This window comes from Podarcis tiliguerta (genome assembly GCF_965153285.1).
Source record: "Podarcis tiliguerta genome assembly, chromosome: 3".
Taxonomy (NCBI): domain Eukaryota; kingdom Metazoa; phylum Chordata; class Lepidosauria; order Squamata; family Lacertidae; genus Podarcis; species Podarcis tiliguerta.
The window spans coordinates 90,954,836-91,099,014 of record NC_139536.1 but is presented as its reverse complement, the minus strand read 5'-3'; the positions used below and the strand labels follow the sequence as shown (position 1 = coordinate 91,099,014).

At 41.5% G+C, this 144,179-nt stretch overlaps 2 protein-coding genes across 12 annotated transcripts in view; both read right to left on the bottom strand.

The window, feature by feature from the left end:
• KIDINS220 (kinase D interacting substrate 220) overlaps positions 1 to 48,215 on the bottom strand; it is a 59,565-nt gene extending 11,350 nt beyond the window's left edge. Inside the window, exons 1-27 of one of the 10 annotated variants that reach the window (XM_083431345.1) lie at positions 47,910 to 48,152; positions 37,663 to 37,799; positions 36,151 to 36,249; positions 35,621 to 35,719; positions 34,878 to 34,976; positions 33,348 to 33,449; positions 32,277 to 32,375; positions 31,382 to 31,579; positions 31,162 to 31,260; positions 29,562 to 29,660; positions 27,932 to 28,030; positions 27,360 to 27,537; positions 26,223 to 26,387; positions 25,689 to 25,868; positions 24,833 to 24,998; positions 23,795 to 23,946; positions 22,755 to 23,044; positions 22,267 to 22,407; positions 21,108 to 21,351; positions 20,868 to 20,956; positions 19,962 to 20,106; positions 18,561 to 18,723; positions 11,905 to 12,083; positions 8,152 to 8,378; positions 6,191 to 6,301; positions 4,593 to 4,649; positions 1,371 to 1,403 (exon numbers count right to left, since the gene is read on the bottom strand). In XM_083431345.1, the coding sequence (XP_083287471.1) occupies positions 1,371 to 1,403; positions 4,593 to 4,649; positions 6,191 to 6,301; positions 8,152 to 8,378; positions 11,905 to 12,083; positions 18,561 to 18,723; positions 19,962 to 20,106; positions 20,868 to 20,956; positions 21,108 to 21,351; positions 22,267 to 22,407; positions 22,755 to 23,044; positions 23,795 to 23,946; positions 24,833 to 24,998; positions 25,689 to 25,868; positions 26,223 to 26,387; positions 27,360 to 27,537; positions 27,932 to 28,030; positions 29,562 to 29,660; positions 31,162 to 31,260; positions 31,382 to 31,579; positions 32,277 to 32,375; positions 33,348 to 33,449; positions 34,878 to 34,976; positions 35,621 to 35,719; positions 36,151 to 36,249; positions 37,663 to 37,770 (3,621 nt within the window). In that variant the 5' untranslated portion in view covers positions 37,771 to 37,799; positions 47,910 to 48,152. Of the gene's footprint in view, positions 1 to 1,370; positions 1,404 to 4,592; positions 4,650 to 6,190; positions 6,302 to 8,151; positions 8,379 to 11,904; positions 12,084 to 18,560; positions 18,724 to 19,961; positions 20,107 to 20,867; positions 20,957 to 21,107; positions 21,352 to 22,266; positions 22,408 to 22,754; positions 23,045 to 23,794; positions 23,947 to 24,832; positions 24,999 to 25,688; positions 25,869 to 26,222; positions 26,388 to 27,359; positions 27,538 to 27,931; positions 28,031 to 29,561; positions 29,661 to 31,161; positions 31,261 to 31,381; positions 31,580 to 32,276; positions 32,376 to 33,347; positions 33,450 to 34,877; positions 34,977 to 35,620; positions 35,720 to 36,150; positions 36,250 to 37,662; positions 37,800 to 47,676; positions 47,807 to 47,909 lie in introns of those variants that run through there. The other 9 variants (XM_083431348.1, XM_083431347.1, XM_083431349.1 and 6 more) reach the window with 9 other exon arrangements.
• Positions 48,216 to 60,025: 11,810 nt separating this feature from the next.
• MBOAT2 (membrane bound glycerophospholipid O-acyltransferase 2) lies at positions 60,026 to 131,307 on the bottom strand. 2 transcript variants are annotated; one of them, XM_083432364.1, is made up of 13 exons: positions 130,984 to 131,307; positions 108,176 to 108,321; positions 107,481 to 107,558; positions 86,374 to 86,469; positions 83,920 to 83,975; positions 82,794 to 82,848; positions 80,873 to 81,056; positions 70,847 to 71,039; positions 68,669 to 68,772; positions 66,863 to 66,927; positions 66,376 to 66,508; positions 64,046 to 64,197; positions 60,026 to 63,100 (listed from the first exon to the last, which is right to left on the bottom strand). In XM_083432364.1, the coding sequence occupies exons 1-13, from the start codon at positions 131,053 to 131,055 to the stop codon at positions 62,848 to 62,850; spliced, it is 1,587 nt and encodes a 528-aa protein (XP_083288490.1). In that variant the 5' UTR covers positions 131,056 to 131,307; the 3' UTR covers positions 60,026 to 62,847. The 2 variants fall into 2 exon arrangements, with proteins under 2 accessions (XP_083288490.1, XP_083288491.1); XM_083432365.1 differs by lacking the exon at positions 130,984 to 131,307 and adding an exon at positions 121,361 to 121,507.
• Positions 131,308 to 144,179: the final 12,872 nt, after the last annotated feature.

The following is a 144,179-nucleotide window of genomic DNA, read 5'->3' as shown; positions in this document are numbered from 1 at the left end:
TATCCATTCTGCAAAGGGAAGAACAAAGTGGGCATCGCCAGGCACTATACAGTTTATTAAACCAAGGTTCTTTAGGTTATCATTACACCTGAGTGTGGCCACTAAGAGAGGGATGTAATTTGGAAAAAGATTACAATCATCTGCACAAGTTTTTTGAAATATTCCTTCACAAGACTGGCTTCACAGCTTAACACACATTACTAATCAATATAACATTGACAAAGTAGTAATTATTTTTCTTTAAGTGATCCCAAAATGGTCAATGAGACCATACATTTCTCAGGATCTATTCTATTGTGATCAGATGCAGAGGGAAGGAGTGTGTGCCTGCTATTATGGAGGAGGGCGTCCCAGTTTTCAGTGTGCACACAACACAAAGAAGCCTGCTTGAACAGGGAAATTCCTCCCTCCCCACCCACCCCAGCATTGCATGGGACAGGCGTGTGTGTGTGTACATATACATACATACACATACACACAGACTATGGCTGCATGGAGATGGAGAACTAGGGCTTTCCATCTTCCTTGGTCAATATGTAGCAGTGGCAGTCTTAAGTCTCATTGTGTAGCCCATATTCACATTCGACAAGTGGCTCTGATAACGTTTTCTTAAGAGAAGTCACAATTTTAATAAGGCATAAAGATAATGCATAAAATAGTCCATAAAAACTGAAGCAGAATGTTATAGATAACTTCCTACTCAACTCAGTAATTCAAACAATATTAAAAATAACGCCTAAATGCATTAGTTTTATCTATATTATATAAATTCTATATACAGTTTTAGTGGGCTTTCCTAACATGTTTAGAATTCAGTTACAATTCCAACTACCCAGTTACCAAACTCAGTGTCTGAACTATGTATGAAGCAGGCAGGAAAGCAGAAAATTGCTAAAATACAAAATGTAGTAATTACTGATGCTGTATTTCAGTGGCAAAGAGTCATTTCAGCATGCATAGTAAGCTATTTTAGGGAAGGTTTTTCTTACAAAAATACATAGATTACTGATGTCAATGCATGAATCATATGACAGAGATTCAGTTTAATCTGGAATACTTCCTATAAAAAGCAGTATTTAAATAATAAGCAGTGCAGGTGCTTTTAGTGATATTTGTCAAAAGTGAATTGGAACTGTACTTAAAACCGACATATTTTTCCCCCAGTGGTAGTCTCTTTCATTATAGATGTGGAAAGAACATTAATTCTACTAAATATCTGCCATGCAAAATCCAAAAGCAGGATGTCAAAGCAATCCTCAAGACTTGAAAAGTGCATTAGTGCATAAGACAGCCAGCATGAAGTGCTAAGTATGGACATTCTACAATGGGAATATAAAAATAAGTGAACAGTTTGCAGAAAGTTGCTGTACCTGTCTCTGTCTGTTTAACCCAGTTTTACACTGCTTTAAGAAAAAGGACAAAACAAAGTGACACAGCTGAACATGAAACATGAAAAAAATGCCATTAAAGAATGAGCTAGTATGGTTATTAAGATTTCTTTGTCAAAGTGATGGAGGATAAACAGCTGGGATTTCTTTTAAAAGTGGAATACCTCCTGATGAACACATGCTAGACAAGATCCAAAGAACTGTTCTACACACCCAAAGGGATTCTGTGCCTGTGTTTCTCCAATAATTCCATGTTGCATTGCAAACCGATGTTGGGCTTTCAAAAGCAGTTTCTGATATGGCGTCACTGATCAAAACCCCACAGTGCAGTCTCAGCCCCTCAGAGACACTTAGAGCAACTGTTTGACAACATGGTATGAACTGGAGAACTTTTTACGCACATCCGCAGCTTGTTACACTTTTGATCTGCGGTGAAATTCCTGCAAAGCAAGGGCAGCCAAACTTGGGCTCTCCCATTGCTGTTGGACTCCAACTCCCATCATTCCTTGCTGGCTGGGGCTGATGGGAGATGGGAGACCAACGACATCTGCAGGGTCACAGCTTTGCCACCCCTGCTACGGAGGGCTATTAAGGCACAGAAGATGTAAAAAATATAATGAAAACTCAGGGCTTCTGGGTTCAAAATGGTATCCAATACTGCCTGTGCAGACTTCCGTTCACACAACAGGAGTCGCCTTCCCTTCCTCCCCTCTACAGCCTTCACGTGCCTGAAAAATCTGCTCTAGAAGGTACCCCAACTCTCTGGAACAGATTTTGAGGGCATTCTGAGGTTTGGAGAGAGGAGGAGAGTAAAGTGAAGACTCATTGTGCACAGTGAGTACTGTCTTTGTTCAACTGTGTTTTACTCAAGAGTAAACCCACTTAGATTAACAAACACCACGAAGTTAAGGCCATTGTTTTCACGAGGTCTATTCTGAGCAAAACATGAGTTCAATTCCACCCTTCATATTAATGCAATTAAAATACCTGATTTATTGCAAACAGGGATTGTAATCCAGCATATGTTTCCTTCAGCTGTAGCTAGGTTTTTACTCTTATTGCAATGGCCAGTGCTGGAGGTTCCTTGCTTTTACTGCTGATAACAAGACCTAGCTGTATACTCAATTCAGGGCCATGGGTATAGTACCAATTTCCTTCACTGAGAAGAATCCAGCAAGAGTCCCACTGAAAGCAGTTACTTCAGTGTGACTTAGTCCGTTATGTTAAACAGTTCTGCAGAACCCATAGCAGGATTTATTATTATTACATGCATAGTGCCATTGGGGTGAAATACTAGAATCATGCCTGTACCATGCTTCAACATGAATGACACTCAATTTTTAATGCAAACTAAATCCTTCATTTTCACATCATTTATTAATGCTAGTTTCTTTTGGTAATGCTTTCCTTCTACCTTGTTTTGGTCTTTTCTAAATAGCAAAATGTAAAGGTATTATGTTTAATAAAACCGATTTCGTCCATTCTCCTGGTACAATCACCTTGTAATCTATCAAGTTTTTATAACACTTGTGGCAGAGACTGCCTAAGAGAATGTAAAAAAAGAACTTAGAATTTTGATGAGACAAACATTTTAAAACATTTTATCAAAACTGACACCTTCTTCAAACTTCAGAAAACTGTGAGGTTGAGGTCACTCATACTTTCTCAAATAATCACTAGGAAATAATTAAAATCTTACTATACAATCAGGTAAGCACCTTTTAATTAATTCAAATGCACTTGTGAATAAAACGAAAGATAGCAAGGGAAGAAAGTGTGTTTTATCGGTATCATAAAGCTGTTATAAAAAGGGAACCTACTATCTATGGGGGGTAAACCATCTTATATCAGATTGAACAGGAGAAAAACAGGCTCTGTGCAACTACTCAAAACTATATATATTCCTATCTGTTTATATGAATGCTTCTGTATGTACCTTTCCCTGTGAATGATTATCATTGTACTCAAACATATGTTAGGCTGGATTCCCAAATCCGTAACATAACATAATCATTCCAACTTTTATCTTTGTTGTTAAATTATCCATTGACTTGTCTCACTCAAGACTTGCACCAGTAATGGCCAATGTGGTGGCCACAAGGGAAGGAAGGAGTCTGCTGTCACTGAACAACAGGTGTGAAAGGAGAGGAGGCAGGCTAGGTCATTTTGCTGGAACATACCCATTATGCAGGTGATTCGTCTACACCAGTGTTTCCCAACCTTGGGTCTCCAGCTGTTTTTGGACTACAATTGCCATCATCCCTGACCACTGGTCTTGCTAGCTAGGGATGATGGGAGTTGTAGTCCAAAAACAACTGGAGACCCAAGGTTGAGAAACACTACGTCTGCACTACCACAAGCTATAAACAAGGTGGAAGTGATGCAGGGTGAGGGGTGAATTTTGATGGAATCCTCATCTTTTCCTCTAAAATATTTGGAAGAAGGTGGGAGAGACTGGGTTTATCCTGCATGAGTATTTAGACTATGATCAGAAAACTAAAATCATACAACCAAAAGCTGTTGCAGAAAAACATGATAAAGCCATTGAGAGATGGGTTACCATCCAAGTTCAAATCAACAACTTTAAAATAGAGTTAAGAGTTAGACGATTTGGAAGTAAGATCCGAGTTTAATGCTAATCTATGGAGATATTTGTATGGCAAGAACAACTATGATAGAATGTAAAATGCAAAGCCTGCCTATTCCTAAGGCTCAAGACAGGCACCTTCCATTCTCATGGCAACTGTCTTATGACCAGCTTTATGTCTTGTCGACTGCAGCAGCTTTATGCCCTGACATAACCAAGAAAGGGCAGGTATGAATCATTTGGCTAAAACACTTAGAGAAGGCATCAACCAGTCACTTTTATGTAAGTGAATAGCTAATAGCCTAATTCCCTTCTACTAGCCAGGGCAATACTGCTAATGAAGACAGAACACACTGTACTCTACTGAAAACACTGTACTCCACAGACTACAGAAGGCTAGCAAGGGAAAGACAAATACAATATGCATTATGAGTAGAATATTAGCTCGTACTCTTGTACTCATTCACAAACTATGTTCATTAGTCTTCATCTATTCTATTTGCTCATCAAGCCACCAATGCAGTGTTAGTGAACTGCCATGGTCATTCAAGCAGACTCATTACTGTTGAAGAAGCAATGAGATGCTAAGGATCCACACCACATGACTACTCATTTACCATTGAGGGGTCTGTGGGTGAAGGAAGCCCCTCAGCAGCATCCTCCTTGATAACATCCTAACAACAACAACAAATTATTACGATTTGGACAAAACGGTTAAGCATGCAACAAAAGTATGAAGGAACAATGGATGAAAAGAATATATCATTCTGCAAAAGAACTGGTTTTTTGTTTTTAAGGGGTGAGGAACGTTAAGACTTGCAAGAACATAATGTGGCTCGACAAGGCTTTTCCCCCAGACCTGTGAAAAAGAACCGTGCGTGGCCACTGTGAGTTGGTTCCCAGCACACAATCAGGAACAGTTTGCACCCCTCTTCTCTTCCTTTCGCGTGCTTCAATTCCCTACATTACTTCCGGGTTAGCAGGAAGCCATTGTTAGCCATTACACATCACTTCTAGGCAAACAATGCCTTGTGTGGAGCATAGTTTGTCCACAAATCAGAACTTGAAATGAAGCAAAAGAGGAAGAGGCATGTGAACGCAAGGCTCATTCATGTTATGGCCAAGCATTACATCCAAACTGAGCGCCTGTGATGACTCAGCAGCAGATCAGTCATTCCCGGGAACTGGGAAGAAACACTATTTCAGATTAGAAGTCTTTGCAGGTCAATAGTGGTCCACAGGCTATAACTGCCTACTACTAGGTTTTGAAGATGTTTACAATAACATTTTTATAAAATTCCGCAAAGCTTTGCCCAAAAGGCACCTATATTCCACAGCTGAAGTAGCTTAATAATTTTCTTAATACTTCCTATTTAAAGAACATAGTACAATGTGATTTCCTGTTAAGAAATTTTTAATTTATGGAATTATGGCACCATTTCACAAATGTGGTTAAAAGTTCAATTTATATGCGGAAGGAAAATTCAAATTCTAGAACTTGCCCAAGCTAAAGACAAAACATATCTGTTTTGTATGTTTTATATCTGAATGTAAACATACAAATTTTTGATCCACAGCTTCCCCTTTGTCATCATGGTTTGCTATTTTCTTAAATCTAAACAAAAAAGAACCTTTAGGTTGTATCCAACACTGCACAAAAGGAGGCCGGCTCCCACAACATGACTTCCCCTTCCTCTCCTTTCCCCCAAAATCTGCTTTTGGGGGTCCCCCAACCCTCTGGAGCAAATTCTGAGAGTGTGTAGGCAGCTGCAGAGGGAAGGGAGGGGAAATAAAATTCTGTTGTGCAAGCAGAACAGTAGTGTTGGGTACAACCATTATCTTTCTGTAGTCTATAAGTGGCTTAACATTAATCATTTTATTCTAGCAAACGACACCTAAATTCACAATACGTTAACTACACTTATTACATACTATAAACAGAACCTCTATATTTTCACTCTATAAAAATATTCTGTAAGACTCTTACATATTACTCTTAATACTAGAGTTCAAAATTTCTATGTATATAAACTTGTTAAAAAGTTTGAAAAAAACACATTTTACAATCTTAGTTAATCTTGGCTTTAATTTTTATAAAAGATATTTTTAAAAATTGCTTGTGCATTTATGTGCTCACATTAAACATCTACTGCTGAATTATTGACTAATCTTATTTTGTAAGTTAGCATGTTCACGTACTGTTTGAGATACTTACTAGACCACTGCTTTGTTCCCTGGACATACTCGTTTTTAGTGATGGACGTGAGATGAGATGAGAACTGCCAGGATAATACCTTGGCATGTAAACATATGGGGCAAAGAATGGCTATGGAAAAAAACATGCAACAAAAAGGGACCATTACAAAAATCAAAAGAAAACTTAATTCAACAAATACAACTTATTTAAGAATGTAAAACATAAAAGTAAAACACACACACACACACACACACACACACAAAATTTACTTCTTGAGGTAATTTTAACAATCCTATTTTGAATATTATCAAAGGTGAAATAATTAGGTAGTTACATACCCAACTTGAAGCCAATGAGAGATTTCCAATTTAGTTCAACGAGACACAAACAGTAGGACAATGGAACATTTTTATAATGAATTATGAAAACATCTATACACCTTCCAAAAGCAATTAAATGAGACAATTTAGAGCAAATACTAAAATCAGACAGTTTAATTCCATTCTAATACTTGAATAATCTCACGGGAATAAATGTGACTTGAGGACTATGGCTTAAGTATCTAGGAAGTGTTCCACGGGTGAATTCAAGAGACAATTTGTGTTATTCAATTTTCATCAATTTTAGAATTCAGACTGCTTCTCAATCCTTGTCAGGTGTAACTTGAAAAATACTGTGTGATGGAGACCTCTAATATTAAAAAACTTAGTGACTGGCCAATTCATGACTATGAACGTATCTGGGTCTACATCTGAAGGGTCCTAGCCCAACATTTACAGAACAATCTTATACATGTCTACACATATCTGAGTCCCAATGAGTTCAATGAGACTTACTTGCAGAGATAACTGGCTATAAAGTTGCAGTCTTAATCCAGTTTGTGTGATGAAGTCAAGACACACAGGTTTTGGCAGGGTTTGCACACAATCACCATGTTTGGACGATCACATATTAGCTTAATAAGCAGAGATAAGAACAAGTATTTTGCTTGCACATACAAACTTTTCACTCTTTAAAAAAAGAGCCCTCTAGTTAGCCACAGTTCCCAGACTATTCACCAGTGTTTGAAGCTGGTTTACTATAATGACTTTTTCCAGAGCTAAGCTAGCAAGCACAGTTTCCTGGTTTGAGCAAAAGGACAAACTATAGTTACATGATTCCTGGTCTGATTGCTCACGCTGCAAAGAGAAGAACAAAAAGGCTGTGTGTGCAGGCAAAAGGCTCATTTGCATCTCATTTCAAGCCAAAATATGGTCACCCATACTAGGTTGATGAACTATTCTACATGCATCCAGATTGCAAAACAGCACCCTGGTTGAACACATTTTTCAGAGACTGGTTTGTGTAGCACTTGGCAACCTGGTAAACCACTGAGAAGACTAGTTCAACACGTGCCATGCCTCCATACTTGTAAGTGGGCTTTGCACATTCTAAGCAGCCAACATTATGCCTTTTACATGCTGTTGGAATCCAATTCCGATCAAAACCAGTTAGCATGGCCCATGGTCAGGAATGATGGGAGTTGCGAGTCCAACAACATCTAGAGGGCACCAGGTTGGGGAAGCCCCTTTAACCTATGAGCAACCCTATAAACAACCTTCCTTCTATGCAGTTACCAAAACCATGGAGCCTAATCTTTCTTCCATTTGTCTACTTCCTGCAATTACGTAAAGATTTATAGCTACCGATAGTCTTGTTCAAACGTGCATGTTCAAAACCAGCACACTAAAAGAGACAAAATCCTTTTTAAAAAATTCTGAACATATTCCAAAATATTTCATCACTGTTGCATCATTTGAACCAAAAGTGCATTTCTTCACAAACTTAGCCCAATGGTTGAGATTTGCTGTGTACTTATGAATAAAAATGCTATGGTTCTCATCAGTTTTCTGCTGGGATTTTAAACAAAGTATTTATTACCCCAGGAAAATAATCGTCATCATCATGCGTCAATTTTCAAAAGCAGCTTTCTTGCTTACTCGATTATAGAATGGATGCTGAGGTCCGGTCATGCCACTGTAGTAGCTGCTGTGAGGCTGTGGAGATACAACTCCTGCATTAAAAGGCCCATTAAAGGAGTGTGTTGAAGAGCAGGCTGAGGAAGGCTGGCTAAACACCGACGATGCTCTAGGAGCTGCCTCTTGCAAAGGTAACGTGGGATATGGGATTGCTCCAATGTTAATTTGGTCTCTTGCAGCACGGACATCTGAAATATTTAATTTGCAAAAGTAATCAGCAAGCATTGCCAATAACGTATAATCTAAAAATCAAAACAAAGGACACAATTAGAGCTTCCTGGCAAATTGTTGCATGTTCTGTTCTCTCTCTGGAGACAGAAGTGGATTCAGCATTAAGATCAGTCTCTCTCTCTCCCAGAACCACAGGCAGAAACAAAAACTTGGAAGGTCTTGATAGAACAAGGGATTTCCTTTCTTTCTCCAGACCTCTTAGTTCAACACTGAGAACGCAGAATCTCAAAAATATATATATATAAAATTAAGAGCTGACCCCTGCTTCCTCGAACCCCTGTTATATACGAGTACTGCTCCATTATAGAGAGCAATGAAAACAGCAAGGATCAGTGGCAGCTGGTCCCTATTGGTCCTGGCAGAAGACAGGGCAGCAAATGGTAGATAGAGCCAGTGGTAGACACGCCCCATTCTACTGGTTCTGCTCCTTTCAAATTACCTTGCAAGAATTATGAATGAAGGACCTTCAAGAAAGTGGTGCATCTCCACATAAGGAGAGGGGCAACCAAACCTCAAAAAAGAGTAAGGAAAGTAGGGTGTGTGTGAATAAGACATTTGTCAAATCCCCCCACCCTGTCCCAACAGGAAGCAGACTAAAGGGGCAGTTTCATATTACCTCTTGCTCCCTTTTTTTGCTGCTGCAGCTAACAAACGTATGGAAGAAGGGAAAATGCTAAGGGGAGACGCTGGTGATGCTAAGCACCTCCTCCCCTCAGCTCCCTTCACCCACTGCATTGTCCTCTATTATAAATAATAATAATAATAAATAGACTCACTCACTGAGATGTTTTTTTCCTGATGCTTGGCTTCATTCCACCTCCACTCCAAGTTCCCTCTCTCTCTGTCTTTCTGTCTGTTACTGTCTGTCTGTCTGTCTGTCTGTCTGTCTCTCTCTCTCTCTCTCTCTCTCTCTCTCTCTCTCTCACACACACACACACAGCGCCAAGGTTCTTAAATGATATTATAAATATAAAGGCAAGTGACAGCCTTCCAGCCTTTTCCTCTTTTCCTCATATTCTGAAGGGACAGAAGACAAAAACTGGAAAATGCAGTAACTGAATTGGTTGGAGACACTGATTAAGACCACCATACCACGGTGCCAACTGCCGTGTCCTGAAAAACTCCTGAATGTTAACAACAATGGGATGATGTCCACAAAACCTGCTGCCCATCACACCAGATGGGTCCAATTTCTTCTGGTGCACAGACTCATTAAGAGGAAAAGATTGATGGAAAGGAAACGACCATTGCAGCAAACACTTCCCACCCCATGATGGACTGCTTTGCATGATGGACAGTCATATCTTGCTTCTTGAATTTAATCCGTTCTGGGATTCAACACCCAAAATGGTTCGAGAACCAAGTCACAGCTTCCAATTGGCTGCAGGACCTTCCTGCAGCCAATCGGAAGCCGTGACGGACGTTTGGCTTCCGGAAAACATAACAATTACTTCCAGTTTTCAATCGTTTGGGAGTCAAAACGTTCGAGTTTAAAGGCGTACGGCTTCTAAGGTATGACTGTATTCTCTCCTGCTCTTTAGGGTCCTACATATATCTAAGGCTTGTCACTCTCTCTACTTAGAGCATGTAAGTTGGAGGCATAAAGGGAAGAATGAATTCTTGAGACTTGTGAAAGGCAGAATTCATCCTGGGAACATTGAAAAAGCTTCAGTGCAAAGAATGCCTCTGAAAGAATTGGGCCTTCAGTGGAGCAGAGAGGGAGGAAAACTGGCCTCACTACAGTGAGGTACTGTGGCACAGGTTTGTCTCCTGTCTCGTCACAAAGAAAACCGACTCATTCTTGATGAACCCTTCTAACCAAATAGAAAAGGACACAAAACCATTCATGCTGGGCTGCTAAGTACATAGTTGCTTTCATGCTTCCTGCGCTGGCTCTCAGGAGATACTAGTCATTCTCAAAGAGCACTTCTCATCAGAACGGCTCTGCAAGGCCCTGGGTTAACAAGTCAGAGTTAGAGCAGGCCTTTTCAGGAATCACCTATACGGTATCCCTGTCCCCAAGCCCAGTAGGATATAAGAGTACCCGATGTCCTCCTGGCTCTCACTTAAAAAATAATAATTTTCCCAACACCCTGGAGGGGGCAGAAAATAAAAGTGAGTGTGGCTTTGGAAGGAGAAGCACAAAAGACCTCCCTCAAAAGAAACTGGGAAGGAGCCTCCTCTCTCCAGACTTCCATGTTTATTCTTGCCTATCTGGGTCAAGAGGAAAGGCTTATATTGATGCAGAATACACTGCCTCCAAAGGGAGAGCTGCCTTTCAAGTTGTTATACATTATGTACATACTGTATATGTATGCAGTGCTTTTTTTTCTAAAAAATAATAATATATGTTTAGGGGCACTCTCATTTTGACTCAAGAAAATCACCATTTTATAGTTCAAATTGGGAAAAATAAATACAGTAAATGGACAAAAGTACAAAGATTCACAAAATGTTTAGGGGTATGCGTATCCCTGCGTCCCCCCAGAAAAAAAACACTGTAAGTATGCATGTGTTATATGCTAACATACAAAAATTATGTTATACTGGAAGGGGGGAACCCAACCATTTCCAGTCTATTTCTCTAACTGCCTGAAAGAACAACAAATGAGAGCTTGTAAAGTAGCCCTTACAGAAACAATATTCAGCACTACAGAATACATATGTGTATTCTGGTTTTCTCAACAGGAAATAAATACATAAAATAACTCTTAATTCCTCTGTTACAGTGTATCTCCTGCATTATAAGAACTGCTAGATTTTTATACGCTAAATTCTGGAGACTAGTAGTTTGAACACTAACAACGGGAGATTTAACAACAAAAATGTGCAGTTCTTGCCAAATTGACACTTTACATATGGACCAAAGAAGGTGGGCAATGCTTTTTATAAAGAACTGCCAGTCCTTTATTTATTACTAGAAGGGTAAAACATACTCAAGGGATGCAGGTGGCGCTGTGGGTTAAACCACACAGCCTAGGACTTGCTGATCAGAAGGCTGGCGGTTTGAATCCCCGTGACGGGGTGAGCTCCTGTTGTTCGGTCCCTGCTCCTGCCAACCTAGCAGTTCGAAAGCACATCAAAGTGCAAGTAGATAAATAGGTACCACTCTGGCGGGAAGGTAAACGGTGTTTCCGTGCACTGCTCTGGTTCACCAGAAGCGGCTTAGTCATGCTGGCCACATGACCCAGAAGCTGTACGCCGGCTCCCTCAGCCAATAAAGCGAGATGAGCGCCGCAACCCCAGAGTCAGCCACGACTGGACCTAATGGCCCTTTACCTTTAAAAACATACTCAATTCTGAATAGTGACCATGTACTTGGATTTGTGCTGCAGTGTTTCTGTTACTGTCCTTGTGTAAGTTATTCGTTCTGATAATACAAATATCTCTTTCTTAGAAAAGTAATTTATTTTATTTATTCATTTCATTACACTGATGTTGGTATTAAAAGCTTTCCTGTTGGATAGTCAAATGGCAGTTTACCTGCAATAATTTCTCGGAGTTTTGGATCGAGGTTCACTGTACATGGAAGAAAGGTTTTTACATCACGTGCTATAAGGACTGGAGTTCGTGAAGACAAAAATACTTCAAAGTTGCGAATATCCCCATCAATTTCAAGCAGAGGTTCGACATCTTTAGTTGTTGGAATATTCTTTGAAATTCTACAGAAAGCAAAGAAACTCCACATTGTAAAGTCCTGAGTATATTCAGACAGAAGGTTTATCAGGCATTTCTGTCTAGCTAAGGATCACAAACCTAGTAACAGATCTATCGTTACTAACTTAAACATGTTCCTATCCAAATCTTCCCTCAAATAATTCACAAACAACTTGTAAACAAATGCAGCTTTTCACATATTCATGGCTGAAATTGCCGCAAAACAAAGTTAAGAACGAGAACAAAGAGTTAAAGTTTTTTGGTGTGTTTTTTTTTTTCAAAACAAGATTCCTAAAGAAAAGGAGCTGAAGACTTAGATGAAAAACCACAGCTGAGAAGTCACATGAAGCAAATTAGCTGAATTTTAATGCCAGCTCTGCTTAAGTCTGAATGTGAACAGTGTTCTGCATATGATGAACAATACTCCTGTTCAGAGGCTAATAGCCTACTGCTGTTTTATAGATTGAAATCTCTATTCTAACCTTCTGAGCTCAATACATTAAACTATTATGTTGAAAGAGATATTTATGTAAATGATAATCTTTTGGTGAAGGACCACAAATCTATGTGTCTGTGCTTCTCAACTTAAAAAAAAGGAAAACGCTCACACACAAATTTTTGCAAAGTTACATGCCCTTAAAACCCAAGTTAGTTCAAAGACTACACATTATGCGATGCAGGCAGCAGTATTCTTGTTTTGGAACATCTGCTGCTAATAAAGCTTAGTTTCTCTCAATGCATTAGTAGAAAGGACCATGGAGGAACAAAGTGACCATGATTTGCTCTCCAGAAACACATGTTCACACTAAGCCAAACTTTAGTGACCCAACCAGGCCAATATGTGCACATTATTTTGTGCCAAAACTGAGACCAGGAAGATGGGAAATTGCCACAGAATTAACGGTGGTTTGTTGGTGCTCTTTTATCTTTTGTTGACCGCTCAAACTCTCATGCACAATGAAGATTGTTTCGGTTAGGGATCAACACTGTGAGGTAAGGCACTCACATGCACACTACAGAATTTGGAAGCCTGATTTGCTTCTTGCTAAACTCCTTTTTATTTGTCTTCTGTTTATCAACAGTAGCAATTCTATCAACAGTAAGCCTCACTGAACACAGCGGAACTTGTTTCCAATGCATACACAAATTTGGGTTGTTCATTTCCATTTTTTCCAACTCACTTTTTCCTGGGGATTGTTGCCTTTTGAACTTCTGCTCTTCTTATCTCCAAATTTTACAATTCACCTACCTCTGCTCCTTCAACACAAGATTAGGATGAAGCCAGGCAGAGCAAACTACGCTTATCAATTATACAAGGTAATTAACAGAATGTTTTGTTCATTCTTTCTTTTTTTTGCATCAATAATCTTTGCCTTGTATTAAGGAGACCGGTTACTCAGGGAGTTGAATTTTAAGGCTACAAGGAAGTTAGCAAGAGTAAAAGTAAACACCAGGGATTTCTGAATGCTTCAAAATCAGAAAATCACTTGTGTATATTATTAGAAGCACGGGTAAATACAGATAGTGTTGGTGGGTGTAAATTCACCTGTTACAAGGCTTCAGTGATGGTTTGAAGGACCTTCCATAAATACAAACCTTTTGTCTACTACACAGATAGTGGAGATGGTCAAAATAGAAAGATCAATCAGATGGTTGGAATAATGGGAATATAATAAAAAGGGATTAAATGCATGGTTGGATTGAGAATGCTAGTTAAGAGATGGTCAGTATGAGAGGCTGGGTGTACAGTGACAGGCAGAAAGGTAAAGAGCAGTCTGAGAGTATGGGTCTTCTCCAATAAAGAGGACTGATGTGTGTTTATGTGTGTTCATGCTATGGGTTGTTTGGAAGTGTAGGCTGCTCATCTTGAAACAAAATTTGCAAATTCAACTATTACAGCTTGTTAAACAAGAAACGAGGCAAATTAGCAATCAAGTAAAAAATCAGAAATAGACAGTTGATATCAGGCTTGTAGTACCACTGAGATATGTATAAGAACACTAAGAATGTAAAATAAGGACAAAGTAAAATGGTGTACTAAACATATGCATATCATTTCTGGCAGCCAAACTAAGTAATTAGTGGAAATTAGATAATTGGGTATATTTTAAGGCAAGCTGAAGGGGAGAATGCAATGAACACAAGAAGGAATTTGCTAACAAAAACAAGGCACATCCAAATAACAATATCTGGGTAGTGCCAGAATACAGACACGGCATATAATTTTGCAGAGAAGATGGCACATCACGTGTGCTGCTGGTTTATTTCCTTTTTAACGGTAACAGGCCATGGGATGGGGTGGGAAGTACAGCTGGCTAGGCAAATGGTAAAAAAGGAGCAATGGACTGTCCTCCTTTCTAAAGCTTTGACCACTGTTTCTGTCCATGTGGACCCTTGGAGGCAGACTCCTTTTCAGCAGATGGGCGCAGTCAACAGCAGAAAGTGTCTATCCCACCAACTGTTATGTTTATGCGCATAGCTAAACTCTGAAATCCGCTCCCACACGAGCCAGCGATGGCCACCAACTCAGACGGCTTTAAAAGAGGATTAGACAAACTAATTCTGGGACCTCTATGATCTCTAATGGAGGGTGAGGCTGTAAGTGGCCACTAGCCATGATGGTTATGATCTACTTTACAGGCAGTATGCCTGGGAATGCCAGCTGCTTGGAATCACAAGTGAGAAGAGTGCTGTTGCTCTCAGGTCCTTCCCATAGCCATCCCACTTTGAGAAAAGGATGCTGGACTGGATGAGCCACTGGGAGGTGGGGCAAGAAAATGTCAGGATAAGGTATGGGAGTGGGAAATGTTACATATTAGAAAAGTAATTGTAAGCACACACTAACACGTGGGGTGTATCTAATGAAGAGCCCTTGCAAGAAGACCCAAATTTCCCATTGAAATCAAAGTACCTAACTCTTGTCAGGACTGTACCAAGGTGGCTGTTTTTGGATGCAATGCTAAGCCAGCTATATAAATTTTAACAAGAAAGTGCAACTTCCATACAGACTCAATAGAACCTCATATATTTCTCCCTCTCTCCCTTAAACAAAACTGGTTAAAACTGTCCTAAAATAGAAACCCGCTACCACCTACTGGAGAAGAAACCTTTTTTAAAAAAAGAATTACCTTGTACAAATGTTCTCATTTTTAAAAAGCACCCTACAAATCTCAAATACACTTTATAGAATGAGTAATTATCATTTGTCTAAATGTGGTACTGGAAAAGTAGACAGAAAATGCTCGAGTTTTCATTTCTCTTTTCTCAGTTATGTATATGTTAACAAAAAAAATCTCAAATGATTTAGACAAAGGCTTTTAGCTCAACACATAATTGCAACAAAATTACAATAATTGTCCCAATTAAAATAATCCTGAATGAACAGTTTGTCATCTTAATGTTCTGATGGTTTATAGAAGGATCTACTTAATTAGCTGAAATTGCTTTCCAGTGTTAGTATCAAATGTCATTTGTTAAAAGTTGAACGATTTGGAAAATAATTTAACAAAAGCAACTTTACCAAACATCAAGAACCAACATTTTTTTCCCCAGCTGAATAAAGCAAGCAGATGTGTCATCAAATTGCTATAAAAATAAATGAGCCTTTTTATGGGAGGGGGGATTTAAACTTTACTACTGGTGCTAAAGATTTCTTATTCTGATTTTTTTATCAGCTCAGATTTCTTTAATAAAACATGTATCATTTATGCCTTCTCCTATTAACACACTGTAAATACTTTTTCAAACCCTACTAACAACCCGGAGAGACAGAAATATGTTCCATTTGCTAAAGCAAAGTTATAATGCAGAAGTTATATTATTTACCCTAGAAAAATGCTGTTTAATAGAACACACCAAATTTTATCATTAGAACTGGTAAAAATACTGAGCAATGCACATTTATCTGCAGAACTTAAGACACTCTATATATACCCCAGGGGCACTTAGGGCTATATCACATGAGAACATTTTCACTGTCAGAGTAGAGCTTCCAGGGAGCACAAGCCCACCTGAGACCCCCACCCCCAAAGCTTTTTCAGACGTATTTTACAGTGTTCCTGCTGATTAGACTTCAGTGAGGTAGCTAGTGGGAAGCAACTAAAAACCTCTCTCACATTCTTGCTGTCTGAAGGTTATGCACGCCATAGTTTGCAAACAAGGGGTTAAAACCAGGAGAGGAACTGGTTAGTTTCAAGGAGGCTTCTATTTGGAAACCATGGTTTGCTGAGTACCAAGCAATATACCTGCACTGGGCCTTGGAACTGCAAGAACAGTCTCTCATTTACAGGTAGATGAATCAGTGTTTGTAGCTATGCATAACCTGCAAGCCACAAAGAGTATCCCTCACCTATTTCAGTGTTTAAAAGTTACAGAGAAGCTACTGAAACAAACAGGAAACAAGCAGGAAGACAAATATGAATTCTAAATTTAATGTTAAAACGCTGAATGACAGACCTCTTCACCAATATCATTGGTATGTTAGTGCCATCTGCTGGAAGATTAAAGGCACATTTATCTGGAAGTTCCACTGAACTCAACAGGGCTTCCATCTGAATTGTACTGCAGACATATTCCGGCAATTTATCTAACTGGTACTAACAATGAACGTTAACCTACCATTATGACATACTACATTAGAAGGGCAAAGCTATTCAATCCAAATGGAGACCCTATAACTAACAGTTCTGTAGCTCAGGCATATCCGACCTTGGCCCAAGTACAGTGGTGCCTCGCAAGACAAAAAGAATCCTTTCCGCGAGTCTTTTCGTCTTGCATTTTTTTCGTCTTACGAAGCAAGCCCATTAGCGGATTAGCGCTATTAGCGCTATTGGCAGTTTAAGGGCCATTAACGCCTATTAAAGGCTTAAGGGATTAGCAGTTTAGCTGCTAAAATGCTTTTAGCAGCTTAGCGCTTCAGAAAAAGGGGTTTTGGAGCGGGGGAAAAAACTCATAAATTTCAGTCAATTTTCGTCTTGCGAAGCAAGCCCATAGGGAAATTCGTCTTGCGAAGCGCCTCTGAAAACAGAAAACCCTTTCGTCTTGCGGGTTTTCCGTCTTGCGAGGCATTCGTCTTGCGGGGCACCACTGTACTGCCAACCCTGCTGGAGCAAGCAGGCAGGCAGAAGCCCCAGCTACTGTTATTCTTTCCTGGATCTATTAGCCTGCTTTCATGGCAATTTCAGGTTTTCTAATTCCTTGATACCATCTTGGCTGTGAGTCCTGGAAGATCTACAGGCCTTTTTCCACCTGGCCTGGGAACGCAGGGCCCTGACTGACTCCAGCTGCAGAAGCTGAGGCTGCTGAACAGACTCTTGCACTGGGGTGCTATTTCAGGTTTTTTTGTTGGGGGAAGGGCTGCTGCTGTTATGGATATTTTATTGTTTTGCATCTTTATTTTTAGATCATACCATGATTTATGTTGGAATTGTTTGGTTTGGCTGTGCACCTGTTGATGTTTTTTATTTATTGTTTATGACTAATTTTCTTATGCGTGTAATTATGTAAATTTCTTCATGTCAAAACCTTGCTCAAGGTGGCTTACAACTATGGAAAGATAGCACACAAATAAAATGATGAATGAATGTATCAAAGGAGTATCCTAAAAGGGAACAAGGACACACAGAAGGTAGTAAATGTGTTTAATCCCGTACTTAGTATTTGTGTGATGTGCAACACGTCACAAGTTTTTAAAGACCTTAATGTGCATTACCTAGTCATAATCCTTACATCTACTCTATGGGGTGAATCAATGTCCTTATCCCACACCCCGTGGCAGAGGTGAACAACTGCCCAAAGCCTATTCAGTTCATGGCAGAGTAGAGATTAAAACGAGTTACTATACAACAACTAGTTACTATACTACAACTATTCCTTACATTTATGTTCCCAAGAAGATTTGGATGGATAGAGGGGATAATACCATTAGATTATGTTATATTGTGTCCCTGTTGCTTTTCCAATGACGGACAAAAGAAAAAACTAGAAGACAGTGACAGCCATTAATGCCTTACTCTCTTCATTTAGCAGATATAATTATACCCCATTCTGTCAAAGAATCATAGCACCTAATCCAGGCATAGCCAAACTTGGCCCTCCAGCTGTTTGGGGACGACAATTCCATCATCCCTGACCACTGGTCCTGTTAGCTAGGGATGCTGGGAGCTGTAGTCCCAAAACAGCTGGAGAGCTAAGTTTGGCCATGCCTGTATCTTTTAGCATAGTAATTAAGAATCACAAGTTATAGTAATCAAAAATAGTAATAGCATATCACAAATACTCACAGCTTATTTTGTGAGTTTGAAGCATTTGCCCCAACAAAGCAAAGCATTCAGACATATGCTAATTTGTAAGTACCTGAACCCCAAAATAATTAACTCCCATCTATTGTGGACATTTACTTTCTCTGACCCAGGAAACAAAGATAGTTAAATCCTGACTTTTGAACACCCACCAACAAATGGAAATTTCAAAATCACGCCTACCTCTCATATATCGTTTTTAACGTTAGCTGATCTGGAACACCTTCTGTTTCTTCCAAATACAATATGAGCCAAGAGGTCCTGTATGGCCACTGTTCTGTCAAGTTGATCCAGCTAGCCAGTCTATCCCAGTTGAAAGTGATCTGATTAGCTCTCAGTAAACGACCTTTAAAATAGGAAAGGCTGTGTAGGTAAATTTCAAAATCCACAGCTGAGCCATACCTTTATTTGGACCAAACAAAATGTCACCAACAACCAAGCAAGTTCTGAGTTCACAGGAAGGAACTTAATGGCCACATATGGACGTGACGCGGTCACAAGTTGGTTTAGCCGTACTGTGCAGAAAACCTTCAAATGGGCAACAAAGCATACAGCAGCTGACTCAGCATTGTATCTAGGCCAGCGCTCATGGTTTGTTTTCCCCAAAACAAACCACAGTTAGGAAATCGGGAATAAACCTTGCCTGATTTGAAACCACATTTCATTTCTCTTCCACAACAGGTTTCCCCTTTTTTTCTCCTCCCACCAGCCTTCCAACATCTGATTCTGGAGATGCATGGAAGGCTATAGGAGGGAGGGGAAGAAGTGGAAGCCCCACTGCGTGAGTAGAAGCTCGTTCTGTTCATGCACAGATAAATGTGCCCCCATGTACTTTATACTATCTATGCTTTGCTTTTCTCAAGTTAGCTTCTCTGATCATACCAGAGGCAATTTGTTGAAAAACCTGATCATTCTGTAATTTTTCAGCCAACTTCACTATTGAAGGATGATAAAAAGCTCTTGATTGAACCCAAAAAGCCATTATGCCACAGCAGGCATGCCGCCTTGTCCCTGCAACTTCGAAGGCCCGGGGCTGCATGACATCAATGCGGTGTGTGCGCACATGACATCAGCACGCCCTGCACCATGCTGACATCACTTTTGCACATCACAGGGTGTGTGGCCACCACAGAACTTTGTGTGGGCCCAGCCCCTTCAATGAAAATTTGAGGCCTTGGCCCTCACAGCCCCAAATAGATGGCGTCCCTGCACCACAGGTTGATCACCAGCCGTAAATAGAAAATCATGCAACTCCAGCAGCCATAGTTTGGCTCACCTGACACTGCCCAAATTTTCTCTGGATAATTTGACTTTTACGCAGTTTTCATGTTTATCGTGAAAACAGTGTGTAATGAATATGGTGTAAACTATTTGATTTCTCGTCACCCAAAGTCTCATTTCCATGGCTCACTCTAGAAGACTAGGGAGGAACTGTGGACTTGATCTCCATGAACAGGTAAACAGTTTTTCTTTCCTAAGGCACCTAACGGACTATGATACATGGCTGACATGCTACACATAGCATGGAAACTGTAGGTTTTAAATGCCTCACTTTGATATGTAAATTATAATAAGGAAACACACCTGTCACAGAAACAATATTTAGCAATCGCCTCATAGTCTGCGGGCTAATATCACTGAACCAGTCTTCTGTAACCAAAAGCTTAGTCAGATCAAAAGACATTTGACGTGTAATGGTACGCTGAATTTGTCTTCTTCTGTAAGTGTCCTAATTTTGGGGGGTGGAGAGAGAACACAGGTATTATTTGTATGAACTGTTTTCATGTTTTACTATCTACCCCAAAGGCAAGATGTTATACTAGTGCATTTAGAGGTGAACAGAGTTGGACAAAGACCAGGAGTCACTAACGTACTTCAAAATGTCTCACCAAGAAAAAGTAGGTAGGTATTTCTTGCAATAATTTTCATTTCAGTGACACTTTTAAACAAAGTTAGTGATGTTGCTGTCCACAATATACTATTTCTATATCATAGATTCAAATGCTTATGAGACGTGTAGCTATCAAAAGTGTGCACCTATGGAGCTTAAAGATCTCAATGTAAGAAACAAATCAGAAGTGTACTCGTATGTTTCTTCTGAACCTACTAAGCCTACTTGTTAGTAAAAGCTGTATCAAAAAACAACTTCCCAAACATAATATTGAATTAATATGTCCTATTTTAAGGTTTCTATGCAGATATTTTTATTATTAGATTTGTTCCACTCTTACTATGTTTGCTTTTGATGTATATATTTTTGTAAGATCCCTTATGAGGGTTTATCTTAAAGACAGGACATTAAATGATCAACATGGTTGATCTGATCCTGCCAAGCACCACTTTCTAGCAGCAATTTGTGGACCCAGTCCAGGGTCCACAAAGCCACTGAGCTTAAAGAATTCTACCACATCTGAAGCCAGTCTATGAATATGAACCCAGAATACATGACCTAAATTATGTGTAAAAGATTTCCAACTGGCCATTTCTTACCCGCCTGTTGAGAGCTGTTTTGCTTCCAAGCTTGGTCACATCTCCCAGGCTATTCTGTGAAACCCTTCGATCAACATCTTCATGGAATCCTAGGAAATGTCTCTCATTAAAACACATTTTCATTTTACCATACAACAGATGATTTTTACTAAGTGGTAATCGTTCAAATATTTATGCTATCTTTTTAAAAAAAACACCACTATTGGCATTTGATGCCTGATTATTTATAATACACTATACCTCCACCATCTGAGTATGGGACATCTCCATTTGTGGTTGCAGCTACCATCATCTTTTTAGCACTACTGAGTCCACGGCTGTTAAGAAAGACAGGTAAGTGTACGATATTTCTCATGTAATCATGCCCATTTATATTTGAGTCACGGAGCACACTGTTCAGGTTCTGATTAATTGCCTTTATGATGATGTGTGGGTCACTAGCAAAAATTGCAATAAATGGGCCTTTTGAAAACAGGACTCTAACCTGTGAAAAGAAAAAAGAAAAATGAATGAAATCATTCAAAATCTGTATCCCACGGGTGGTCTAGTCACAGTAAAGATGGCACAAGTGGCTCAGGTAGCAAGGCTTTCATGACACTCCTAGACAGAAGTTGGAAGACCACTAAGGCTCAACCCCCCGCCCCGCCCATCTCTTCTGTGCTGGGTTTCTACCCACCCCCAGTTCAGCAGGAGGTAAAATGTGGAAGGGGGCTGCAAATATGTACTGTGGTATACATTGCAAACAGCGCACTCATATATTGCCACCACAGGAAGCAAAGGATTCTGCTGAGACACAAAGTTCAACAGGCTATGTTTATGGAACACAGACTGGGTTGGATCCAGAGAAGTACTTGCACAACAGGGCTCTCCCACTTTCATCTTGTCACTTCAGCCCTTCACGTTCTACCAGAAGTTGCCTTCCGGGATATTTTGGGATGTGACTAATGGAATTGCTGAAGGCGGTAGAAAGAGCAGAAATCAGAAGGAGGGACTGTTGAAACAGTGCCTTCCACTCATGCAAGGGATTCTCTGGATCTTGTTGCTGTTGTTTCTTCAGGTTAGCTCACAAAGGGGGGGCGGGGATGAAATCACATGCTGCTTTTCAATGTTATAGTTACAAAGCAATTCAAGCAATCTTTTCAGGCAAAGATCCTAACTTAGGAGCAAGCCCCCGATATAAGTGGAACATAGGCTTGGGCTGTGAGTTCCACTGAAAGCAAGTCAACGCAAAATAGCTAAATTGTTCCATTGGTTTTGGTAAGATTTAGTCACAACTACTTGGTCTGGATTGAAACCAAATATAAAGGAAATATTATTCTCATATACTTGACTGATTTTAGAACACTTAAAGTTATTTGATTGCCCAAGAGCACTCAAAGGTAAAATAGTAGTTACTTACTGTGTCAAGCATCTGTAAAACTTTGTCCTGCTCGCATGCATCCAATCCATCAATAATTACCGCAAGCCTGGTTTGATTCTGAGTAAAGCTATCAATGGTTTTTGCCATCTTTGCCATCAGTTCCACTTCACATTTAAGAACCTATCAAAATAAAAGTGTGTTAAAACGGCAGTGTTACCATCCTCCAACACGAATCTCATTGAAATGACACATTTTGCTTTCACTGTTTAAAACAGTGAACCCTTTTGCACAAATGTAATTCCTTAGGTTCACTGGGAATTAAATATAAATCGAGACTGCTTAGAGGTTTTATTTACAATTAAGTAGTGTACAAATTCTATTAAATAAAAAAGACAGAAATGTTCAGTTATATAACTGATGAAGTGCTTTATTCTCACGACTCCCCAGATTTTAAATTTCAAGTTAAACAAGCATCATACAATTCAAAGCAACTGCCATAGTTTTTAGGACAATATAATAATACTTACTTTCATAAACCCCTCACTTTTCAGCTTGTGTAGCTTTGAAGCAGCACTATGAAGCCGTTTTCTCTGTGAGTTCAAGACTGAGTCCATCACTCGCCACCACGTGCGACAGTTCAAGATGAAGCCCAAACCCACAACACATAGAAATGATATCAGAATAGCATTCACTGTCATGTTTTCAGGATTCACTTTAAAATAAGCTATAAGAGCGATCCCAGCAACAACGCAGCTCAGAATGAAAAGGAAAATAACGAAGGATGGGAGGCAACAAGTTTTCTTCCATTTCTTTTTACCTATGAAACAAACCAACAACCGCTAAGCACTTTTCTACGTTCAGCAGGAAACTCAAGTACCACCACCAAATTTAACAGTCTGATATTTTAAAACTGAGATGAAATTAGAAGAACAGCAGCTATAGGAGGTTTTTAAGCAGAACCTGTCATTGAGGCTTTAGTCGAGATTCCTGCATCGCAGGGCGAGGATCCCAACTCTATGATTCCATGATATTCTTGAAAAATATTAACATGAGGTCCCTTTACTTTCCCCCATGGCTTCAAAATGAGTTAGGCGCACAAGTTTCAGAAATCCTTGTCCACGGGTGAAGAACTTGTGGCCCTCCAGATTTTTGGGCCAACACCTCCCATCGTCCCCATCTACTAGCCATGCTAGCTAGGGCTGTTGGGAGCTAGCTAGCATCCAACAACACTTCTATCTTAGCAGTTATATAAACTACACACAGTGGATCATTATGAGGCCAGGATAAAAGAGCAAAAGTAATGCCTCTCTCCCGAGAAAAAATACAGATCCAAAGAAGATCCTGAGGATTTTACAGATCTTTTACAGATTCTTTCCACAACTGCTAAGTTTCAAACATTTTTATACCATGGGGATATCTGCAGACCTTTCTAGCTTCTTCCATTTATTATACGCTTTCTAAATGTTTCAGGGAAAATATATTTGCGAAGCAGATGCATTTTTCCATTGTTACAACAGAAATGGGGAAAAGCAGTGATTTGGTAAAATAATAATAATAATAATAATACCTTGAGTATCTTCAGTCTTGAATACTCGGAAAAGACGTGTTGCTAAGAAACCAAATTCCCTCTCGCAGGCATCTGAGAGTGTGGCAATCATTTCAGCCATTGAAGTTTCTCCGCCAACACTGGATAGCCTATTGTAATCTGTAAATAAAAATCTGAACACAAATACATGAAACAGTTTGATTGCTACTGGCTGATAGAATAAGCTTTTTTCTGTCATTAAGATACACATCTTTAAACTGCTAGGCTGCTTTTAATACAGTAAACTTCTGCATTTTAATTTGCCACTCCTCCCCTGCTTTTAAAAAACATGCAATGATAGTTCTTAACTTCTACACACTTCTAACAATGTAATACAGGAATTATTTCAACCAAGTGCTTAATCAGGACTCCACGGTTTAGAGTAGACTCACTAAAATTAATGGGCCTAGATTAGTCATGTTCATTAAATTAAACTGGTTTACAGTGAGTAGGTCTACTGCTGGCTGCAACCCCAGATACGTCACAAAGGCATGTCACTCCATGCAGAATTGCAGCCTTAGAGAAAATCCAACAAAGTGTTAGTAACTGTATTTTGATGAAGAGCTTCCTAGCACGCATAGGAAAATATTCTGCAGTTTTACTGGCAAGTTTGCCAATGATCCCAATAATATTTCTCTCTGTTGCCGCAAGACAAGATCTCAAGGAACCAACCCAGTTAGACATTTAAAAATCCAAATACAGGCAGGCAAACACACACACACAGGATGACAACATTTACACAGCGTTGCCACCTGAGGAATTTCAAAGGTCAGTTCCAAGAGATTGTAGCACAACAGAATGTTGAAAAGAGAATGTTTCCTATTTCTATGCTATGTGGACAGTCCTACACAGGTAAGTGGCTGCATAGTCAATCTAATTAGTGTATTGGCTAAAGATCTTAGCTCAGTTGATCTCCATGAAACTTGGTCTCAGATGAGCATTTGACTATCAGACATTTTTCTTTTTTAAAGCAGATGCTCTCTTCACAACTAGAAGAACAAGATGTGAGATTATACTAACCTTACAGGTAAGGCTTTAGTTGTTTGCTCTGGCAGCTCAGGTGGGTTCACAAACATAAGTTTAAGAAGCAACTCCATGTAGCCAATATGTCTTGCCAACCTTGTACTTAACACCCATGCCCAATTCCAGTTCTCTCCTTCTCTTCGGCTACCAAAGTATATCACAGCTAGAAGAAGACGTTTTACAAAGACCCTCAATGTTAATAGCAGTTATGGGCTTTAAACAGGAAACCAAATCACAAACCCTTTTGACACCACTCACATTTTAACTCTTATCATTGCTTTATATTTTATGACAATTATCAACTATTTTCATTTCGTTCCACAGTGTTTCTGGATAAAGCATGACAAAAGCTGTTAGCTCATACTTAACAATCCTAATTCTTAAGTTATGTACACACCCATTTTTTTTCTGAGCTTCTTCTGAAGAATACGATGCTGCAGACCCCAATGTTATTTCCCATTTAAAAGCTAGAAGCAATAACACCCAACTTTTTGCAGGCGGGGTGAAAATTTGGGACATGCAAATTTTGGTGCATGCATATTTCTTTATATCATTGTCATTGATAACGTCGTGGAACAGTAATTAATAATCTTCAAAATTAATGGAACATTGTATTTCTGGAGCCAAAAGTCAGGTACTGGCCTCCTTCTCAATTTTACACATATTTGAAACCTGAGTATCGTAAATATTTAGTTACCCTTATTTTTGTGATAGTGTACTTGAATACATCATATATTGAAAATCCACGTTTCACAATTTAGTTCAACATCCGAACAGCTTCATTTCGTGGACTAAATTCCAGCTTAGTTCTGGGCACATAATAGGTTTTTAATAAATCCAATTTAAGACTTACTAAAAAAAACATAGAGCAGTGCCAGCAAGCTCAATGCCACTGCTATTCCAAGTTTTGCATCCAAAGTGAATGAAAGCAGTAAACCAACGCCACCACACAACAAAAGCGTAAGGACCACAATCAGCCAGGAAAATTGGAACAGAGGTTCAATCTGCTGCCCAGCAAAAGTTTTCATTTCATCTAAAAAAAGAGAAAAGAAAATAATTAATCAAAATTATTCAAATTCAAATAATCAAAAGGTAATTCCAGAGGCGGTTCTCTGTATGGCTACAATTGCTCCCTTGCAGAACAATCTACCATTTTTAAATAAATAAATTACTTTTCCATTAGAAAGCATGATAAGGATGGGGTGACTAAGAAGAAGGGATGGGGGGGGGGATTAGATTCCATTTGTACTTTAAGGCAAGCCTACCCAATACACATCCTGCAACAATACAATAACTGAAACACAGCCATCCTTAACAATTCTAAGTTCTCCAAATTTCTCAGTGCAGATCTTTCGTATAAAAAAGCATAAACTGGAGTAATTTTTACCTTCAAGTTTCTTGAGCAGAAAAGATTTCCCACTTCCCCATTGGGCATACAGCCCTACACAGATGGGAGGCTGCATAGTTGGCTCACTAAGAATGTCGGCTAGTGCACTGCTATAAAGATCATAACCCAGCATATCTCCATCAGATTCTGTCGGAGATAAGTGTCCTGCAAAACCAAACAGGCTTCATGGAGTAAACTAGTTATGAATGTAAGTATTTAGGTTTTCATACATTGGCAAATCATGACCAGCATGCTTAAAGCAACTTAAAATAAACCACTCACTCTTGAAAAGAAACCCTCATTTCTTTTCATAGTCCCACATAAAATTAACACATTTATTTTCTTTTTGCATGCTGTTACCCGAAAGATGATTTTGGTGCAGTGAGAGCAGCACTGCAGGAGTGTACAAACACACACACACAAGTTGCGGAGCGGTCAAACCAGAGTATATTATCACAGAAAAAGCCACATACACCACACCCCTCTTTTGCTGTGTGTGTGCCAAAAGAACTGCAGAAAATGCACATGCACACAGAAGAGAGGAGCGGTGCGATAAGAAAAGATTGCCACAGCAAGCCACACACACATTAAGGAAGAAGCAGTGGTCCTGGAAGACACACTATTGCATCCAGGAAAAGAAAACACACAGAGTTAGAGAACAGGAGAGCACCCACTGCAAGGTACCACTGAGAAGAGGACCCCCCCCCCCCAAATGAGCAAGCAGGCTGCTAGAACAACAGTAAAAACAAGCCTCCCTTAAACAAAGGCGAAAAGAACTTCAGTTTCTTTTCAGTGTGGCCTGTCTTTATGTAACTTCTAATTTTCTTCATTCCAGGCTGCCCTCTCCTGAGTGTTGGCTGAATTAAGTTGCTTGGTTGGGAAAGGTGGCCGGGGGTGGGGGGGGGGAGGTTTCTTCTTTGGTCTAGGAGCAGCTGTCTTCTCTTCATAGGCTTGTGGAGCTTAAAGGGGAGGCTGTGCTGAGGAGGGATAGGTGAACGGGTGGAGAAGGCTGGCTATGTTAGGGGTAGAGTCAGAGAGACCCCCTCTGCTTGCGAGCAACGGTCCTCACTTGACGCCTTGGTCACTTCCTTGCAGCTTGGAAGCTGGCAGATTAAGAAGAAAATGCACAATACTTACGAGCTCCAAATATCTGAGTTAAAATGCTTTTCTGGTGGCTACAGTCAATGTTGTAAGGCGTCTCTCCAGCTTTATTGGGCCTGTAAAGCAGTCTACCGTCTTTAGGATTTCTCAAAAGCAGTTCTGCAAGCCTACGGCTTCTCCCACGAATAGCAATATGAAGTGGGGTGTCTCCTTTCTGCAACAACAGCAAAAGAGAATGGGTGAAGATGTAGCTATTGTGGAGTAGATCACTTACTTACTCAAAAGCTGCCCTGACAAGTTCCCTTCACTGCCATCCCTTATCCCCCTAGAACAGGACCTTCCCTTAGTTTTTTCGCTCTCTAAATAACCCGTCTCTTCACTTTGCAAATTCTGTTTCTGTAAAAGAAAAATCCAGGGTTAGGGTTAATTTTACTGAATTATTCTGACAGGTCCTTCTTCTTTACAAGCATGTGTAAAATTAGTTATCTACCTCAATATCATTTTCAACTGCCTTCATTTAATAGAGGACAATGTGCCCTAAACAGTTTGGTGAAAGCATTAGGAACAATAAATTAAAATAAATACAGTGGTTATCAACTAGAGTTTACCTTGTCTACAGCAGAAACTTTAGCTCCTTTGTCAAGCAGAAGCTCAACTATTTCAATATTTCTCATCTTGGTGGCCTTTATAAGAGGTGTTTCTCCATCCTAAAAGCAAAAGTAAAATGGTATTTTGAGAATGCCTTCAAAACAGACAGGCACAACAGGCCTTCTGGCAGCAATGAATTTTGAATTCTGGAACACCTGCGTATTTTATGGCAATAAAAAAAAAAATTTAGTACCCACCACCAGCCTAGAAGTTTGGGGTGATTTTAATTGTAACATAAATTTTTGTCTGTCCTTGGGGTCAAATCTGGTAGCCCAGGTTGTTGTTTTTCAAGGCAGATACTCAGTATTACATAATGAAGTTCAGTTATTCCTCAATACATTTACAGAGCAATCTTAACTAGAGGAAACTGGTGTAACTTGGCTTGGCATAACTTACACCAGCATAAAGGTAAAGGTAAAGGGACCCCTGACCATTAGGTCCAGTCGTGACCGATTCTGGGGTTGCGGCGCTCATCTCGCTTTATTGGCCGAGGGAGCCAGCGTACAGCTTCAGGGTCACGTGGCCAGCATGACTAAGCCGCTTCTGGCGAACCAGAGCAGCACACGGAAACGCCATTTACCTTCCCGCCGGAGTGGTACCTATTTATCTACTTGCACTTTGACATGCTTTTGAACTGCTAGGTTGGCAGGAGCAGGGACCGAGCAATGGGAGCTCACCCCGTCGCGGGGATTCGAACCGCCGACCTTCTGATCGGCAAGTCCTAGGCTCTGTGGTTTAACCCACAGCACCACCCGCATCATACATTACTACTATTCTAAATGCTGTTTGGAAGTCTCTGCAAGGGTCTAGGCCCCAGGTTGTGAGGACTGGGCCCTAGGTTGAATGACCAATCTGAACAGGATTTGGAATAGGTTTAAGTCTCTCCTTGCTGGGTCCAGTCCCACCCCTTTTGGGAGAGATTATGCTGGTGTAAGTAATGCAGGCTTAAATTCTGCTGTCTGAGCCCTGGCCGAGCTGGGATGAGGGATTTATTCCAGCATAGTTCTGGCTGAGCCTCTGGTGATCCAAGAAAGCCCAAGACCCTCTAAATCCAAGCTATCTTATCCCAGCAGATATTGGATTTGGATTGTGCTGTTAAGCATTCCCTTGAACACAAATTTGGTATGGTGTTTTCCCCATGCAATGAATTATTTCCTTTGCTGATGTTCTAATTTGCAATGGTAGTTATTGTTAATTAATACAAAGTAAAGCATTTCTCATTAAATTTATTTATGGGAAAGCATCTCAGAAGGAAAATTAGCTTAAGTATGTGCATATAGCCTCCGCTCAAAATGCATTTCAGTTAAGATATTGATTTTCTATTTTTTTAAAGGTGATGGGAAATGCTGGTGATATGTATTTTTAATGTGCTCCACAGGCTTTCTGAATATAGTTTTAAAAGGAAATTTCAAGCACAGAAAAGCAAATATGAACAAACTAGAATTGTACTCAAGTACTCTCTCCTCACATTTAGGGAAGACAACATTTTTAACAAAAATGCCATATTCCGCAACACAGGGAAGACCGAAAAAGCATTGTTGAAAAATAAACCATATCTTGAAGATCAAAGCCATTACAAGGTATATTTACCTTTGTACATATTTCAGTGTCTGGGTTGCACTGCAAGATATCTCTAACCATGGTAGCATTTCCTTTTTCAACAGCCCAGTATAAAGCAGTTTTATTATCCTACAAATAAACAACATATTTGAAAAGCACTTTAAATGCAGTCAAACTAACTTCACAAACCACGTATTATGCAGGTTATATTCAACACTATATAGCAAAGTGATAAAATTCAGAATGGAAAAAGGAAACTGACATTGGGGTGTTCTTTTTAAAAAAAGTAATGTAAGTTACATATCAGTGTTTGGCTAAAATTAGGATTATAGTATTTCAAAAAAGTTCTTCAACACACGGCATTCAGAAACCACTTCACAAAAAGCTGGCATACACAATATATTTAATTGAAAGGGATGGAGAATCTTCTCTAAACACTATATTACAACCAAATCTAGAAATCTAGGGTGTGCCTTGGGAAGAAGAAGAATCTTCTGCTGGTACAGTGGTGCCCCGCAAGATGAATGCCTCGCAAGACGGAAAACCCGCTAAACGAAAGGGTTTTCCGTTTTGGAGGTGCTTCGCAGGACAAATTTCTCTACGGGCTTGCTTCGCAAGACGAAAATGTCTTGCGATTCCTGGGGTTTTTTTTTCCGCTCCCCACCCCCTTTTTCTAAGGCACTAAGCTGCTAATAGCCTTTTAGCAGCTAATCCGCTAATCCCTTAAGCCTTTAATAGCCGCTAATAGCCGCTAAACCGCTAATAGCGCTAATCCGCTAATGGGCTTGCTTCGCAAGACGAAAAAACCGCTAGACGAAGAGACTCACGGAACGGATTCTTTTCGTCTTGCGAGGCACCACTGTATTTGCTTTTAGGAACAGTACTGGATGTATAATGAATTGCATAAGATTTCCGTATTTATTTATTTTTTTAAAAAAGTAGCTCAGCGTCATCATATCAACAAAGCAACTGCAATGTGTACTGTATCACCTCTGAACTGTAGGTTCAGGAAACTCCTTGCAACAGTTGTACGTAAGAAATATTTTTACCATAGTGAAAAGCTGAAATATTCTGATTTCACAATCCAGCCTGACAATTGATTATGTACTCAGCATCAGCTGCTGTTCTGATCCACCGACAAATAGCAGCTACTGTCAGAAGCTGTGCTGAGCACCTGTCATTTTGCAGGCTTCTGAGCTCTCGATTCAATCCCCCTTCCATGACTAAAAGCAACAGCAGATTTTTGGTTAACCAGTTTATATAAAGATGGTAGGCAAGGGCTTCATGACTCACTGAATTAGACTCACTAGCAAGTGCCTAAAACTAAGATGGATGCAATGCTCCCAAGGAGCAAAATAGGGCATGGATGTTCTTTATGATCAAAACAAATATACCTACTTTACATACCTACTTTAAGAGACAGTAAGTATAGAATGCCAAGGAACAAAATGTTTGTCTTTATGTGTCATGTTAAAGTGCACTGTTCTTTCCAGTTGCAAATACAATAGGAAATCAAGTGGTTTTCAAGATGCCATCTAGAAATGTGCTTCCCGTCTCCAAGGGATGCTTTTGGAAATGATATATTACAAGAGCATTTTTCAAAATCCTGAACTCACGCAGAATTACTTACCTGCCCTCTAATGTCTATATCTGCATACTTCTGAAGCAAGGCTCTCACAATTTCAACATGACCGCCTCGGACAGCCCCAATCAGCACAGTATCTCCACTCTGCAATGAGGTCAAAACACAGTCAGATGTCTTAAAAACACTTCCAAAATAGCTTTTTATGTTATAAGTATTTTAAAAAATAATGAATGTATATATACACATTATCAAAACCCTTACTTACCCTGTCAGGAATATTCACGTAGGTTCCTGCATCTAAGAGGTCCTGCACAATTTCAGTATGTCCTTCCTTTGCAGCAATCATCAAAGCTGTGTTTCCATCTTTATCTGTTAAGTTGACATTTGGATTCCTTTTCAGGATTTCTTTTACTGAATCTGTGAAACCACCTTTTACTGCTACTATAAGTGCAGTCATGGAATTCTGGAGAGGGGAAGAGATAGAAAACACACAACATATTAGTGGCGGTATGAGACTAACTGGTCAATACAGGAGGAGATTTTTTCCTCCGCTTCTGAAGTTCATCTTATTTCAGTAGCATTAACTTCAAACACACCATTACATTCCACTATTACTTTTACGCCAAAAGCAATTCTACATTTTCAGGTAACAGCAGTAAGGAAAAATCCCCCAGAGCCAGGAAAATCTGCACCCCAGACTTTATATTCACAGACCTTAGAATCCAATACAACAGGTTTCTTTCAAGCCCAATAGCAGCACAACAAATGGGTTTCTGCCATGGGCAACACAGCTCAGGAGATAAGAGTTAATTATTTCTTCCTCAACTATGACTCCTTCCTGAAATTGCAAAATAATAGCTAATAAAAGACTTTTTAAAATCCTAACTGTATGGGTTTGAGAATTTGCTGTGATTGTCAGAGCTGCAGAGGAAAATGTCTCCACATCACAATTAAGCCTGAAGAAAGCCCTCAATTGGGCAGGAGAAGGATAGGATAGTATGCATGGTCATCAGGGTAGTCCTCAGTGGGCACATGAGTGTCTTCGGATGCCAGGCTGGCAACCCCAGTGCTAAACCATCTGGACTAACAGACACCATGATCCCATCTTCTTTAAACACTATCTACTGCTTTATTATTAGAATAATATTTAAAGTACTCACAGCTCCTTCTTGATCAACATCCGCTCCCATATGCAGCAAATACTTCACACATTCCAGATGACCTTTTCTTGCAGCCCAGATCAGCGGAGTAGTCCCATACTGTAGAATATATTTTGAACATATGAGACACATTCCACCTTTTGTTTTGAAAGCAGAACAACTCCCTCAGTTTGTGAGTGGGCAGGAGAAGAAAGGTGTCAAGTAAGTAGGTAGAATTTCAAGCGGAAGACATGAAAATAACATTTTAGGATAATGCCAGAACATAACAGAAGACCTCGCTAATACAGAAATGTGAAAAGGAAGTTAAAAGAGTTACTAAGTTGGCAACATTCCCAAAGCGGTGCAGGGAGACAGATCAATGGTAGGGGGGGAATGGCAAAGTATAGGTATAGTAGAGCTGAGAAGTGCTATTGGCATATGTTGTGGATTCAGGGTGAGGTAAAATCACAGCTAATTCAATAAAGAGAGGGTGGGAATATCATGAAAGATTATATAGTACACCTAGAGGTCAGCATCTGCTAGTCCTTAGGAGGCCATAACCAACAGTCTCACTCTACTAACAGTTTATGTACTATCATTGGGCAGAGTTTGGACAATAGACAGCCTGTGAGCTCTTGTAAGGAGTCTTAAAAATTATTTCATTCGATATTTTAAATGTTTTAGCGACTAGAAGAGTATTCCCCAACCTGGTGCCTTCAAGTTCTTACTGGATTCCAACTCTCATCAGTCCCAGACACCATGACCAATGGTCAGGGACAAGACAAGTTGTATCCTAAAACCTATGGAGGGCACAAGACTGGAGAAGCCTGCACTAGAATACTGTTGAATGATCGCTCAGAGCACCCCAATGGAAATATGACTAGGTAAGCATGCATAGGATTTCAGGCAAAGTGGGTTAAAAAAACTTCTAACTAAGAACATCCTCGTGAATTAAGATGAAGTCTAAACAGAAATTCCTCTCAAATCCCATGTAGTGAAACAGAGCTTAGGATACTGTCTTAACATTCTTAACAATTTTAACTTATTATGGTAACAGGGTAAGCTTTTACCGGAAAGAAAGAAATCGCCTACCTTGTCAGAGCAGTTGACCTTAGCTCCATGATGCAGTAAAAGTTGTACTATACGAGAGTGGCCTCGTCCTGCTGCCCAAATTATTGGATAGACACTGTATTGCTTTGAGGAGAAAAGGTTTGAAAGTTGTAAGAACCCCACGATTTAAAGGGCAGTATCAAGCAGTGCCCAGTGTGACTTCTCCTTCCCCTTCTCCTCCCCACACCCAACGCAGCTCCCTGCAATCTGCAATGGAGGGGTGGAGGACCTCTCAGAATAGATCGGGAGGGTGAAGAGAGAGGTAGGGGAAGTCTCACTGTATGAATGGAAGTATTTTCAGGCAAAGCTGGATTTCATCCAGGATACCTGATTCCTATACAGTGGTACATCGGGTTAAGTACTTAATTTGTTCTGGAGGTCTATTCTTAACCTGAAACTGTTCTTAACCTGAAGCACCACTTTAGCTAATGGGGCCTCCCGCTGCCGCTGCACGATTTCTGTTCTCATCCTGAAGCAAAGTTCTTAACCCGAGGTAATATTTCTGGGTTAGCAGAGTCTGTAACCTGAAGCATATGTAATCTGAAGCGTATGTAACCCGAGGTACCACTCTACTGCAATACTACCTAAATGTTAATAGTGAAACCTCAATAAAGCATATAGCATTATAACTAGATGGATAAAACAACTGAAAAAATAAAGTTATTCTTCTTTTGGAAGGACAAACAGTAAGACCAATTTCAAGCATGACTGTGATATATACCCAAGAGCCTTGATTGAACCAGAAGACTGATGCATGGAAGCAGGCTGTGGAGAGGTAGCTGGAAAAAGCTCCAATTCCCACACTCCACTAGCTCTGACACAGCTGTGTTTACACCCAGCTATGCCAGAGAGGATGAGGCTTGGCCTGAAGGTGCTGACTCCCCTCCCTACTGCATCCAACAGCTGGGACAGGGGAGGAAACATCAGCAGAGATAGCAGGAAGGGCAGCGGCAGGAACAAAAGGAGCTTTGAGTACTAGCACCACCAACCTCAGAGGCAGCAGAGAAGGCTTAGGCAAGGTAGACTTAATATAAAGGTAAAGGTAAAGGGACCCCTGACCATTAGGTCCAGCCGTGGCTGACTCTGGGGTTGCGGCGCTCATCTCGCTTTATTGGCCGAGGGAGACGGTGTACAGCTTCCGGGTCATGTGGCCAGCATGACTAAGCCGCTTCTGGTGAACCAGAGCAGCGCACGGAAACACCGTTTACCTTCCCGCCATGCCATTTGTTGCATACAGCTAGTTGTGCATCAATAGAGATAAATCAGAGTCAATGTTTTATTTTTTTCAAAGTATTTCAGGTGGTTTAAAGGTGCTCCATGCAAAATGTTAAGTTTATACAAATTGTCAGTGAGTAGTCCTAGGCCAAAAAACTAAAAGGAGAACTTTAAATTCAACTTCTATTTGCTCAATATGCATCCAAACCACAAGCTAATAATGGCAAATTACTCTACTGCAGAATTCTTCCCCTACTATCCCCACTGCAAATAGAAACAAAGATGGAAAAAACTTACCAGGCCAGTGATGTTGGGGTTTGCTCCCCTTTCAAGAAGCACTTCAGCTGCTTCAGTACGGCCTTTGTAGCATGCCCACATAAGGGCGTTCCATCCACCCTAACACAGGAAATCAATACATGGACCATTTTAAAATCTATTTTCAGCATTTGCATAAAAGATTATGTTTCACAGTTGTTAGCCCAGTTCTCTGCTGCAAACAACATGCTACTGAGCAATGAAATCAAGGAGTATTAATCCATCTAAACTACTTTTAGCTGAAAATTCCTATTATTTGCTCTAGTTCAGGGGTGTGGAAACGGTGGCTCTCCAGATGTGGCTAGATTCTCAGCAGCACTCCAGACATTGTTGGACTACAACTCCCATCATGCATAAGAATTACAAAGGTTACCAGAATTTTGATAAATTTTCAAAAGAACAAACTCTGAGGCACATGGTAGGATGGAGCTATGCTGCTCTCCTGACCTCTCTCAGGCCGAGTTGCTTCTGCATATTGGGAGGGGGAGCTGGCAGCAGGGTCAGCACAGTGCAAATGCCAATCTACTGTACTTGTTGGCATGTTTACACCACACCAGCCAGAGGGAGGTCTGGCGAGTGGCACAACCCCAGCATGCTGTCGGCTACCAGAAGTACAGATCTATCTGTGCTGCAGCTTAATAAAAAAAAGGTCTACACCAGTTTGATGAACTAAAATGTTATTTGTTTATTACACGCCCTTCACCCTAAGGTCCCATATGCCATACCATGTCTCGATGTTCCATGTTCACATTGCAATTAAGTAGCTCTGACACAATGGCAGCATGTCCCTCTTTAGCAGCTGAGATAAGAGCTGTCCAGTTATCCTGAAGTGAGAAAAAGGAAAAATTAACAGTCCAATAGCCAACTAAAACCAGAGCTTATGCCAGCTGAAGTGAAGTGACTATACCTTGAAGCAATAGACTTCTTATCCCAGGACAGGGAAGGACAATGTGATGCCCTTGAGATGTTGTAATATAGACTACAACTCCCATCATCTCAGAACATGGCCATGCTGGCTGAGATTGATTAGAATTGTAGTCCAGGAACATCTGGAGGCTACCATTTGGGTACCCGATTCATATGGGGTGCAGCAAGTGATAACATACACACTCTTGTCTGGACCTTTCGTGCTTACAAGACTCCCAAGTCTAGCACATGGGAGGGATTAACAAAAGAATTGCGTGGTCAAAATAGGACATTCAGCGGGAGGAGAGAATAATACAGCAAGGAATTAGATCACCCATTCAATACTTACTGCATCTTCCAAGTTGCAGTTGGCACCTTTCTTTATCAATTCTTGGACAATTTCTAAGTTGCCTTGCTCAGCAGCTAGCATTAACGGAGTCTGACCATTCTGAAATTAAGTGAAACATGCAATTACAGTGTCAGAAACTAATAAATTGTACAGATGGTCTTTCGGGTAGATTCTCATACAAGAATGCTGCTAATGTTTTATGTGTTGCTTCACAATGGCACACAAAGTGTAATTTTTAAAGAAACAAACAGAAATTGTAGTACAACTCCTGAAAACATTATTAGAAAGATGGGTCCATTGTTACAAGTTTTAGCAAACTGAAGGGGCACTGTTTACTGCTGCTTAATAAGCATCCTGAACTAATTATTTTCTTGTGTGCCCCCCCCTATATTATACTGTAAATGTCTGTTTCATCCAAAAAGAATTTCTGATCAAACATTCATTTTTGATCACCACCCCACCTTGAAATTATGGTGTTCTGATAGGCTTTTAAATCTACTTTTCCATGTGGGCACCTGATGGATTATTGACAAATTCATATGCATCACTTGGTATCTTTCCACCCATTGACAATCAGCTGAACACTGTGAAGTACCTTTACTTAAAAGCAGCATTTATGAGATGAACTGTGGGGCTCAATCTGTGATGTCTGTTTCACATATCCAAGTCATCACAGTTGATGATTACAGAGTATGGACTATTGAGCAGCACGATTGCTTTAAATAAATAAAACCATTCTACATGGATTTTGAATTTCTTACAGGAAATAAATTGTAGTACAAAAGTGCACTTTCTGAAAACAAATGGAATGGGAAATAAAATGGAAGAGTGTTTAGCCCTAATTATGCTGTTAAAGTGAACAGCAATGAAGAGAGGAAAATGGCTAAGGCTGAAACCCATCAACAGCAGGAACCCTTTTTTCCCCCCTGTCAAGGGCTACACTTCCCCAAGGATAATCTGCCAGGGGCTGCATGATGGTAGTTATGTGAAACCAGAGCCAATTATGGGGGAAGCCAGAAACAAAAAGGTGTCCTTAATTAATTAATCCAGAATAACGAAAGCCCTGCTTCAATTTCACCCTGGAGATCTCGTATTAAAATACCCAATCCTCTGCAGGTCTACTCAGAAGTTAGGTCCACTGGGCTTGATGAGATTTCTCTCAAATAAGATTACAGCGAGGTTTTTTTATTATTTCTTTATACAACAGATCTCTACAGTTACTATGCTAGAAAACAAGTGAAAGCAATTCCTTTCTGACTTAGCAGGCAGCTATACATATGCATCACAGAAATTCTATCAGAGAGTGGGGGGAAAGATGTCTTTTCTCCAAGTTATACAACTAGGAAAAAAGTAAAGAAACATCAATTTATTTTTATCAAATAAAATTCTTTCTCCCCCCTCCCCCCAATTCATACCTCCACATTGTGGAACAACAAAGCAGCATATGTTTATCGGTTATAAAAATGTATGTCTACAATATTTATTAAAATATTTATTACAAATTTATCTTACCTCATTCCTCTCATCCACATCTTTGCACTTCTCAAGAAGTGCCTTCAAAGCAGGAACATTTTCTTCTTCTACATATGTCACCAAACTCTGAGACACGAGACTCGCCATCTTTAGCCAAACTCCACAATGCTAGTTATCTATGTTAACAAGAAAAACAATTTTAATGTATCACATGAAGTTTTTGCACTGAGTGGAACAATACAATGACTGAAAACCTACTGCAAGAAATAATTTCTATTATGCCAAAATTGTTCCGGGTGCTCCAAACAACAGAGGCAATACAGTCCTCACCCAGAAGATTTTATGTGGTGGTAAGGAGTAGCCATGTTATCCCGAAGAGACGGAGAAACATGGGCATAAACTAATAGAAAGCAGAAGGGCGGCATAGAACAGCATTTCCCAACCTTGGGCCTCCAGCTGTTTTTGGATTACAACTCCCATAATCCTCAGCTAGCAAGACCAGTGGTCAGGGATGATGGGAATTGTAGTTCGAAAACAGCTGGAGGCCCAAGGTTGGGAAACACTGGCATAGAAGATTGTCCATGAAAAAGCAGAAAAACAAAGCCTGTGGTGGTTTGTGAAAAGCTTTGCTAAATTTTTATTTTTTTAAAAAAAGATGTCAACCCCGAAACTTGACTATTAGCCCACCATTGTAGAGTTGGCTTCTGGGTGTTCTGTCTGGCACTTATTCAGCTTGAAATAAAACATTTAAAATGCATTTTTAATGCAGAAGGATTTCAACAGAAAATAGATTGGTATCTGTTGTTTAACTGAATTACTAAATGTTTAGTCATCTATTTGGTACAAGCTTTATAGCTAGGAGCCAAAGAACATCTGATGCGAAAGGCTTCAAGTTCAGAGCAACCACTGGGAGCTCCAACTGCTATCAGGGCAGATGAGCTGGGCTGCTTAAACCTTATCCAGGGCAGTACTGATTTAAATTGGGAAATCGCCTTAAAATGGAACTTAGTCAATGGGACCTACCATAAAATGTTGCTGTGCAGAACATTCCTATTCAGGTTTCCCTGGACTCTACTGTACACTCAAACATCCTCTCTCTGCCACCTACCCACCCTGTTTTCCTTTCCCCCCTCTCCTTCTGCTCAGTCTGGATTCTGTACCCACTGAGTCCTCAAATGGTTCCCCACCTTACACTTTTCCCACCAACATCTTTTATATTCCTGTAAATAATCCTGCAGTTCTTCCAAGCCTCTTTTGCATGTTTCAGCTACACTAGGATCAGTACTCAGAATGAGTTCCGAGCGAGGACCTGCAAAATAATAATGCAGCCCATCCATGGCATCAGTAACCTCCTGTTGTAGCTCAGGAAGCTGAAAAAACAAAAGCTAGCATCAAATGCAGGAATCTCTGCTCTAACCTGGGCCCTACTTCATATATACTTCCCACTCCCATTTTTTGAACATTTTAAAGTGAAACCGGTCTGCATGCAAGTTAAAGGAATAGAAGTTTTCTGCATGCAGCTGAGTTGCTTGATTTAGCCTGGAAGGAGGTCACAAGGGGCAATTTACTGCAACCTGAGAAGTGTGTGTGTTCACGCATAGCATGTGCATATGAACAGGAATCTAAACCAGTCTCAGCCCTACATCATCGGCAATATTAACTATGGACCACACTGCAGAGTTTCTGTAAATTACTAACTGTCAACAAGGCTGCAATAAGGGTATAATAATGAACTGCACTGAAACATTATACTACTCTCTTAGCTACTCTGGGATATTTAAAATAAACTATTCTAGAAGACAAGCTTAAGTGAGCTACCTGAAATCAGCTAAAATAAGATTTGCTTCCTCTTAGAATGTCTCCAACTGTACCATTATTAGCAAAGTAAAAAATAATAATACATGGACTACAATTCTGCTAACATTGTACAACTAAAAGAAGGAAAAGCACAGATGATCAAATTTGAGGAGAAACTGATTTTTATAACAAATTGAAATAACCAGTTTTCAGGGCAATGTTGAACTATGCATATTACACCATACAGATTACCGAGGTATGTTACTTTCTTAGTGTTCCTACTTTAAAAGCAGCATCAAAACCACTGATGACTGAAGTTAATATAAACCCAGGATCTCTGACCTGCCATCTTACCTTTTTAAGATTACTAATTGCTGTAAACTTATATGAGCCTGTTCTGTATTTATTTATTCATGGTTGCAAGCCTCAGATTTGCAAGCAAAGTAGAAACCTAGGAGACAATGGCCGTTTGGAGCTATGGACGTAATTTGTCTAATAAAATTGGCAGTGCATTAGAGACATAATCATAAAGGTAGGAAATTTGCTGAAAAGAACTATAATTTATACTACGAATTATTTTGAGGTAAATTTTTGATTAGTAACTGGGTTTGTAAAAGAATTTATTCCATCTGCAATTTCTGTCATGCACGTAACTTGCAACAACTATAAAAAAATTAACACACCTTCCCCAGAATACGATGGATCTTCCTACATGACATCTATTGGGTCATATATTCTCAGTTATCCAGTATGCACGTAACTGTTGAGATGAGCAGCAATAACTAACTTCCACAACTAGGTCAGGTCCCTCTATTCTGTGTCCTACCACACCTAAGCACAACCAGGTACCATACAAATTTTTACACAGCAATTTGAGAGATAAATCATATATTTCACCTGAAATTGTCAGTAAAAACTGGATTCACAGCCCTTGAAAGGCACTGGCTCCTTCTTACAAAGCTGCTACCTACTGCTTTGAAAACATTTCTAGCTATCCTAGACAGAGAAGAAAACATCACATAATTTCACCAATTTTGCACTCCTGTTCAGATTGGATACCTGGGTCAACTTTGCCCTAATTACACTACCAAGCCTTGATTTGAATGTGGTTTCTGGAAGCTTGCTAGCTACGCTTCCAGCTTATACACTGCTTAAAAGTAAGACGCAATTGCCGCTTTGCTATAAATGCATTTTGCACATTTCAAACTCCTGTGATAACTTAGCTGCTGAGTCGGCAAAGAACTCTCTTTAATGTCGCTTGCTTTACCCTGTGACTTCAATATAAACCGCAAGCGACTGATGCTACAGTAATGTGGAAATAATGTTTCCTTCAACAGTCTGTTAGGATAGATAGTCCCCCCCTGGCAAAAAAAAAAAGTCGCTTAAGGGCACATCATATGTGGTGCATATGTAAGAGACCAATGTGTGCACCCTGTGGGGTTTTATCAGCCATACATGTTACCATCTGTAGAGAAACAAGGAGCTAAGGTTGACAACACATCTTACTGATTTTATACATGTGAGTAAAAGCATTCGTTGATGCATTAGAGGTGACCCAATCTTTAGATTGCTGACCCTAAAAGGAAATATGGTACAGGTGAATGAAAACAGAAGCCTGAAGGGCAGAAAGTCCAGCTGCTGAGGCAGCATTTGAGGTAAGCTGGTGTTTGTAACTTTGCACTTCCTGTCTAAGACAGAGAAGTCTCGCTGCTTTGTGGGATAAGCCTGAGCCCTAGAGATGGCCTTAACAGGTTCTTCAGTCATAAAAGCTTTGAGCCTTTGTGTGCTCTTAACACTCCCCCCATAGGTCTCCAACTTCATACGGAGTGGAAAAACAACAACCTACCTATTGCATGTTAGCATGTTCAGGTAGTCATATTTGGTCTCTAGTCTATTCTCAGTAAATTAGCCATGTTAAGGTAAAATATTACCTTTGACCTGTTACTACCTGTGGTTAAATGGCCAACTGAAGTGAACCAGTGGAGCACATAATATCTTTATCAGCCCTGCAGTTTGCTGCTCACCTGGTCGACCAAGGCAAGCAGTAGAACACCTCAAGCAGTAACTCAAAGTGGAAAACAAACTCTCATCTCATTCCTCATGCCATCTATCTTTCTGCTCCCCACCATCTGTGAGGCTATCCCAGATGCTCTCCAAAACATTATTATTAATATAAATTATTTTCATAATACAGTCGTACCTTGGTTTTTGAACAGCTTAGTTCTTGAACGTTTTGGCTCCTGAACACCGCAAACCCAGAAGTGACTGTTCCGGTTCACAAACTATTTTTGGAAGCCAAATGTCTGGTGGGGCTTCCGTGGCTTCCGATTGGCTGCAGGAGCTTCCTGCAGCCAATCAGAAGCTGTGCTTTCGTTTCCGAACGTTTTGGAAGTCAAACAGTCTTTTGGAACGGATTCCGTTCGACTTTCAAGGTACAACCCAACTGTACAAGAATTAGATCAAAATCCACCCTCTAACCCTTTCTGACTTTTAAGGATAAGCAAAGCCACTTGAATAGGCCCAGTTACCAGAGATATGTAACAAACCCTCATATGCCATTATCATACCTTCTGTGCCTATCCCTAACAGGGATTCTGCAAACAGCAGCAAGGAGATAGCCAAGCTAGTTCTAATGACTAGAGCCAATAAAGTGACAGAATGGAGAAAGGGGCAGCCCAAATCAACATACGGAAGAGGTGAACAAGAAACAAACAGGTGAGTAAACATGCAGTAAATTAATGACTTTCAAGGATGCTTTCTTTCTCTGCTTCCATACCATGTAATTTAGTCTTGGCAACTACTCTTAGCACCTTTCTCCTCTCCAGCTGCAGACACTGAGGCATGCGGCCAGTCACTATTATACGCAATAAAAATGTTGTACCATGGTAGTGGGGGCTTGCTAGAATAAACAAAATGTAACAAGGCAATGGTGATGAAGTTAATGATCTAAGCAACAGGAAGCAAACAATCACCATTAAAACACAAACACATCAGTGAAGCCAAAAACAAATTCCTGAAAGAATCACACATATGTGATATCACACAGCATGTATGTTTTGAAATGGCAACATTCACAACTGCCTGAGATTCAATATAAAGTGCAAGACAGGCTGAACCTATGTAATATCAAGAGAACTGTACCAATTTCCTTTAAATAAAAAGGGGGAAGTAAAATGCTTTTGAAAAAAACTATTTACAGCATGTTTATGTTGCCTTAAAAAGGTAAAGGTAAAGGATCCCAGTTAAGTCCAGTTGCAGACGACTCTGGGGTTGCGGCGCTCATCTTGCTTTATAGGCCGAGGGAGCCAGCATTTGTGCGCAAACAGTTCCACATAAAAGCAACCCACATATAAGTCCAGGAAGTGTCATCAACATATGTTGCCCTCAGCCACCTATATGCAATGGTGAAGTAAGTTAATTTTAGACTTTTACTTTTATGGACTTGTTGCAGAGGGGGGCGGTATTTTTTACAAATTTTCACATAAAAAGAATGCATATATGGATACAGATTTGACCATACTGCACTTTATAATGTTTTTTTGTACTACTGTAGATATTTCCAAACTTATCAGCCAACTTAAATACCAGGATTTTCCCACCTCCAATAACTCAGATGGAGGAAGCTTTTGAAAGTCATAGTTTCACACTGCAGTCCTATACCCATTTATCTGGCTGGAAGCAAGTCCCACTAAAATGAATGGGACTGACTTCCAAGTAGATATACACAGGATTGCACTTTCAGTTATTCTAGATTTCCTTTGAAATTTACAATGAATCTTAGTATTAACTGTGAAATATGAATACTGTCTGTTATAAGCTTGGAATAATAGAATATGGAACAGATTTTGGCATGGTTACATACTGCACTCCCTTTACAGGAGAGTTTCACAGTACAGTGGTACTTTGGGTTAAGTACTTAATTCGTTCCGGAGGTCTGTTCTTAACCTGAAACTGTTCTTAACCTGAAGCACCACTTTAGCTAATGGGGCCTCCAGCTGCTGCCGCGCCGCCAGAGGACGATTTCTGTTCTCATCCTGAAGCAAAGTTCTTAACCTGAAGCACTATTTCTGGGTTAGCGGAGTCTGTAACCTGAAGCGTATGTAACCTGAAACATATGTAACCTGAAGCGTATGTAACCTGAGGTACCACTGTAATCTAACTTGCCGTAAGACAGATGGAAAAGCTTGAAAGATAATAGCTCTCAACAGTAACACTTACTTCTTAACCATGCTATTCCAAGTAATTGCCATATTCTGCTTGCCTTATTCATAATTAACAGTTTCTAAAAATTGCCATGTAAACAGTCTACTATGCAACTTCCTAGAAAACTCTGAAAAGAGTTACATACTGCTGCACATCAAAAGAAGTTTCTGCACTATGGTCTGTTGTGTTTCCATCTGTCAATTACTGCAAGTCATATGCTACACATGAACATCTACCATGGCCACACAACCTCATTTCTAACCAAATCAGTATTGTTGCACCTTAAAGACTAAGAGAAACTTTTTGAAAGAGCAACTGAAACTTCCAAGTACAAAAATATTAGAAACCAGTAACTATATATGGACTGAAAACAGGGATAAGTGTTATACCAACAACTACAGACACAGCCAAGGGATGAGACAGAAAGAGCTGTTCCTGCAGAAACACAACTAAAAACTAGGTCTAGGACAGAGGCAGACAATACCAGTTAGGCCTGGGTGATACCTGCTGTTCAGATCCATTTACAATCTATCAGATCCAACTGCAGATTCTGCAGTCATCTCTCTGCAATATGCAGAATGGAGACTTATCTCCAATTTTCAAACCATTAGTGCCATCACACCACCCAAGAAGCTTCAGGAATGCTAAGGAAGTTTTAGCAGGGTTCACAAAGAGGTGTTGTACATGCTCTTCATTAGGATTTGCTGGATGATGGGTCAGTGTGTGTGTCTGTGTTGTGTGTCATAGTGCTATTGTTAGGATTTCTGCTTCTGACTAGGAGAAAGCTCATAATTTTCCTATCATTGCTTGATGACAAAATCTTGCCATAAGTCAAAGCATCACCTGATTTTGTCCTATCTAGGATGGTTTGCAGCAGCATCAGATACAGTTTTCACACCCAAAGCTTAAATCAGCGACTCCCTCAACAGAAATCCCAAACCTGTAATGGCTGGAACACTCATTTGTCCGTCCGTCCATCCCCCATTTCAATTCTTCTCCTGTGTTAGCAACACTTATACATAGCTCAAAAGGGGGAAATGCACTCTATGAAACACATTTCTAAGGTGTTAATTTCTTAATTCATTAGGATATATAGAACTAGGCTTGGATGATATCAAGACCACGATGGCAGATTCACCCAGCAGTAGTATATTCAGACTATCCAACACGAACATATTAAAACTGCCTTAGATGACCTGGGCAGTTAGTCAAACACTGTAGGAAACACAGGAGAGGCCACACACTTACCATAACTTGAGTATTTCCACATTCAGACCCTATATGCAAGAGTGGGGAGAGAGGTTAAGCCTTTTCTCTCCATCTTCAAAAATCTGAACTACACAAGGAGGTGGGGTGGGCCAGCATGTGCCATGCCCATTTCCATCTTCCATGAAATTCATTTATACACTACTTGACTGTCTACTAACTAAGTGACACCACTGGCCCAGAGAAACTGTTATTGGGTGGTTTAGAAATATTTAAAATAAATACCACAAACGACCCAGAGATGCATTTTAAATAAAATCACACATTCTACTCATGTAAAAACACCAGGCAGGCCCTACAAATAACCCAGAGATGCATTTTAAATAAAAGGGCACATTCTACTCATGTAAATGCACATTGATTCCTGGACCGTGCGCGGGTCGAATTTAGAAGGTGATTGGGTCAGATCCAGCCCCCAGCCCTTAGTTTGCCTATCCATGATGTACACAATCACTCACTGATCTGCAAGGCTACAAACAGACCTAGCACACACACACACAACAGGTGCCATTAGTAAGAACACTATACAGGTACAACACAATCATTTGTAATGCATTCAGTTATATTCCTCCCTCCATGAACTGTTACCTGGCAAAATCTATTTCATCGGACTATAGGAGAGGGAGTGAAAGCAGGGCCACTATTAGCCCAACTCAGAGCGCAGAAACCTTTGGCTCATCATCTCTCTAAAATAGTTCCAATCCGAGCTGTTCGTTCTATGAGTCTGTAACTAATACCTAGGGCCTGGGTTGACTTTTTCCTCCTCCCCGCCAGCCCTCTCCTGTTTTGGACTGTAAGTCTGATCTCTAATTATTATTTATTATTTATACTATTTTATAGCCACCTGATATAAAAAACCCAATATATAAGAATTAAAAACAGACAACCAACCACTTTGTCAACACAATTCTAAAAGCAACATCTCATAACTAGCAGAAGCCAGACCAATTTAAACACCCAGCAGGTTAAGTATCAAATGCCTAGGAGGAGAGAAAAGTCTTTGCCTAAAGCCAAAAAAATATTAATTTTAGCACCAGGCACATCTCATTAGGGAACAGCTACTCTGGGGATCTTTTTTGGTCAGAGAAGGATAAAAATTCTTCAAATGTGTACAGTGGTACCGCTGGTTATGTACTTAAATCGTTCTGGAAGTCAGTTCTTAAGCTGAAACTGTTCTTAACCTGAAGCACCACCACCACTTTAGCTAATGGGGCCTCCTGCTGCTGCCACGCCCCCGCCACGCGATTTCTGTTCTCATCCTGAAGCAAGTTCTTAATCTGAGGTACTATTTCTGGGTTAGTGGAGTCTGTAACTTGAAGCATATGTAACCCAAGGTACCACTGTATAAATAAGTGAATATGAAGAGGCCAACACCAGACAGTCAAAAACACTGCATAATTATTAATAACCTCAGGAACATTTAGATTTTTAAACACTGGATGTATTCATCTCAGAAAACCCTATACAATGATTCCCCAGTCAAATGTAGAAATAATAAGCAGGTTCACTGCTTTCAAAATAATTAATGCTACTCTTTTCATTCTTAATAATTTGTTTTCACAAATTCTTATAGAACACTGTTGCTTCCCTTTTCTTGGATTCCCCACCCCTCAACACATTAATTCCTCTACAACTGTAATTCAGTAAATATTCTCCAGTTATTCTCCTGCTACAAGAAAATGAAATAAATAGCTAACTGGATGAAAATAAAAGTTAAAAATAAAGGAATTACTATAATCACAATCAGTGATAATATTTTTGATCACAATATAGCCTTCCACCCACTCACACGAATAATGTAATACCATTCAGACACCACATACTTAACTGGAGCTGGCAACCATTATTGCTCATACTTTACCATGTGCTGTTTTTGAAATTCCACTTTTTCATGTTCTAAAAAAAAGGCCATTCTGTTCTTAGGGCACATATAAAACCTGGAAGGCTTCCAGCCATTTCTTCATTCACTTTCATTCTTGCATTTCTTAAACTACAAATCAACTAGACACTGTGTCTGCACAGCACCTAGCACACCTCCAATAGTATGAATTCTATTCTCTGATTTTTAAAAAAATGTTAAGATAACAATGCTAAAAAAATTCAGCCATCAACCATCCTTAGACAGCATCTCCTTTGACAATAAGCTTCAAGATGTCCTTCACGTATTGCACCAAAATCTGTAAGGCTGACAAGGCTACAATAAAGCAGCAATGAAATAAACTAACCTGGAGGTAAGGCTCATTTAAGTCAATAGGTATTGCTTATGAGTATGCATGCAAGGACACACACTGTTAAATCTGAGACTGTTGCTTTTAAACAGGTTTACAAGATATGCCATGGTAGATGGGATTACTTGTCTGTTTTGTTTCCTTAGGCGGAAACCAATTACTCATTCCCACTAGGAAAAAACAGTGGCTCATGAAAGGCTAAACGGAGAGATTTATACACCAAAATACACTGGTTAGACTTTCAGGCACACAAAAGACGGGTGTGTTTTCTGTGACACAGCACAACCCACACGCACATCTACTAAGAAATAAAAGGGTGAAAAGGTAAAAAAATAAACGCCACTGAGTACAGGTAAACGAGTGCAGGATTTCAGCCTAACACAGCGACCCCTTTTCCTACAATTTCTCACCCCCAAGACAACGGCAACTCCCGGGGTTTTGACTGACGCCGCAAACAAGCGGGGACTGAAGAGAAGAACCCACCCAGACGCGCGTCCAAAACATTCACACGTTCGGGGACGTCATCGAGGAAGGGGGAGAGGGCGGAAGAAATACACACTGAAGAGGCTAAAGCAGCAACCTGTCCTCTTCCAAAAGTAACTGGGCAGAGACAACCAGCCCCACCGCCGCTATTCTGTGCCTTCCACCATGGCTCCTCCGCCTGACTGCGAGGTGGTGGGATTTGGGGGAGGAAGAGGATGCTGGGCGGTGCCGGCTCCACTTCCCTTTGTTTTGACAGGTTCACACGACCACCCTCCCCCGGAGACCCCTCGCCCATCAAACGCCCCTTACCAGCAAGAACGGGACACCCTGGGTGAAGGAAGAGGGCGAAGGGGGTCGTCGTGGCAGCGTCAGGGCCGCCTCAGAGCCCGGCGAGGGTCCGGAGCTTCTCCTCCTCCTTCACCACTCCCCGCAAGTAGCGGCGGCAGCCATCTTGCCTTCTCCGCCCCTCGCTCCGTTCTCGGCGCGGTCACGTGGGCGCGGCTGGCCTCCTCCTCCTCCTTCTCGGGCTGAGGCGGGCGAGCCTGAACGCCGCGGGTGGGGGGGAGCGCAGGAGGCGCGCTCTGCTCGGGATTGAGCGCTGCTGGGCTGGGTCTGCTTGACGGGCTGGGTCTGGGTTGCCAAGCCCCCCCACACACACACTGTAAATCAATATAAATCAGAGTTTCTGTCGCCTACCCCCCAACAAAAATCCAGGCTACTCCCATGTCAAGAGCTCCACAGAATGGGGGGGGGGGGACCCGAGCTCTCCGTTTACTGTGCAACAAAGAGAGCCCTGTGGCAACTCCCCATAGCTGTCAACGTTTCCCTTTTTTTAATGGAAATTCCCTTATTCCAAATAGGATTCCTCGCAAGAAAAGGGAAAAGTTGACAGCTATGCACCTTCCTTCCTTATTTTATTTTATCACGTTGATATTATACACCTCTTGGTTGTGAAGAGGGAGTTAAAAAGGAAACAAAATCTATAGCACATTTATGTTCAAGACACGAAGGCTTTAGCAACTAATCCACACCTAATGACCCACCTAAGTGGGATTCAGGAAATCACTCAAGAAATCACTCAAGATATCCCTCAAGTAATTAAGGAACAAAAGAAGAAAAGGCACACTAGCCTGGGAACCTCCTCTCTGCCCAGAACATTGGAGGCTATACACCACACCTCCTCAACAGTATTTATAGGAACTCAAACACTGAGATCCTGCTCTGTTCCAGTAACAAGAAGCCGAAAGCACCAGCCTGAAGATGACGAGTGAGACCTCGTCGAAACGTCGCCTAGACACCCCAACTTTTACACGGGAAGACACCCGAGGACACCAAAACCTGCATATATATATATATATATATATATACACAGTATATATGTGTGTGTGTGTATTTATACACACACACACACACACACACATATATATATATTCCGGGAAGTTCTTTTCTTTTCTCCCCTTTTATTATTTTATTTTGACCAAGTAATAATCATAAATAAATAAGAATAAAAAATGTGCACCCCACCACTGAGACCAGTGCCAGATTTACATATAAGGTAAACAAGCTATAGCTTAGGGCCCCACTCTCTTGGGGGCTGCCAAAAAATTTAAAAGGGGGAGAAACTGGATGTACATTTCCAAAATATAAGATAAGGTCAACAATTACTTTGATAAAATACATATTTTGTTACATGCAAATGGCTTTAGATACCTATTAGGTCCATAAATTACCATATATTCAACACAAAAAACCGTGACAATTTGTTGACAAAGGACAGCTGGACATATAAAGGGCCCCATTACCTTCAGTAGCTTAGGGCTTCATTGAACTTAAATCCGGCCCTGACTGAGACCATTCCATTGTAACTAGCCAACCTCCCAAAATTTCAGCACCTCATGCGATGGTTTGACCCCTTTCCTGTTATAACAGTGTTAAGTTCTGCAAACACCTTCCATATCTCCTCGAAATCATTTCTCCTGCATATTCCCCGTCTTACCTTAACGGCACATGTTAATTTATCATTAAGAGCTATATCCCATATAACAATTTTATGCCATATGACTGTATGCAGTGCTGTCCCACTCTGTGAGGCAATGGATCAAAATAATATTGATTTGGTCTTGAAAGAAAATTGCAACCAAGTATTAGGAGATAATTTGCAGGGAGGTGTGGGGGGACCCCCAAATTTCAAATGACTAGGGACCTCCACAGGGTTTAATCCAGCACTGGGCGGAGGTTCTCCCGCACACAGAAGCCGAGCGGCGATGTTTTGAGGTGCCACCTTGGCTGCCGCTAAGTTCGGCGAGAGCCAGGGCACTCCGCCCATGGAAGTGGTTGGGGCAGGAGGCGCCAATTCCCATTTCGCTTCATGGAATAATAACAATAATAATAATTTATTATTTGTACCCCTCCCAACTGACTGGGTTGCCCCAGCCCACTCTGGGCAGCTTCCAGCACATATAAAAAACACAATAAAACATTAAACCTTAAAAAGCTTCCCTATACAGGGTTGCCTTCAGATGTCTTCTAAAAGTTATATAGTTACTCATCTTGACATCCACAGGGTTGGAGCCACTACCAAGAAGGCCCTCTGGAAGGCCGGCCCTTCCTGTAGGCACACTCAACAAGGGGTTAGAAGTGCAATCATGTTCACCGGGTTTATTCTGAAATCCCTTTAAGTTTGATCGGGGGATTTGCTCTCGAGTAAATGTGATTAAACCTGGAGTCTATGAGTATAGAATTTAGCGAGGAGAGGCATAGACCTTTGGATGCCTAAGCCTTTTGAAATCAAACCATCCTATGCTCTGCACTGGGGTACTTGTTTGCCAGTAAATGTGGTTAGGGTTAGTCTATTTTTAAAAATACGGTTTACTAACCCTGCCCTGCCCTGTGGAACTAGTAATCTAGCCCATAAACATTATAAAACAGTTACAGAAGGGAGTGTCCTCTGTTTATGAACAAGTTAAGAGAAGAGTAAAGTTAATTGCTGCCATCAGACGTTGTAGGAAGAGCCTGACTGCAGGGTATATACAACTCTAATAATAGTTCCTGTGAGTAATTTGAAATTGTAAGTGCACTCCCCAGGTATAATGCCCTTTCCAGCATAGTAGCAAGCATTTTCAGATGTTTATTTTAAACTCTACCTGGAGAGAATGCCTTTAAGGGTGGGTTAAAGGGAGGAAAAGAATAAATGGGCATCCTTTAAGGAAACGGCTCCCCCTCCCCAAAAAAGGTAGGGAACATTGGGATAATTTTACACACATCTGCATAGATGCCCAGTTTGGTCAAGAAGGTTTTTGTCGCTGTTTTACTAAGCATGGAATTCTGGAAATGTCATGAAATGGAAGACTTCCAGCCTGGCAAACAGCCAAATATAAAAGAGGGTGTTGATTAAGGCCATGTGACTTTCCTAGCACTCATTTCAAGATGAGCCTGAATCTAAGCATTGTTAAATTGTCATAGAAACCTAGCAACTATTTTGTCGGCTCTTTTCCAGGAATAGACTGAAAATGCTTCAAGACTAATTGGCTTGCTTGGCTTTTCATGTATTAGGATTAACGCGATCAGCAGAAAACTTAGAAACCTGACATAGTCTCTAAAGCCTGCCATTCAGATTTCACAATTGGAGATGCACTTCTTAAACTCCTAAGGAACCTGAATTCATGGGGCATTCGGTTCACTGATGAACACAAGCTAGCTGCCAAGTGCTCTTCACATCCTAACCCTTGCAGTGTACTGGTCACGGCTCAATCCAGTGTTGAATTGGGCTTCCTAAGGATTGGCCTGCAAGCATCGCCCCTTTTGGTCCTTCCTTTGGTTGCAGGAAAGTTTAGACTGAGATGGATTATTCTTACAGCCAGTTAACAACCCACTCCTATAGACATCTATATCTACTGAGAAGGAAATCCTACTGAATCCAGTGAGATTTATACCAAGGAAAATGGGTGTGGGATTTGCACCATGATCCTTCTATGACAGGAACATAGAGTTACCAGAGGGGTGTGGTGGGGGCAAGGACAGATTAAACTTTCCATCAGGTCAGGATAGCAAGTTTATGCAGACAAGGCCTTATTATAGGCATATTTAAATGCCTTAAGATGCTGAACTGACCGTGCATGTATATCACAATTCCCATAAACCTTTGAGACAATGACATGCAGATACCTCATGAGGTCATCTAAAGAGGCCCTCATGCCTCATTATGTTTCTCACCTGAGTTTGGGCTTGTGGGGATACAGCAAGAGGTATTTTTTGGTTGTGGCACCAACAGAGGCTGGCACCAGTAGGGTAAATGGGGCACTATCCCACCAACTTCAGTCTGCCTTCAGCCATCCCCGACTTGCCTGGTTTCTTTCTCATATCCAGCTCAAGGAGTGTCATTGACTGTCAATTTCCTCTTATTCTCCATGTTGCCTGTTGGAGAACTCAGCAGAGAAAAGATAGGAGGCAAATCAAGGTTTAATGGGCTCTGCCTCTACCTACTGTGGGTGTTCTGTCTTCTGCCCTACCAGTCCCAATGAGCACCAGCCAGCACTGTGTGGAATCTATGGTACGGAAATCCCTGCCCCTAGCGATTCATTTGTCTCCCTATTTACCACTGCTGCTCCATCACCATAACCCCCACACACCCACACCCACACCCCGAAAACTTTCAGAATAGCGTTTTATTTCTGCTGTAGTGTTGGCTCTTCCTAGTTTCTTCCTTTCTTTTGTGTTACTTTTGTGTGTGTGTTATGGGGTTTTTATGTTTTGTGCTCTTTGTAAACAGTCCAGAGCACTTGTTGCTTTGTTGGTGATAGAAATGGGAGGGGGGGGGGATAAGTACAACTTCCTTCATTAAGCCCTTCTGTGCCTAGTTTCTCTCAGCGTGGTCTACACAGCTCTTTTTTTTTTTTTCCCCTCCTTTTGGTCCACAACAAAAGACAAAAGACAAGTAAATATCACTAATGTGTAGCTCCAAGCTCCCTATACACCAGGAGTGGGGGGACCTGTATTGCTGGACTACAACTCCAATCAGCTCCAGGCCACGCTGTCAGTGGTCAGGCATAATGAGTGTTGTAGTGTTTACCCAAGGGCCACAGAATCCTCATCCTTTGTTTAAGCTATGCAAAGTAAACTACAAACAGAGTCTGACACAGCTCTGCTGGAACCACACTGGATTAGCATCTGGTTCGTTTTCCGCTGAAAATCCAGGAGGTCCTCATACTGTATTCCTTGACCCAATGAACTCCCTCCAGATATCACGCTGCTTCCGTGTACATAATTTGTGAAGGCAAAAGCACTGGCTTCAGAGAATAATCATGCCAGCTATTAAAACCTTCTGCCATTTGCTCTAATCCTAATACGAAAAAGCCAATTAGGCCAGTTGTTACTCTCCATGCATTTTCAGTCCCAAATTACTGGGAGAACTGCTAGGTTTCTATGACAACTGAGAAGCAAGCACTACAGTCTCATTTTGTAACGTGTGACCTTGTTCTTAGTTTCTTGTTTTGTAGTTCTGCTTGACAAACCTCGAGGAAGATGTGTTGGGACTTAGGGAGGAAGACTGTAGCTCCGTAGTGGGTAACCTGCTTTGCAGGCACAAAGCTCCAGGTTCAATCCCACTAGATGGGCTAGTGGTGTGACTTAATATAAGACAGCTTCTTTTGCAGTGAAATTTCTGGAGTGCCGTGTTTTGTGAAAACGCTGCATTGTTTCAAATTTTCCTTTCCCAACTTTCATTAGAGGTTCAGGGCTATGGTTAGCCTCTTGTTTGTTTAACAAAGACAGACTGGATTTTATCAGTGCTTTAAAACACTAACTTGGTTTTTCAGAACAAGTGTTTTTGCAGACTGCAGTCTTACTTTGTCAGGAATGGAACTAAAGAGCAGGAAACGGATGAAGGTTCCAGTTTGAATGTTAAAAGAAATCGCTCATATATCTAAAAGGTATACACTTTTTCTTTCTTTTATCAGGTTTAGTGGCAAGAGAGGAATCCATAACAAAAATCCCAGGGTGATGGCTCCCAACACTTTCATAACACTTTAAGTACATTGGGAAATAGAACAGCACCTAAAAGAGTAGGTAAAGGTAAAGGGACCCCTGACCATTAGGTCCAGTCATGACCGACTCTGGGGTTGCAGCGCTCATCTCGCTTTACTGGCCAGGGGAGCCGGCGTTTGTCCGCAGACAGCTTCCGGGTCATGTGGCCAGCATGACTAAGCCGCTTCTGGCGAACCAGAGCAGTGCACAGAAACGCTGTTTACCTTCCCACCGGAGCGGTACCTATTTATCTACTTGCACTTTGACGTGCTTTCAAACTGCTAGGTTGGCAGGAGCAGGGACCGAGCAACGGGAGTTCACCCCGTCGTGGGGATTCGAACCGCCGACCTTCTGATTGGCAAGCTCTAGGCTGTGTGGTTTAACCCACAGCGCCACCCATGTCCCGCCTAAAACAGTACCTCTCACAATATCAGCCACATTGGGCCAGTATTGGGTGCAGGAGCGAAGGAAGGGGAGCCGGTGGGGGCGGCCCACCCTGGGTGTTATTACAGAGGGGGGTGACACTTGGCGCGCCGCCTGCCTGCAACTCCCAAGCCTACTCCGAGCTGTCGGGGGAAGGGGCAGAGCTGCACCACCTTGCTTCACCCCTTCATTTTGACAGCTTGTAGAGGCTTGGGGCAGGTGATGCGCCATTGCGCCCCCCCCCCCAGTCCCGGGCTGCTTCCTGGGGGCGGGAACCTCCCCCGAGCTGTTGAAAGGAAGAGGGAAGGGAGGAAGGCTGCTGGCAAAGTGGCGCGGCTTCCTCCCTGCCCCTGGCCAGGAGGCAGCACATGGGCAGCTTGCTCCACCCCCTTGGGTGCTTGCCCCACCCCTGGGACGCTCGCCCCACCCCATGGCCCCGCCCCCAGGTGCCAGAGCAGCTAGCACCACCTCTGATTGGGTGCTGTCTGGTTTCCACTGAGCCATGAAAGTGAGTTGGATTCTCCTCAGGGTGGGGAAGGGTCTGGAGAATCCCCCGAAAACCACATGGCAGGCAGAGGGGAATCATTCCTCCAGGCAAACAGAAATGCTTGTTTTAATGTAACAACTGGAAGTGTGTGATGCTGAAATTCCTCCCAAAGTACTTACATGGTGTGTGTTTTTAATTGTATTGTTTTGCAGCTTTGTTGTCTGCTGGTGTCTTTGACCCTTATCCCCACATCTCACCATTTCCAAAGTAATTTTCCATTTCAATGATTCTTCTTAAGAGATTGCTTCTGCCCGCTGCTCCTGTCCTGCATTCTGATAAGGTCAACAGTGCCCCCTAGTGCAACTCCAATCAAACAACTTCTCTGGAAGTCTGCAACAGTAGATAGCCTGTCTTTTAATCCCATTTCTTTCGATTCTGGATCAGAACTGGCTCGAGTTTTGGACATGCAAGTGCAGTTGTTAGCCTCTTTATATATATATAAAAATTCAGACCACTAGTATCAGAAATGGAGTCTCTCTCACCACTGAGTAAAATTTTGGTAAGAGTCTGGCTTTTTGTGGTCTCAAAGCCCCATTACATGCAAACAGCTGGATTTGGAAACAGTGTTTCCTCAAAACATATTGGGAACCAAATCTACTGTGCATCTGTATTCGTGCTACAGAAAGCAATGTTTCCAAATGCATCGAAAGAGATAACCACTAAAAAAAAAGGATAATCTGGACGAAAGAGCTGGCAGACTCATATGCTACCAGTTTTCATAACACCGTTTCTCCTATTTGCAGGTAAGGGAGTAACATAACTTCACTTGCATTTATAAAAAGTAATGTCTGAACAGGCTCCAGACAGACCAGATTCTATTAAATCTCCAGGTTTCATTTATAAAGTCACATTGCTCATGGTATGTTTCAAAACACACTGCACACTGTTCAGTAAGTGAATTGTAGGTCTGCTGTGGAAGTTGTGGTTGTTTGCGTCTTTTTGCAGTGACTCCTCTCATCAAGTGAAGGGATAAAACAGCTACCGGTAGTTGTTTTTAAATGCATCGCATTGTGTAAGTTAAACAGCACCAAACAGATGGAGAAAAACAATCCCAGGCCTCTCTTTTTTTTAAACTACTGTTTAATCAGATTTGAAAGACACAAATTAGAAAAACATTTATAGGCAAGTTAAAAACACCTTTTAAAACATAGCAGTCTGCTACTTGTACGTAGCATCTCTTGAGACAAAACTAGAAATAAGTAATTATTAAAATATCACATCACAGTGTAAACTAACACAGTGGTATTTTAAATTACCATACACCAAGACCTAATTTTATGGATCTGTTGAAAAATAACAATTTTTAAAAAATATATTTATATATATATATTGGAATAATAAAAATGAAACTCATGGGCAATGCCTTTATATTTTGAATCGGGGAAGGCAAATTGAGGAAATACTGCAACTATCCACTTTTGAAGCATATTCTCATCTCAAAAAGCAGATTATCTGAGGAGGGAGGGAGCATAACTATCTCTGCATTGAGCTAAGAATAGACCCCTTCAATATGTGGCCAGGTAAGAAATAGCTAAATTTCATATTTATATTCCTATATTGAATAATTTTATATTATTTTAATTATCATGAATTGGGGTGCTAGTTTCTTTTCAATACACATATAGAAATTTCTCTCTGAGCTAGCATCCGCTTGAGGTCTGTTTCAAGAATAACTCTCTACATACTACTGTATTTGCATGACATTTTTGCCACTGTAAGACACATCCAAAGACTTCAAAGAGAGTCAAAATCAATGAACATTGAAAACAAAGGTATGAAATGAGACCGTCATTAAACATTAAGAACCTGACAAAATACATTCAAGGCAACGACGACAACAAAAAGTGTAGGCAAATGCTCCTTTTATAAAACCTTTTCTGGTCTAAGTGCCGATATGCACAGCTAAACGATGTTCTGAGTCATCTACCGGTGGAGGCAGCACATCTCGCATGTTAAGTGGGAATACAAGAGCCCAAATGAGCCCGACGTGTCTTGTAGCAACAGCGAACCAGACGATGAAGCCAAAGAGGCTCACCTGAGTAAATGCCAAAAGTAACAGCAGTTTGTTTTTTTTCCAGACGGGCAGGACAGTGGGGCTGAATAAAAGGGTAGAAAGAGAGCTTCCAGTATTTTCAAGTGGGTCCAGGATCGAAGTCACATACTAGGGTTAAAGTACCAGCGAGTGGTACGGAAAGTTGCAGAAGTGGAGATGTGCTTTCCCATCCCTTCCATTCCGCCACAGCCCCCTCTAAACAGCCTCTTCTGCGAAGAGGGGTCCTCAGACAAGGCCTGAGATGTAGCAAGAGGAGAGGGGTTGCCTAAAATTGGGAGGCAGCTGGCACAAAATTCAACATCCCACTGCAACTTCACATCCCATCCCATCTCAGGCCTTTCCAGAGGGTCCCTGATCCCCCAGAGAGGATTCTCGGGATTCTGTGGGAAGATGGGAGCAAGAAAGTCCCACTGCACCATTAGAAATTTGCTCAGGCAAAGATTGGATGCAGCCCACTGTTTCAGGGTTTTAAAAAACAGCCACTCGTCCGAAAGCAACCAACTTCTTACTTTGCAAAAGGATTCCAATACTCCGTTGTTGCTCACACAGCAGGTTGCCCAGATATAGTAGACATCAGTGGCTGAATGAATATTTGTAGTGAACGTCATCCAAAATAAAAGCAATAGAGCAAGAAACTGCAAATATTAAATCTGAAGTGCATGAATGCCAAGCTTTGAAGTGTGAGCCTTGAGACCACACCTATAACCTTAGCAGGAACGAGAGCAAAAACCTACCAGAACCAATTAATAGCATGGGAAATGGCTCAACTTTTAAGACAACGGCTTAGAAACCTTTGAGGCCAGTCATCTAACGAAGGATGGTACTATGTAGATACTGGTCTTGCCAAGGTGGGGCAACAGTCTACCACCATCCCAATATTGTTAGCTCCAGCTCACAAAAGCCAAAGTCCACTTCAATGTCACACAGCCTGACAACATCCAAGAGATGAGAGCTTCGGCCATTCAACATAGGTGGTCCTGGCACCTGCTATGCATGGGTAGTCCTACGGACTTCAATGGCACTTATGCATGAGTAATTAGGACAGGACTCCAGGAAAGTAGCCGTGTTAGTCTACATTAGCAAAAACAAAGCGTTTGGTGGCACCTTAAAAGATGAGGCCAGGCCCAGGCACCCCATGCAGAAAAGCAGTGATCTGCGTGTCCTGTAGGGGGTGGTGTTCAGATTTCCCCCATGGCACTTCGGCTCTTTGTGCCAAACTGAATGAGGAACCATACCTCACTGATTTGCATTTGGAAAACTCCAGGGATAATCCCATTAAAAGGATCTTGCAAAGGACATGTGGAGGATCTCTACCCAACCCCCTTGCAAGTTGCTACTAGTCATAGTAGATGATACTAAGATTGATGGTCAAATAGTATTGATACAAGGCAGCCTACTAGGTTCCTATGCTTTTTCAGGTGTCCCCAACTTTTAAGATTGTGTTTTTGGGGAGGGGTACAAGGCCCAACAGTAGGAAGAGAGAGCATGTGGCTCTTTGGATCCTAGCCTAACCATTTTATTATTAAAGGAACTGATTGGGCGACTGGATTCTGGTCTTTTGACAAATCATTTCTTTAAAGAGCAACATTCAAATACGACATTTCTCAAAACAATGTACTACAAAATGCATAATCAAAAGCAAAATATCCTTTGCAAAAGTGACAGTTACCCCTTAAACAACTTACAAATGTCAAATTTCAATTGGATGCCAAGGCTTTTAAGATATCCTTCCTTTAAAGCTAAAACTCTGCTGAATATGGAGCTGTTGTGTCAGTATATTCCTTTAAGAATATATCGAAATGTTTTAAGAGCCACGGGTAGCTGTTAGGACAAGTCAGGTTCATGTTAAATTGCAAGCAGTCAGAATTGACTTCAGAATGCAAATTTGTAAATGCACTTTATATAAAAAGAAGGCAGGCAATAATAGTAAGTTATGTTTAGCCAATGGAGACATGTATAAATTAGGTTCAGATGAATCCTAACTTAATTTATGGAGTGGCAATTAGACGTTAAAGGCTGATTTGGAATACTAAGATTTTGCAGTGATTTCCTCTGGATTAATCACTACTTGAAAATATCAACTCACTTAGAATTAGACAAATGGTGTTGTTGTTTTTCTAATTCCTGGCTCCAATCCAGTGGGTGTAAATAGTGTTTCTCACTGAAATGAATGCAACTAAGTAAGCCACAAGTCCTGATTAACTTTAATCTCATTACTTTGATTGAGAATAAGGCTATAATCCTTTACTGCCTACGTGGGAATAATCCATTAAACTCAACCAACTTACTTTTGAGTAGATATGTATCGGTTAGTTTGCACTGTTAGTTTGAACCAACGGCGGCTATAATGAAGCCTAATTCATGTGCATCTAAGCATATATTTTGTTTACAGTTGGAAGAATTAGTCATACAATTAATTGCTTATCTTGAGCTGAATTTTCAATCTAGTATAGGACTGGATATAATGAAGCAGAGAATCAGTTCTGTATTCACTGTGCAACTCAATGCATGTTGGAATCCCACTGCATTCAATAAGATTACTTCCAGGTATGTGTGCATATGAGTAGTCGTAAGCACTAAACCTTTTTCTTTTCTTTTTTGCATCACAGGACAGAACTTTATATTCATGTTTGCAAATGTATGATGTCAAAAATGTATTATTTGCAAGTGTCTATCAATGTGGGTGGAATACATTCCACACTTCCTTCTCAGGGCCTTGGAGTCAGAGTTGGTTTGGAAAAGCAGGTGGACAGATGAGTAAGATATGGATAGAAGAACCTTTGATCCTGCGCCCATTCGCTATTCTAGTTCCAACTGAGGCCACTGCTATTGCTATGGGCAGGATCAGGCCACCTACTTTATTTATTTATGCTTTTTTTAAAAACCCCACCTTTCCTCCAAGGAGCTCAAAGTGGCAAACATGGCTCTCCCCCTCTCCATATTATTATCATCATCATCACAACAACCCTGTGAGGTAGGTTAGGTTAGTCTAAGAGAGGGTGACTGGCCCAAGATCACTGAATGAACTTCATGGCTAAGTGGGAATTTGAACCCTTTTCTCTCAGGTCCTAGTCAAACACCCTAACCACTGCACCACACTGGCTTCTCAATGTATATGTGTTTGTGGGAAAGTTAGGTTAACCCCCAACCTTTAAACTAGACTCGCCTTTAGCTTAATGTATAGAAACAGGAGTCAGAATGGACTAAGCAAGATGGACTAAGCTGGGTTCCCACTGAAAACTAGGAGGGAAGAATGGGCTGCCATTTTGGACACAGCTGGTGAATACGCTTGCCCCCAACTCAAAGTCTGAGGTTAGCCATAGTAAGGTGGGGGGTCAACTCCTACTGCTGTTAAGAATACATCCCTTTATTTCCCCTCAATTAAGTAAACAGCTACCATTTGTTGGAAAAAAATAAAGCATCCCACTTGAGTCAACAGTGAGGTGCAGCGGCCAAAAAAGGCTAATGCTATTCTAGGCGGTACCAACAGAAATACAGTGTCCAGATCAAGGGAAGTAATAGTACCACTCAATTCTGCCTTGGTCAGACCACACCTGTGTCCAGTTCTGGGTGCCACAATTTAAGAAGGATAATGACAAACTGGAATTTGTGCATAGGAGGGTAACCAAGATAATCAAGGGTCTGGAAACCAAGTCTTATGAAGAACGGTTGAGGGTGTTGGGCATATGTTGAGCCTGGATAAGAGGAGATTGAGAGAAGATATCAAATATTTAAAGGGCTGTCACATGGAAGATGGAGCAAGCCTGATTTCTCCTACTCTGGAGGCTAGGCCCTGAACCAATGGCTTCAAGTTAAAAGAAAGGAGATTCCGACTAAACATCAGGAATAATTTTCCGACAGCAAGAGTTGTTTGACAGTGGAACAGACTCTCACAAGAGGTGGTGGACTCTCCTTCCCTGGAGGTTTTTAAGCAGAGGTTGGATGGCCACATGTCATGTATGATCCACTTGAGATCCCCGCATTGCAGTGGGTTGGACTAGATGACCTTCAGAGTCCCCTTCAACTTGACAATTCTATGGACAATGTTGGGGATGGGGGAACAATTTCTAGCCTCCTGTTACTAGATTACCCTACCTCCCCTGATAGAGATCCTGTGCTATGTGCACACACTCAGAAACACCTCTCTTGTGTTGAACTACCATCAGCGATATGAGAAGTTCCTTTGCAACTTCTCCCTACGCATTTCTTTAGTATAATGAGAATGGAATAATGCTGTGTGTTAGCACAATTTCCAAAGATATTACAAGTTTATTTATTCTAACGCTAATATTCATTTCCGTGACACAAGTCAGTGTGAAAGCCCTGATCTTCAAATACATATTCCATTCCGCGTTTCCATTCTAACAATGAGATCAACAACATGCGTTAGTTTGCAGTTTCCTTAGACAGAACGCAACTGTCTCTAACTATCCCGGGATATCATGGAGGCAGACCATGAAAAGAAGTGGAGCACTCTAAACAAGAAATATATCCTATTTCTTACTCTTGATTTTAACATGAATCTGTGCGGATTAAGATGCTTTGAGATTTCTACATGTGGAAAATGCATTTGTTTTCTACATCCCTAACAGCAAAGAGCTAATTTTACCTTTCTCTGCTCACTTAAAATATTCAGTCAGCTGCTATATACTGTATTAGGGGAGGGATGAGGAACTTGGGAGTCCAACAACATCTAGAGGACCGCATCTATCATCTGTCCCAGTCAGCATAGCAAAAGGCTGGTGGGAGTTGTAGTCCGACAAGATCTGAAGGGCCACAGGTTCCTATTACTGAGATACAATATTAGTGGAAATAAAATTGTTTTAGAAACAAATCAGTTCTGATTTTCATTACTTTTGCTGTGGCACTTCCTTTACATTTTAAATGTTAAAATGGTTCCCGTTTACTAAAGACGAAGAAAATGGTATGCAAAGAAGAAAAATAAAAATTATAGCCCTTTAGTACTTCAATTCTTTAGCAGTTGTTAATGTTCACCAGAAAGTGATTAATATTTATCAACTCCTTTGATATAGTTTCAAAATAAAATTGTTAGAGAACAGAACAGTTGGGAATATTTTATCAAAAAGTACAGTATGACCCTCCATGAATGAAACCCTGGTTTAGGGATTTCCTAAATCACAGGTTCTCCAGTGTTACAGGATATATAATGTCAAAGATGAGCTAGACAATACCTATTTAACAATTTCACTCTTTGTTTAATATAAACTGAATTATAACCATAATATAATCTGGCTATACTTATATCATAAGCACTTTCTCACACTATTTTTTTAATTATTTTTTTACATCTCTGACAAAAATTTCCAAGTGACTTTATCTTAAGGTCACTCTTATTTCTACATGACAAAAAAGGATGAGTTTTACTGGAAAGTTGTGGCTTTAACAGAAACTCTGTGAGTGTCTTATTATGGCTGCCATTTTGTATCTAGTTGCAAAACTCATATATACTGATAGAGCAAAAAAGAAAAGAACCCATAAAACTAGAGCATTTCACCCTGAAAAGGGTGAATTTTGATTTTAAAAAAGAAATTTGCCAAGAGTTCTTATAATGAGTGTTGATCAAATGAAGCACTTCTGCATTGGCAATTGTTTGCAGTCCTGAACTGCATGAATTTGATATACTAAGAAAACCCTCCAAATACTGAGATGCTTATTGCAATTCCTTCTTATCCTTCCTGACTTTCTACTTCCATTTCTCTGTTTCCCCCCGAAAAAAACCCCATATTTGAACTATGCTTCCCACATATTATGAAAATACCACTTAGAAACATTATTTCAGTAGATAGAGGGTTTAAGGCAAGGCATTTGCTTGTTAAAGATATTTCCCTTCTGTTACTCTGAATTGACACAATGACCCACCATCCCCGTAAGTGCCTTGTGATGCGCAACATACATTCAGCAAAGGGGCACACCTATGACCCAATGGACATATGCTGCAAGTCCTGAGTGCCCATTGAAATAATGGTAATATTTTCACATAAGGCGTGATCCACAGGAACATGGCACGGGAGAGGTTAATTTGCTTTGTTTCCATTCTTACTAGTGTATTCAATATTCCCTAGGGATATATAGCATTCTTTCCTTACTAACCCATCTTTTCCAGACAAATACAACAACCCCTTTTAAAAGGTGCTATAAACGGGTTTCGAAATATAAAATATATCCATCATAGCATCTCCTAATCATTGCTTCAGTGTTGTATTTCTGCAGGTGATTTCTCTTTTCTGATTGAAACTATTTGCCGTGGAGTAACTGTTATGTCCCATGACGCCTTTTTCTTCTTCATCATCTCTTCCTCCTCCTCCTCCTTGACCCTGCTTTTTGGACCAAGAGGGCGGGATGCTTTCTTGCTCTTTATTTCCTTTTTGAGTTCTTTTCAACGGAGATATCAACAGTACTAAAATGCAGGCTATGTGGAGGCAGAAGTAACAGGAACTAAGCAAATAAAAATAAAAATAGGGGAGGAAACCATATTAAGTCAAATTGAACTCGGGAGTGTTTTGTGACAAAGCTATAAACACTGACCTACTTGTCAGAAGGCCTGCTATACTAAGCACCAAGACCTCAAGCAGCATAGAAGTATCAAGGCATCTGTTCCTTCTAGGGGAATGCAACCCCATCCAGAACTGGCAACCCCCCATCTTCTTGGACTTGAGAACCTCCCCCACTCAGAACCTCCATCTTCTCTGGATTCGTTACACTTCCCCAATGTTCTGTCCTATATAGCTGTCAAAAAGCTTGGGGAACAAGACATACCCTTGGGAAACCCTGCAAGTTAGCTCCTAAGGCACCGGGCAATATCCCTCCATTGCTACTCTCCGAAATCAGCCTCTGAGGCAGCAGCGAAATCACTGTGGACACAGTGTCCCCCATCTCCCAGCCCCCCAGAGCCACTGCAGGAGGGTACCATGGTCAAGAGTATGGAAAGCTTCTGAGAGCTGGAGGGCAACAAACAAGACTGCAGTTCCCTTGTCCCTCTTCCAACAAAGCTCACTGGTGCAGGGTGACCAAGGCCGTTTGAGTGCCATACCCAGGTCTGAAATCCAACTGGAATGGGTCCAGATAATAGGCTTCTTCCAAGCATGTGATGGTACCTGGATGACCATCACCTTCTTAAGAAACTTGTCAAAAAAAAGTGGATGATGGCCACTGGGTGCTTCTTGTTCAACACACCTGGGTTCAGATTTTCTACTCCATAACCTTCCCTCGCCCACCTGCCCAATCCCTCCACCAAGCATCAAATTTCACATGAAATTCTCTGCAAATGGAGTTGAAGACTAGATTACTACTTGTTCAGCTTTTGGGGGCAGGGGGAGAGAACCCCTGAATAATTCCACTTGCTGTTTAAATCTTTTTTAAAAACACAAAGTGTCAACTCACCTGTAAAACAGGTACGATGGTTTTACGGAGAGAAGTACAAATGGGACCACTGTGTAACTTATTGCTACTTGAGTCATCATCCATGTCATGATATCATAACATAATTTAATGGCTGGGGAGTCAATGAAGTAGTGCCTAATGTTCTTTCTAATCTAAACCAAAATATGAGGGGAAATAATTAGTAGGAGAACCAGGATCGCCATCACAGAATAGGTAGTCATCAGAAGTTACAAGAAACTACATCTAGATGCAGCCAAAATACAGAAAGCCTACAGTGTTGATCTTGATTCCCTATTGATCCAATAAGTGTTTTCATAACATTGAAAGTTGTAGTGTGGCACCTGCTATGTGGTATTTTTTTTTAATTAAAATATATATATACTTGGTTTACAACCTTGGTTTACAACCATAATCCGTTCCGGAGGTCTGGTTGTAAACCAAAACAGGTTGTAACCCAAGGCACGCTTTTGCCAATGGGGCCTCAAAAAAAAATATGGGTTGTAATCCAAAAAAAATGGGTTGTAATCCAAAAAAAGGGACATGAACTTCTGGGATTGTGTCTGTATTAAAATGACATTACATTGACTTTATCGTCTTCCCGTTTTCTAATATTATTGTTTGCGTTCTAGTAAAATCCTTCAATTTTTATTAAGACTGGATCATATAGGATGTGATGAATGGCCACGAAGTGACCCTCAAATCAAGAATCTTCTAGTTTTTCTGCTCTAGCCGCCAATAGCAGGGTGGGACAGCAGTGCTCGCTTGACCTCCAGTCAACCAGCATCGCTGCCGCATGCAAGGATGGAGAGGGTGAAAGCAGAGGGCGGAGCCATGCAAATGCACCAGTGGAGCCAATCCAGCACTGCTGCAGACATGTTTCACAGCACTGACCTCCCCTTTCCTCCCCTCTATCCCAGTATGCAGTAAGTGACATGGGTGACCAGACGTCAGGTGAGTGCCACCACCCCACCCCTAGTTGGCAGTAATAAATTTCCAGATCACTTCTTGGCCTCTTTCTGGAATAGGTAAAAACAGTGCATTTGTCTGCTTGTTACTGTCTCTTCCTGGGAACAAACATTCAAATTTCTTCACCTACCACCTCCTCATTTTCCCATCTTCCTGCACTATGCTCCCAGCTTTTCATGAGCATCTCTGGCTTTGTCTCTGGGTGTTTTTAATTTACGGAAGAGCTGTTCTTATTAAGTGACCCACTGCGATTGCTTATGACTTGGCAACCCTCTGGTACTTTTATTGCCAGTTTCCCAAAGCTCCTATTCCCTAGTCCTTTCAGGACTAATTATATCCCCAAAACCAATCCTGACAAGACTGCCCACTGGATGTTATTTTAAATGTGTTCTCTTCATGGAGAAGCAGTAGCTTGGGGTCACAGTTTGTGGGGAGAATAATAATAATAATAATAATAATAATAATAATTTATTATTTATACCCCGCCCACCTGGCTGGGCTTCCCCAGCCACTCTGGGCGGCTTCCAAAAAAGTATTAAAATACTGTAATACATCAAACAGAAAGGGTTAAATGTCCCTTTCCTGTCTGCCAGGGTTCCAATCCTGATTACCACCATCTCCAAGCAGAGGGGTTGACTAGATGTTGAATGCATTAAATGCATCAATGTCATGCGCAGTTGCTGATAAAGACATACCGTATTTTTTGCTCTATAAGACTCACTTTTTCCCTCCTAAAAAGTAAGGGGAAATGTGTGTGCGTCTTATGGGGCAAATGCAGGCTGTGCAGCTATCACAGAAGCCAGAACAGCAAGAGGGATTGCTGCTTTCACTGCGCAGCGATCCCTCTTGCTGTTCTGGCTTCTGAGATCCAGAAATTTTTTTTTCTTGTTTTCCTCCTTCAAAAACTAGGTGCGTCTTGTGGTCTGGTGCGTCTTATAGAGCGAAAAATGCGGTACATTCTAGCTGACCTTTGTCAAATCAATTGTTCCAAACATTACTCCCAGCGACTGTTCTATCATTAAAGAAGGTGAGGCAACCACCTGGCAACCACCAAAGAGGCTCAAGGTCATCCTGAATTAGTCATTCATTGATGCTTTTCCTCTACAATGATGGAAACAGAGTAATGATTCCCATGTTCTGCCACTTCAAGTTTGAAGAAGCACCGCACAATTATTCACTTATATTACTCAGACACTGGTGCTTTGGTTGGTTAATTCAGTCAAAAATATGGAAGTGGACTACAAAATGCCTTTTTTTTAAAAAAAAAGCAGATATTTTCCTCCCTCCTACAAATTTAAGGTTTTGAATGTAAACGTTAAGAGCCGCATTGAATCCGCACAATTCAGAGAGGCAGCGGTACTTACAGTTCGTGCTGCCATTGTCATTAGCACTCCTGTTAAGAATGTTAAATAATATCCTGGATATACCCCATGCCAAATGGCTGACAAGATAAAGGTTTGTATTGTTGGACTGAAGGAGGCCCGTTCATAACATACTCTAAAAATCCAAGGAAAAATACATTTATTAAAAACAGGAGGAAGTGAAGCTCAGCAAAAAAAAAAAAAAAAAAAAGCCTAGCAGAAATAACTTAATGTATTTATCATTGGCAGTTTCAAACTTAGAAGGGACTCTGTGCACTGAGTCCCAGCCCCCAATGAACACACAAATCATCTGATAAAATGACCGCTTATCTTAGGAGACAAGGTTTTAGTCAAAGGCCACCCGTTTTCTCCGGCATTCGCCAAGGCCAGTAAACAATGTGTCTGGTGCTTTTGGCATCTTAGGAATGGCATAACATGACTCTTTTTACGACAGGCTTGTAAGAAAAGAAAAATAGATGACAGATAGTACCTTTTCAGCCAAAGAGCTGTCTGGATATTCCAGTTATCAAGAAACATCTTGAAACTTGTTGAGAACTGTAAAATTAACACACCGTTATTGTATTTCTGTAAAGCAGAGGTAATCATTATGTCATTACTTAGGGTTTAAAAGAGATCATATTATTATGAAATAAGGTAAAGTAAAACGGTAAAGAACCCCTGGACGGTTAAGTCCAGTCAAAGGCGATTATGGGGTTGCGGCACTCATCTCGCTTTCAGGCCGAGTGAGCCAGTGTTTGTCCACAGACAGCTTTCCGGGTCATGTGGCCAGCAGGACTAAACCACTTCTGGTGCAACGGGACACTGTGACGGAAACCAGAGTGCATGGAAACACCATTCACCTTCCTGCCGCAGCAGTACCTATTTATCTACTTGCACTGGCATGCTATCGAACTGCTATGTTGCCAGGAGCTGGGACAGCACAACGGGAGCTCATCCAGTCATGGGGATTCGAACTGCTGACCTTCTGATTGGCAAGCTCAAGAGGCTCAGTGGTGTAGACCACAGCACTACCCACGTCCCTTATGCAGTATGTATTGATATGTATTAGTTACAACCTTACTCGGCTACGAGTGATTGCAGAAGAAGGAAGAGGAGGAGGTGGTATGTATTGATGCGCAATTGAAAAAGGTTTCTTTCAGGGGAGGGGACAAAAGTGTAATCTACTTTGAGCCATCTTGGCTGCGTTTCGAAATGTTGTGGCTGATAATCACCTAGACATGCTACACCAATTGGCTCCACCATACGCAAACAGAGATGAAGAAGCTACACTGTCGGAGGTGGGCTCATGATACCAGGAGCATGTCATGACTCACAGTGGGGATGGATTGCCAAGTGTGCCCCTTCCCCTTCCACAACAAACACAGACACCCCTCTATAGCAAGTGCCGCAGGATGTGGAAGGGTTTGTCTCAAGGTTTGTCTAAGTATATTTAGGCTATGCCTCTCTTATAGTGCCACTGGGCAAACAAGAGTTTAAAAGAGTGCTGCCCGTCACACCCACACAATTTAGGCATGATCAGCAGTGGATATTCCTTATGTCACTCTTGCCTGAGGTTAGAAACTGCTGAATACTGCAGCAACTTTTATCCTCCAAGAGCTTAACTCAAGAAAGTGGCTTGGGGACCTGCCATTTGAGGAGACAAACGTGTACAGCTGGCCCCCAAAATAAAATAAAAAATCTCTTCTTTCAGCCCTGACCCTCTACAACAAAATTCTGTTCAAGAAACAGAATTCTGAAAGTGCAGTAATGAGGATTCTAAATTGAAAACCTGGAAATGTTGGCCGGGGCCGAACTGTTCACTATACACAGGCACCTAAAAAGTGGCAGCAGTTCCATCACTTGTTTCCTTCTCTTTGATGTGCTCCATTCAAAGCAATGGACCGGCACCATCTACTACGTAGGATGGGAAGACTTCCTCTACATAAGCAATGCACCTTTTCTTCACATGGGAAGAAAGGAGGCGATTAAAGCTTCTTCTCTTTTCATAAAGGGAGAATGCAAGTCCTCATTTCCAGTAGAGGAAATGGAACATAAGGAGACAGCGGGAGCAAGATGGCTAGTAACCCAACAGGAGGAATGTGACAAAGCTGCTCATTTTAGCAACCTGAATGCTAGCTTCCATAATTGATTTTAATGCACCAGTGGCAACTGGAATTCTTCCATTCCCGTCTCACGTTATATGTATCTCATTACTAAAGTTATACCAGAAAAGGCCCGATACAAATCCAACTTTCAACATTTTCCATTAACATTTTCAGAAGATCCATATACCAACCTCTATATGAAGAATTCTTAGATTTGAAATTGAATCCCAGTGCGAGAGTCCATTTTTATCATATCCTCTAAATCCAAACCCAGCTGCATTATTAATTGCATCTGCTGCAAAGAAAGAAGGGAATAATTTGCAAGAAGCTTAAAAATCATATAAAATGAGATTTACATTTCGGCTTCTTTCGCGTTTTAAGTTTGAAATGTCTGCTTAGAAGCTTTCGTAACACCGGTCACAATTTTCAATGAAAAGCCAAGTCCCCGACAAGGCTGGTTTGACCAGATAGATGATGAAAGACATCTAAAACACTTTTCAAAGTTGCAATAAAAGAAGTTTCAGTCAAATGAGAAGGGAAAAGGTAATAAAAAAATTCTCTGCCAGTCTGAGAAGACTGCATTACTGCTCTCATTTTCAGTTATTAGTTAGGCACACGCCTAACTAATAAAGTATGGACTTCTTGGTATAATGTGGGCTTTGGTGATAATTTAATGTTATAAGTGTATTGTGCTTTTGTAGTCACACTAAAATCTTAATCATATGCTTCAGATGCAATGGAAATGAGAGAAAACCTTACTTATTTCTTTTTGCTTAATAGCCAAACAAAAATGAACTATTCCTCAATACAAACACCTAAAGGAAAGAAAAATCTGTCACTTGACATCTTTCTACAACTGTAGTGACAACAGCTCCCATAACAATACTATTTGCCATCAATCACAGCTATAAAACTTTGTGATGCTTCTGACCCCTACTGGCTCTCTTGTCATAATATACATCACTATCAAAAGCAAGTAAGACTCTCTTTTCCTCCCTCATTGGCATAAATAAAACTTTTCCATCAGAATTATAGATAATCTATTGCTATATTCTAAATGACTAAATGCAAAGTTAACATAAAACTTGCCTTGCTAGCTGATATGAAGGTACAGTGGTACCTCGGGTTACATACGCTTCAGGTTACAGACTCCGCTAACCCAGAAATAGCACCTCGGGTTAAGAACTTTGCTTCAGGATGAGAACAGAAACCGTGCTCCGGCAGCACGGCAGCAGAAGGAGGCCCCATTAGCTAAAGTGGTGCTTCAGGTTAAGAACAGTTTCAAGTTAAGAACAGACCTCCGGAACGAATTAAGTACTTAACCCGAGGTACCACTGTACACCTAATCTGGGGTGGGGGGGGTGAGAATGTTGATGTTTTGAAATCAACTGCTTTTAATTACTGCTTTCAACACACACAGAGAGACGCACACACCTATTTTTAAAAGAGCTGTATAAAGATAATGACCATTTATTGTGAAATGCAGGTATCAAAGTAAATAAATCATGAAAAATGCTTGGGTGAAGTAAAACACAACACAGAGTCTCATGGCGCCTTAAAGACTTAACACATTTATTATGGCCCAAGCTTTTATGGACTAGAGAGCAGAGTGCACTTCATTGGATGCATAAAGTGGCTTTTTTTAGCTGGCAGGATTACACCCACATGGATATAGAGGGGAAGCTACTGCAAACAGTGGGGGTAAGCGGTAATGAAATGCAATAAGCACTGTCTGTGACGCTTGCATTTAAAGCTTAAATGCAGGCGCAGGTGCGCACATACACATACAAAGCCTAGGGATCATTCACAATGAACTGCACTTGGCAAAAGCAATCCTAAAACGAAGGGGTTAAATAATTTAACTTCTGGAGCAGAAGAGGAAACCGCTGTCTCTATTTCACCACAAATGAACAGAATCATTGGTTCTCAAAAGACAGCCTCATAATATATGTTACAATAAATGAAGAGAATCAAAGCAATCACACTCCTCTCTCTCTTTAAAATAATGTTTCATACATCACCCCCCCCAACTTTATATCTGACATGCAACATTTTAAAGCTGCAATCCAGTTGAAATAAATTGCTAATGGCTAGCAAATCATTTCATTTATTGCTCCTTATGAAAGCCCAGTTTTATATATGAATGCCTTTTCTTTTTTTTTTACTTTTCTAAACCTCTTTCAGATTTATTTCAATCTAAGCACTACAGAAATATTGTTAAATAAGGTCCTCCTACCGCCTTGCAAAAGAATCTATAGTTCTTTCACCATCCACAGGAGGGCAGTGTCTCAAACATATTCTGCAAACTATGCAACATGACACAGCTTGGCGCAAGAACATTCTTTTTTTTAAAAAAAAAGTCTACTTACCCAACGTCCACGCAAAGTAGTATTTAGGTCTGGCAGCCATAAGAGACAGGTACAAGTAGATAACCCTTGTAGGCAGCGAAGCTGTTGCTTGGAAATGTTCATCGATGTTGTACTCTACAGGCAAAGTTTTGCTAACAGTCATATGAAACAACAAGGATAGTCCGCACACTATGAGTTTCTGCGCCACAGCTGTCTGAAACATGCAAGATGTAAAACTTTGTGAGCATCTTTCAAAAACGAAACTTACAAGCGATGCCATCTTACAGTATAGAAGGTGCCTTATCTTTTTCTTTTTGGCAGGGGGAAGGGTCGACAAAACTCTTACAGTATTGTCTTTGCTTGCCCGAAAGAATAAAAACAAACATTAGAGTCTAAACATGGCCTGACTTATTTCCTAGTAAAAACTGGGATCCCTTTAAACTATGAAATGGGGTTTAAAAAGGGGGGGTTCTAACACCCATTGGGAGAACACTTCCAACAGGTAGCGAGCACTTCCTCGTTAGAGATGCTATCAACCAGCTGTGGACTGAACCATATACATAGTAAGGTTGCTTTTCATCTAAATGCTCCAGACTATAGGAGCCAACTCCTGGGGGCCAAGGTTCCTTTGCCTGCCCCAATAAAATATTTGAGGGGGATGCCCCTCCAGTTGCCATTCAAATGGTGTGTGCGTGCCCAGGACCAAACCTGGGATCTCCTGCTCATAAAACCACCCACTTGACCACTGAGCTACATCCCTTCCCCATATTTCTGATATTTTACTCTGGATTGCATGTGTTGTTATTGTTTGCTGTTTCCATTTTGCAAGCTGCTCTAGTTCCCTTCTGCACAGAAGAAGTAAAGGTAAAGGAAAAGGACCCCTGACTGTTAAGTCCAGTCGCAAATGACTCTGGGGTTTCGGCGCTCATCTCACTTTACTGGCCAGGGAGCCGATGTTTGTCCGCAGACAGTTTTTCCAGGTCATGTGGCCATCATAACTAAGCCGCTTATGGCGAAACCAGAGCAGCACACGGAAACGCCATTTACCTTCCCGCCGGAGCGGTATCTATTTATCTACTTGCACTTTGACATGCTTTCGAGCTGCTAGGTTGGCAGGAGCTGGGACTGAACAACGGGAGCTCGCCCCGTTGCGGGGATTCGAACTGCCGACCTTCCGATTGGCAAGCCCTAGGCTCAGTGGTTTAGACCACAGCACCACCCGTGTCCGCACAGAAGAAGAGCAGGATATAAATATCCAGAAACAAGCAAAGCAGAACAGTTGTATCGCTACAACTAAAGAAGCAGGTTTTCTATATTTGTTCCTGCTCTTTCATCATGGTAGGACAGAGTTGGCAGAGGGAGCATTCATGTGTTAGGCAGATGCTGTCTTGTCCAAGCAGGATGATGCCTCAGGGCACGAACTGGACAAAATTGGACTAGATTGCCTACATGTACATACCATCCCCATGAAACAGATTCAGTTCTTTCTCGCAAGCTGGTTTTCAAGTGTCAAGGTCTCTTAAAATATAGTGCCAATATTTTTGAAAAGTTCTCTCGCTACCAAGGCATATACAAATGTGTCTGGGTTTTTTTGTTAATACATGGTAAATAGGTAAATAAATATCTGAAGGGGATCCAGGTTTATGAGACTAATACCTTCTCACACAATCAAGCCGGGGCGTTAAGAGGAAAATTCAGCACGCAATAACAATTGTATACTAAACAGTCGAGCGGCATGTAATCTAAGAAGATTAGTATATTAGGAATCAAGTAAAAAGAGAGAAAGGGGTAACCAAAACTTGCTATTCAATGCCATCTAATCTGATCTCCTACCAAGACTTGAAAAGTGAAAATTACACCGTTCTAAGAATAAAACCTGCTGTGAACAGGTTTGTAGAGGCATGCTACTGAAGTGCAAGAGTCGTTTTAAAAGAAGTAGAGCTTCTAAAGCATTAGTGCTATGTATAAAAATGCAGAGTTGTGCTGGTAAAAGAGGGGTATGTACTTGAAATGACTTCCTGTTAGTTAATGTGCACTGCAACTGTACATTATGTGTACTGAGAAGAAAGCCTGGCTGAGCTCAATTGGACTGACTCTCAGGCAACTGGCTGAACACATGTGGCAACAGAGGGGGGCCTCAAAACAGCGTCCCCCTCCCCACCAGAGAAGAAGGGGCGAGGGTAGATCTACCTCAGTAACAAAGGGGGGAGAGTGAAAAAGATGGACATTGGGATTTGCTGACCCAGAGGTCCTGCTGCTTGAAGTGATCGCCCCACCTTGCCTCACTAGTAGGCCAGCCCTGCTCTCAGATAAGTGAGTACAGTGGTACCTCAGGTTACATACGCTTCAGGTTACAGACTCTGCTAACCCAGAAATAGTGCTTCAGGTTAAGAACTTTGCTTCAGGATGAGAACAGAAATCGTGCTCCAGCGGCGCAGCAGCAGGAGGCCCCATTAGCTAAAGTGGTGCTTCAGGTTAAGAACAGTTTCAGGTTGAGTACGGACCTCCGGAACAAATTAAGTACTTAACCCGAGGTACCACTGTATAGGATTGCAGCTTTCAAATTACATGAATTTTGTTATTTATGGAGTTACCAAACATCTGTTTCTCAAGGTTCTTTTCTCTGATCAGGTATAAAGTTTTAATTCTGGAAGGTTAAGGAGTTTTCAGCAATCCACAGATAATTTATCAAGTGGCTTTCATTTGAAAACCAGGAAAGAGAAAAGAAATTTTAAATATTACAATCCACTAAGTAAAAGAAGAATAATGTAATAAAACAAAAATAGCAGAGGGATGAGGGGAAAGGTCGGAAATTTACATGATGATAAATTGTTAAATTAGTGTAAATGGGTTGTAAGGAGGTACTTTCATCTCCAAAGCTGAATGAACAAAGTTTGTTTTTATAATTATAATTCACAGCATTCCTGCTGTATGTTAGCTTTATCATCGCAACATTCTCCCACATTTTCCTATGATTTTTGGAGCATCTTTATTTTTCCATTGCTGAGCTAAACAGGGTTGCTACTTGCTACCAACTGGAGATCAGCATTAATAACTTCAGATCAGAGAAAGAATCGTTTTTGGATTTCTGTCATTTACTGTATTATATGCAAAACGCAATAAAGGGTTTTATGCAGTTTCAGAAAATGTGCACTGAATCTGCCTTAGCTTTCACATCTCCAGTAGTAGTAGTAGTAGTATTTGCCTGTGCATTTTACTCAGCCCATAAGTAGGCAGACAACACTGAAGTGTTGCCTTAAATAAATTTCATTTCAGATTAACATTCAATAATGTTATTGGGGTATTTTTTTAAACACCCAACCCCATACTACTTCTGACACTGTAGTGTTGTATTTCATTACGTTCCGTTCCCATTTTCTCTTATACAGTGGTGCCCCGCAAGACGAATGCCTCGCAAGACGGAAAACCCGCAAGACGAAAGGGTTTTCCGTCTGCAGAGGCGCTTCACAAGACGAATTTCCCTATGGGCTTGCTTCGCAAGACGAAAATTGACGAAAAATTTTGAGGGTTTTTTTTGCTCCAAAACCCCTTATTCTGAATCGCTAAGCTGCTAAAAGCATTTTAGCAGCAAAACTGCTAATCCCCCACCCCTAAAAAAGCCGCTTTTAGCCCTTAAAGTGCCAATAGCGCTAATAGCGCTAATCCGTCAATGGGCTTGCTTCGCAAAACGAAAAAACCGCAAGACGAAAAGACTCGCGGAACGGATTCTTTTCGTATTGCGAGGCACCACTGTATAGTGCTTGCATCTGGGAGAGAATTAAGTGAATTTTTAAAATTGCTTTCTTTTATATCTGTTTGTAATAAGGAGGGTGCAGAACAGGTGTGAGTAGGCGAGAGGAGGGAAGTCCTACTACATGAGTGGACCTCATTTCCATTGTGCATAACTCACTTAGCGGTACGTTGAATTCTGTCTATAGCTTTTTCCAGACAGAGAGATCAATAGTCTATTATGTTAGTTTGCTACATTCACTTTTTAATAACGAGGGTAATTTCTGGAGTTAACTTGAAGTTAACTTCTGCAAACAAGGCAAAAGTGCAATCATGTATATTCTTTGGTTTAAACCAAAGTAGTTCCCATAGTTGTTTCTTATGAAATTCCTGTTCAATCTTTCATAGTGTATTATCATTATCTTCAAACCACTCCAGAATCTATCACAGTTCTGAAACTTGATTGTATCTTATTTTATTGGGTACTCCCAGTCTTCCATTGTTTATCCTGTGATATAGATTTTCATTAGATGCTCTACTAGGTTTATTTGGAGCTTATGAATCTCATGGTCCTTTTCTGTATTTCAATGAGTTTAGAGCTTTCTATTTTCAAGGATAGTGTTATGGATAAGAACAGTATTTTAGGGATGAAGACAATGGATACAGAAGCTGTTTTTCCCCAGTCATGATAAATGAAGTTTTTCCAAATTGTTTTCAATCTGTGTTATCCCGATCCCAAAATCTTTATGCATGTTATGAGCCTGTAAATAAATACCCCTAACTTCCTCCTTCAGGGAAAGCAAGGAAGGGCCTACAGCAAAATATTACATTGCTGTAATGGATCTAAGAAGTAAACAACAGTGACAAGAAATAACTTGGCCAGGAAACCATCCAAAAGAAAATTCAGTCACTCAAGTCACAAGACTTGTGCTCCCTCCAAAATGTCAATCCATTGTGACTTTTAATTTTCATATCTGACACTTTAAGGTCATGTGAAATACAAGAGTCTAAACTATCAGAATTTTATATCTATTTGAAACAGAATTTACACACACACACGTGGGGGGAGGAGAGAGAGAGAGAGAGAGAGAGAGAGAGAGAGAGAGAGAGAGAGAGAGATTATACTTTAGATCTTACAATCTGAAAGATATTTAGCCAAAAGGAGACCTCAGATAAGTCAATATATTTTGGTATGTACAGAAATCCTTAATGCTGTTTCCTCAGAATAGCCAGTCTTAACTAATCGTAACAATCTGAGCTATTACTATTTATCAAAACTAGAAAATAACTGCCAAATCTATCAACAGATTTTTAAACTGCATATAGAAAAATTCCTAGAACTGGAATCATACACTTGCTGATGAAAGTAAACTTAGGTACGATGCCTCAGAGAGCTAAATTATTACTTAAATTTGTCCTCGTTTCTTTAACAGCACTTGTTCCTTAATTCATGTGTTACACAATTTTGAGCTCATATGAAATCCTCCAAAAATTGGAGTAGGTTTTTATTCAATACGGCTTTTTGTTCATTTAACCCATTTTAGAGTGAGGGCCAACTCTCTGACATATTTATCATTTTTCACATACCGTATATATTTTTTATCTTAAAGTCAAGCCTTAAAATGAGAAAGTTTTTTTGCACGTTTCAAAATTTGCATTAGTGATATTCAAAAGTGGTTTTAAGAGATGTTTTTAACTCATCTGTTTGTTTGAGTTTTCTACAGGCAATTAAAAATGTTCTAAAAGAGATTTCATTGGTTGAGCAAAGTGACACTCCTTTGCAAATGAAATATGAATTATCTATGTTTTCAAAATACATGGGTGGTTCATTAAGTACCTTTTAGAGCGGAAACTTTCTAAAATAGACTTAATATTATTTTTTATATATATATACCGAAATAAGCTTCTATGAAAGTTTAGAAAGAATAAAACTAGGTGTACCAACATTTATATATGTAAACATCCATAACTAAATACACAATAAAGCAATCCCATTAAAATTACTATATCCTAGAAACGTTTATCTGATTGTTCATTGTTGTTTTAGATTTATTTAATTGTTGCATGTCATATGCCCTAATGTAAACAAAGATGTATCTCAACGCAACCATGTTAAACAGTTTAAAGAGGAAAAGGAATAAAAACTATGTTACGGGTAGCGGGGGCACTATATACTCAGTATCAGGACCAGCCCAAAACAGTTTAGCACCTGAGGCAGACCCCAAAATAGTGTCCCCCTCTCCCCGCCATGCAAGAAGGGGTGAGTAAAGATCTACATCAGGAACAAGGGAGAAATAAAGATCAACATCGGGATCTGCAGCCCCTGTGGATCCTGCCGCCTGAGGCACTCGCCTCCCCTTGCCTCATGAGTGGGCTGGCCCTGCTTACTAGGAACAACTAATCAAAACAGCTCTTTCCTGGCTATCCATCAATTATATTCATTACAAGAATGTCTGATGATTCTGCAATGTCCTGCAAATGGGTAATTATTGCATATGTATAAGACTATTTGTTTTCTGTCTTACTGTATGTTACACAAGTTTGCACTGGGCCATTTTATGTGTGCTGTTATGTTTTTGTGATTGTCAAAGATCCATTCCAGTTACATATTCACCACGTTTCAACATGAGCAACTGACCTTCCTTCGTTTACTGTTTTTATCTATAGGATGCTGGTCTCTCTTTTTTGTTAAGTCAAAATACTTAATTGTGTCGGTGTGGTGAAGAAGCATAGAGTGCTGGGATTGGATATTGGTTTCGTTTTGGCTGCTTGCTTGGCTTATCAGGGGCCCGTTGGGCAAGTCATCATTCCAGCCTCCATTACAAAGCTGATGATGCTGATGATGAATACTCAAGTTCTTCACACAATGTCATTTCAGTAAGAGTATAATGACCCTGAAAGCAATACTTGCTTTATTGCTTATATTTCCCATTGTGTTACTGTTTCACTGACTGTTTAATTTGTTTAAACTTTGCTGTTAGCTACCCTAAAACTTGTTATAGGGTATCCTATAAATGCTCAGAATAAAGATATGATAGCAATCATCTCAGGGCTGATGATGAGCAGTTAGCAATGATCCACGACTGCCCAATTAGCAATGATTCATGACAGTGCCTTCTCACTGGCAAGTTTCCTGCTTGTGGAATGCCTTCCTTGGTCTTCCCTGGTAAGGCAGCATCATTCTCTCTCACTAATGCCCAGGAGAAATTTTTAAAAACCCTCTTATTTACTCAGTTATATGACAACTGAAAAATACTGTTCCCAGGAACCTTAAATCATTAGTTGTGAGGGTATGTGGCTGTTTTAAAATGCTTTTAGATGTTCCTAATTTTCTAAATAGATATAGATAATAGAGATACAGATTCGTCCAGCATCTTCCCATGAGGCTGGGTGGAGTTCAGAAGCTTTGGCTACCATTTTGGTTTAGCAACAGATTGCTGCATAACTGCTCTTAACAATGGATAGCTTAAACAAACCTGTTTCAGAAAACAGGGTCTAAAGTTGACTTGTTTGAAACTTGCATGATTAACTAGCATTTGCCAAGTTTGGATGGCATAACTAATTGTGATTAACTAAAAGCAGAAGCACACAAAACTAGGAAGGGCTACACATGTTCACATCTAGCTAATCCACAGCTTAGCGTGATGTGGAAATGCAGCCAATGGCTCGCCAAAGGGCACTCCATTAATTCATGACTGAGATTTAAAGCTGTGATTTCCTGACTCATAACTCACAACCATGGCCTGAAGGGGCAGGATACAACAACCCTGCCGAAGCTAATCAGGTTTGGATCTGGTCGGTTTCTAGATGGAAAACATGTATACTACCCTCCACAGAATATGTATTCATGAAATATATCCATGGGCTACACATGAAATAAAATTTTAAAAATCCAATTATATTATACCATACCACTCTCCACTTTGCTACACAAACTCCACATAAGTGGGCACCCACAAAATTATGAAACATTCTGAGCGCTGGAAAGCATTTTAGAAATTATTACTTTATGTGTTAACTCTGTATCTGATGCCTAAGATTCAATGTCCCACTGGGAAAGACAGCAACTAATCTCAGTGGATGTTAAAGCAGGTCCTAGGTGGTTAAAACTTTATTTTAAGACACCTGTTTGGAGTGGAGCTCATTTTGATGCTTACTTGGCAGCTTCACAAAATATAATTAGTTCAGCAAAGCTTGTGGCGTTTGGGACTGCTGCACAAGGAGTTACGCACACATTGAGGCAATTAACAAGGGGTTAAATAGCTAAAAATATTACTAAGAAGCCATAAGCAAAGGGAACGTGTTCCACAAGAACATGGGAGTTTAAGGGTAGCTAATAGCTATAAGAAAAAGAAACTTACGAAGATAGACATTAATTTCAGACAGTTGACACCAGTTTGAGCACCAACAAATGATAGCTTGTAAAAAGGCACAATAGGAGGGAGATATGAGGTAAATCACTTGAGAATGTTGACTATATTCAGTTAACATGCAATTAGCACAGTAGAAACTTACATTAAGCTCATATCATGCGCCTAACGAAGTTAGCAGAAGGAGAAGGGACTGTCGTTAATTTTATGCTACAGAAATAAAACTCAAACGAGAAAGGAAGCTTATTAGATTTGGGGAAAGAGAGTTCTTTCATCTAGAGCTTCCCGTTTGCTGATCCTCATTACCCAAGAAAGCTAAACTTAATCTAATGATGCATTGTTATTCTTTAAAATAAAAGAAAAAAACAGTATGAAAATTCAGCCAAAAATCCCCCACTTAGATAAGCATTTCAGCAAGATGGCAAACTGAAGTGCAGCTCTTTTATGTAAGTAAGCAAGTTGAGCTAGCAACCTGATACAGCAAACGCAGCAAGGGGCAAAGAGTTGTACGATCCACGTTATTTCCCAAGAAGCACACAATACTCACTGGCGTTATAAAATGCAGCCAGATTTCTCTTTTAACGCCAGTTGGGAAGTGTAAAATATCAAGAGCAAACACAGGTTCCCTTAAAAGTAATGTCAGAAAGCTAGTGCAGCGTAAGTAACTAAAAATGTCAAGCATGTGAGCAATACAGCTAAAGATGACTTACCTGTACTGTGTGATCGGCTGAGATTTTGAAGGTAGAGTTCTTTATAAAGGCTCAATTATAGACCCTGCGCTTGACCAACACTTGGGAGTTTTCTAGCAAGTTTATACAGTAAAAATGCAAAGGGCCATCTCTTTGTCAACCACATGGTTCTATGTTAGGAACAGAGAAGATTTTCTCATTTCTAGGCCAGGGAGGTGGAGGAGGTTGGCAATGAACTCCTGAAGTTCAGTAGTCCCTTAGCTACTGTGAGTTGAGCCACCCAAGCTCACATTTAACCCTGGTCCACCATGCTTGGCATCAGTCATTTCCTCTGCAACTTCTCCCATCACCAATATTTACACCAGCTTTAGGGATGGTAGTGGAGACAGCAGCAGAAGACTGCGTCTAAGCAGATATGGGGCCCGATTCAACTAAACAGTTGTGCTGGCAGGAGCCAGCATGACAAATTCTGCTAGTGCAACAAACGAAACAAACTTGTTAGACCTTAGAATCCAAAATAATACAGGGAGCTATTCAGCCAAGTTTTACTCAGATTCATTCATTTCAATGGCCCTAACTTACTTAAGATTCATCCATTTCAAAGGATGTCCCCTGGGAAAAATCTAGTTGGAATACCACCCTGTATTACTTCAGATTATAAGATCTAACAAAAAGTACAGCGGTACCTCAGTTTCGGAACGTAATCCATTCTGGAAGACCATTTGAGCTCTGAAACGTTCAAAAACAGACGCCTCAAAATGGAAAACTCAATATGGAAGCTGCATTTCATGTTCAACTTCCAAGGCGTGTTCGAAAACCGAAGCATTTACTTCCAGCTTTACGGCGTTCGAAAACTGAAACACCAGTCAACGGAGATGTTTGAAAACCGAGGTACCGCTGTACATAGTTTCTTCATTCATTCTTCTTGCCTGCTGCTGCAAAAGAACTCATTAATACTAGGAGCAGCAGGAAAATTACATTAAAAGTGTGTTTTGAAATATGTAACTGCTTCCGAGGCTACTATACGTTGGCCCACAAGGTCCATTAATGAGTATCTATGGAGAATATCTACCTTTAGACATAGGTAATATTTTCTTTTTGAAGACAGAACTGTGCCATTCGTGAATGATCCCCACTCATGTTCAAGATACAGCTTGAGAGAGTTATGCCTGCAAAGAACACGTAATGCAAACAAAGCTTCTCATGCATAAGAAGAACAGCAGCACAGCAAAAAAATAAAAAAAAGCCGTAGATCTTACATTTGGAGAGGGATCTGTTTGTTCATATTTTATCTCTTCTTTCCCATTTGCTTCAGACTGTGTCAGTTGGTATGATCTGCCTTCAATGAAAGTAATATAGTCTTTATAAGAGCATAATGGGCCTGCCAGGATACCCATGAAATTACAGTTGTAACTTAAATACTCCAGTAGACTTGGCATGCGCCTGTAATTCAAAGACAAGCATCTGGTGAGGTTTTCATTGACATTTTCTAAGAGAACAACACTGAATCTACAAACTGATTGTATTCTAGTTGCAATTACTTCCATTTCTACTTGATGTCACACACCTCCACTTTTAGCTATATAGACAGAAAGTTAATAGGCATGGGGTCCCCCTCAAAAAAATCCAATGGCTCTCCAGCTGTTTCTAAGAATTCTGTATGTTGGTTCCCAAGCTGGTTAGCGCTTGTCTACAAGTCAATGTGAGTTGAAAAGATGCCAGGCACAATATAGTACAAGGGGGAGTTGGGGAAATCAAACCACAGGACAATTTTTTGTTTCACATGCCTCATGCTCCTCTGCATCTGGCAGCACGTGAGTGCCAGGGAGTCCTCTGAACATGGTGCAAAGCACATAATATTTCTACAGTAAATGCCACGCAGAGAATAGAGATTAACCTACTCGAATATAGTGGGATGTTACAAAAAGTCGAAAGCAATCTTTCAACGCGCTACAGAAATTAGTTGTTTATCCTAAGATTCAGCTTACATAGTGGTTATTTTGCTTTACTGGCAGTCTGAGGTTGCATGTGCCAGAATGCTTTAGAATAGCTTTGTTCCTGTGGCTAGTACATGAACCAGCAAATGTCACCCTTACCGCCATATCACCCATATTAATGAACCAAGCAAGGATCATCATCATCATCAATTTTATTTGTACCCCACCCTCCCCAGCCGAAGCCAGGCTCAGAGCAGCTAACATCATACAAATAACACAGTATACATAAAAACAGGCATCAATTAATTAAAATACATCTTAAAATTAATTCAGACAAATTAAAATCTTGACAAATGGCAGTTATCGGTTAAGATTGAGAGCAGTTAATACTTGCCAGGACCAACTGTTTTCACTTATCATATAAGGACCTGTGAACAGGCTGGGAGGCCTCCTTCATGCTTGTTCTTATACAAAGGAAAATAGGTCAGACTGCCCCCCCCCCCGGCCAAAGGCCTGGCGGAACAGCTCCGTCTTGCAGGCCCTGCAGAAAGATGTCAAATCCCACAGGGCCCTAGACTCTTGTGGGATAGCGTTCACCAGGCTGGGGCCACGGCCAAAAAGGCCCTGGCTCTGGTTGAGGCCAGGCTAATTTCCCTCGGGCCCAGGATTTTCAGAGTGTTGTTGATTGCAGACTGTAAGGACCTCCGTGGGGCATACCAAAGGAGGCTGTCCCGTAGGTACGAGGGTCCTAGGCCGAATAGGGCTTTGAAGGTTAAAACCAGCACCTTAAACCTGATCCTGTACTCCACCACGAGCCAGTGCAGCCTTACTCCTTAATCCTGAAGCCAAACTTTATTGATTTCTCTTAACAGGCATTATTTAACAGGGTTTGATTTCTGGAATGAAGGGGAAATCCAAGGGGTGAGTCAACACTCTATTAGAAACTTGTCTATATAAATAAAGGGTCTGGGAGGAATTGACTCATATCAAATGTAAAGTGAGCTGCATCAGTCTCAATAGCATAATATATCCAAAGTTATTAATTCAAAGCATATTATTCTACCCTACTTTTGGGGGGTGAAAAATTCAAAATGGCTTCACATTTGTACTTTACACAAATGAGCAGAATGCAACCCAGAGTTTTAAGGGGTCTCCTTGGCTTCCTGTTTTCTGCAGAATGGCCGATTGCAGCTGGAGTCTGAGGGGCCAGGTGGCAGCTTACACTGAAGCAGAGAAAACTTACCTCACAGCTAAGCATCGCTGTGATTGTGTCAGTTCTTCCTCCTTTCGAAACATTCCTGTGGGTTGAGGAAAGAAATGGGAGTGTAACGTATTGGGCTGGGTCCAACACTTATGCCAAACCATAACTTGGCGTCACAAGAATGGGTTGCGGTAAGCCTTGGGCCATCGGACTCCCCAACACACCTCAGTGCAGCCATAAAGAAGGAGCTCAGAGCTCAGTAGCTTACATTTCCCTTGTAGATAAACTGCAGCTTGGTATATTGTTCAAATCTGGACAAGCTACAGTGAATGTTAACTATGGTCAGTGGAAACCAACCAACTGCAAACCATGGTTTAAAAAGCAGGCTTGCTTCAAGTAACCTTAGTTAAGATTAATGTAGGGTTTGGGGGCATGATAAAAATTGCAGCTTATCCATCATGGAAGGTTCTGCTCTCCTCATTGAAGAGGGGAACATAAAAGCCCAAGGATTATCAAGATTTTTCTAACACTGAACCTTGATTTAGCATTATGTCCCTATTTTTTTCAAATAAACTGGGTAACTTACTTGGTCCCAAAACATCCTCCTCCGTATAAGAATGACTATCTAAACTGATCAGTAACAACAGCTCCAGTTTAGTATATCTGAACTCTTTTATTATCTGTCTTCATAACTTTACATACCACAATATTGCTAGATTCATATTACATACAAAAACCAAGGACAGTTGAACAAGGCACAGAACAGCTAAATAGTAGTATAATATTCAGCCCTTACAGTCACCAGTTATCTGTTTTGTTAATTTGGCAATAAGCACAACTCCTTCACCTATTGTAAAGGACTGCCAGAATAGAGAATAAAAGATATCCTTGCATGACCTGCTACATGTTCAGCATGAGCAAAGAAGCTTCCTTGAGAGTTTTTACATAGTTCTGGCTGTTGTATTTTTGGTTGTTGTTGTTTACTGTCACATAGCATTCCCCTCATTAACAGACAAACATATTGGTACAATTATGCATCTCCAATTCCTGTTAAAAGACATGTGAAAATAAACATGGCCACATGGCTTATGTTCCACACTGCAGGAGACGGCATTAACAAGAGAGAATTTAGCTCACCGTCCTGCCCCCAGCCCCCCCAAAGTCTTACCATCATGAATTTCATACGCCAAGCTTGTGATTTTCTGTGTAATTATCATCATTGGGCTGTGACAAAGTGAGAGGGAAATGAAAAAATAAAAGACTTCAGAAACAGAACATGCAGATCTCACCCATAAAAGTATTGCTTTCCAACAGAAAGATAGAACTGAACGTGCCATTAATTTGTTTTTAATACATGCCACTAGAAGTCTTTTTATGAGTAGGTCTTAGGTCAGCCTGTGTGGAAGAGAAACCAGTGGCATTAGCATCAATACTAAACCAACCAACTATATTGTTTGATACCCAGGAATTCAGATCATTGTCAAGAGGCTTTGGTTTTGAAGCTATTCTGGGATATTCAGCAACTAAGCATGACCTTTCCATGGTGGTTATGCAACTGTGGAATGCTTTCCCAAAGGAAACCCATAGGGTTTCCTCTTTTTGCCAGATATATACACAGGTTAAAAGAAGGGAGACCTTGGAGGAAGGGTGGGGTGACAAGTGTAAGAAAACAAATGACCATTTCATTTGAGCTAGCATAACAAGATTAACAGTTTAATCAGGGTTGCCATTTATTTCCATGCTTGATTTGTGGACAAGCTTTGTGATTGGGCAAAACAACAATATGGTTTCCCACAAACCAGCAGCAGAATTCCTTCATCAGAAGAGTGTGAAGAAGAGGATGGAGCAGTCAAACCTGATGCTCTTGCATGCTTCTTCTCATGATGTCTGAGCCATTCCTTGGCATTCATGTTTATGCATTTATTTACGCACATATGTGCCAGAGACAAAATGCATGATTTCCCACCATGAAAGCCATTCCCATATACACAGGTGTTCTTGAAAGCCAATGGAAGAGAGTAAAACCTGGCAAATGGCAAGTCTAGGTTATTTTTTTTAAGAGACACTCCCAGATCTGGGGCATTACTCACCAGGTAGAGGTACCTGAAAAAATGGATGTCCCTAGTAAATACAGCAGTGTTGTTTGAGCCTGTCAGGCACATGCAGTCAGCCACATATTTGCTCCATAAATATTAGAATACAGCTGACTTTGAAAAATTGAACTTATTTTAAAAGCAATAAAAAGTAATTAGTGTCTTTGTACAGCCAGCCTGTAGGGAGCATATTGGTTTTCCTGCATGTTGCGGAAGACATTGTTTTCTGCCTTTTAGTCACTTGGGTAATGGTAATTATAATAACAGAGAAAGCAATATAGCAAAGATCCATCGGTACTCAGGAGAAACACCATTCCCTGATTACACAATTCAGACTAGAAAAATCAAAACACATTTTCACAATGTAAATAAATGGTAATATGGAGAGGTCCCACGCCAACCCCAGATAAAGGAGGGATTTTGACTCCCTCAACAGGCTCTACAAAACCCTCTTGTACCAAGGAGAGGAGAAAGATAACTGGTTGAAGAGAACAGCATGAAGAGAGCCATTTTTAATACTTGTGTTTTTATTGCACATCACCATCAGCACATGTTAAATGGAGAGGCAGTATTAAATGTTTTGCCCCAAATGGCAAACAACAGCTTTGGGCGGGAGGATTTTCACAGGAAAGTAGCACAAGGGATTTCCTATGTTGCATCTATCTAAACTCCAAAAGGAGCTGTGGTGAATCTAGGTAGAAATTTGTGTGGTAGCAGTCCTTCCCAGACAGATATATCAGTATAAAGCTACATGCATTGTCAGGGAACTGCCATCAGTGCCGCAGGGAGAGAGCAAAATCCAGAGGGATTCCGGAGAGCGTCCCGGGATTGGGAGAGGCAGCCCATCTTCTGGGGAAGAGAATCAGCATAGCACCAGTGGAGAAGGGGGGCAGATGGGGGAAGCGGCGAGGCGGTCCCATGACTCCTTGCCGGGGACCAGCAGGGAGAGTAGAGGTCCTCCGCTGCCTACGCCCTCCTTGTGCAGAAGGCTTTTGCGCAGAGAGAGTAGGAGAAGACTAGGCGTCAAAGAGCTTCTTTGCTGGAAGAAGTTTAAGAAACGCCCACTGACGGATTCTGCCAGCGATTGAGACAGCCACGGGTGAGTGGACAGAAAAGGTTCACTTTGGCAATCCAGCCAGGTGTTTGCACCGGCTTATGCACGAGCAACCCCTAGAACCATTACATGCATGGAGAGGATTGTACAGAGTTCTTCTCCTATTGTAGATAAATAGGGAAAGATCTCAAAAGAAACTCATAGAAACTGATTAAAGAACTTTTAAATTGTGCACACATGTATACAGTTCCAGGAAAACATATTTAACTCATCTGTCTGTCTGTCTATCATCTATCTATCTATCTATCTATCTATCTATCTATCTATCTATCCTCAGTGGGTTGTATCCAACCAATACATAACTAATGTCAATTGATTTTAATGGGTCTGCTCTGAATCTGTCTTAATTGGATACAATCCACTATATTTTAGCTAGAGAAACAACTGGGATATAGAAAGTATTATTTATTCTTACCCAGAAAAATCAGCAGAATATTGTCCGTAATCAAAGATATAGACTCTAGAAATTTGGCACACAGTGAGGTATCCCAAAGCAAAAACAAAACAATATCTGAAAGAGAGAAGGTAAAGTAGTTATTAAATTATAAGTACATTGGAGAGTAATATAAGCTTTTAAAAAAATATTTAAAGCTATGGATGATCAGGCACACATGCACACACATATGCTAAGAACATTATTTCCCCACAACAAGCCCAGTTTAGGGCACCCAGAGAATATTCTGCAAAATAACCAACTGAAATAGCCTCTTTCTGAATACAACAGAAGAGGGATTCACCCATCTATATTTAAGGAGTCTGCTACTATTTGCAAACAGTTTCAAGTACACTTATCTTTCTACTCTGACTTCTTAGAGACTTTTTTCTGATCTACATCTTCAATTTTCCTGCTAAGAATTTTAAATAGCAAAGTGTACTTTATGGCTTGAAATTATAATTGGGTTGCTACATCTACAGCAATCATTATTAGGTTGCTACATCTTTCTTTCATGAAACTCTGCAATTACCTTGGCAAGAAAGTAGCAGTGCATGATATGAGAGAGGCAATTGTCACAATGTTCAGTCACAGCAAATTACCGTATTTTCCCATGTACTGGACGAGATTTTTTGACTCAAAAATCATGTCAAAAAACTGGGGTCGTCCAGTACACGGGTAGTAGCTTGGGGGTGGGGTGGGGAGAAGCACTACGCCGCCAGCCAGTCGGTTGGCGGGAGCGCAGATTCCCCCGATGCTGCTTCAAGCAATCGGGGGGGGGGGTGTTTCCTGCCTGCAGCTGCATGGGGGGAGAGACTCAACAACTTTGGGGGAGGGGAGGCTGCGTGTCGCCAGGAGCTCCCTGGGTCATTTCCTGCGTGCAGCGGCATTGGGATAGGTTGCGCTCCTGCCAACTGGATGGCTGGCGGGAGCGCAACTTCCACCGAGGCCGCTGCGTGCGAGAAACGATATAGGGAGTGTTTCCTGCCCGCAGCTGCATGGGGGGAGATGCTCAACAACTCTGGGCCATCTCCCCTCGTTTTCTTAAAATTGAGTCCCCCAAAATGGGGGGTCTTATACATGGGGGCATCTTATAGACGGAAAAATATGGTAATGCTATCCGAGATTATCACAGTACAAAGGTGGTGATAGTCCCATATGCACTATGGGATTAATTTGTTTAAAAAGGGCCCTTAGACCATCTTGTAACCTTATTAAAGCAGATACTTTCATATTGTTCCATGCAAGCGTCTTTATACAGCCAGCCTGTAAGCGTATTATAATGGCAGAAGCTCGAGATTCTGTAGGACAGGACAGGCTCAGGAGAGAAAGGAAGAGCATCTACAGGCTCCCAGGTAAAACTACGCCATGGTTCTACAGCCATCTTGAACAACAATACTTCCTTCACAAGAATTCAAAACAAAATAAAAAAATTCCTTCCAGTAGCACCTTAGAGACCAACTAAGTTTGTTATTGGTATGAGCTCTCATGTGCATGTACACTTCTTCAGATACCTGGTGAGGTTGATGGACTTCCATTTCATGCAGCTCAATGTGGTACCTTCCATAGTTCTAGTTACAGGTAGGTAGCCGTGTTGGTCTGCCGTAGTCGAAACAAAATAATAGGTATCTGAAGCCGTGTGCACGCACATGAAAGCTCATACCAATAACAAACTTAGTTGGTCTCTAAGGTGCTACTGGAAGGATTTTTTAAAATTTTGTTTCGACTACGGCAGACCAACACAGCTACCTACCTGTAACTGTTCACAAGGACTGATATTGACAGGCATTTCCTCACTCACAGAAATCTCTCTCCTTTCTACATCCTACACAGCAGCATCAAAGGACCACATACCAAAAAGTATAAACCCTAGAACTATGCCTTCACCCTGAAAGATTGCAACACTGTCTACTCAGGCAACACTATCACTGCATTTAATAACATCAGCCACATTTGTCCCTATTGAAATGCATTTTGTTAGTTTTGGCGCAGTTCTCCAACCTGTTAATGTCATTTTGAATCCCAATTCTGTCTTCAGTGGCTTTAGCTACCCCACCCAGTTTGGTGTCATCTATAAATCTGATGAGCATCCCATCAACACCTTCAGGCCCAGGGCAGAGCTGTATGGCATGTCCCACTTGTCACTTTTTTCCAAGATGACCAAGAACCATTAGTGAGCACTCTTTGGGTTCGGTCAGTCAACCAACTACAAATCCACCTCACCCAGACCACTTTTTACCAGCTGCTCTGTAAGAATATCATGGGCGACTTTGTCAAAAAGCATGCCCTGATCCACCAAACTTGTAACTCCATCAAGAGAGAGAGAGAGAGAGAGAGAGAGAGAGAGAGAGAGAGAGAGAGATTTGTCTCTCAAAAACTTATCCCTACAGTCTTATTTTTAGTCTGTAGTATGGGAAGGGAATGGGGAGCAGTTCTGAGAAGTCGCTTCCTTGTGCTTGGAGCGTTCTCTTCCTTCAACACGGGGGCAGGAGCACTCGAGAGATGGTGCAGCCTGACCAGAACCTCTAGAAGCAGGACAGCCATTTTGGGGGTGATATTTTACCTCAGAATTTACTTCACCCGCTCCGCTAATGATGCCTGCCAGAACCACCAGTGGGTTCATCAGTAGTGAACACCTCACCCCCATAATTTTGTTGGGCTGTTGTGTGGTTTACATGAAAGGCCTTAGCAACCCCAGCTTTGCATCCAGCGGATTTGCTTTGCCTGGGAGTTTTATGCCACAGTCAACTGAGGTGGCTTGGTCAAACAGGACAGATCCCCACTCTTTTTGCTGTACCTTTATTGTTTCTTCTCCACTTGGAGACTTCTCACTATGATGGTTGCCTGGCAGGGGACCTGTCCAGCTCCAGTGTGTCACTGGCTGACAGCTTCTAATTTTCTACTGCGGAAAACTATGCCCATCGAAGCGTGGTGCAAGTTTTATTCAACACCGTGCGACTCGCAACTACCTCAAAATGTCTGCTACCCTAGTCTCTCATTGTTCCACAGGTTTGTTCCATGGAACACCTGGGTTGTATTTTACTACATAAACTTGAAATTGCAACTTGGAGTAGCTGCTTTTCAGGGCAGAAAGATAATAAATCCACTGCTATGAGAACTGGGAAGGTCTAGAGTAGGAAACTGAGGGCCAGCCCCTGTCTACTATGGCTGAGTAAACTAATGGAAATGCTAATCATTCTGACCAAAGACATGACCATTTTTGACCAGAAAATTCAGGCATTCAAAACAGGCATTAGCTATTAAAGTTATTACTTATTTCATATAAAAAAGTAGCTTCGGTTTTGAGTGCAGGCACTCGTTTCCCAACTTATCTGATAAAAAACAAAATCTAATATTCACAGTTGTAGATGAAATTTGGTTGGCGGCGGTGGAGGTAAAACAGTGTTTGATAGCTGGAAAATCTGTCACTAAATTCCTTTTACACAGTGCCCACTCCAACACCAGATTATTTCATTAAGTATTACAGAAAGAGGCATTCTGATAAATGCCATTTATGGTAAGACAGATGACATTTCAAATAATGAGCACTACAGAAAATGAATTCGAACACAATAGTACACACAATAATTTGACACGCAAACTTTACGGTCATTAATATTCCCTTACCACCGTAGAATCTGTAGCAATGAATATGGAAGTGCACATTTTATGTAAAAAGCCAAGGATAGCAGCACTGAGCATCTGCTTGCTTATAACAGTTAGTAATAAGCTGCATTAATTAAAATTCTTGTTTATACTAAATGATTTCAGCCATAAAACAAATGTGCATCGCTGTTCTTGAGCAGCCACAAATTCTAGATACTCCCATGAAGCTCAGAATCATATTTGGGAGTTAAATATGGGAGTTAAATAGGAGCAACAAGAAGAAAATAAAATAAGGTTTATTTGTTGCCAGAGTTGTGCCTTTATAAATATTCTTATACAACATGCACAGGAGCCCTTAACACCTGTTCCTCTAAGCAAGTCCCGGATCCCATCCTATGCATGCCTACTCAAAGATTCCCATGATTTCAATTAGACTTGCTCACAGGTTAAGTGGGTACAGGATTTCAGCCTTAATGTCCTAAGCGCTAATTGCACACACACTGATGTACCAGATTCCTCCCTTCCCTCACCACCCCCAGCAACACAACCAGCAATTAACTTCCAAAATTAGAATTTGTCACAAGCCATTGGAAGTTGTGCAATCTAAACTTCTTGGACAGTTCTGCTCCTTACCAGGCAGGATATGATTCAATTACTGTTTTCCAGTGTGCAAATTAGGTGGGTTTGTCTTTAACCGCAAAATGGAGCTAAATCTAAAGTTTTGTAACTAAAACTAAAGTTATACAACAGGTGTTAACAGCTTTTAAGAAATTCACAGAGTAGTTCCTCCCATCTATAACCCTCATGAGTGTTTTCAAACTAACAAGTGGGAAATTCGGGGGGTGATTCAGATACTAAAACGTTTTCCGTACTACAGAACAGTCATCAGAGGTATTACTTCTGCAAAACTGAAGGTGGCTATTCAAGTATTTAGTAGCAGCATTCATGATGTTTGGACTTACTGGCCTTCTTTCTATAGATGAGTATGAAAAAAATACTATTCAAAAGCAAGACTCAGAGAAATGCCACTGTAAATCCAAAATTACGTTATTCACCTCATCTTTGAAAGATGAGATCAGCACACTCAACCAACCACAGAGACCTTTCTGGCCTTCAATTAGTTTCACATTAATCCTTTCATCAGAAGAAAAGCCTGCAGCGAGAAGGCATCTTCATGAAAGTCACAGGTTTGTTATCCTTCCTGTAATCGTCCTCATCCAACGGATAAGCATGAAACAGCATTTCACTACATCAGTGGGGGACAAACTCTTTAGGCAGCCAGTCCCTTTCAAAATTATTTTCCTGGTGTCCGTGTTAACAGGCATGTCCACTATCATTCTGCCACCCATTTTATGCGGCATGCTTGGAAAATCTGTGAAAAGGCGTTACAGCAACAAAAAAATGCCTGTGCACATGTCAGGGTGCACCAAAACTCTTCCAAGTGTCACCAACAATGCAGGCCTATGAATGTCTACTCGTAAGCAAGTTTGTACAGAATTGTAGCCTCAAATGGCTGGTTTCAACTGGTATTGCAGGTTGCTCACCATTACAAAAGACTAATTTGCTATTTTCTATAAAACAGCTCTGGTTTTCCACTATACCTTTTATTATTTATTCCTTTTATTGCTGAGTCTTTAGCCGTCTTCTTGTTCAAAATGTGTTTTGTGGCACAAACTGAGTATTTTTTTTTTAATATGAAAGCTGTTTAGAACTGCCATAAATAAAGACAAAATAAAAAGGTACAGACATTGTAAAGCAAAACTCTTAGCAGCTTAACTTTAACAGAGAACTGTTCTACCAGTTTCCTGACCTCAGTGGCCAGCATAATAGCCCTACAACTAAAAAAAAAAAAGCTACACAATTAACAATGTCTTTAAAAATTACATTTGAGCAGTTTCTAAAGTTTACTTTTCCTTGTTTGGATAGGCAAAGTTTGAAGTGGTAACACATTAAATGTACTATGAACATAAAAAGGCACACCACTGGCGATCAGACAAAGCTTTCGAACGGCAAAGTTGCTAGCTGCCAGTTTTCTTCTAGGCAGAGACTGCATCAATTGATTAAATGCTAAGTATTGTTGCTACTTGTTATTTATAAAGGGCTGGCAATTGCAAAGTGCTTTACAAGCTTTATTGTGCTCTCACAACAGCTTTGTGATGACTATTATCCCCATTTTAAGAAAGGGAACCAAGGGTGACAGACCATGACCTGCCAAAAACAAGTCCATGACAAATGAAATTTTCTCCCCATCTCTCCAGTTACTGAACCACATCAGCTCTTCAAATGGGGCTGTAATCTCTCATGGATTTCGCTTGCATTGTACTGTATATTTTTCAATGAATTATTTCCTTTAGAACCATAATGGTCCCTGCGCATTCCAGTAAATCAAGGCATTAACAATGAGGGATCTAGGAGACAGTCACATTGTTATTACTGCTACGCACCAAGGAAAAACAAGCGTCTTTACTATTTGTGCCTGTCAACATTTTGTGAAAAGACAAGCTGAAAATATGGCACACATTTTCTCCCTGGTTCTCAATAATGAAAACTGTAGGGAAATCAGAATCAGCCCTCAGATTGTCCTTTCAACCACTCAGGTTTGAATTTTATTTTATTTTTACATCATCTTGTCTCTTTCATATGTCTCTGAGACAGAAACAAAAGTGATTTATGCAGAATTATCTTTCCATCCTCCTCCTCTCAATTTGTCTTTATTCTGCAACATATACAGTACACCACAAATCTAATTATGGTGGGGGTTCAATTGTCATTTCTATGCATTTACTGAAGAATTCATCAATGTAACAGCCTGTATTTTTGTTTTCTCATTAAAATCTTGCAGCATGCTTCAACTTCTCTTGTCTGTTTGCTCCAGAAACTGATGACACTATTTCTACGGCAGCAGCTGATATTCTCTGCTTTCGTACTAGGGCTTTTCAGGCAAAAGCATCGTGACCTGTGTAGCTTCCACTGACTTAGCTGCTCTGATGTCACAATTAAAGTTGAACCAAACAGGGAGAGGAAAGCTACGGACATTCATGTTCTTGAAAACAACCTTTACTTTTTCCAGTGATTTTGCAGGGAGGACGGACAGGAAGTTGTTTGGAGAGAGGAAGAAGGGAATGCACAAGCATGCGCCAGAACAACTACACTAACACTTCCCCATCTTGCTGCAGTGGCAGAAAATCAAATACAGCATGGCCCGGATAAGACAGACGACCTGATCCAGTTACAGTGCAGTTAGTGTGCAGAACCAGGCTTGTGTGTGCCTTCCATTTACTGGATCGAAGTTGCTGCTTACAGATAAAAAACATATAGGAATCCTCGTCTCAGTATAGATACTAGATGCTGCGCTACGTTGCTTTCAATGGGATGCGCATAAGTCTACCCATATTGTGTCTGGATCCCACAGAAGGCAATGCAGTACGGAGACATTTGCATTCAAAAATGCATCCCGTTTAAGATGCAGTTCTTCACGGAGTAAGTGACAGTTGCACGGAAGCCTTCTCTGCATGCCAAACTCCCCAGAGAGATTCATCGCCTGCCAGCACTGTGTAGTGGAACAGGGAGCAACAGCATGGTTGCCTTTGCAACAGGCCAACACTTTCACTTACCCCATCCCCTCCATTCAAAGCGAAACAATGCAAAGTCCTCATTTGCCCTTGATGAGATCATTGTGCTGGCTATGTGCTCCTTGATTGGCTGAGAGCACATTGACAGCAAGAAGGGTGGGGGAGACACTTTGTTTAGGAAATGGCACCAAAGCAGCTCCTGAGAGATAGGTAACATAACAGGTGCAAGGGGGGGAAATGCATGTAAGCTTGCATGCCCTCTAAACGTCCCTTTTCATGCCAAAAAATCCTAACCCTAGATAACTTGGTTCAATCCTAGTGAGAAAGCAGCCAAGGTGGTATAGACCCAAATAGAGTTTTAGTTCTCTTCTTCTCCAAGTTATTTTAGCACACAAAGCATGTCTATTGCACACATCTCACTCTAAGCAACATACTGTCTGTCTCTGCACATCAAACAAAACCACGGTTTGGCACTACATGCATGAGAAGGAAGGAACCGCCATGGACCTTGGTTCTATGCTTATGTCTACAACAGAATATTTCACTTCATCCCAATCTGCTTCCAACTTTCCATATCCTTTTGCTTCAAATGTCCCCGGTTTTGACAGCCACCAAAAACAGCTGGTTCATATTTTTCAAGCTTCCATATCATTCCAGAAAGCAACTGATTGGATCACCAGCTCTGCAGCAGAAAAGGAAATGCCCAGCTGCTCAAAATACCATCTCCAAATTCAGCTGTTGCTAATATAATAAACTGAAACCATTTTCTGTAATTCTGTAAATACCTGGGTATTTCCAGCAAGCTTATACTTTGCAACATTAGCAGAATACTTTGCATTGCACTTACAGCAGAGAGTGGCAACATGCATATATGAGGTATGCAGACTGTTCCTTTGATGAAATTAATATTTCTGTAAGAAAAGTGAAATGTGAAGTAGCCTGGAGGCACTGATACTTAAGTGGTTGTTGTTCCTCATCTCAAAGGAGTAAGCAAAAACTAAGTATAGGCCAGGGATTGGCAAACTAAGGCCTGTAGGCTGGATGCAGCTCGCCGGGCTCATTAATCCAGCCCGCGGACCTTGCTGCCCGCGCTGTCAGTCCCCGTGCTAAACCAGCGCGGAGGCCTCACCACGCGGTGAATGCCTTCCATGATGCGACACAGCTTCTGATTATCCAATCAGATGAAGCTCCTGCAGCCAATCAGAAGCCACGGACGCCTCTGGGCAGGCGGCGACGCTGGTGCGGCCTCTGCACCGCTGCCGCTTCCTCCTGCTCAGCTCTTCCCTCTTGGCCGCTTCCTCCCCCTCGGCCACCTCAGTGGGAAGGGGCGGCGCCCAGAGGCGGCCGAGTGGGAGGAAGCGGCGGTGGCGCGGAGGCTGCCTCCGCTGCTCAGGCCAAAGGCATGGGCTCTGTGCCCTGCCGAGGCAGAGGATGCCACCGACACTGCCAAAGACAAGGTGGCGGCGGCATGAGTGGCATCGGCGGGGGGGGGGTCCTTTCAGGAGAGGGGGGTGCTTTTGGGGGGGTGCTTTTGGAGAGGGTGGGTCTGGCCCCCCACAAGGTCTGAGGGACAGTGGACCGGCCCCCTTCTGAAGAAGTTTGCTGACCCCTGGTATAGGCTCTTGACACTATGCTTTATCCTCATTGACCTCATATGCTAGATGTGCTTTTTTTTTTTTTTTCCCACCAAGGCATGGCTTTTAAAGACCACTTCGAAATTATTGTTAAAATTGGGAACTTTTATGTGAGTAGAATACCAATTCTACACTACAATATTCTTACATCATATGGCTTCCCCTGCCCCCTCCCAAAAGAAAAAGAATACAAAGAGCAAAACCCCTCAAACATGCAATAAAAGACTGGTTTTGACCTTTACAGCTTTTTCTCAACAGGCATTTTCTTTTCTGCAAAGCATGCAGATTCTCGTTTTTCCACAGACACAGAAATCTAACAGCAAAAGACTCTTTGGTGGAGGAAAGAAAGAAAGCAATTCTTCTTTCTGGGGGAAAGTTGCAAATGTTGGAAAATGTAATTTTGAATAGCTGAAAAACTCAACGCTCATTGGGTCATTTCTAGGAATAAAACCAATCTGGTACAGCTCCTTTTATTTTTGCTTTCATCATGCATTGGCGCAACGGAGTGCAATTTTATTTTATTTTTTTAATGACTTGAGTCTGTGAGATACTACCTGTTTTGAAGCCAAAAATGGAGCTATATGAAAAGCTCCTCCAAAATACCAGCCACATTTTTGCACGTATGTTGGCGCATTTCTTAAAACGTGCAGCCTATGAAATATCATCATATATTAAAACAGATCTGAAACATACCTTCAACATGTTGTGCGCATGTGGCATCACACACTCTGCATTCCACTTGTTCAATGCAGTCATGAAAAGGAGAGTAAAAGCACAAGTGGATGCTTCCAAACAAGAGATCTTTGTTACTTCCCAACTCGGAGAACTGTGATTAGACTTGTTATACAAATCCAGTTTCAATCTGTAATTTATGAGCCTGCCTTGTTTCCTCAAGTTCAGTCACCACAAGGAACATTACTTAGCTTAAAAATGGAAAGTGAAAACTTCTAAATCACAAAACTGTGGTCGTGTCAGAGGAGGATAGGGGATGGAAATGCACAGGCCTGCTGCTCACTGCAAAACCTTAGATTAAATGTTGTACCAGATAAGGGTGTTGATGAGCAAGTTGGTTTCTGCTCACAGACTGAGCAGACCTTCTTAATATTGGCTTCCCTATCCTATTACAACTTTTATTAAGCATTACATTTTTGAGGTGTTACACTAATATACAGCAATTAATGCTGACACTTGTTTCAGGCAAAAGAGAGCTGTCAAAAGTCATTAACTGAGTTGCCCCCCAGCCACACAGTCGCTTGTAGCAGAGCCAAATATTGGAGCTCAAGTTCACGGCAGCTTTCAAAGAGTTCCTATGCGCAGGCAAAAGTCACCTAGAATGCCTTTCCAAAGTTCTATTCTTGCCTTTCCAGAAACACAAGCTTTTAGAAAAGCAGCCAACTGGACACTTGACAGAATGAGGTCTTAATTAGGGCCATGAACAAACTATCATACCTTGCATTCACCGGTCACAGACAGTGAACTAGAAGCCACACAGAGAAAAAGACTAACCTAAAAAAAACTAACCTAACCTGAAAGAACGTCTCTGTTAAAAGAAATAAAAAGAAGAAAGTAAAACAAAGTTTCTACATACAAAGTAAAAATGGGCATGCTACTACTTGCCTCTCAATGATCTTAACAGTGTGGATTAAAGAAATACCTTAGTAAAGAGCAGCTCAAAACACCCAAATTCCTACTAAAACAAGAACTGTAGGGAACTGTCAAGGAGCAATTAGTTTTTGTTTTGATTCAGACCATTTGATCCCATCTAAAAGTATGCCGTGCCTACCTATCAAAATGGGCTGCAAGGTTAAACCGGCCCTTTGAAGTTAAAAAGGGCTTTGATATAGACAGCAATTGCAGATAGACATGAAAAACCAACATCAAGTAAGGTAAGACAACGCTGTTGAGCACATATTTTACATCTATGCTTTTCCTAGCATTTTACTGTTTACTGGCACAATGCATACAGACAAAAGCATAGACACCATGATGCAGTAGGGCCTAATGGATGCAGCAACCAGTGCCAGAAACTGAGATATAAAAGCTATTCGCTTAAACCTGGGTTACGGGTGCACTAAAGGAATGTTTGGGAACCCTTTTTGTGCAAGATTACAAAGCTGAAAAGGAAGTGTGCATATTGTTAGTGCCAGCTAAAATTTGACTCGCCCAATAGCACAGGGGGATCTTGGCACCCAGGTATCTTCACTTGGTCTCAAGTGGCCAATAAAGGTAAAGGGACCCCTGACCATTTGGTCCAGTCGTGACCGACTCTGGGGTTGCGGTGCTCATCTCGCTTTATTGGTTGAGGGAGCCGGCGTACAGCTTCGGGGTCATGTGGCCAGCATGACTAGGCCGCTTCTGGTGAACCAGAGCAGCGCACGGAAACGCCGTTTACCTTCCCACCGGAGCGGTACCTATTTATCTACTTGCACTTTGACATGCTTTTGAACTGCTAGGTGGGCAGGAGCAGGGACCGAACAACGGGAGCTCACCCCGTTGCGGGGATTCGAACCACCGACCTTCTGATCGGCAAGTCCTAGGCTCTGTGGTTTAACCCACAGAGCCAATAGCCAGGTGCAGAATGTGCCCAGCGCCTGGCTAATTTTGAACACTGCCTGTAATTTACCAATTTTTCTTCAAAATAATCAAGTAATAATCAAGTGGGAAAACTAAAAACAAACAAACACCTCTTCCAGTCCCCCTTTGGAAGTGTTAAAGAAGATAAGCAATAAATTAAACAATGTATAGCCCTCCATAACTGACATGGTATTCATATATACTGTAAATCAAGTCATAGTTTATCAGAAGTCATGACCTGAAGAACCTGTGTACTGACTGAACATATTTGTATCTGATATTGGAAACAGCTTTCAAATATATCATAAAAAGCTATGCACACTTACTAATACATTATCATCATCATCATTTCAACTAGAGAACAAAATGAATCTAGAAAGTGACGTTGCCTAAACTGGTTCACCTGAAATAGTAAGTTAAACTATGGCTGAGCAAGATTACACAAACAGTGCGTATTCTTGTTATGCCATACTTTGGCTTACAGTGTTGTTGAAAAGAGGCCTATTTTTAAAACGTTGCTAAGAATCATCTGCATAGTCTAGCACAAAAATGTGGCTGTTCCGTTGGCTTCACTAAAATGCTCCAATGCCCTTGAAACACAGTACTCTGTTGCACATGACGCAAGAGGGGGGGAAACAGCCCAAACACCGATGCATCAATTGTAACAAGCAAGTCTGACTCTTGCCATTCTGAAGCTTCCCCAGCCTAATCCAAAAATAAGCTCATCTCAGCACTCTGTAGTGATAAAGCAGTCTCAGGCTGCCAGATTATTAAATGGCAAGTCAATTAACAATCTTGCACGTAACCAATTAATAGTATAAGACGTTTGCTTCAAAGCATAAACCAATCCTAATAACATGACTCACATTGAAGAGTGCAGTATTTTTTTCGTCCTAAACCTTTTTAGAATGAGAAGTTTATTGAATGTAATGTTATTTTCTATTTCGTATTATTATACCAGTTCTTTTGTCCCTTTCTTCTCTGGTATACAATCCCTGGAGATTCACAGCGCAGCCACTGAACTCCAGTGACACACTTGCGGTAAACACAAAAGGCCAAGTCTTGTCGTTGAAAGATTTTTCCAAGCTAACACACCAACTTTCCAAAGAACAACCTCATCTGTTCCTTCAATGCATGCCTTCCCGCCAATGACTTCTAATCTCATTTTACAAGCAACGTTGTATGCTGTGAAGATGGTGAAAAGGAACATACGTTTCAGTGACTTTTCCCCGCCCTCCCTAAATGCATCTGATTTTGTAGCGGAGTCCGATTTATTTGACAGGAATAGTTTGTTGCTGTAATAAAAGCACGCAAGCAGTACAAGTATGACTCAGAGCTGATTTGCTCCCAGTCAAATCACTTGGCAGCCTGACAGGTGGAGTAACCAGCCTTACAGAAGCATCAGGAAAGGGATACAGTTGTTTCACCCTTTGAAGTTCTCGTTTGATGGATTCAAAACAAAGCACTGTACGACAGGATTGTAATACACACACAAAATAATAATCTGTGGTGCTTTTCTGCAATAGCCGGCTTAACCTGTCCACGTTCACCAGCAGATACAACTGTGCTTAGAAGATAAAACTTCTACCAAAACCTGACTGGGTGGTAATTCGATCCTCATCAAGCTTTCTTTTCTTTTTGATAGAGCAATGGAACCGCATAAGGGCTCTAAACTTTCTTTCCTCAGAAAAAACAACAACTCCTAATGCATCTCCTCAAACTGTTCATGAAACAGAGGGAGTGGGGACATTTCAAAAGCAGTTAGCCATATGGCACAGAAATGCACTGAAATGCAGTCAACCGTGTTCACCTAAGCAGCAATCCAAATTAAAATCTTTGCTAGGAAGTACAGTTCATCCTTAGCATACTGGACTGTATCATCATCATTTCTGCCCTTTCACAACTACAAAACCTGGAGGTTTTACTGTGATGCTTTATAGAGAGCTGCACGTTTTTAAGGGAATGTGGCTCTCCTCTTCAAATATGCAATAGCATCACATGGTTCCCCCCCCCCACACACATGGCAGGAACTGTTAACAAGAACACACCTAAACTAAGCAGGTTTCAGAGTTAAAGCCCAGATAGGTTCATCTGGTTGGCAGCTCCTTGACAAAGCAGGAGCTCAGATGTGCACAAAAAGCTCTCACGTGAGAAACGCTTTCCCACCAAAACCACCCATGAGCTGCCCCCCACTTAAGGAGTGATCAAGACTAATCTTCACTCTGAGATCTCCTGTGCTTACCACAGCTCTTGCAAAGTGCTCTCTCTCTCTCTCTACTGTGTTGCATGTAATTATGCATTTGTATCATAAATTTTGCTATTCCATATATGGATTGGTTTCACCACAGTGCATGGAGACAGGCAATGAGTGGCCGGAGGAGGAAAGCACAGAGAGGAGAAGAAAAGCCATGGTGCATCTGCAGCAGCACAACCGGATGGACGCCTTCATCTGCCACAGTTGTAACAAACCTTCTCTCCCCATCATCGGTCTCTACAGCCACAGCAGGTGCTGCAACCTTCCAACAGCTTGACCTCATCCCCAAAGGTGCACTCCTCCACTGTCTCCCAAAACAGATGGATGCCAACTCTGGAACTCTATGTCATCAGTTGAAGTGCCACCATTATTGCTCCCAACTTCAGAAGAAACTCACCCATAGTTCCCTTTGGTCTATCTAGATCAGCGGTTCTCAACCTGTGGGTCCCCAGATGTTGTTGGACTACAACTCCCATCATCCCTGAGCTCTGGCCTTGCTAGCTAGGGGTGATGGGAGTTGTAGTTCAACAAGATCTGCGGACCCACAGGTTGAGAAAGGCTGAACTAGATGCTCTCAGCAAACCCCTAGGACTAGCCTACCTTTCCAGAGGTAACAGAGAGTGCAGGGACCAACACCGGGGAGGACTGGTGCATAAGTGGGGTTGTTTTTTAAGCTGCAGTCAGTCCTTAAAAGGCAACCTGTACTCTAACGGAGCATCACTTCTAGTTCCAGAATCTAATTTTGTCTAATTTAATAACAATATAGGACATTTGCAGGAAAAATAATAATAAGTGGGCTGGGAAAGATTACACTCTTCCGTCCATTCGATTTCTTCACTGTGTATACCTTTCAGCCTCCAAATTAATGTTGAGAGAAATCCAGATTTGGACACTCCTAGGATTCCCTCTTTGCATACATTTGTATTCCCTCGTTAGCTGTATTTCTGGTTCTGACTCCACCTGGCTCTCCCTGCCCATACAGCATTTTTACATTCGTTTACTGCCACCAGAAACTCTATTTGCCGTCTAAGGACCGTTGTGTCACTCAACAGGTAACAGCTCTTTTTTAAAAGAAAGAAAGAAAAAGACAGAGAAAACACATGCACAGAAACTGAAGCTGTCATGTCATTCTTGCAAATGTCATTATTACTTAAAAAAAAGTAACTTCTGTCTTAGATTGATGTTTATCCTTAAATTAGACTGCTGCTGAGTGAAGGTCAGCAAGAACAATAGTTTAATATAGAGATTGAGAACCTGCTCAGCCTCGTCAAGTATTTTTTTAAATCTGCAGCCAGATTGACAAGACAGCTGAAGAGAAGGCAACTACAGGAAAAGAATGTGAGAGGGTAGGTTATAAATTACCAAGTCAAGGATGCTTAACAAAGGAATAGAAACAAAAATCTTGCAAACCAGACATTTCAAACAGTCTCCTCTAGCAAATTGTGTACGTTAGAAATATGAATTTTGCATTTCTAGGCTCAACGTCACATTTTCCACATAGTTCATATCTTCTGCATAACAAACAAGCATTAAAAAATTAGAAAAGTGACACACAAAAGATATTAACAGATAAAGCAGCAACGTATATTTATAATTAGTTCTTAAACAAATTGCCTATGTTTCTAAGACAAGTCTTTAGCAAAACTCTGTACAAAACAGAACCTGTCTTGGTCTCATGTAATAGAAGGCATTCCTCCTCAATGCTCTTTTGAGAAAACCACAGTAATTACCCATTAGTTCAAGCCTTCCCTCTCAGAAACAATTCCTTGTTATTGTTTATTTGTCTTCCCAGGAGGAAATAAGATCCGTCACAGTTGAATCTGTTCATTTTTCCCAACTGAGCTCTTGCTGAGCCAGGTAATACTTGTTAATTAACTGAATGTAAATAAAAGCCATTACACATGTTTATGGCACAATAAATACACAATTCTCACTCATTTATTACTGGGAATTCAAACATTTTACCAGCAAAACATTGCTTTTGTTGCATAGAATTATGCCCTGTAATCATTTCTCACCTAATCCAGTGCAATCAATTGTGATTCAAGTGTTACGTAAAACATGGCTACAGAAATGTGTCCTGGGCATTTATTAGATATTGCCTGCGAGATTATTAGCAATGCGACACAAACTTCCAGATGCTATTTTACAAACTTTTGAAATGATAAATTAGGTGAGAATGCATGTCCTTACTAATTATATAAAATTAATCTCCTGCATATTAAGGTTGTTGTTTTTTATTACCAAATGCACTTATTCTAAGAAATATTTGTGAACTACATGTAGAAAAGGGACGCGGATGGCGCTGTGGGTTAAACCACAGAGCCTAGGACTTGGCAATCAGAAGGTCGGCGGTTTGAATCCCCGCGACGGGGTGAGCTCCCGTTCCTCAGTCCCTGCTCCTGCCAACCTAGCAGTTCGAAAGCACGTCAAAGTGCAAGTAGATAAATAGGTACCGCTCTGGCGGCAAGGTAAACGGCGTTTCTGTGCGTTGCTCTGGCTTGCCAGAAGCGGCTTAGTCATGCTAGCCACGTAACCCAGAAGCTGTACGCCGGCTCCCTCGGCCAATAAAACGAGATGAGCGCCGCAACCCCAGAGTCGGTCACGACTGGACCTGATGGTCAGGGGTCCCTTTACCTTTACCTTACATGTAGAAATGTCTGTAACTTAATTCGTGATTCTTAGAAGTGGACACAAGCAACATGCTCCCATCCTTTTGTCAGATTTTCTTGCTTTCAAAATTCTTCAAAGATACACACTTCTCCTTTCCAGTGCTAAAACATAAATCTCCCATTCCAAAAGAACTCCACTGCCAACCACAAGCATCTATGAACTCCTTCAGTGACACTGTCTCTTCATGGATAGGGGTGGGCATTATTGCACCTTATTTTTTAGTTTCTTCAGTTATTACTGGTTCTGGGTTTTTTGTTTTCTAAACATATTGCAGGGAGAGGGCCCAGAAGTACTGTCAGCTTTGCTTGGAGGCACAGAAAATTCACATTCTGCTTTGAGCTTTTTGAAACAATACAATAATGAGCTTTTTAAGGGCTGTTACTTCAAGGTCATCTCTTGGCATATGCGCTACAGAAGGCTTGGCCAAGCCTAATCCAACCCCAACATATTTACTTTTGCAACCAAATGCTATTTTTCCCTCGAGCGCTCAAAATATGTAAAATTGTCAGAAAACAGACAAAGGCAAGTATCTTTTACAAAAGAAGAAGAAGAATACACTGTTCTAAATATCAAATCTGGGGCTTATAAATCAGCTTCCGAGTAACCATTATCAAATCTAAAATACTGTTGTCTGCAGAATGGAAGACTTCCACCTAAGACACAACCATTTTGCATTCAGTAGCCGATATACAACGAAAAATATTCTCCATTCATGCAAGTGATATTCAGCGCAATCCCAGACATGCCCATTCAGAAGAAAACACTGTTACTATCAATGGGGCTTACACTTACACAAGTTCCATAATGGTTTCTTATATGAGGCAACTTTCTGTGGAAAAAGGAATATGCTGTTTGTCTATCTTAGCAGTTCTAGAAAGACTACCCGTATCCTAAACCATCTTGCAGGTCCAAATTGGAAAGTGCAAATATCCTGCTCAGCATGAAACACACATTTCATATATCATTACTTCTGAAATGCAACGCAAATTTCTTTCTGCAAGTAAACCAGCAACAACCATGCAAATGGGACTTACATACAGGAGGGTAGTTTCACACCTCAAAATCTCCAGCAGATTTGCCATGGATATGCCAATTTTACACTCTGAGGTCCACGGCATATGTATGTGGCTATTTTAAGTGCACCTGTTGCCTATTTACACTTTGCGTGTTTGTTTGCTGTTCGGCAAACAAAACTGCAACAAAGCATAGTCACTGTCTGAAGACGTCTAGAAAAGTGGTCTTGAATCTGATAGGGACCCCAAACCTTCTAAATTTAATTCTTGGGTAATTTAAAAAATGAGCAGGTGTCTACTGATTATGGTGAAAATGAAAAGCCTGAAAGCATGGCAAATGCAGGCAGCTGCTATAAATTACTATAAACATCCTGTTAGACTTCCTGTAATCAGCAAATGAATGGTACTTCACTCAATGCCGAGTCCAATTCCTCTCCAGCCTGTACCCAAGAATATGGGAGGAGTAAACAAATTACACACAAATTACACACAAATGTACAGTGTAGTGAAACCAAGAGGTTGGTTTTTCTTAACCAAGTTAAAAGCAGCCTATGAAGGCTGCAGTTTTGAGACAGTAATTGTAAACACCTATCTGAAGTTCTCCACAAAGAAGGGCAGGGGAGGGGAGTCAGCAGGAAAACTGCCGGCAGGTCAAGGGCTGAGCCCTCGGGCAAACATACTGCTCCATCACTCAGTCACAGCATCCCATTAAAACATTACTTGGAGTCTCAGTTTATGCAAATCTTCTCCCCCAGGTTTTCAGCAAGTTTATTTAAGGTACCCCTGCCCGTACGGGCCAGTCTTGACAGACTCTAGGGTTGTGCGCTCATCTCACTCTATAGGCCGGGAGCCAGCGCTGTCCGGAGACACTTCCGGGTCACGTGGCCAGCATGACAAGCTGCATCTGGCAAGCCAGCGCAGCACACGGAACGCCGTTTACCTTCCTGCTGGTAAGCGGTCCCTATTTATCTACTTGCACCCGGGGGTGCTTTCGAACTGCTAGGTTGGCAGGCGCTGGGACAGAACGACGGGAGCGCACCCCGCCGCGGGGATTCGAACCGCCGACCATGCGATCGGCAAGTGGTGGCCAAACTCAGCGCCACCCGCGTCAGCAAGTTTACATGATATTAAATGTTTTAACTGCATCTGAATTAACATCAGTCCGAATCTAGTTAACTACACCTGTGCTATAAAACAGCTTTCAAAGTTCTTGGTGCATTAAAATGGAAAAGGTTCAATTTTGTTTGCACTCATCCATAAGTATGTTGGGAGGCTACTATGTACACCAGCTTGCATCCCCTGTTCTATACTATCATTTCAAAAACTTTTAAGTAGACTTTCGTAGCCATCCAAATTACACTTTGCCATACTGATGACTTGAACTATTGAACTCATAGTGTAATTTGCCAGTCAAATGTTCAAAGCACTTAAATTGTATTATCTATATGATAACTTTCCATGTATCTATCTACCTACCAACCAACCTATCTATCTGTTGTAACTCTGCTTCCTGAAATGGATGAATAAGGCATTTATTTGTTCCGAATGTGGATTCCTGGCCATAATATACAACAAGGACATTTCAGTATAGGCTATATATTTCAGTATATAACTCACTTTGGGAGCTTGCAAAGTATACTTCGGCTCATTTTAACACAAGCTGTCAAAATTCACATTAATGCCAAACCAGGTAGAAGCAAATCTGCACAGAAGGGAGGGTGCCCACAATTCCACAGCCCATTTCCAATTTGAAAGCCACAGTTAAATCTTATATACCTAAAAAAAGTATGAAGCAACCGTACCAAATTCCTTGCCATAGCAGGAGTGAGCCTTTGGACCCACACTGCTACAGTTAAGTAAGAGCATCCTCTTGCACTGAGTAAACACAACCCTCCATATGAAACAGTTCTATCACATCAGGCCCGTAAGCATTTGCTGTCTATGGCAATTCGTATTACAGTATGACAGAATAAGAGAGAAACCAGCACACAGCATACATTTCCTAGATGACAGCAAAGATACTGAATAAAATGAACCCAGCTCAATAATATATATATATATATATATATTTGCTTTCGTAGATTTTCACGGGTACAGGAATGCAGGTTTTGGTGTCCTCGGGTGTCTTCCCGTGTAAAAGTTGGGGTGTCTGGGCGACGTTTCGACGAGGTCTCACTCGTCATCTTCAGGCTGGTGCTTTCGGCTTCTTGTTCCAGTAACAAGAAGCCGAAAGCACCAGCCTGAAGATGACGAGTGAGACCTCGTCGAAACGTCGCCTAGACACCCCAACTTTTACACGGGAAGACACCCGAGGACACCAAAACCTGCATATATATATATATATATATATAAAAAATACCAAGCTACGCTTACCCAAGGATAAAAATGTGCCATGTATTTTTTATTCCTCAGAAACGAAGCAGGAAAATTGAATGCTATTGAGTGGGGGTTTTTTACATGCTCACCTGGCAGGGGAATTTGCACTCAGATGTATTACAAGTGTGCAAGTCAGATAATTTATGAAGCAGCAATGAAAACATGTTAACTGCTATATACTTAAAATTACAGCAACCCCACCCCCCAGGGCTTGATTCCGTAAACAGTAGGTATGACAAACCTTTTGGCACTTTGAAACAAGAAGAGCAACACATTGCTACACAAGGTCTCTCCAGGGAAATATACATTGGAAACGGTAGTGTTTCAGGGTAGGAGTGCTTGCACTGATATCACGGACAATTTGTTCCTTTGAAGCAGGAGTGGCTAACCTTTGTCGGCTGAAGGGCCACTCTAATGTTCACTAACCCCTCCAAAGGCCTCGTGCCAGCAGTGCTTGTGGCCACCCCACACTCTTGGCATGTATGTACACACAAAAACAAAACAACTCAAGCTGAGAGGTTATCACAGAATCAAAGAATTGGAAAGGACCACAACGGTCATCTTTTTGCCCAATGTGGCAGTAGCAGTGGTATAGCAGCACAGCAACAGTTGCCTCATGCGCAAAATAGTTAGGAGCGCAAAATTTCAACACCCATTGCTGCCTCGATATGGCTGCATGCTCCTGTCGCCAGGCTCCATTGAAAAAGGCTTCTCCAGGTGAACCAAGAAGTGGCCTCTCCAGACAACTGAATGACTCTTCTTTTCTGATCTCTGCGGCTGTGATCTCCTGGGTGACTTGCATGCCTTAGGCCAGTGGTGGCCAAACTTGGCCCTCCAGCTGTTTTGGGACTACAGTTCCCATCATCCCTGACCACTGGTCCTGTTAGCTAGGGATCATGGGAGTCGTAGTCCCAAAACAGCTGGAGGGCCAAGTTTGGCCACCACTGCCTTAGGCAGCTGAATGCACACTCACCCACCCACTCTGCATAGCCCTGGGTGCTTGCAAACCATGCTATGAAAGGTGGGCCTCAAACCCCCAACCCATTGATTAACAGTCTCAAGCTCTACTAACTGAGCTATCGCAGACATCCTCTCTGCTCAATAAATCATCAATCTGATTAGTGGAGAGGGAGTAATCAGCATTTTCCATCAACATGTTGGGCCAGGTCCCCCAAGTCTGTGTCTTCTTTTGAAAATAATAAAAAAAGAAAGCTTACACTTTGACAGCAAAATTCAGTGTAGTACTGAATGGAGCCCCAGGAAAATCAGCTTGGAGGGCTATGTCAGAGCTCAGGGAGGGTGGGGTAGCCATCCCTGCTTTAAAGCTCCACCCACCTGCAAATTATGTTCTTTCACTTTGAAAACATAAAAGTGTGTCAATACTCACTTGTGCATATTTTCCACTCCTATAATGATCATGATATAGTAGGAAATTCCACTTTGTATAACAAAATGTAAGGCATACCTAAGAATGGGGAAATGGTTACAAAGTTTGGTTAGCCGAAGTAGTTTGCGTATTTTGTCAATGTTAATTTCAATTCTAAGCAGCAGCAGAAGAGAAAATATGTTTTGCCCAGATTAACTCATCCAAAATGGTTATATTTACCTGTTAATTTTGACAAAGGCTGTGTACAGGCAATAAATTTTAAAAGATGAGAACACCCTCCCGTCAGATGTCAAGGAGATAAATATACAACTATTTAGAAGACATTTGAAGGCAGCTCTGTATATTAATGTTTGATTATTTATATTTGTTGGAAGCTGCCCAGGATGGCTGGGGCAACCCCGCCAGATGGGCAGGGTACAAATAATAAAATTATTATTGCTGTGAAACTATCACTGCCCATAGTAGCTATGTTCACTGTGCATGTTCCAACTTGGTCCAAGGTCATATTTGTTTTGTAAGGCTTGAAGTACTTCAAACAGAAAAGCAGACAAGCCTTGAAATCAAGCAGCACTGATACAACAGCTAGCAGGACCAGTGGTCAGGGATGATAGGAACTGGAGAACCAAATTTGGGAAACTTTGGGCTAGAGAAACCAGAGCCTGGATACAGCGAAAGAGAAAAATCAAGTTACTTACCATCCAAAACAAAAAAGTGCAAGATAAAGGCCCAAAAGGGTGGCAACAACATGCCTTATAAATGGACTAGTTTTGCTTGAATGAAGGTAAGTTCGAAACCAGATAGCAGCAAGCAAAGCAAAGAGCTGGCACACTACAAAGTTGACCTGCGGAGAAAAGAAAACTCTCATCATTTTTTTGCGGTTAAGTGCTTATAATCACTGTTGCAAAGCAATAAGGAGGCCAAGTCTTTCGCCTTTTAAAAGCCAATCTTCTTGAGAATCATATGAATCGTTTGTGAAGCTGGTACAAATCTCTAAACATCACGTCTATCATAAACCCTTTGATGCTCCAGAAACATTTCCCACAGCTGTTACCAGATGTGGATCCAACATGTCAAATTAAATCAGTTTCAAAGACACTAACAATTGGTCCAAATCATATGCCGGAAACACAGGAAGATTGTTTTAATGTAATTCAATCCAATAAGAAAGTTGCATTCTCCATATGCAGGATTAGTAAGTAAAAACACATATCTGTAGGAACAGAAATAGTTATTGCCCTAAAAAAAAAAAAAAATGTTATAAAGGCAACACATGACAGAATGTTAACCAAAGTTCTTACCATATGAAAAAATGAAAGCTATTTATAAACTGAGATAAAAATGGATGACTGTAAGACATTGGATACCCTTAAAACTCAAAGTACATGTATTATTTTCATAACCAGATAATGTGTAAGATGCACTGTCTAGGTCACAGGTATACAGAACCACAGGTATACTCCAATAAGACCTTTTAAGTGTTGCCATTGAATATGCAATGCCAGTTTCTTTAAGCTATTTCCGCCACAAAAACATGCATCTACAGTGGTGCCTCGCAAGACGAAATTAATTCGTTCTGCGAGTTTTTTCGTCTTGTGAATTTTTCGTCTTGCGAAGCACGGTTTCCCATAGGAAATGCATTGACGGTTTCCCATAGGAATGCATTGACGGTTTTAAGAAAAAGGCGCAAGACATTTTCGTCTTGCGAAGCAAGCCCATAGGGAAATTCGTCTTGCGAAGCAACTCAAAAAACAAAAAACTCTTTCGTCTTGCGAGTTTTTCGTCTTGCATGGCATTCGTCTTGCGAGGTACCACTGTATATACATACAAAAATACTGCAGCTGTTTTACCAAATGTAAAGCATATACAAATCAGACAAACGTACTCCCTGTTATTAGACCTCATGAGAAAACTGAACAAAGACTCTCTGCAGGCCACTTCTGACAGGTGAACAGGGCCACAAACATGTTATCACATGCCATCAGGTGATTCAACTGACAAGTGTACTCTAAATGCGCTCCAGTTTATTCTTTTACAGCCCTGGCTTGAAGTTAAGCCACAGCTGCAAAGATTCCTGCTAAATGCAGGGCTTGCGTTCAGCACCAAATGCAAGCCCTGCTTTTGGCAAGGATCAGCTTCTAGTGGTCCCTGCAGGGCTTGTATTTCATGCCCAATTTAAAATGCATCAAGTCAACCCCTGCATGCATAGAACTTTAAAAACTTGAGGGGGCAGATAGTTTCTAACAATGACCTTCATTATCCTGAGTAAGATATAAGTACTGTCCACTGCAAACTCTAAAACAGACAATTTAGAGCTCTGGAAATGTCCTTTTGCAGATTTGAGATACCTCACCATTCTGTAGAATGTTATTTTGGAATTCAGAGGAGGCAGCCATATGCCACATAATTAATTTAACACCATTTAATATTGTGGTTTTTTTAAAAAATGATTTTGTGTCCGCATAACGATTTGTCAAACCTCTTTGAGACTTATTTTTTATTCAAGGAAGGCTTTTTAAGCAAAGACAAGTGTTCATGTTTGACCTACAGCTTTCATGAGTCCCAATGGTTCACAGAAGAACTGAAGTCTAAATGTTATCAAACATACAAATTGTGTTTGACAGCATGGAGATGCAGCAAGAATGTGCTGAGACAGGCCACCACAGGTATGAGACTGAGGAGCTCCATATTCAGAAACCAGCAAACTGGTGCATTAAGTTATGTTTCAGGGCAGAAACTATATGTTCCCAAATTTATCTTCACCTCAGACTGCTAGGGCGGGCATAGGGAAAGGGTATTCACTGGGCACGAAGGGAGTACTTAATCAGCTCCTTGTTCAACGATTTCTCCCACAAAGTTTCTCTCTGGCAGGCTCGAAAACTAGAAGTCTGGCCAAGAATAAAAGCAGCCTGAGGGAAAAGACAACCCAAGAAGAAATTGGCATGCAAGTGGTGGGACTAACTTCTCTGCTACCAACAACCTTACCGCACACATGAATTAACAGAGAAGTTATACACTGTGCAAATTTGTATGCATCCAACTTCAGTTCCAAATACTAGAGGAAAGGAAGAGGAAAAACCAATCCATCAGGAGTACAGAAAGAGGGAAGCAAGGAAGGAGCTAATACACGCTGAAGTGAAAGCATTCCACCGTGGATGTCAAAGCATTTCAACAATTGCCATTAACACATATAATGGTCAAAGGGAGAGGGAGAGAAAAGAAGAACCCCCTAGTATGAATAGGCCAAGACTGGTACCATTCAAACCTACACAGGGTGGCATTAATGCCATGCTTTGATGGACGGGCCAGTCAAAAGCCCATCCCTTAAGAGTATACAAAGTTAGCTGGAGTTTCCTCCTCCTTCTAGCTACTTGGTTAAAGTGTAAGTGGACCAATCCAGGCTGGAATTCTCAGGAGAGTCAAGGTTGACTGCAAGGTTCTACTTTGGCATAATGATGTGGTAGCTGGATTTGCTAAGCCCTCTCCAGGTGCAATAGCTTACCAATCAAACAATATTTCTGGATTCTGCTACTCCAAACTGCTTAAAAGCAGGAACAATTGTGCCTATTCCCTATTCCCCAGAGTTATCAGAGGCAGAGTGTCAAATTCCTGATTTTTCAAGCCCAGGAAGCCATATTAAAAGGCTAAAAAGCTGTTTGATGCTGGCACTGTTTCAGCCCAAGTAACCTCCTATTCAACAAGCCTAGCAAATCCTTAAAGTAAACACCATTATTAAAATGAACAATCCAAAAGCCTATGTTGCGAAATTCATTAATCTTTGGGTGGTGTACTGGACTACATTGCAATTAGCAATACAACCGCACCTATCATTTCACTGAGAAAATTTCTAAAGGAATGTGAAGAACTACTATTCATAAAAAAACTGTATTAAACTTGCATTCACAGTTTAAAATTTAAACAATGGCTGCTTTTAAGTATTATTGCAGTGCCAGACAAAAGGAATTATTCGTTCTCAACACATTACTATAAAGAAAGGGACCAATTGTCCTCAGGCTCTGAAGTTCATCTGCAAGTGCCCTATAACTATGAATCTCTTTTACAACTATGGGTCTCCTGCTCCCACCCCTGAGATTCTATAGAGCCTAGACATTTCCAGAAAACAGTGGGGCGGGAAAAGATTTTCTTAATTCGTATCACCAATGAAGAATTAATATTAAACAAACAGAGGAAGAAGGGAAAAAAGAAATTGGGGGGAGCTGCAAAAATGCACAACTGCATTAAAAACGTGATATATTGCAGCTGGAAGCAACATGGTTTATATTTTCCCCATTTCTCTTACTGAACTCTCAATGCCTCTCTCTCACCAGCTCTGTAAGTTACATATGCCACAAGAGTCAGCAATACCCGTCCCCCCTCAGGCCCACTGTGGCATACATTTCCCTATCAAAGAATATTTGGATCATGGATGGGTTAGTCATAACATGATGGTCCCACCTACACAGTGGGTGCATTCACACATCACAGTAAACCATGGATAATGACTCACTCTATACGCAAAGGTCTCGCTTTACTCCTTCCTGCTAGGAAACAGGACAGCAAACCATGATCTGTAGCTTAGCATTACATCCTCCCTAGAGACTGTGGTTCATTTCAATCCAGACCAGTGCTTTTTTCCCAGGGGGTACTCAAGGTTACACAGTACCGACACCTCTCTTTTGTGGTTAAAAAGTCTGGCACTTACTGCAACAACTTCATTATGAGTAAAAGGTAAAGATAAAGGGACCCCTGACAGTTAAGTCCAGTCGCGAACGACTCTGGGGTTGCGGCACTCATCTTGCTTCACAGGCTGAGGGAGCCGGCGTTTCTCCGCTTCTGCAGACACTTTTCCCAGGTCATGTGGCCAGCATGACTAAGCCGCAGCATGACTAAGCATGGCAAAGCCAGAGCAGTGCACGGAAACGCCGTTTACCTTCCCGCCGGAGCGGTACCTATTTATCTGCTTGCACTGTGTGCTTTCGAACTGCTAGGTTGGCAGGAACTGGGACCGAACAATGGGAGCTCACCCAGGATTCGAACTGCTGACCTTTCGATCAGCAAGCCCAAGCGGCACAGTGGTTTAAACCACAGTGCCACCCGCGTTCATTATGAGTACCAGCACCTATTTTTCTCGGGGGGGGGGGGGAGTACTGCTCCAGACTATGATCTGAAGACATAATTCATTCTTGGTTTATCAATTATCATTTAATTGAGTAAAACTATTCCCAGTTTGGATGTGATGCTAAGCCAAGGATCATGGTTTGTTGCTCTGACTCACTAGTAGGGAGGAGCAAAGCAGGAACAATCTTATCATCCAAGGGAAGCCGGTAACCATGTGTGAAAGTTGCTAGTGAGCTATTAATGATATGGTCTGGGTGAAAGACGCTTTTAGAGGATGCCATATTCTCAACAACTACACCACCTTAAAAAAAACAACCTCAAAAAGAAAAACTGGTTATCACAAATCCAGTATCTCTGTTTCTTCTTGCCACATTATTCAGCCAAGACTCAGAGTACCTTTAAACAATGTGAAACCAGAGTTAATACTAAAGTCTAACAAAAATATTAAAGGCTGCATGCATCAAAATAATATCACAGTAAGAACTAGGTCTGGGCACGAAGAAGGCTTCCCTGGGAACAGCATTCAATAACTGGGCACCAGACATGGAAAATACCGTAATCGAGTGCTCGAGAGAGGGGAATATAATGTGAAAAAGTAGAGTGTTTATATATATATATATATATATATATATGCAGGTTTTGGTGTCCTCGGGTGTCTTCCCGTGTAAAAGTTGGGGTGTCTAGGCGACGTTTCGACGAGGTCTCACTCGTCATCTTCAGGCTGGTGCTTTCGGCTTCTTGTTACTGGAACAGAGCAGGATCTCAGTGTTTGAGTTCCTATAAATACTGTTGAGGAGGTGTGGTGTATAGCCTCCAATGTTCTGGGCAGAGAGGAGGTTCCCAGGCTAGTGTGCCTTTTCTTCTTTTGTTCCTTAATTACTTGAGGGATATCTTGGGTGATTTCTTGAGTGATTTCCTGAATCCCACTTAGGTGGGTCATTAGGTGTGGATTAGTTGCTAAAGCCTTCGTGTCTTGAACTCTTGAACTTTGTGAAGAGTTTTTCTGAGAAGATGGCTGTACTGCACTTGGTTGTGCTCTGGCTTGGCTTCGTGTATAGGGGCGAGCTGTGGTTTTGTGGCCTGTGCCAGCCAGATCTGTGTAGGGATTGCAGGGGGGTGCAGCATCCGGAGGTGCCACCCTGGTTTGGCTACTGGATGGTGTCTGTAATTTATCTGTGGAGAGGGTCTGGGTTTGGGTCTGGTGTGGTTGATTGGTGATGGCGTTCTGTGTGCCTCTGGATCTGGTGTCAGATTTTGTGGGGAGGGCTAATTTCCAGATGTCTGGCAAGCGGGATGTGTCGTCACGCTTGTTCATGTTGTGAGGGTGTTTCTCTATCTCGATGGCTTCCATGATTATTCTCTTGTGGTGATGTTCCATGTTAAAGAGCAATTTGGAATCTGCAAAATTAATTTCGTGTCCTGTTTCTTTCATGTGTTGGAAAAGGGAGGAAGTTTTTTCTTCTTTTTTGACGGCATTCTTGTGTTCTGCGATCCGTGCATTTATTCGTCTGTTTGTTTGTCCAATGTACGTGGCTGGGCAGACTTTGCAGGGTATTTCATAGACCCCTTGGTTTTCCAACTGAATTTTATCCTTGGGGTTTCTGAGGATATTGGCTATTTTTTGGTTGGTGCAAAAGGCTGTTTTGATATTGTGTTTATGGAGGATTTTGCTAATTTTATCTGTAGTGCCCTTGATATAAGGAAGGAGGGCTATGCCATTGTTTTCTTCTGTGTCTTGGTTTTTGGGGGGTGTTTCTTTTTGAAACCAAGGGGTCTATGAAATACCCTGCAAAGTCTGCCCAGCCACGTACATTGGACAAACAAACAGACGAATAAATGCACGGATCGCAGAACACAAGAATGCCGTCAAAAAAGAAGAAAAAACTTCCTCCCTTTTCCAACACATGAAAGAAACAGGACACGAAATTAATTTTGCAGATTCCAAATTGCTCTTTAACATGGAACATCACCACAAGAGAATAATCATGGAAGCCATCGAGATAGAGAAACACCCTCACAACATGAACAAGCGTGACGACACATCCCGCTTGCCAGACATCTGGAAATTAGCCCTCCCCACAAAATCTGACACCAGATCCAGAGGCACACAGAACGCCATCACCAATCAACCACACCAGACCCAAACCCAGACCCTCTCCACAGATAAATTACAGACACCATCCAGTAGCCAAACCAGGGTGGCACCTCCGGATGCTGCACCCCCCTGCAATCCCTACACAGATCTGGCTGGCACAGGCCACAAAACCACAGCTCGCCCCTATACACGAAGCCAAGCCAGAGCACAACCAAGTGCAGTACAGCCATCTTCTCAGAAAAACTCTTCACAAAGTTCAAGAGTTCAAGACACGAAGGCTTTAGCAACTAATCCACACCTAATGACCCACCTAAGTGGGATTCAGGAAATCACTCAAGAAATCACCCAAGATATCCCTCAAGTAATTAAGGAACAAAAGAAGAAAAGGCACACTAGCCTGGGAACCTCCTCTCTGCCCAGAACATTGGAGGCTATACACCACACCTCCTCAACAGTATTTATAGGAACTCAAACACTGAGATCCTGCTCTGTTCCAGTAACAAGAAGCCGAAAGCACCAGCCTGAAGATGACGAGTGAGACCTCGTCGAAACGTCGCCTAGACACCCCAACTTTTACACGGGAAGACACCCGAGGACACCAAAACCTGCATTCCTGTACCCGTGAAAATCTACGAAAGCATATATATATATATATATATATATATATGCCATCAGATGCCTCACCTTTTACAGCAGAGAGGCCTGAAAAAGGGTGTCACAGGGAACAGGTTCATCACGAGATGTGACAACCATTCAGGTACCCAAGTCTCAAAACTGTTTACACTACACACCCAACAGATGCAATCCAGGCAAAAGGTAAGTACTGGTTTCAGCAGAGCAAAGTTAACTGCATTCCCTCGTTGAAATCAACAGGACATAAAGATAATTGGACAGAGGTAACCATTTGTAGTTGGATTTATTCCTAGAGACTTTCAGTTTCTGTGGAGTTTCGCTTCCCTTTAAAATGTATGGGTAACAAGATAGGACAGTAACTGGTTTGGCAAGAAGGAGGGTTAGTCAGACCATAATTTCACAAACTTTGTCCTAACAAAACTCTCATCGAGTTAAGGTGGAGGGAGTTTAAAGAAAAAGCAGAGACTTGTCCATCTACACATGGACTGATGAAAGGCTTTCCAACTCTGTTTTAAAGCACAGGCATTAACTTGTGCTATGTGGGCAAAACTTCTTCTGCCTCTTGACTCACTGCTCACCAATACGCCCATGAAGGCTCAGTTTAAGGTTTCAGCAGAGAAACTGCCAGGGACACACAGGCTAGGCTGCCCCTCGTGCTTCCTGCAATTTTTGCTGCCCACCCAGGAAAGACTACACGGTTGTGGCCAAGTATGAAAAAGGTAAACAACTTGGTTCCTTGCACCATATCTTTGCCCAGGGCCACAAGCCCACCTAGCCGCTAACTGATGCTTTAAGGTTTTACTAACATTTTGCTTTATTTCATTATACCTTGCTTTATTTTATTTTCACAAGGACATTGTGAAGCAGGTTAGATCGAGAGACAGCAGCTGACACAGTAACCCAGTAGAGCTTCATGGCTGAGTGGAGATTTGAACTTGGGACTACTTGATCCTGTTGAGACACTCAGATAAACACTACGCGACGACGCTGGCTCCCACTGACAAAATGCCAGTGAAAGAAGATGGGGAGGGTCATATCGGCCTCAATACCATCAACTACTATTACACAGTCGCGTAGGAAATCTCCACTTCCTAGACCTATCAGCACAAAAGAGCAGACTGGAAAAGAAGGCAAGGAACTACCCCTTCAACTTCAATGTGTAGAAACTTGCTACACATGTACAAGTTGCATACAAATGTAGACATGCCATGGACCAATTCAACAATATTTGGAATTCGTTTTTATAAATACCGTATTAGGTTAAGGTCTGGTTAACATTTGTAACCTTTTAAAATGACATTTTTATATTTATTTTTGGTAATGTATACTTTTTCTTGCTGTTCTGTTTTGTTTTGCACATGGGTACTATTCTTTTCTTCTACTTTTTTGTGTCTGGTCTTACTCTGTGCACTTGTATCTTTTTTATTTTTCAATAAAGAATATAAAATGTAACCTTATTTATTATGCCACTACTGCGGCCCGTGTTTCGTTAGCCCCAAAATGGAAAAGAGTGAGGTCCCAACTAAAGAAGGATGGCAACTTAAACTGATGGAATATGTGCAGCTTGCAGATCTAACTTATAGAATAAGAGAACAAGAAGAACATACATTTAAAGAAGATTGGAAAATGTTTATTGAAAATATGGGGGGAAATTGTGTACACTTGAAAACATTGGCAGCATTAAGATAAATTCAACAGGGTAAATAAGTTTGGATGGAAGTAATCATGGAATACTGAATGGTTTAGTTTATATAAAATATGCAGGGATTTATGTTATGCAAAATGAACCATGGAAAGAGAAGAAGGGAAGTCATTGATATCTTAAGGCTGTTTAAATAAATATTCTAAATTGTAAAACAGAAAATTTAATTAAAAATTATATAGAGAGAAAGCATTATTTAAAAAAACTCCCATAGGGCACTGGCGGTTAACCTGTGGAACCTTCAGATGTTGTTGAACTACAACTCTCTTCATCCCAGACCACTGGCCATGTTGTCTGGAGCTGATGGGAGTTGGAGTCCAACAACACCTGGCAAGCCACAGATTAGCCACCCCTGCCCTAGAGCATGCCTACACTATCAATTTGATATTATGCAAGAACTACCAAACAAAATGCAGGTATAATCAAATTATTTCCATCATGTGTGTAACAGCAAGAATACTGGTGCAGCAAACAGTGAATTTGACTTCAGACACTTCACAAGTAAAGATGTAGCTCTACAGAGTTTTGCACATTACATACAAAAGAAATCCTGACCAAATAAAGGTGGGAAAGCTGTTTCAATGGAGAATGTTAATACACTTGTATAAAAAGATTCCAAAACTGTTATTTTTAAGGCTTTCATCTATACATAGTAGGGATACTATTTTGGCTTGCTTCTAGGACTTCCTTAGAAGAAAAGCAAAAGCAAACTTCAGATCTCGTCCAATGCACACACCAAGTGCTTTCCCTACCATATGCCAAACTGCAGCAAAGGAGGACATATTAATTCAGAACTTGACCCAATTCTGTTACTGCCCTACCTAGGTGGATGAATGCTTTGTGCTGTACAAAGAGCACAAATTGAGCCAACACTTAGTGAGAGAGGATTTATTTCCTAGTATATCTAGTGCATGAATGGACCACTGGTAATACCAAGTTCCATTACTGAGCCTCCAGATTTTGATGTTGTATCTCTGTCCAGTTTAACTGTTTGTGCAGCAATGGGGTGCATTTACCAGGGATTGGGAACTTCCCAGTCCACAGGCCAAATACAGTCCACCAGGTTTCTCAGTCTTGGCCCCAACACTTTCCAGAGACCCCCTCTCTCTAGATTACGCTGTTCCACCCCACCAACCCACTGCCCCCCATTTCACTTCCTCCACAACCATCCTTGCAAAACATTAAAATGGTGGAAGAAAACAGGGCTGTGGTGGAGACAGGCCCAATCTTTGGACTATGCACCACCCTGCAAAACACGAAGATCCTCAAACTGAAATGCAATTCTTGCGTAACGCAACTCTGGAGCTTTTACTACATGTCCAAGCATAACTCCCTTCTTGCAAAGTCAACAAGCAAGTGAGATGGAGTGCGACAGCCATGTCTAGTGAAATTGCCCCAGTTTATGGGACGTGTAAAATTGCTCTGGCTATATTTGTTACAAGCCAGCAGAGCTTCACACAGTCCTAGAGAGTGAACGTGCTTCATGCCCCTTTCTAGGCTAAATGTTCATTTCCTGAATGCTTAATCAATGCTGGACTGAAAACCAACATATTCATCAACAAAGGAAGCTGTTTTGATATTCAATTCTCCAACATTTAAAAAAATAACACCCATGTTTCTCCCTATATTTCAAAATCTGCTGTAAGTTCAAAATTCATTATTTCCTTTGTCACATACTATGCACTAATACATCTTAAATAGGAATACACCTGCAGAAGTAAGGGGGGAATCTAAAGGAAAGTTGTTTTAAAAATCACCCCAATAACTAGGTTCATAGATATTTTCCTCCCAAAACCAGAAACATGAGCAAGAAGCTGGCGTGTGGGAGAACATCTCATTTCAGCAACCTAGTAAAATCTGCCCACTTTAAGTAGCCTGGATAGCTCAGTTGGTTATACCATAGTAGTGATAACACCAAGGTTGCAAGTTTGATGATCCTCAGGGTTCCGTCTAACTCTACAATTCTATGAAATAAATGATAATTACCTCAGTGGGGCTATCCACACATTTAAAAAGGTAAAGGACCCCTGACAGTTAAGTCCAGTTGCGGACGACTCTGGGGTTGCGGCGCTCATCGCACTTAACAGGCCGAGGGAGCTGGCGTTTGTCCACAGTTTTTCTGGTTCACGTGGCCAGCATGACTAAGCCGCTTCTGGTGCAACGGAACACCGAAACCAGAGCAGTGCACGGAAATGCCGTTTACCTTCCCGCAGGAGCAGAACCTATTTAGATACTTGCACTTTTTTTGGCATGTTTTCGAACTGCTAGGTTGGCACGAGCTGGGAACGAGAAACGGGAGCTCACCCCGTCACGGGGATTCGAACCGCCGACCTTCTGATCGGCAAGCCCAAGAGGCTCAGTGGTTTAGACCACAGCGCCACCCGCATCCCTATCCACATGTTTACATAACTGTATTTGTTAAAAGGTAATGTAGAGCATTAGGCAACAAATATATGGCCCTTTAAATTGATCATTATTTCTCATATTTGTTAATAGACAGCATTTGTATCATTTGGCTCAGGCACTGCATTTAGAAACCAGTTGCTGGAACTGCTTGTATACAACCAGTACATTAAACCACATTTTCTGCCTTTCACAAGCATAACAGTGAAGTGTGGTTATCTGTCTCTGTATCCCTTGGTTTGATCTATTCTTCAACCTTTACAGAATTTCTTCTCATAATACATATTTCTTACTCAAAAACACAATGCTTTTTCTGTTGTCAAATCAGAGTACAGAGCGCATATGTCAATTTTGAATAGGTGCATGTTTGTAGATTATTTTTCTTCTGAAGAATTACAAGAGGAAACTAGTTAAGGATAAGGTTCCTGCTACTTCATATTTTGAAGGGAAAATATGTGAATTATACACACACTGATTCTTCACACATATCACACTGAAATAAATTAACAATTCCTCAAGCATCAAAACATGAGTAATCTCAAGAAGCACTCCATTTTTATATCTAAAACCCTAGTGACAGCTCAGATTTAACAGTAAACCAAGGTGTGGTGTTACAAGCAAGAAAATACTGGAGTTTCGATTTCCTGGGCTCCCTGTTCCCCTTTCTGAGATGCCATTTCTCCACTTATTTCCCGGTTCTCGGCAATCCAAAATTAGCCATTTTGCCCAAACTGCCCCAAAACTAGTTTGGCCGCAAAGAAGAGAGTGCATCAAACTTGTGTCTTTGTGGGAGTGCTTTTAATCCCGCAGAAATGTCTGCTAATGGAAAGGAAAAAGGGAGTTCACGTTTGCCAATTTCCTCCTCTCCCACTGCTGCCAAAAAATTATACAGAACATGTTAACCGTATATGAAAGTGAAAAATGAGTCTGTAGGTTGACATTTCCATCAAATTACCCTAACTGTGCCAAGATTTGCCTATCCTGGCTAAGAGCCGTGCTGAATATCAATTTAAAGCCATAGCCATATGTGCGCATCCTGCTCCTTATACTGGTACATTAAAGTAGCCTGATGGCAGATAAAAGCAAACACCTTTTTATGGGGATATTTACTTTGGAATGCTTTATTGCCCTTTACCTGCCACTGGCATTTACAGTTTTTTGAAATTTCTCATTTTCAGAAGTCCTGGTCTCCCATGTCTTCTTTATTTAGCAAGTCTATGCCTTCTTCACCACACTACAACTCCCATCATCCATGACTACTTGTCATGCTGACGGAAGTTGGGAATCCAACAACATCTGAAGCACTGCAGATACTCAATTCCTGGTCTTAATGATGATGTTCTACACACAAGTAAAACATGAATGAGGTTTTAAAAAAAGGGAAACAGAGTACACATCTCTAACATTTCGAATGCCTACTCTGACTCCAAAAGCAACAAAGTACACTTATATTATTCCTATAAGTTTGACATGATAGACCAAACGCTCTGTTCAAGTTTCTCAACGTGCTGCTATTAGGAGACACAATCCCAAAGACAAGCAGACCTCCTTACAAATATTTCTGGCCCTATATCCCTGCTGAAGAAGACATTTACAGCTCTTGACCTTTACACAATCTTTTGTGTAATGGCCCAGTGAGGCAGGAAACTATAGATAGACATATCCTGGCTTATCGCAGTGCGCAGCCAAGAGAGGAGCTACACATACAAGCAAAAGGCTCGTGAACATTTTGGCTTCTTAAACTGATATATGAATGTCTGGATGTGGCAACTGACTTCCTCCCCAAGCCTAGGTTGGCTGTTATCTTGAAATGTCCTGATGTGACAAATAAAGAGGTGTCAGTCTGGGGAAAAACCAGTGATCACACTACTTAGGCCATGTAAGTACTTAGGCCACACTACTTAGGCCATGTAAGTCTCTTGTCAAACAGACCTTGCTAGGATTTGATGGGTCTGCATGGCCAGGCACTTGCCAAGGTCCCATGCCCCAGGAATGTGTCCCGCTGACAAGAGCTCCCTTCTCTTCACCATTGCAATCTGCTTGTCTCTCGCTCTGGCTCAGAGGCCATGAGCAAACAAACAGGAGGAGGAGCTGTCACTCACTACCTACTTGCTCACCGGCTCTGCTTGACAAGCAAGCAGGTAATAACAGCCAGTGTTAGAAACTCAGATATATAAACTAGGTGCCAAATGGCTCCTTAAACCAAGGTGACAGTCACCTAAACGGAATGTCTACTTGACATTTTGGAGTAAGGCAGCTCTAAAGAGTCTTATTTTTTCAAATGATAGACTGACTGTGAGTGATTCAAATACATCTGGCTAGTTCAGATGACTACCTTGAGTTGGGTTAAGGACTCTGAGAACTTAAAGAAGAAAAGTCACTTGATCCAGGGACAGTTCACATATATACGGGCCTGTTCCGACCTCTTTTTCTTAATGGTGACACGAACCATTCACAATGTTAAGGATATTCTTCACAATTGTGAGCAGGGGAGTGGGGTGGGGTAAGTGAAGACAAGCTACAACAAGTAACTATAACGTTGATCACTGCTCCTGGCTCAGGCTGCACAGAAAAAGCATTTGGGTTCCTGAAATTCATTCTGATTGTGCAGATAAAAATATATCTGATAGAATTCTACAGGGATGTTGTATTACTGTGTGAAAACTGTCAAGATTCCATGATCTTCAGTCACGCACCTCCAGATGGTAGAGATGTCAGGCGCCATCCTGGTACCCAGGCATCTTCACTTGGCTGGTTGATAGCCCGATGCAAAATGTGCCTGACTAATTTTGAAGACTGGTGATAGTAATGAGGTGGCAGAAGAGGAGCAGCCACTCCAGCAAAGGCAGTGAGGGGACAGTCTCATTGAGGGAAGGGAGGCTATTGGGGAGAGCCAGTGTGGTGTAGTGGTTAAGAGCAGTGGACTCGTTAACTGGTGAACCGGGTTCGCTTCCCCGCTCCTCCACATGCAGCTGCTGGGTGACCTTGGGCTAGTCACACTTCTCTGAAGTCTCTTAGCCTCACTCACCTCACAGAGAGTTTGTTGTGGGGGAGGAAGGGAAAGGAGATTGTGAGCCGCTTTGAGACTCCTTCGGGTAGTGATAAAGCATGATATCAAATCCAAAATCCAAATCCAAACTCTTGCCCAAGAGCACTCCTAAACTGAAGTCAACAGTAAACTTCCTTGGGTTTGGTCTTGTTCAAAAAAGCTGTATGGTGAGAGTCAAGTGAGAGACAAAAATGTGTGCATACCTGGCCCAGGTAAGCTTCTTTTCAAACTCTGATTGTCCATCGCCAGCCAAAGCTCACACAAGGCAAATTTTCCACCCCGTTCCTTGCTTTCTTTGGCACGATATAAATTAAAGCATTAGTAGCATTTGAAGAATTGCTGCCTTCCAAAGTAGTGAGAGGCACCAAAGTCTGGTCCTACAGTTAAGACATATGGATCAGTAGTTACATTGCTGCTACAGATTCCAACAAAGTGCCAATTTTAGAAGGGTAAGAGGGCTGGAATTTTTCAAATTTGTATCCTAACACTTTCTCTCACAAGAGTATAGTTGGAGATATCACTTTAAATAAAGCTTAGGATCACTGAAAACTAGAATATATCCCAAGAGGATTTCTGGAGAATCAAAAATGCTGATTCAGTGAGCCTGGGACCCTAAGATTAACCAGTGATTGCGCTGCTGCGCGCGCGCACACACACACACACACAGTGGCTGTAGTTTACACATGCTTTAACATGACATGCACTAGCAGGATCAAGCTACAGCGAGCCTTGGGCTTGAAGACTCCCCACCTCCACTTCTTAGGTGCCTGGTTAAGTGCAGCTTGCCATGTTGGCCACACCCAGAACCAGGGTTAGCAATAGTTAGCTTAAACAAGCCAGCTTCCGAAACCATGATTTGAAGCTAGCTTGTTTTAAACTAACCAGAGTTAACACTAACCAGAGTTTGTCCTGCCAGGCAACATGACAAGCCATGAGTAATCAAATACACAGGTGAAAGAGGAGAAAAAGAGAGGTGGGGAGCATGCAAGCTTGTAGTTTTCTGTGGCACATTTCCCCTTGGGCACGCTACACTAAACCATGGTTTGGCATGACATTGTCAGGGCAAATAACATGTATACAAGTGAAATCACCAGACCTGAAACCACTTTCTTGAACTAAATTTTCCGACTCTTCTTCTGGTTTAGACGCTGTATGACAAGTTGCCATTTGGGCATAGACAAAAAGTCATGGAATTTTCATGTGCACTTGGTCAGCAGACAAAATCTGCTTCCAGACAATCTGTAAAAATATCCAATTTGCAAACCCATAATTTGCCATCTACATTTATAAACTAGCTGCTGCTTTGCATCAAGCCATTTCATTACAACAGCAAAGGCTCAAGCCTTTGGCTATACAGAAAATTCATTCCATACAGAAAATATCCCACCAGTAATCATGTTGCACTTGATTTCCCCCCATTCCCAGCCGCTGAAACTCCTGACTTAGAACCTCTCTCTTGTCTCCACAATTCAGAGCAATTTGCTGATGGGGAAGAAGATTTAGATCGTTCTCTACTTTGCCCTGGTCTCTTGAATCTACCATGGCAGCTTTCCCTCTCCAATAGCCAAGAGGCTGTACAGCACCTCTTTTCTATCACAGCTGCCCATTTCTATGGCAACAGAAAAGCAGCAGTGTTAAAACAGATTCTTGTCTTCCACAGTCACCAGGGTCAGACTAAACAAGGGCAAAACAAGGGGCCCAAAGGCCCTTGGTGCAAGCAGAAAAGATCTAATGACAAGTCAAAATGAATAGTGGCAGATAATGAATCCTGGCAGAGATAACTCTGAAGACTAGATGGGAAGGATCTCAATTGTCAACTGACAAGATAAGCCATTCAACAACGATAAGGCAACAAAGAAATACTGCCTAGCTTTACTTTTTTCCTCCTCCATTCCCAATCCCTTTTCCTTTTGTGTCAGTTACCGGTATTTCAGGCTGTAAATCTGAAACGTTCCTATTGCAATTCTTATGCCGTGCTAGCAGTTCTTTTTTTCTTTTTTCTTTTTTGCTGAAGAGCAAGGAACAAATTCATGTGCAACATCAGCTCTCGAACATGATCCCTTTTTTCACAATGTGCTATACAAATTAAAGAGATAGGAATTCAGAAAACCCAACTCTACATAAATTAAAATAAAGCAGCTTTATGCCAGTTTCCCAACAATGCAACTTACCAGCAGCAAAGGTGTTGGAAATAAAAAAAAAAAATTTTTTTACAATTCCAAGTCTACAATGTGATTTATCATATTTATTCTGTTGATCCTCACTTATCTAGATGCAGAAGAGCAGTGGCGTAGCGTGGGGGGTGCAGGGGGGGCCGGCCGCACCAGGCGCAACATCTGGGGGGGGCGCGCTCGCACTCGCAGCTCTCTGCCCCTACCTGGCTCACTCACTCTCTCTCACTGCAGTGCTGGCTGTGCGAATCCGATCCGAGCCACCGGGTCGCCGTCCACTGTGGAGGGGAGGGTGCCAGGCCTGCGGTGCGGTGCGGAGAGAGAGCGAGGGACTATCTGGGGAAGGGACAGTGCAGCGGGGGGGGGGGGGGCGCAAATTACTTGCCTTGCCCCGGGTGCTGACAACCAACGCTACGCCACTGCAGAAGAGTACTATCTTTCCCACTGTCCTGAGGTAGAGATATTTCCCAAGTCCATGATTCCATAGGAATGTGAACATGGGACTCTGCCCAACACAGTGCATGATATGATATCAAACTTGTTATAAAGCACCAAAAGTGTACCATCAAACCGACCCCTTCTCCCAATATTCTTCCTGATTCCTGTCCATCATAGTATTCTAAACAGTGAAGCCTGTAGCAATAAACATTGTTGGGGAATTAACAGCGGATGTTTTGCACTAAGAGCCTAGATAAATATTTTAAAACTTAATTAATAATATTGAAAAAGTAATAATATTGAAAAAGTAATAATATTGGAAAAAATAATAATATTGAAAAATAAGTGCCTTTTTAATGCTAAAAAGCAGAAGCAGGTTTACCTCTTCCTGAGAAATTGAACCTGCACTTTTTCTTCCTTATAGCTTCACAACCAAGAGGGTTCATGATTTACTTTTTAATGAAAAGTTAAAAATTCAAGGAAGGGAACAGGCCCCTACAAACTTGCCCACATCTACATCCCTGGTCATACTATACAACACACATGCATAGCTCCAAAATATGGTTTGAATAAGAAATGAGTCACAACCTTGTGCCTTCTCACAATCTCAGAAACCAAAAGGAAAAAATCCACTTCAAACCATGTTTTTCGAAACCATTTTGAAGTTGAGGCACTAAACGTGATTGGCCAATTTGTATGTCATAGCAAACTACAATTAGCCCTAAATTGCAAACTACAATCTGCAAGCAGGAGAGAAGGAAAAAGGTGTTTCTCCTCTGAACTGAGCCAGATATTCTTTCTCAACACATGGAGAGGAAAAGTTACTTCACTTTATATCACAGACGCCAAAGCTTCTCTCTTTGATTATCACATAACATAAGGAGCCAATTTCTCATTGCTCTTTGCCACACCCAACCCTTGTTCATGATTACCTGACTACACTCTGTGCATTAGTGTGGTTCGTTCCACGTATACATACAAATACACTCAATATATACATACAAATATACTCAATTTCCATACAATTGCAAAACTATAACAAACAAAAAATGCAAAACACATCCTTCTTGCCTCTTTGAATACTGCAATTGTGCCTATGCATAAATCAACCTGTAGAAAAACCTGTCTTACTTTGTAACTCACAACTGGCTTGAATACCAAAAAAAATTGTAACACTTGGGAAGAGGCCATTATCTTCTGTTGCAACAAAATAGTGTGCTCCTTCAGTCCCTACTATGCTGGTGCACGTGCTGCTGTAGCCAAGGAACAAGAGGGAGGAAGGGAGGAACACACGAAATATCCAACCTATAACTGAAGCAAGGGCTGGCATGCAATGGACATAAGAGATGAACAAACTGAAATCATGACAACCTGGTGTTAGGAATGTGAAACATGGGTTATGCTTGCTCATCGACCTACAAGGCAGAAAGGTTATATGGCAAGGCTTGTCCTACAGGGGAGCAAGAGATACTAGTAAAGGGCCCTAAACAAACTGAAACAATGAAGGGAAAAGAAATGGACCCAGATGGAGCATGCAAACTGAAAGGCATGAAGGACAGGGGAAGACTGACTAGTCCCCAAATTTTCAGGATACAACATGAAATGATGACATCTTACTATTTCATACGGAACACCAAACTGTCCTAAACCCATGTCTGCTTCTATTCTTGCACTGACAAATTTGCAGTGCACAGTATTCAGCCCAAGATCTGTTAGGTTTTCTCTTCTGAAGACGTTCTTATAATAGTACCATGAAAAGTAAGCTTGTTTCCTATGAACAGTCTTCAGTCCAAACCTGCCTTCCCCACCCTGGTGCCTCCAGATGTTTTTGGACATGTTCTGGCCTTCATGATTGTGCTAACTGGGGATGGTGGAAGCTGCACATATTAATTTTTATCGCATTTGTATCCCACCTTTCCGCCAAGGCATTCAAAGTCGTATGTATGGCCGTTTTTCTCTCCCATCATCTCACCCTAACAACAACCCTGTGAGGTAGGTTAGGCTGAGAGACTGTGTCTGGTCTAAAGTCACCCAGAAGGATTTGTGGTTGAGTGCTGAACCCAGTTTTCCTTGGCCCTATCCAACATCTTGAGGGCAAAGGCTGCTTCACACTAAACTTTGATCATCATCAGAAGAGCACAATTATGATTCACCAACCAGGCGGTAGGGGAATGACTTTTTTTCTTTCTTATAGGCACCCACTTGTCAACTGAAAGGGCTTGAACAACTCCTTTATGAGGAAAGGTTACAACATCTGGAGCTTCTTAGTATAGAAAAAAAGAGAGTATGGGGATATGATAGAAATGTACAAAATTATGCACAGTGTGAAGAAAAGGGGTTCCCCCCCCCCTACAACCTAAGGCCAATTAGAAAAACCCAATACTACAACCCAAGGCCATTCAATGAAGCTGAATGTTATAAGATGAAGATGAATGCTCTAAGATTCATGACAGACAAGGAAATCCTTCACACAATATACCAGGTTTCCTCAAACTCGGCCCTCCAGATGTTTTTGGCCTACAACTCCCATGATCCCTAGCTACCAGGACCAGTGGTCAGGGATGATGAAGAAGAAGAAGAGTTTGGATTTGATATCCCGCCTTTCACTCCCTTTAAGGAGTCTCAAAGCGGCTAACATTCTCCTTTCCCTTCCTCCCCCACAACAAACACTCTGTGAGGTGAGTGGGGCTGAGACTTCAGAGAAGTGTGACTGGCCCAAGGTCACCCAGCAGCTGCATGTGGAGGAGCGGAGACGCGAACCCGGTTACCCAGATTACGAGACTACCGCTCTTAACCACTACACCACACTGGCTCGCAGTGGGATGATGGGAAATGCAGTCTCAAAACATCTGGAGGGCCAAGTTTGAGGAAGCCTGCTATATACTATGGAACTCACTTTTACAAAGTATAGCGATGTCCACCAATGGGGTGGCATTAAAAGAGGATTAGATAAATTCATAGAGAATAAGGCGATCGATGGCAACCAGCTATGATAACTATGTTCTGCCTCCACTGTCTGAGGCTGTATGTCTCTAAATACCAGTTGCTGGGAATCCCAAGTGAAAACAGTACTGTTGTGTTCACGTCCTGCTAGCAGGTTGGCCACTATGAGAACAGGATACAGTGGTACCTTGGTTTACGAACTTAATCCGTTCCGGAAGTCCATTCTTAAACCAAAGCATTCTTAAACCAAGGCGTTTTTTTTCTCTCATAGCAGTGGGGGACTCAATTTACAAATGGAACACACTGAATAAATAGGAAGCGGAACAAGTTCTGCTTCCAAGGCAAAGTTCACAAACCAAAACACCTACTTCTGGGTTTGCAGCTTTCTTAATCCAAGTTGTTCATCAACTAAGCTGTTCTTAAACCAAGGTACCACTGTACTGGATTAGTCTGACCTTTTTTTAATGATTGAGCAGGGTTCTTCTTCATATTTATCAAAAGAATATTTAAACCTTTAAAAAGTTGTAATAGGCTTGCAAATACTCATCTCAGAATTTAGAGGTGGCATGCCCACTGCCTTGGGTACAGAACACTGTACCCACAAAATATGCTGCATAATCAAATAGGAGGTTTTTTAAATGTACCATACATTTTGTATAGAGGTATATCTGTGTCGCAAATTACCAACTCAGTCTTCCATGCTTCTGGGAATTTTTAAGACTGAACACTATCCACTTTTACACAGCAATTACGTTGGCCATAGGTGTTTGCTATAATGCAACTTAATAAATATGAACAGCAGACATGCCTCCAAGCACTCAGTGAACACATTTCAGAGAAATGCAGTGAACCAGGGACTTTCCATTCATACTCACACCTTGGTGCAGCAACTCTACTGTAGCACTAGTAAGCCCACGGTGAACATATTTCATAAAAGTGTGGAATGGTTGACATGACGTTATACTCAACTGCTAAAATACCAACAGTATTAGCAAAAACGTAGATGAAACCTAGCAGATGCGGCACAGCGAAAGTTGATCCCTGTCCTAATATACGAATGAAGCACATAATTAATTTACTCCAGGCAACGTTAAGCACATTTTGGTGCCACTGATTTCAGTAGAAAGTTCTCCTCCAATGAAATCAATGGGTCTTAAAGGCCTTAACTTTGACCAGATTGTAACCTTTGTCAGCAAAACCTACATTCGTCCATAAAACAGAATCATATTGCATCATGTACCTGGGAGCACATACTCTCAAACTATCAGGATTCAAATGTTAAGGCATATGAAGTCTATGGTCCGTCCGACAACCTTGCATTCAGCCCCTGATTCAGCTTTGACAGTTTCTTTTAGTTTTGTTTATTGTCAGATACCCTAAACACAGAAATTTTCAGCTCTGCTCAGAAGATATTACAAAAAGTTTTCGGGTGTTTCCAAACTACTACTGCTCTTTTTCTACTTTTCAGAAAGTACTACCAATTGTTTTGTAAATGAATCCTTTGTACGGGTAGAGCTTTCTTCACCACAGCACAAGAGTAATTTTCCATTTCTCTCTTACTAAAAACACATCTGTACAGTCTGCCTCAAGTCATTTTTTTAAACTGTGGGGTACATAAAGGGTGTTTTTTTAATGAGAAGATAAATGTTCACACCCATCGTTTACTCACTATGAGATTAGAAGTATCAGCGTGACCAAATACTGTACAAGTAAAGGTATTCACTGGACTGCCCACAGATTGAACTTGAGAACTGTAGTTCCACATCTCTCCCCTCCCTGGATATACAAGTCAAGTAAATTGATTTGTGTGCCTCAGTTCCCCCAATGACATGCACTCTTCTTTAGTACAGGTAATGTGCAATGTTTACGAACTTTGCCATCACCTAGCATTTTCAGCTTTTCTGAAAGGGAAAATCAGTATACACACATGTATTGCTTCTGTGTAAATATTACAATGCATTGCCTTTATGCAGACTCACGAAATAAATACTCTGCATTCAACTACAGCACACAGCACCCATTAACTGCAAATCGTTAAAGCTTCCCAATGTCTGGCGCCCCACAAGTCCCTCTCTCAGCACAAGGAAAAGGAAGATTCCGCTCTGCTGTTTCTCCCAAGGCCAAACTGAAACAGATGAAATTCTGCCCCCCAAGGCGGTCAAATGGGAATTTTGCCACAGGTTTTAATAGAGCCAGGACTTCCCTCCCCCACAGCCAACAAAATAGCTCAAGGCTTCTGGTTCCCAGTTTCCTATTTTAAAGTCTCTGGGTTGTACACAAAGTACATTTCTAACAATGCTGCTTTTGGGGAAATAACTGTGATTTAAACACTTATCGATCACGGTTTGGAAAGTAGCAGTTTATGCACATCAATAAGCTTATCACCCTTCCCTATAGCACCTGTAACCAAAACGTTGTTTTCCCCAATGATTAAAAAAAATACAATACGACCTTGAGATAGTTAAAACACCCGCTTAATTATTATTATTATTATTATTCAGCAACAGAATTTTGCCAATGCAGAGGCTTAAAAGAGGCGGCTGTCCAAACGGTAGGCAAAAGCAACTACACATAACACACCCTAAGAACATGATGGAACATACAAAAGGGTGGATGTGTGCAGATGCATAATCACCCCAACACACACACACCCTCTCCAGATTCCTCCTTTTTTTGCGCACAATATACAGCACTGAACAGAGAGGAAAAAAGAGATGCAAGATAGGCAGCAGATGCAGAAACGCATCTAATGACCGGGGGCGGGAATCTGCTACTTTCGGGTGGGCAATGTGGGGTGGGGTTGCAAAGGGGGAGGAATGCAAGCTCGGAAACACAGAAAAAGGGGGAAGGGATAAAATGGGGGGTGGGGAGGGAGGAACTACATCCTATTCTCATTCCCTCTAAAAGCAGGAGGGCGGCTGCTCTTTGCTGCTCCTGCAGCCGCCGATCCTCACCTGGTCTATGGGCAGCCGAACGGCGTTGCTGAGCGGCTGCAGCAGCATGGAGCCGGTGGTGCTGGTGGTCATGGCGAAGGAAGCTCGCTCTCCCCCCCGACCCCCGACCCACCCCCCGCCCCGCAACTCCGGGGCCGGCCCGGGAAGGATGGGGAAGCGGGGCGAGAGAGGAAAGCGGGAAGAAGAAGGACCAGCCGCCGCCGCCGCCGCCGCTTCTCCCCTCAGAACATCAGTCAACAGCGGCAGCGAGGAGGCGAAGGGGAAAAAAAAAAAAAGCCCCAACCCTCAGCGGCGTCGTGACAACAAGGGAGGCGGGACGGGGGTGAGGAGAAAACTCCGAAGTGACAGCGCCGCCGCCCAATCGCGGGGCACCCGAGGAGGCGGGCCAGTAAGTGGCACCGGCGGCGCTCAATCCGGACGCGACCCTGCTCTTGAGTGACGGCGCCGCGCAGGGAAGGGCGCCAATTGCTGCCCAGCCGAGGCAGGGCAAAGGAGGAGGCTTCTTTTTGCGGGTTGGGGGTGAGGGGAGAGAGGGAGGTCGAGGCTGGCTGGCTGGCTGGCTCGGCCGGGGAAGATGGTGCCTTTGCAAGCGGCCGCTTCTGGGGAAGAGGGAGGAGGGGAGAGAAGGAAGGAGGTTGCGGGGTCATGCACTTGTTTCAGTGGGGTGTTGGGGCGCGGGGGCAAGCTGGAGAGTTGGGGCGCCCCCTCGTTTAATGGTGTGTGGGACACAATAGGGGCAGGTTGCTTTGGAGGGAGGTGGAGAGGCACAGATAGGAAGGGGCGGAGTGCTTCTCAGGTAGGCGACCTGGTTTGGGTCCCGTCTACCTTTATGGGGGATGCATCCCAGGCAGGGAAGTCCGCCCGCCCCTGCGCCGTGGCCCTTGCAATCATTCAGCAGGGTCATCTCCCCCTTGCAAGCATTTTTCAGGGTCATGTGTGTGTGTATGTGTCCCAAAAGCCACCTGCAAAGATGAATACACTCTTTTAAAGAAGCCGTGCACTTCGAAAATAGCAGCAGCAGCGCCGCGGCACCTTCGCTGCTGGGACCCGCTGAAAACGTCACAAAGGTTTTGTGACGGAACTTGGCAAGTTTTGTGCAGGGTTGGGAGTTCAGCAAAACAAGGGAATGGGCGGATAGTGTGTTCCTGGACATGACGGAGAGGAGAACCCCAGGTTGTAGTTAGTAACCAGTCTGAAGGATCGAAAAGATAGGTGCGACCTGGTTTGCCTGTGCATGTGAGAGGAGTACTTTCGTTACACCCAGGTCCTCAGGCACAGGAAAATACTGCTGTTGGTTTGCATCCTTCTTTTTAGCCTACAGGGGCATTCAAAACAGCTTGTAAAATATTCACCGTATAAACACACTAAAATCTGGTGCAGGAGCAGAGATTGCATTGCATCCACAAGGAGCCAGGACTATCTAGGCAGGATTTCTGACATTCATGCAACTCCCTTTGAGGTTTTCTGAGGCAAGGGACTGGGGTTAAGTGGTGGGATCTCACTCAGCCCAGATGGCAGAGGCAGCCTTCAGTCCCTGGTTGGCAGTCGCCAGGCAACACCTAAGGCCCTCTGAAGCAAAGGGGTGGGCCTGGGCAACTGGATCCCTCTCACCCTGAACAGAATCATAGAATTGTGGAGTTGAGAGGGACCCAAATGGGTCATCTAGTCCAACCCCCTGTAATGCAGAAATGTGTTACCCAACATGGGGCTCGAACCCATGAACCTGAAATTAGAGTCTCATTCTCTGTAATGGTTGCTTTGTAAGGCCTTCCCCACAGTTGGCTACTTACAAATTTTGTCCATTGTTTTTTCTAAAACTGTTCAAATATTCATCTAGTACATTTTGAAGCAAGTTCTCTTTTGAGGATTTGAGCCATTTCATTAGTTATTCCTGCAGTTGGTTAAATCCCTCAGAAGCAGATGCAATTTGCAGGTAGCTGTGTTGTCTCATTAGACAAAGCCCAAAAGCAACTGTAATATGATATCCTATGTCGGGAGTGGAGACCACTTGGCACTCGCTCTCACCCCCACCCCCCGAATTGGGTATTTAATTTTTATATTAGTAAAAAAACTAATAGACCCAGTGTGGTGTAATGGTTAAGAGCGGTAGTCTCGTAATCTGGGAAACCAGGTTCGCGTCCCCGCTCCTCCACATGCAGCTTCTGGGTGACCTTGGGCTAGTCACACTTCTTTGAAGTCTCTCAGCCCCACTCACCTCACAGAGTGCTTGTTGTGGGGGAGGAAGGGAAAGGAGAATGTTAGCTGCTCTGAGACTCCTTCGGGTAGTGATAAAGCGGGATATCAAATCCAAACTCTTCTCTTCTTCTTCTAATATTGGGGGGAGGGTTTAACCAGATATCTTAGAGCATGGGCTGAGAACATTAGGCCCAGTGACCAAATGTGCCCCTGTCTATCAGGACTCTCCCCATCCCACAACCCCTCCCCAGCTCTGTTATTGAGTGTTTTTACTGGCTCAGGTGTGTCCTTCACCTGTTGTAAAGCTTTTTAGTTACTTTAAATACAGGGTAGAGCAGGGTGTTGCGTGTTTGTAGAGACTAGCGTACTGTACAAAGGCAAATCTGCCCAGATTTGCCCCTAGCACCAGAAAGGAATGCAGCTGAAAAAAGTTCATCACCCCGTCCTGTGTTGTTCTTACATTCATGTAAGCCCACTAGCATCCAAGAGCCCTCAAAAGAAAGAAAGAAATTTCACTCTGTTGCTCAAAATGCACTATGTGAGCATTTAAATTGTACCTCCGCATCTCAAAATCCATCAGTTACCAATATTTTCACAGGAAAGATGCGAAAAGCAGGAGGGGAGGACATTGCTCAGAATAACTTGAAGCATGTCTTTAGTCCTGTACAAGAACCAATGTCATAGATTCTAATGACTCAAAATCTGGAAGGAGAGTTGAACAATGGAACAACCTGCCTTAATATTTACCCAACCCTGTTCTCAAGCTACGTTCACCATTTTCTCACTTCAAAGAGTGACTTTTCCTTTTGTGAACATTTTCAAGGAAAAGTAAGATAAGCAATTACTGTATGCAGTTACTGTAGGCCCCCCCAAAGTCCTAGGTGATGTGTTCCTAGGCCACGGGGCCAAGCGGTTCTGGCCTTGGTGTGATGCTGCCTCCCCAGTGACTCGTTGGTCACTATCCTGTCCTGGCTCTGCGAGTGCCATGGGTAGCCCCCATCTGCGGAATGGTGCACAGTGAATGAGGCAGATTAATCTAATGACAATGTAATTTATATAATTAATCGTATATGAATCACAAGTCAGGAAAAGTGGGTGGTCCACAGGTGAGTACTCCTGGGATAGTAGGCTCCATTCCAACCATGCAAAAGTCATACTCCCATCCTTCATCCAGACAAGTAAGGGGCATTATCACATTCCAGCCAGACAAAAGCATTTGAAGAGAGGGTTGTATCCTGTGGAGAACCCCAAGGGCCAGATAAATAGGCCGCATTTGGCCCCCAAGCTGAGGTTCCTCACCTAGGCTTTAGAATCTCTCTCTGAGTCTTCAAGAAGGCATTTCCAGAAAGATGTTCCAAGTCATGTGTTGAATTACCTCACCTCACTTGGCAAGAAGCCCATGTACAAGCATTAGGATAATAGATCTGGCTATGTTTCAGTATAGGTTTTCCATAGTTCCTCTTCAAGTGTTGATTTCTGAATATCAATACTCAGAATGCTGAATCAGCCCACAATTATTTCACAGCAGAGCCTCTGTTACAGCTAGGGAAATAATGGTTGTGCTTTTCAGTAATCTCCATTGTGTTTGATATTCAGAGCACTTTTCAATACCGTGGTACCTGCAGATGCTTCAGGTTACAGACACTTCAGGTTACAGACACTTCAGGTTACAGACTCCACTAACCCAGAAATAGTACCTCAGGTTAAGAACTTTGCTTCAGGATGAGAACAGAAATTGCGAGGTGGCGGCGCGGTGGTAGCTAAAGTGGTACCTCAGGTTAAGAACAGTTTCAGGTTAAGAACGGACCTCCAGAACGAATTAAGTTCTTAACTCAAAGTACCACTGTATATTAACTAGATAGAGAGTTTGGGTGTGATACAATGGGTTTTTGAGTCATCATATGCAAAGCCTTGCTCAACAATTTGGCCTTCCTATGTCTGATTGTGTATTCACAGTTTGGGCTATCCCAGAGGTACCATTCACTTGCTTAAATATACACATCTAAGTGAGTTTTAAAACACACTTTCCACACCTTGGTCATTTGCAGATGTCATTTTTTAAGGATTTTCTTTTATTTTTATTTCTTTAAATCCAAATCCTAAGAGAAAGAATTCTACCTTTAGGGCATAATTAAAAACGAACAGGATGCACAAGCCTAGCTTTTGCTTTTATGAAACTGGAGGCAAATAAGCATTACCTAATTAACAAAAGGAAGAGAAAATAAAAACTGCCATTGTCCTTGGGGAAGTTGCGGAAATTATATTGCGCAGGAAGTTAAGATGATGACTCTATCTGTACTGTGTACTTTTGCCCTTTTCTGTAGAAACAGAAGAGCTATTTCTCCACATATAGCAAACATCGGGTCTCACCCAACAGGGCCATTTAGTTCTTTCATTCAGGAAGGTGAAACACACAGCTTCAGGCAGTGTAATTTAGGTAGATAGCTAAAGCCAGGAATTGATATCTGAGAGACTGTAAAGTCTTCACCCTACCAGGGGAAGGGGAGTAAGACAAAGGGGGCATTTGATGCTGTACTTCAGGCAACGAAATATTGGGCTGTTTGACCATGATCCTTGCCTCTGCCCTTTGCTTTTTTCTTTTTCTTTTGCCTGATCCAAAGCATAGCCCCTGGTCTGTCTTCAACTACATTATTTACTTGTGGGCTTCCAACTGCCTACGCCAGCACTGCACCTCAGCAGTGGTTTGTCTCTGAGCTTGACACAAGCTTGACACAAGTTCTGCTCCCTGGTCTTCAGGCAAAATCTCTTATTTATTTAATATTTATATCCCAGTTTCCCAAGAGACTGTCAAAATAGCTTACGAAAGATTCTCAAAACGAAATCACACTAAAATCAGCACAAGAACAGAAATTGGATGAAGTCTATATGGAACCAGGATTTTTCAGGCAGCACTTCTTGAAGATACTGTCACCCGGTTTGGTGTGACTGGGCCAGTTTGGATACCTATGAAGATACCATCACTCATCTGGAGATTGTGGAGACAGGTTTGTCCGTAAATGGAACTTGTTGGACACCATTTTGAATCAAGATGGCAGACTGAACCATTCCAAACTGCACCAATTTGAACACCTCTGAAGATTTGTCCTGTCTCAAGTGCAGTTACTTTTCATTCAAAAAAATTGGCGGAAATGACTGGCAGAATCCGAGACCAGGGAGAAGAGTCGGTGGAAGAAGATTGGGAAAAATTTAAAGTATATTTACAGAAATACTGCAAAATTAATGAATGTTAGAAGAATGCTGGAATGAAGTTATATGGTTTTAACAGAAATGTTATAAAGAATTAAGCAAAAACTGATTGTTAATGGGCCAAAGTGGAAAATTTAAAGTGAGATTGTGTTATGATAAATTATAGAACAAAAAATTGAGAAAGATGGAAAGGATTTGCTGAAAGAGCTAATTGAACTAGAATACAAAAAAGGGAGGTGTGAGGAGGTCGATGAAATAAGTAAATGAAAGGTAAAGACATGGAAATATTGGATGTGTTTTTAAATGTTTTTGTTTTTCTTGTTTTGATGTATTTTTTTGTTTTTATTTTCGATGTATTGTTTGTTAAATTTTTTATTGTTTTCCTTTTTTTCTGTAACTATTAAACTTCTAATAAATATTATTTTAAAAAATACTTTTCATTCAAAAAATTGTTTTTCTTTGTTCAAAAACATCGGAGGACAAAATTTCCATGGCACCACAGACTACCTAGATGAGGGGGAGTCCATATGCTGAAAATGTTGGTGCGTGTGGAAGGTTGGTGCCCTTCATTATGAGACTCTTGCAGGATACATGCCATTTAAAGCACCGAGAGCTATGTTCTTCAAAGCAAAAATACTTGAGAAAATATAGTACTTAAAAGTCAGATGGCTCCAACTTGGAGTGTTCTTGGCCTTTATGGGCACAGCAAGTGATAGGATTAAGCCAGGCATAGTCAACCTCAGCCCTCCAGATGTTTTGGGACTACAATTCCCATCATCCCTGACCACTGGTCCTGTTAGCTAGGGATCATGGGAGTTGTAGTCCCAAAACATCTGGAGGTCCGAGGTTGCCTATGCCTGGATTAAGCTTAAAGAACTAGCAGGAAGATACAACAGGCTTGTTCATACGACCATGATATGTGAAGGAATGGATAATGCTGCTGCTTGATCTGGAATGCACCATGGATACAGTGCAGAATTACCACAATCCTTGCTCAGGAGCCTAAAGGAGCTTCCAGACTCTTTCTGTTTTGGGGTAGGATCCAATCACACGACAGCAAATTCAGATTGCAAAATTAAAGCTTGTTTGCTACTCTTGCACCACAAACCTGCTTACCCCCCCCCCCCCAATCAAGACTTTTTACAAGAAAAGGAAGAGAGGCCAAGCACTGGCATGGGTTGCCATATGTCCTCTTTTTCCAGGGAACATCCTCTTTTTTGTAGGTCGAGTCGTCATAGCGATCCATAGTTAAAAGTAGGAGTCGCCCATTGTGTCCTCTTTTTTGCTCTTCAAAATATGGCAACCAAACACATAAACAATCTCTAGGAAATGCTTTCTTTTCTCTCTCAACTATGAAGCAGCCATAGGCACAGATCTTAAAGTTCGCAGTCAAATTGTTGGGATTATTAGGATTATTATTTGATGAAAGCATTTCGAATGAGGCTTGAGTGGGAAGTAAGTCATACTTTCATGACAAGAAGTCATTGAACGCAGCCAAATGTGATGCCACTCAAGCAATTACTGTTTGCAGAGACAGACAGCATGCTTAATATAGTGCCTTTTCTGTTCCTTCTTTTGCAAACGGCCCATAGCACCAAGTGTTGTTGTGCTAAATAATACGAGGGATTCTAATAAGGGTGGCAGCCATGAAAGGCATGTCACTGCAAGCTCCAGGCCTTCCCCACTGTTATCTGGCTCCCGGCCCAGTTTCTGGCCTCTTTCATGCCCTGATAAGGGGAAGAGAGAAGCCCTCTCGAGGGAGATGTCCACCGCAGACTTTGGTCGCCCACAGCTGACCTCACCACAACCAGCCACTACCAAGAAGTCTTCCCCAAATAGGAATCCTACTGCAGACAGAGGAAGTGAAATGGAATCTGTGACGGTGATAAATTATGTCACTTCAGGCATAGGTGGCTTATTTCAATACCACACAGGCCAAGGCTCTTCCCACAGGGGCAGTGTGTTCTCTGCAGTTATTCATAGAAACCATGTGGTGGTTTTGAGGTATGGTGGAAGGCAGTGCTTGAGGCCCTATGACAATATCCATGAGTGTATATGTGACATAGATCCCAGGGCTGCACTGGCTTCTGAGCAGTCTTCCTGCTAGACCTTTGGTCTCATCCGGGAGAGCGATTTTTCTGTTCACATTATGTTATAATGAGCATTCTTGATAGTAGATTCATGTGTGACTGAATGAGTTTTGGGCTTCCAGTTGAAATGGGTGATAGCAGCTTTTAGATATAGATAGATATATACATAGAGATAGATAGATACAGTGGTACCTCGGGTTACATACGCTTCAGGTTACATACTCTTCAGGTTACAGACTCAGGTTAAGAACAGTTTCAGGTTAAGTACGAACCTCCAGAACGAATTAACTACTTAACCCGAGGTACCACTGTAAGTGGGTAGGTAGGTAGATAGACAGACAGACAGACAGACAGACAGATAGATTCCATAGCCCCTGGAGCTCTGCAGCTTCCTTGGCATATTGAGATTGCAAAATGATAAACCAAATATTAAACATAAATTGAAAGGAGATCATAGATTGGTCATATGTTTGTTCATTCTATCACATTTGCTACACATGTTTCCTGGCAGCTGCATGCACCTTAACAGTGCCAAATTAAAGAATAATTCATTTGGAAATATCACCACACTTGTGATGATTTTGAATTCCACTCATGTTCTCTATCTGTGGTTTACTACTTCCTTCCGTAATCATTACACTTATAAGGAAGGTTATCTCATCATACTATCTTAAATTTTTGCATTTCAGGGGGTTTCCTTCCTCTCCTGACAACTGAAAGTAGAACCATTGGTCTTCTAACAAGAGCTAGATGATTCCTTATCCCGTGGCTCAACATAATATTGTTGGCTGCTTCCAATCATTCTGTGCGTTGAGGAGTTCCAGTGACACTGTTCTCGAATGTTTTTGTTTCCTTTGAATGAGGAACAGAGGAAGGTGCCACATGCTGTCAGACCACTGATCCATCTAGCCCATGATGATGATGACGATGACGACGACGACGATTATAAATATTTATACCCCACCCATCTGGCTGGGTATTGTCAACACTGCCTGACAGCAGGTTTTCAGGCAGGAATGTTTTCTGGTTCCACGTAGGGATGCCAGGATTGAACTTTGAGCCTTTTTCATGCAAGGCATGCACCTTTGAAATATTTGCTTTATATACAAATGTGCAAGCAGAGCATAACTGGAAGCACAGAGGCACTCTTGTGAGGCAGCAAATCTCCTCCTCAACAAGACACCCGGACAGAGATGCCCCACATCTAACAAAGTATCTTCAGCCTGGCTTTGCTCCAAACTATAAAAGCTTATTTCTTCACATGATCAATATACATCTTCTCCCTCCTCTTAGCTAAAGCAGGGATGACCTTCCTAAGCTCTCAACCTGGCTATCTTCTTCAAGGCATTGAATAAAAGGTAAAGGTACCCCTGCCCGTCTGGGCCAGTCTTGACAGACTCTAGGGTTGTGCGCCCATCTCACTCAAAGAGGCCGGGGGCCAGCGCTGTCCGAAGACACTTCCGGGTCACGTGGCCAGCGTGACATCGCTGCTCTGGCGAGCCAGAGCCGCACACGGAAACGCCGTTTACCTTCCCGCTAGTAAGCGGTCCCTATTTATCTACTTGCACCCAGGGGTGCTTTCGAACTGCTAGGTTGGCAGGCGCTGGGACCGAACAGCGGGAGCGCACCCCGCCGCGGGAATTCGAACCACCGACCTTTCGATTGGCAAGCCCTAGGCACTGAGGCTTTAACCCACAGCGCCACCCGCGTCCCGGCATTGAATAAAGATCTCTAAATATCAAGGAACTATCTTTTAACAGCGAGCTGCTCAGCTGGCCATTCTGGCAATCTGCTTAGCAAAGGAATGGGTTGCTACAGGAGATGCTCTACTATGGGTTTTCACTGCTAGGACTTGCATGGAAAGATAATAAAAATTCAGAATGCCACAAGGAAGAATGTGAGTTGCTTTTAGAGCCGTGAGCATTGATTTTCCCACCCCTTCAAAGCTTTGTTGAGGTTATTGTTCCCTCAATCGGTCTCATATTGTCTTCATATCACGATGAAGAAGGTGTCAATCTATTGCTCACAATTCATTATTTTGTCATTTCCATTAAGACTTCTCTGCTGGATGTACAATCCAATTGGGGGTGGGGGAAAGTCTCCAGTTCTGATGATTTTGAGAAGAGTTAATAATTCAGGCACACAGTTTATTATATATAATATTACTTCTCTGCCTTCCCCGTTCTCTCTTTACTGTTTGAAATAACCTGATCATTTAGGCATTTTTCTAGCTCAGTTACAACCAGCAATTTCGCTTGAATGAAGATCAATATTGTTTATCCTACTATAGGTGATAGTTAGCTCATTAATGCCAAATGTCTGCGTTATCAGCTCTGCTTTGTGAATGACCACTGTCGTTATTTTACACACACTGATAAGCTTTAATGAAATTATCATAGTTCATTTTCATGCACTTCATTTTTTCTGACCCCGCTCCATGCATCTGGTGAACTCTAATCCACAAAATCTTATGCCATTAAAAATTGTTAGCCTTTAAGATTACACAAGACTCTTTGCTTAGGCTATATTAAAATGTAGTGATGTATGGAAGTGAGAGCTAGACCATAAACAAGGCTGATTGCTGAAGAATTGATGCTTTTGAATTATGGTGCTGGAGGAGACTCTTGAGAGTCCCATGGACTGAAAGAAGATCAAACCTATCCATTCCTAAGGAAATCAGCCCTGAGTGCTCACTGGAAGTACAGATCATGAAGCTGAGGCTCCAATACTTTGGCCACCTCATAAGAAGAGAAGACCCTGATGTTGGGAAAGATGGAGGGCACAAGGAGAAGGGGACGACAGAGGACGAGATGGTTGGACAGTGTTCTTGAAGCTATGAACATGAGTTTGACCAAACTGCAAGAGGCAGTGGAAGACAGGAGTGCCTGGCATGCTCTGGTCCATGGGGTCACAAAGAGTCGGGACACGACTACACGACTTAACAACAACAACATATTAAAAGACTGGTGTAGCTACTTAGTGATCATAAAACTGTATCACTTTTTAAAAAATAAATAAAAAGAGCAGTATCTGAAGCAGGGTTTCCCAAACTTGGGTCTCCAGCTGTTTGGGGGGACTACAATTCCCATCATCCCTGACCACTGGTCCTGCTAACTATGGATGCTGGGAGTTATAGTCAAATAACCGCCAGAGACCCAAGTTTGGGAAATCCTGATCTAAGCCAACCTTTCTCCACCTGGTTCCCTCCGGATGTTGGATTGCAACTCCCATCATCCCTGAACATTGCCCATGCTAGCTGGGGCTGATGGGAAATGTAGTCCAAAGGGTCTGGAGGGTGCTATGTTAAGGAAGGCTGATCTAAAGGAGGCAGAGAATTCCACTGTCAATTAGCAAGACATCTATCTCCTGCCTATGTGGTGAGTGTTATCAAAGATGTACAGTACAGTGGTACCTTGGTTCTCGAACAGCTTAGTTGTCAAACAGATCAGCTCCCGAGCGCTGCAAACCTGGAAATAAGTGTTCCAGTTTGTGAATGTTTTCCGGAAGCCGAACATCCAACGTGGCTTCCACTTGAGTGCAGAAAGCTCCTGTAGCCAATTGAAAGCCGCGCTTTGATTTTTGAATGCTTTTGGGAGTCGAAAGGACTCCCGGAATGGATTAAATTTGAGGACCAAGGTACCACTGTGCTACTTTTTACTGGAGTCCTGAACACACTTACTAGGGTGTAAGTCCCATTGATCATAGTGAGACATTCTTCTGAGTGGGCATGTATAGGATTGTGCTGTTATTCTGCAATGTGTAGGCAGAGATAGTGAGAACAGCACACTTTCTCAGCCATCTGAATGCTTGAAACAGCAGGCTAGGGAATGTTTAGTTATTTGTAAAACTGTTCACAGTAGGCATGCAAGCCTACTGCTTCAAGTCTCATATTCTGGCCTAGAAGTCAATAATAAAAAAATAAATGGTTTACTGGTGCAATCCTGCACATCTACTCAGAAGTAAATCCCACTGATTAGCATTTTAATATTGGGAACAGGCACCTATATAACAATGCTTAGTGCTTTCCACAGTATCTGATGTGTACTGCTCAAGTTCCTTTTATTTAAAAAAAAATCATTTAAACTTTTCAAGTTTATACATTTCCTAGTTTGACTTCCTTTCCCCTCTTTGTGTGGTTCCTTAAATTTATTTATTTTTTAGTATCTTCTGCATATCCATATTCATTTAATTTGCTCCCTTAATTATCTGCTTTAAATATATACTCTTAGGAAACCACTCAGGTTTCATTTATTTATTTAAAATATTTCCAGGCTGCTTTTCTAGGCAAAAGCATCCATCCAGAGTGACTTGCCATTTAAAAAATACAATATTTAAAAATTTGAATGCTTCATTAAAAAAAGTTTGTTTTTTTTTACAAAACTGGAGAGAACTTAATTGCGGCAGACCATCCAACCATGCTGTTAAGTATGTAGAAAACCAACAAGGTAATAAAGCCAACACCCTCCCATTACCTTTCCCCTGGTGAGATTGGCTGTGGGATATTCTTCCCGCCTGCTTACTCATTTCCATCTGGGTGTTGATTTAGGAACCATATGCCCAGTAGTGTCAGAGATATGTACGTGGAGCCTGTCGGTTGAAAGTAAATAAATCCGGGTGAGGCCAAAGCAGTTAGGGCACGATCCAAGGTGTGGCAGAAAGATTGTGCTGACCTCTCCCACCTCACTTGTTTTCTGCAAATTCAAAAAAGGGATGGACTGTGTTTGCACAGGTTGAAGAATGTGTGTTCACAGCTAACGCTGTAAGGGTGTTTTTTTGGCAGGGGGAGTGGTTTGCCTTCAGTTCTGAAATGAATGATTAAACTGAAATGCCAGTCAACTGAGCGATGCTAGTAGGTGACCTTTCATTTCAACAACCCACCTTTCCTGGTATGTTCTTGATCATTCTCATAGTTTCTATTATTATTATTATTATTATTATTATTATTATTATTATCCACTGTGCACAGCTCCCAACAGAACATTAATAATAAAAAGCGACAACATCAAGCATTAAATTATTATTATTATTATTATTATTATTATTAGCCACCTTTTTCCTTGACAGGAGTTCAAGGCAATTTCTAGTTAAATTTTTATTTTATTCTATTTATCTGTTGAAGGTGTTGTACACAACCCCTTCCCTTGCACCTTTTTTTCTTTACAACAGCCCTGTGAGGTAGGTTAGGCTGAGAGGTTGTCATTGGCTCAAGCTGACAGATTTATATGTGTATAAAATGTATACGTGTACGGTGGGAGATCAAACACAGGATAAGCTTCCTGATGTAGAATAGAACGTCCCTATTTCCATCCGAGAAATGTGGGAGGATATCATTTTATTTTAAGCGGCGGGTGAGTGCAACTGACATTTCCCTCGTAGAATAGAGTTGCCAGGCTTGTACAGTATTTTCTCCCTTGGAGGGCAAACGACAGCTGGAGAAGGGCAATTTTGGCAGAGGGGGCACACACACACACACACACACACACACACACACACGCCCTTGCTACTGCTCCAAACAAAATGGACGCCGTCTATGGCTGCATCTCAATAGAATTAAAAAATTAGAAGTCTGGAGGTGCCTCACAGATCTCCTGCCTATGGCAGCTATTCTTTTCTCCCACCTGCTTCTAACAAAACCTAGAAAAGTAAGAACAGCCTGGCTAGATCAGACTACCCCGGTTACATGCTTTGGCCAACCTGATATCT

Excerpts from the sequence above, each read along its gene's own strand:
- MBOAT2 (XM_083432364.1), bottom strand. The coding sequence starts at position 131,055 with ATGACCACCAGCACCACCGGCTCCATGCTGCTGCAGCCGCTCAGCAAC. Across the intron at positions 107,559-108,175 it reads GCACTTTTTTGTTTTGGATG|GTATGCCTTACATTTTGTTA; the intron begins GTAAGTAACTTG and ends CCCCATTCTTAG. Across the intron at positions 86,470-107,480 it reads GGAGTGGAAAATATGCACAA|ATATTGTTTTGTTTTTGCTT; the intron begins GTGAGTATTGAC and ends TCTCTCTTTCAG.